Source organism: Triturus cristatus, chromosome 4_1, assembly GCF_964204655.1.
Source record: "Triturus cristatus chromosome 4_1, aTriCri1.1, whole genome shotgun sequence".
Taxonomy (NCBI): Eukaryota; Metazoa; Chordata; class Amphibia; order Caudata; family Salamandridae; genus Triturus; species Triturus cristatus.
Genome location: NC_140585.1, coordinates 1,358,751,609 through 1,358,892,366, shown reverse-complemented (window position 1 = coordinate 1,358,892,366; position 140,758 = coordinate 1,358,751,609).

Here is a 140,758-nt window from a genome sequence, read left to right as displayed (position 1 = left end):
TTGCTGCAGTTTGCAGGCCCCGAGAGCAAAAATGGACCATGACCCTTTCAAAAAGCTCGTTTTTTTTGTTTTTTTTGTTTTTTACTTTTGAACCTGGGAGCCTTGCTGGACGTGACGGTGGGCTTAGGAGTCTCATGTGGTTTTTGAGACTTCTTGCAGTTTGCAGCTTGATTTGACTTTTGAGCCTGGGAACCTTTTTAGACGTTAAGGTGAGCTGGGAGTCTCAAATGGTTTTTCGGACTCCCCGCAGTCAGTAAGCACGTTTCCAGGCTCTAGGCCTGCCAATTCAGTGTTTGCAAGCGTTTTTGAAATACTTCCACATAGTGACTCTGGCCTACATTAACAAGTATTTCACCTTTTCGCCGCACAGGAGTCTTCACTGAGAGATTTGACTGTCATGGCTCCGTGCAGTTTGCAGGCCTCGGGTGCAAAAATCAACACACTCACACAAGCTTGATGTGACTTTTGAGCCTGGGAACCTTTTGAGCCGTTAAGGTGAGCTTGGGAGTCTCATGCGGTTTTTCAGACTCCCCGTGGTCAGTAAGCAAGTTTCCAGGCTCTAGGGCTGCCAATACAGCTTTTGCCAGCGTTTATGAAATCCTGCCACCAGCTGTGACTCTGGCCTCCATGAAAAAGCTTCATTTCACCTTTTCGACGCCCAGGAGTCCTCACTGTGAGATATGGAATCTCATTTTGGGTTTTTTAGATGCTGCAGTTTGCAGGCCCCGAGAGCAAAAATGGACCATGACCCCTCAAAAAGCTCTTTTTTTTTTTTTTTTTTTTGACTTTTGAACCTGGGAGCCTTGCTGGACGTGACGGTGGGCTTAGGAGTCTCATGTGGTTTTTGAGACTTCTTGCAGTTTGCAGGTTGATTTGACTTTTGAGCCTGGGAACCTTTTTAGACGTTAAGGTGAGCTGGGAGTCTCAAATGGTTTTTCCGACTCCCCGCAGTCAGTAAGCACGTTTCCAGGCTCTAGGCCTGCCAATTCAGTGTTTGCAAGCGTTTTTGAAATACTTCCACATAGTTACTCTGGCCTACATTAACAAGTATTTCACCTTTTCGCCGCACAGGAGTCTTCACTGAGAGATTTGACTGTCATGGCTCCGTGCAGTTTGCAGGCCTCGGGTGCAAAAATCAACACACTCACACAAGCTTGATGTGACTTTTGAGCCTGGGAACCTTGAGCCGTTAAGGTGAGCTTGGGAGTCTCATGCGGTTTTTCAGACTCCCCGTGGTCAGTAAGCAAGTTTTCAGGCTCTAGGGCTGCCAATACAGCTTTTGCCAGCGTTTATGAAATCCTGCCACCAGCTGTGACTCTGGCCTCCATGAAAAAGCTTCATTTCACCTTTTCGACGCCCAGGAGTCTTCACTGTGAGATTTGGACTTTCATTGTGATTTTTTGGGCTGCTGTAGTTTGCAGGCCCCGAGAGCAAAAATGGACCATGACCGCTCAAAAAGCTAGTTTTTTTTTTTTTTTTACTTTTGAACCTGGGAGCCTTGCTGGACGTGACGGTGAGCTTTAGGAGTCTCATGTGGTTTTTGAGACTTCTTGCAGTTTGCAGCTTGATTTGACTTTTGAGCCTGGGAACCTTTTTAGACGTTAAGGTGAGCTTCGGAGTCTCATGCAGTTTTTCAGACTCCCGTTGGTCGTAAGCAAGTTTCCAGGTTCTAGGACTTCCAATACAGCTTTTGCCAGCGTTTATGAAATCCTGCCACCAACTGTGACTCTGGACTCCATGAAAAAGCTTCATTTCATCTTTTCGACGCCCAGGAGTCTTCACTGTGAGATTTGGAATCTCATTTTGGTTTTTTTTGGCTGCTGCAGTTTGCAGGTCCCGAGAGCAAAAATGGACCATGACCTCTCAACAAGCTAGTTTTTTTTTTTTTTTTTTTTTCTTTTGAGCCTGGGAGCCTTGCTAGACGTGACGGTGAGCTTAGGAGTCTCTTGTGGTTTTTGAGACTTCTTGCAGTTTGCAGCTTGATTTGACTTTTGAGCCTGGGAACCTTTTGAGACGTTAAGGTGAGCTTCGGAGTCTCATGCGGTTTTTCAGACTCTCGTTGGTCAGTAAGCAAGTTTCCAGGTTCTAGGGCTTCCAATACAGCTTTTGCCACCGTTTATGAAATCCTGCCACCAACTGTGACTCTGGCCTCCATGAAAAAGCTTCATTTCATCTTTTCGACGCCCAGGAGTCTTCACTGTGAGATTTGGAATCTCATTTTGGTTTTTTTTGTTGCTGCAGTTTGCAGGTCCCGAGAGCAAAAATGGACCATGACCGCTCAAAAAGCTAGTTTTTATTTATTTATTTATTTATTTATTTTTTGGACTTTTGAACCTGGGAGCCTTGCTGGACGTGACGGTGGGCTTAGGAGTCTCATGTGGTTTTTGAGACTTCTTGCAGTTTGCAGCTTGATTTGACTTTTGAGTCTGGGAATCTTTTTAGATGTTAAAGTGAGCTGGGAGTCTCAAATGGTTTTTCCGACTCCCCGCAGTCAGTAAGCACGTTTCCAGGCTCTAGGCCTGCCAATTCAGTGTTTGCAAGCGTTTTTGAAATGCTTCCACATAGTGACTCTGGCCTACATTAACAAGTATCGCACCTTTTCGCCGCACAGGAGTCTTCACTGAGAGATTTGACTGTCATGGCTCCGTGCAGTTTGCAGGTCTCGGGTGCAAAAATCAACACACTCACAAGCTTGATTTGACTTTTGAGCGTGGGAACCTTTTTAGCCGTTAAGGTGAGCTTGGGAGTCTCATGCGGTTTTTCAGACTCGGTCAGTAAGCAAGTTTTCAGGCTCTAGGGCTGCCAATACAGCTTTTGCCAGCGTTTATGAAATCCTGCCACCAGCTGTGACTCTGGCCTCCATGAAAAAGCTTCATTTCACCTTTTCGACGCCCAGGAGTCTTCACTGTGAGATTTGGACTCTCATTGTGATTTTTTGGGCTGCTGCAGTTTGCAGGCCCCGAGAGCAAAAATGGACCATGACCGCTCAAAAAGCTAGTTTTTTTTTTTTTTTACTTTTGAACCTGGGAGCCTTGCTGGACGTGACGGTGAGCTTTAGGAGTCTCATGTGGTTTTTGAGACTTCTTGAAGTTTGCAGCTTGATTTGACTTTTGAGCCTGGGAACCTTTTGAGACGTTAAGGTGAGCTTCGGAGTCTCATGCGGTTTTTCAGACTCCCGTTGGTCGTAAGCAAGTTTCCAGGTTCTAGGGCTTCCAATACAGCTTTTGCCAGCGTTTCTGAAATCCTGCCACCAACTGTGACTCTGGCCTCCATGAAAAAGCTTCATTTCACCTTTTCGACGCCCAGGAGTCTTCACGGTGAGATTTGGAATCTCATTTTTGGTTTTTTAGTTGCTGCAGTTTGCAGGCCCCGAGAGCAAAAATGGACCATGACCCTTTCAAAAAGCTCGTTTTTTTTGTTTTTTTTGTTTTTTACTTTTGAACCTGGGAGCCTTGCTGGACGTGACGGTGGGCTTAGGAGTCTCATGTGGTTTTTGAGACTTCTTGCAGTTTGCAGCTTGATTTGACTTTTGAGCCTGGGAACCTTTTTAGACGTTAAGGTGAGCTGGGAGTCTCAAATGGTTTTTCGGACTCCCCGCAGTCAGTAAGCACGTTTCCAGGCTCTAGGCCTGCCAATTCAGTGTTTGCAAGCGTTTTTGAAATACTTCCACATAGTGACTCTGGCCTACATTAACAAGTATTTCACCTTTTCGCCGCACAGGAGTCTTCACTGAGAGATTTGACTGTCATGGCTCCGTGCAGTTTGCAGGCCTCGGGTGCAAAAATCAACACACTCACACAAGCTTGATGTGACTTTTGAGCCTGGGAACCTTTTGAGCCGTTAAGGTGAGCTTGGGAGTCTCATGCGGTTTTTCAGACTCCCCGTGGTCAGTAAGCAAGTTTCCAGGCTCTAGGGCTGCCAATACAGCTTTTGCCTGCGTTTATGAAATCCTGCCACCAGCTGTGACTCTGGCCTCCATGAAAAAGCTTCATTCATTTCACCTTTTCGACGCCCAGGAGTCTTCACGGTGAGATTTGGAATCTCATTTTTGGTTTTTTAGTTGCTGCAGTTTGCAGGCCCCGAGAGCAAAAATGGACCATGACCCCTCAAAAAGCTAGTTTTTTTTTTTTTTTTTTTTTTTTTACTTTTGAACCTGGGAGCCTTGCTGGACGTGACGGTGGGCTTAGGAGTCTCATGTGGTTTTTGAGACTTCTTGCAGTTTGCAGCTTGATTTGACTTTTGAGCCTGGGAACCTTTTTAGACGTTAAGGTGAGCTGGGAGTCTCAAATGGTTTTTCGGACTCCCCGCAGTCAGTAAGCACGTTTCCAGGCTCTAGGCCTGCCAATTCAGTGTTTGCAAGCGTTTTTGAAATACTTCCACATAGTGACTCTGGCCTACATTAACAAGTATTTCACCTTTTCGCCGCACAGGAGTCTTCACTGAGAGATTTGACGTCATGGCTCCGTGCAGTTTGCAGGCCTCGGGTGCAAAAATCAACACACTCACACAAGCTTGATGTGACTTTTGAGCCTGGGAACCTTTTGAGCCGTTAAGGTGAGCTTGGGAGTCTCATGCGGTTTTTCAGACTCCCCGTGGTCAGTGTAAGCAAGTTTCCAGGCTCTAGGGCTGCCAATACAGCTTTTGCCTGCGTTTATGAAATCCTGCCACCAGCTGTGACTCTGGCCTCCATGAAAAAGCTTCATTTCACCTTTTCGACGCCCAGGAGTCTTCATTGTGAGATTTGGAATCTCATTTTTGGTTTTTTAGTTGCTGCAGTTTGCAGGCCCCGAGAGCAAAAATGGACCATGACCCCTCAAAAAGCTCGTTTTTTCTTTTTTTTTTTTTTTTTTTTTTACTTTTGAACCTGGGAGCCTTGCTGGACGTGACGGTGGGCTTAGGAGTCTCATGTGGTTTTTGAGACTTCTTGCAGTTTGCAGCTTGATTTGACTTTTGAGCCTGGGAACCTTTTTAGACGTTAAGGTGAGCTGGGAGTCTCAAATGGTTTTTCCGACTCCCCGCAGTCAGTAAGCACGTTTCCAGGCTCTAGGCCTGCCAATTCAGTGTTTGCAAGCGTTTTTGAAATGCTTCCACATAGTGACTCTGGCCTACATTAACAAGTATTTCACCTTTTCGCCGCACAGGAGTCTTCACTGAGAGATTTGACAGTCATGGCTCCGTGCAGTTTGCAGGCCTCGGGTGCAAAAATCAACACACTCACACAAGCTTGATGTGACTTTTGAGCCTGGGAACCTTTTGAGCCGTTAAGGTGAGCTTGGGAGTCTCATGCGGTTTTTCAGACTCGGTCAGTAAGCAAGTTTTCAGGCTCTAGGGCTGCCAATACAGCTTTTGCCAGCGTTTATGAAATCCTGCCACCAGCTGTGACTCTGGCCTCCATGAAAAAGCTTCATTTCACCTTTTCGACGCCCAGGAGTCTTCACTGTGAGATTTGGAATCTCATTTTGGGTTTTTTAGTTGCTGCAGTTTGCAGGCCCCGAGAGCAAAAATGGACCATGACCCCTCAAAAAGCTCGTTTTTTTTTTTTTTTTGACTTTTGAACCTGGGAGCCTTGCTGGACGTGACGGTGGGCTTAGGAGTCTCATGTGGTTTTTAAGACTTGCAGCTTGATTTGACTTTTGAGCCTGGGAACCTTTTTAGACGTTAAGGTGAGCTGGGAGTCTCAAATGGTTTTTCCGACTCCCCGCAGTCAGTAAGCACGTTTCAGGCTCTAGGCCTGCCAATTCAGTGTTTGCAAGCGTTTTTGAAATACTTCCACATAGTGACTCTGGCCTACATTAACAAGTATTTCACCTTTTCGCCGCACAGGAGTCTTCACTGAGAGATTTGACTGTCATGGCTCCGTGCAGTTTGCAGGCCTCGGGTGCAAAAATCAACACACTCACACAAGCTTGATGTGACTTTTGAGCCTGGGAACCTTTTGAGCCGTTAAGGTGAGCTTGGGAGTCTCATGCGGTTTTTCAGACTCCCCGTGGTCAGTAAGCAAGTTTCCAGGCTCTAGGGCTGCCAATACAGCTTTTGCCAGCTTTTATGAAATCCTGCCACCAGCTGTGACTCTGGCCTCCATGAAAAAGCTTCATTTCACCTTTTCGACGCCCAGGAGTCTTCACTGTGAGATTTGGAATCTCATTTTGGGTTTTTTAGTTGCTGCAGTTTGCAGGCCCCGAGAGCAAAAATGGACCATGACCCCTCAAAAAGCTCGTTTTTTTTTTTTTTTTTTTTTTTTTACTTTTGAACCTGGGAGCCTTGCTGGACGTGACGGTGGGCTTAGGAGTCTCATGTGGTTTTTGAGACTTCTTGCAGTTTGCAGCTTGATTTGACTTTTGAGCCTGGGAACCTTTTTAGACGTTAAGGTGAGCTGGGAGTCTCAAATGGTTTTTCCGACTCCCCGCAGTCAGTAAGCACGTTTCCAGGCTCTAGGCCTGCCAATTCAGTGTTTGCAAGCGTTTTTGAAATACTTCCACATAGTGACTCTGGCCTACATTAACAAGTATTTCACCTTTTCGCCGCACAGGAGTCTTCACTGAGAGATTTGACTGTCATGGCTCCGTGCAGTTTGCAGGCCTCGGGTGCAAAAATCAACACACTCACACAAGCTTGATGTGACTTTTGAGCCTGGGAACCTTTTGAGCCGTTAAGGTGAGCTTGGGAGTCTCATGCGGTTTTTCAGACTCCCCGTGGTCAGTAAGCAAGTTTCCAGGCTCTAGGGCTGCCAATACAGCTTTTGCCTGCGTTTATGAAATTCTGCCACCAGCTGTGACTCTGGCCTCCATGAAAAAGCTTCATTTCACCTTTTCGACGCCCAGGAGTCCTCACTGTGAGATATGGAATCTCATTTTGGGTTTTTTAGATGCTGCAGTTTGCAGGCCCCGAGAGCAAAAATGGACCATGACCCCTCAAAAAGCTCTTTTTTTTTTTTTTTTTTTGACTTTTGAACCTGGGAGCCTTGCTGGACGTGACGGTGGGCTTAGGAGTCTCATGTGGTTTTTGAGACTTCTTGCAGTTTGCAGGTTGATTTGACTTTTGAGCCTGGGAACCTTTTTAGACGTTAAGGTGAGCTGGGAGTCTCAAATGGTTTTTCCGACTCCCCGCAGTCAGTAAGCACGTTTCCAGGCTCTAGGCCTGCCAATTCAGTGTTTGCAAGCGTTTTTGAAATACTTCCACATAGTTACTCTGGCCTACATTAACAAGTATTTCACCTTTTCGCCGCACAGGAGTCTTCACTGAGAGATTTGACTGTCATGGCTCCGTGCAGTTTGCAGGCCTCGGGAGCAAAAATCAACACACTCACACAAGCTTGATGTGACTTTTGAGCCTGGGAACCTTGAGCCGTTAAGGTGAGCTTGGGAGTCTCATGCGGTTTTTCAGACTCCCCGTGGTCAGTAAGCAAGTTTTCAGGCTCTAGGGCTGCCAATACAGCTTTTGCCAGCGTTTATGAAATCCTGCCACCAGCTGTGACTCTGGCCTCCATGAAAAAGCTTCATTTCACCTTTTCGACGCCCAGGAGTCTTAACTGTGAGATTTGGACTCTCATTGTGATTTTTTGGGCTGCTGTAGTTTGCAGGCCCCGAGAGCAAAAATGGACCATGACCGCTCAAAAAGCTAGTTTTTTTTTTTTTTTACTTTTGAACCTGGGAGCCTTGCTGGACGTGACGGTGAGCTTTAGGAGTCTCATGTGGTTTTTGAGACTTCTTGCAGTTTGCAGCTTGATTTGACTTTTGAGCCTGGGAACCTTTTTAGACGTTAAGGTGAGCTTCGGAGTCTCATGCGGTTTTTCAGACTCCCGTTGGTCGTAAGCAAGTTTCCAGGTTCTAGGGCTTCCAATACAGCTTTTGCCAGCGTTTATGAAATCCTGCCACCAACTGTGACTCTGGACTCCATGAAAAAGCTTCATTTCATCTTTTCGACGCCCAGGAGTCTTCACTGTGAGATTTGGAATCTCATTTTGGTTTTTTTTGGCTGCTGCAGTTTGCAGGTCCCGAGAGCAAAAATGGACCATGACCTCTCAACAAGCTAGTTTTTTTTTTTTTTTTTTTTCTTTTGAGCCTGGGAGCCTTGCTAGACGTGACGGTGAGCTTAGGAGTCTCTTGTGGTTTTTGAGACTTCTTGCAGTTTGCAGCTTGATTTGACTTTTGAGCCTGGGAACCTTTTGAGACGTTAAGGTGAGCTTCGGAGACTCATGCGGTTTTTCAGACTCTCGTTGGTCAGTAAGCAAGTTTCCAGGTTCTAGGGCTTCCAATACAGCTTTTGCCAGCGTTTATGAAATCCTGCCACCAACTGTGACTCTGGCCTCCATGAAAAAGCTTCATTCCATCTTTTCGACGCCCAGGAGTCTTCACTGTGAGATTTGGAATCTCATTTTGGTTTTTTTTGTTGCTGCAGTTTGCAGGTCCCGAGAGCAAAAATGGACCATGACCCCTCAATAAGCTAGTTTTTTTTCTTTTTTTTTTTTTTTTCTTTAGAGCCTGGCAGCCTTGCTAGACGTGACGGTGAGCTTAGGAGTCTCATGTGGTTTTTGAGACTTCTTGCAGTTTGCAGCGTGATTTGACTTTTGAGCCTGGGAACCTTTTGAGACGTTAAGGTGAGCTTCGGAGTCTCATGCGGTTTTTCAGACTCCCCGTTGGTGAGTAAGCAAGTTTCCAGGTTCTAGGGCTTCCAATACAGCTTTTGCCAGCGTTTATGAAATCCTGCCACCAACTGTGACTCTGGCCTCCATGAAAAAGCTTCATTTCACCTTTTCGACGCCCAGGAGTCTTCACTGTGAGATTTGGAATCTCATTTTGGGTTTTTTTGTTGCTGCAGTTTGCAGGTCCCGAGAGCAAAAATGGACCATGACCGCTCAAAAAGCTAGTTTTTATTTATTTATTTATTTATTTTTTGGACTTTTGAACCTGGGAGCCTTGCTGGACGTGACGGTGGGCTTAGGAGTCTCATGTGGTTTTTGAGACTTCTTGCAGTTTGCAGGTTGATTTGACTTTTGAGCCTGGGAACCTTTTTAGACGTTAAGGTGAGCTGGGAGTCTCAAATGGTTTTTCCGACTCCCCGCAGTCAGTAAGCACGTTTCCAGGCTCTAGGCCTGCCAATTCAGTGTTTGCAAGCGTTTTTGAAATGCTTCCACATAGTGACTCTGGCCTACATTAACAAGTATTTCACCTTTTCGCCGCACAGGAGTCTTCACTGAGAGATTTGACTGTCATGGCTCCGTGCAGTTTGCAGGTCTCGGGTGCAAAAATCAACACACTCACAAGCTTGATTTGACTTTTGAGCGTGGGAACCTTTTTAGCCGTTAAGGTGAGCTTGGGAGTCTCATGCGGTTTTTCAGACTCGGTCAGTAAGCAAGTTTTCAGGCTCTAGGGCTTCCAATACAGCTTTTGCCAGCGTTTCTGAAATCCTGCCACCAACTGTGACTCTGGCCTCCATGAAAAAGCTTCATTTCACCTTTTCGACGCCCAGGAGTCTTCACGGTGAGATTTGGAATCTCATTTTTGGTTTTTTAGTTGCTGCAGTTTGCAGGCCCCGAGAGCAAAAATGGACCATGACCCCTCAAAAAGCTCGTTTTTTTTTTTTTTTTTTTTGAGTTTTGAACCTGGGAGCCTTGCTGGACGTGACGGTGGGCTTAGGAGTCTCATGTGGTTTTTGAGACTTCTTGCAGTTTGCAGCTTGATTTGACTTTTGAGCCTGGGAACCTTTTTAGACGTTAAGGTGAGCTGGGAGTCTCAAATGGTTTTTCCGACTCCCCGCAGTCAGTAAGCACGTTTCCAGGCTCTAGGCCTGCCAATTCAATGTTTGCAAGCGTTTTTGAAATACTTCCACATAGTGACTCTGGCCTACATTAACAAGTATTTCACCTTTTCGCCGCACAGGAGTCTTCACTGAGAGATTTGACTGTCATGGCTCCGTGCAGTTTGCAGTCCTCGGGTGCAAAAATCAACACACTCACACAAGCTTGATGTGACTTTTGAGCCTGGGAACCTTTTGAGCCGTTAAGGTGAGCTTGGGAGTCTCATGCGGTTTTTCAGACTCCCTGGTCAGTAAGCAAGTTTCCAGGCTCTAGGGCTGCCAATACAGCTTTTGCCAGCGTTTATGAAATCCTGCCACCAGCTGTGACTCTGGCCTCCATGAAAAAGCTTATTTCACCTTTTCGACGCCCAGGAGTCTTCACTGTGAGATTTGGAATCTCATTTTGGGTTTTTTAGTTGTTGCAGTTTGCAGGCCCCGAGAGCAAAAATGGACCATGACCCCTCAAAAAGCTCGTTTTTTTTTTGTTTTTTTTTTTTGACTTTTGAACCTGGGAGCCTTGCTGGACGTGACGGTGGGCTTAGGAGTCTCATGTGGTTTTTGAGACTTCTTGCAGTTTGCAGCTTGATTTGACTTTTGAGCCTGGGAACCTTTTTAGACGTTAAGGTGAGCTGGGAGTCTCAAATGGTTTTTCCGACTCCCCGCAGTCAGTAAGCACGTTTCCAGGCTCTAGGCCTGCCAATTCAGTGTTTGCAAGCGTTTTTGAAATACTTCCACATAGTGACTCTGGCCTACATTAACAAGTATTTCACCTTTTCGCCGCACAGGAGTCTTCACTGAGAGATTTGACAGTCATGGCTCCGTGCAGTTTGCAGGCCTCGGGTGCAAAAATCAACACACTCACACAAGCTTGATGTGACTTTTGAGCCTGGGAACCTTTTGAGCCGTTAAGGTGAGCTTGGGAGTCTCATGCGGTTTTTCAGACTCCCCGTGGTCAGTAAGCAAGTTTCCAGGCTCTAGGGCTGCCAATACAGCTTTTGCCAGCGTTTATGAAATCCTGCCACCAGCTGTGACTCTGGCCTCCATGAAAAAGCTTATTTCACCTTTTCGACGCCCAGGAGTCTTTACTGTGAGATTTGGAATCTCATTTTGGGTTTTTTAGTTGTTGCAGTTTGCAGGCCCCGAGAGCAAAAATGGACCATGACCCCTCAAAAAGCTCGTTTTTTTTTTTTTTTTTTTTTTTGACTATTGAACCTGGGAGCCTTGCTGGACGTGACGGTGGGCTTAGGAGTCTCATGTGGTTTTTGAGACTTCTTGCAGTTTGCAGCTTGATTTGACTTTTGAGCCTGGGAACCTTTTTAGACGTTAAGGTGAGCTGGGAGTCTCAAATGGTTTTTCCGACTCCCCGCAGTCAGTAAGCACGTTTCAGGCTCTAGGCCTGCCAATTCAGTGTTTGCAAGCGTTTTTGAAATACTTCCACATAGTGACTCTGGCCTACATTAACAAGTATTTCACCTTTTCGCCGCACAGGAGTCTTCACTGAGAGATTTGACTGTCATGGCTCCGTGCATTTTGCAGGCCTCGGGTGCAAAAATCAACACACTCACACAAGCTTGATGTGACTTTTGAGCCTGGGAACCTTTTGAGCCGTTAAGGTGAGCTTGGGAGTCTCATGCGGTTTTTCAGACTCCCCGTGGTCAGTAAGCAAGTTTCCAGGCTCTAGGGCTGCCAATACAGCTTTTGCCAGCTTTTATGAAATCCTGCCACCAGCTGTGACTCTGGCCTCCATGAAAAAGCTTCATTTCACCTTTTCGACGCCCAGGAGTCTTCACTGTGAGATTTGGAATCTCATTTTGGGTTTTTTAGTTGCTGCAGTTTGCAGGCCCCGAGAGCAAAAATGGACCATGACCCCTCAAAAAGCTCGTTTTTTTTTTTATTTTTTTTTTTTTACTTTTGAACCTGGGAGCCTTGCTGGACGTGACGGTGGGCTTAGGAGTCTCATGTGGTTTTTGAGACTTCTTGCAGTTTGCAGCTTGATTTGACTTTTGAGCCTGGGAACCTTTTTAGACGTTAAGGTGAGCTGGGAGTCTCAAATGGTTTTTCCGACTCCCCGCAGTCAGTAAGCACGTTTCCAGGCTCTAGGCCTGCCAATTCAGTGTTTGCAAGCGTTTTTGAAATACTTCCACATAGTGACTCTGGCCTACATTAACAAGTATTTCACCTTTTCGCCGCACAGGAGTCTTCACTGAGAGATTTGACTGTCATGGCTCCGTGCAGTTTGCAGGCCTCGGGTGCAAAAATCAACACACTCACACAAGCTTGATGTGACTTTTGAGCCTGGGAACCTTTTGAGCCGTTAAGGTGAGCTTGGGAGTCTCATGCGGTTTTTCAGACTCCCCGTGGTCAGTAAGCAAGTTTCCAGGCTCTAGGGCTGCCAATACAGCTTTTGCCTGCGTTTATGAAATTCTGCCACCAGCTGTGACTCTGGCCTCCATGAAAAAGCTTCATTTCACCTTTTCGACGCCCAGGAGTCCTCACTGTGAGATATGGAATCTCATTTTGGGTTTTTTAGATGCTGCAGTTTGCAGGCCCCGAGAGCAAAAATGGACCATGACCCCTCAAAAAGCTCTTTTTTTTTTTTTTTTTTTGACTTTTGAACCTGGGAGCCTTGCTGGACGTGACGGTGGGCTTAGGAGTCTCATGTGGTTTTTGAGACTTCTTGCAGTTTGCAGGTTGATTTGACTTTTGAGCCTGGGAACCTTTTTAGACGTTAAGGTGAGCTGGGAGTCTCAAATGGTTTTTCCGACTCCCCGCAGTCAGTAAGCACGTTTCCAGGCTCTAGGCCTGCCAATTCAGTGTTTGCAAGCGTTTTTGAAATACTTCCACATAGTTACTCTGGCCTACATTAACAAGTATTTCACCTTTTCGCCGCACAGGAGTCTTCACTGAGAGATTTGACTGTCATGGCTCCGTGCAGTTTGCAGGCCTCGGGAGCAAAAATCAACACACTCAAACAAGCTTGATGTGACTTTTGAGCCTGGGAACCTTGAGCCGTTAAGGTGAGCTTGGGAGTCTCATGCGGTTTTTCAGACTCCCCGTGGTCAGTAAGCAAGTTTTCAGGCTCTAGGGCTGCCAATACAGCTTTTGCCAGCGTTTATGAAATCCTGCCACCAGCTGTGACTCTGGCCTCCATGAAAAAGCTTCATTTCACCTTTTCGACGCCCAGGAGTCTTAACTGTGAGATTTGGACTCTCATTGTGATTTTTTGGGCTGCTGTAGTTTGCAGGCCCCGAGAGCAAAAATGGACCATGACCGCTCAAAAAGCTAGTTTTTTTTTTTTTTTACTTTTGAACCTGGGAGCCTTGCTGGACGTGACGGTGAGCTTTAGGAGTCTCATGTGGTTTTTGAGACTTCTTGCAGTTTGCAGCTTGATTTGACTTTTGAGCCTGGGAACCTTTTTAGACGTTAAGGTGAGCTTCGGAGTCTCATGCGGTTTTTCAGACTCCCGTTGGTCGTAAGCAAGTTTCCAGGTTCTAGGGCTTCCAATACAGCTTTTGCCAGCGTTTATGAAATCCTGCCACCAACTGTGACTCTGGACTCCATGAAAAAGCTTCATTTCATCTTTTCGACGCCCAGGAGTCTTCACTGTGAGATTTGGAATCTCATTTTGGTTTTTTTTGGCTGCTGCAGTTTGCAGGTCCCGAGAGCAAAAATGGACCATGACCTCTCAACAAGCTAGTTTTTTTTTTTTTTTTTTTTTCTTTTGAGCCTGGGAGCCTTGCTAGACGTGACGGTGAGCTTAGGAGTCTCTTGTGGTTTTTGAGACTTCTTGCAGTTTGCAGCTTGATTTGACTTTTGAGCCTGGGAACCTTTTGAGACGTTAAGGTGAGCTTCGGAGACTCATGCGGTTTTTCAGACTCTCGTTGGTCAGTAAGCAAGTTTCCAGGTTCTAGGGCTTCCAATACAGCTTTTGCCAGCGTTTATGAAATCCTGCCACCAACTGTGACTCTGGCCTCCATGAAAAAGCTTCATTCCATCTTTTCGACGCCCAGGAGTCTTCACTGTGAGATTTGGAATCTCATTTTGGTTTTTTTTGTTGCTGCAGTTTGCAGGTCCCGAGAGCAAAAATGGACCATGACCCCTCAATAAGCTAGTTTTTTTTCTTTTTTTTTTTTTTTTCTTTAGAGCCTGGGAGCCTTGCTAGACGTGACGGTGAGCTTAGGAGTCTCATGTGGTTTTTGAGACTTCTTGCAGTTTGCAGCGTGATTTGACTTTTGAGCCTGGGAACCTTTTGAGACGTTAAGGTGAGCTTCGGAGTCTCATGCGGTTTTTCAGACTCCCCGTTGGTGAGTAAGCAAGTTTCCAGGTTCTAGGGCTTCCAATACAGCTTTTGCCAGCGTTTATGAAATCCTGCCACCAACTGTGACTCTGGCCTCCATGAAAAAGCTTCATTTCACCTTTTCGACGCCCAGGAGTCTTCACTGTGAGATTTGGAATCTCATTTTGGGTTTTTTTGTTGCTGCAGTTTGCAGGTCCCGAGAGCAAAAATGGACCATGACCGCTCAAAAAGCTAGTTTTTATTTATTTATTTATTTATTTTTTGGACTTTTGAACCTGGGAGCCTTGCTGGACGTGACGGTGGGCTTAGGAGTCTCATGTGGTTTTTGAGACTTCTTGCAGTTTGCAGGTTGATTTGACTTTTGAGCCTGGGAACCTTTTTAGACGTTAAGGTGAGCTGGGAGTCTCAAATGGTTTTTCCGACTCCCCGCAGTCAGTAAGCACGTTTCCAGGCTCTAGGCCTGCCAATTCAGTGTTTGCAAGCGTTTTTGAAATGCTTCCACATAGTGACTCTGGCCTACATTAACAAGTATTTCACCTTTTCGCCGCACAGGAGTCTTCACTGAGAGATTTGACTGTCATGGCTCCGTGCAGTTTGCAGGTCTCGGGTGCAAAAATCAACACACTCACAAGCTTGATTTGACTTTTGAGCGTGGGAACCTTTTTAGCCGTTAAGGTGAGCTTGGGAGTCTCATGCGGTTTTTCAGACTCGGTCAGTAAGCAAGTTTTCAGGCTCTAGGGCTTCCAATACAGCTTTTGCCAGCGTTTCTGAAATCCTGCCACCAACTGTGACTCTGGCCTCCATGAAAAAGCTTCATTTCACCTTTTCGACGCCCAGGAGTCTTCACGGTGAGATTTGGAATCTCATTTTTGGTTTTTTAGTTGCTGCAGTTTGCAGGCCCCGAGAGCAAAAATGGACCATGACCCCTCAAAAAGCTCGTTTTTTTTTTTTTTTTTTGACTTTTGAACCTGGGAGCCTTGCTGGACGTGACGGTGGGCTTAGGAGTCTCATGTGGTTTTTGAGACTTCTTGCAGTTTGCAGCTTGATTTGACTTTTGAGCCTGGGAACCTTTTTAGACGTTAAGGTGAGCTGGGAGTCTCAAATGGTTTTTCCGACTCCCCGCAGTCAGTAAGCACGTTTCCAGGCTCTAGGCCTGCCAATTCAATGTTTGCAAGCGTTTTTGAAATACTTCCACATAGTGACTCTGGCCTACATTAACAAGTATTTCACCTTTTCGCCGCACAGGAGTCTTCACTGAGAGATTTGACTGTCATGGCTCCGTGCAGTTTGCAGTCCTCGGGTGCAAAAATCAACACACTCACACAAGCTTGATGTGACTTTTGAGCCTGGGAACCTTTTGAGCCGTTAAGGTGAGCTTGGGAGTCTCATGCGGTTTTTCAGACTCCCTGGTCAGTAAGCAAGTTTCCAGGCTCTAGGGCTGCCAATACAGCTTTTGCCAGCGTTTATGAAATCCTGCCACCAGCTGTGACTCTGGCCTCCATGAAAAAGCTTATTTCACCTTTTCGACGCCCAGGAGTCTTCACTGTGAGATTTGGAATCTCATTTTGGGTTTTTTAGTTGTTGCAGTTTGCAGGCCCCGAGAGCAAAAATGGACCATGACCCCTCAAAAAGCTCGTTTTTTTTTTGTTTTTTTTTTTTGACTTTTGAACCTGGGAGCCTTGCTGGACGTGACGGTGGGCTTAGGAGTCTCATGTGGTTTTTGAGACTTCTTGCAGTTTGCAGCTTGATTTGACTTTTGAGCCTGGGAACCTTTTTAGACGTTAAGGTGAGCTGGGAGTCTCAAATGGTTTTTCCGACTCCCCGCAGTCAGTAAGCACGTTTCCAGGCTCTAGGCCTGCCAATTCAGTGTTTGCAAGCGTTTTTGAAATACTTCCACATAGTGACTCTGGCCTACATTAACAAGTATTTCACCTTTTCGCCGCACAGGAGTCTTCACTGAGAGATTTGACAGTCATGGCTCCGTGCAGTTTGCAGGCCTCGGGTGCAAAAATCAACACACTCACACAAGCTTGATGTGACTTTTGAGCCTGGGAACCTTTTGAGCCGTTAAGGTGAGCTTGGGAGTCTCATGCGGTTTTTCAGACTCCCCGTGGTCAGTAAGCAAGTTTCCAGGCTCTAGGGCTGCCAATACAGCTTTTGCCAGCGTTTATGAAATCCTGCCACCAGCTGTGACTCTGGCCTCCATGAAAAAGCTTATTTCACCTTTTCGACGCCCACGAGTCTTCACTGTGAGATTTGGAATCTCATTTTGGGTTTTTTAGTTGTTGCAGTTTGCAGGCCCCGAGAGCAAAAATGGACCATGACCCCTCAAAAAGCTCGTTTTTTTTTTGTTTTTTTTTTTTTACTTTTGAACCTGGGAGCCTTGCTGGACGTGACGGTGGGCTTAGGAGTCTCATGTGGTTTTTGAGACTTCTTGCAGTTTGCAGCTTGATTTGACTTTTGAGCCTGGGAACCTTTTTAGACGTTAAGGTGAGCTGGGAGTCTCAAATGGTTTTTCCGACTCCCCGCAGTCAGTAAGCACGTTTCCAGGCTCTAGGCCTGCCAATTCAGTGTTTGCAAGCGTTTTTGAAATACTTCCACATAGTGACTCTGGCCTACATTAACAAGTATTTCACCTTTTCGCCGCACAGGAGTCTTCACTGAGAGATTTGACAGTCATGGCTCCGTGCAGTTTGCAGGCCTCGGGTGCAAAAATCAACACACTCACACAAGCTTGATGTGACTTTTGAGCCTGGGAACCTTTTGAGCCGTTAAGGTGAGCTTGGGAGTCTCATGCGGTTTTTCAGACTCCCCGTGGTCAGTAAGCAAGTTTCCAGGCTCTAGGGCTGCCAATACAGCTTTTGCCAGCGTTTATGAAATCCTGCCACCAGCTGTGACTCTGGCCTCCATGAAAAAGCTTCATTTCACCTTTTCGACGCCCAGGAGTCTTCACTGTGAGATTTGGAATCTCATTTTGGGTTTTTTAGTTGCTGCAGTTTGCAGGCCCCGAGAGCAAAAATGGACCATGACCCCTCAAAAAGCTCGTTTTTTTTTTTTTTTTTTTTTTTTTTACTTTTGAACCTGGGAGCCTTGCTGGACGTGACGGTGGGCTTAGGAGTCTCATGTGGTTTTTGAGACTTCTTGCAGTTTGCAGCTTGATTTGACTTTTGAGCCTGGGAACCTTTTGAGACGTTAAGGTGAGCTTCGGAGTCTCATGCGGTTTTTCAGACTCTCGTTGGTCAGTAAGCAAGTTTCCAGGTTCTAGGGCTTCCAATACAGCTTTTGCCAGCGTTTATGAAATCCTGCCACCAACTGTGACTCTGGCCTCCATGAAAAAGCTTCATTTCATCTTTTCGACGCCCAGGAGTCTTCACTGTGAGATTTGGAATCTCATTTTGGTTTTTTTTGTTGCTGCAGTTTGCAGGTCCCGAGAGCAAAAATGGACCATGACCGCTCAAAAAGCTAGTTTTTATTTATTTATTTATTTATTTATTTTTTGGACTTTTGAACCTGGGAGCCTTGCTGGACGTGACGGTGGGCTTAGGAGTCTCATGTGGTTTTTGAGACTTCTTGCAGTTTGCAGCTTGATTTGACTTTTGAGTCTGGGAACCTTTTTAGACGTTAAAGTGAGCTGGGAGTCTCAAATGGTTTTTCCGACTCCCCGCAGTCAGTAAGCACGTTTCCAGGCTCTAGGCCTGCCAATTCAGTGTTTGCAAGCGTTTTTGAAATGCTTCCACATAGTGACTCTGGCCTACATTAACAAGTATTTCACCTTTTCGCCGCACAGGAGTCTTCACTGAGAGATTTGACTGTCATGGCTCCGTGCAGTTTGCAGGTCTCGGGTGCAAAAATCAACACACTCACAAGCTTGATTTGACTTTTGAGCGTGGGAACCTTTTTAGCCGTTAAGGTGAGCTTGGGAGTCTCAAGCGGTTTTTCAGACTCGGTCAGTAAGCAAGTTTTCAGGCTCTAGGGCTGCCAATACAGCTTTTGCCAGCGTTTATGAAATCCTGCCACCAGCTGTGACTCTGGCCTCCATGAAAAAGCTTCATTTCACCTTTTCGACGCCCAGGAGTCTTCACTGTGAGATTTGGACTCTCATTGTGATTTTTTGGGCTGCTGCAGTTTGCAGGCCCCGAGAGCAAAAATGGACCATGACCGCTCAAAAAGCTAGTTTTTTTTTTTTGTTTACTTTTGAACCTGGGAGCCTTGCTGGACGTGACGGTGAGCTTTAGGAGTCTCATGTGGTTTTTGAGACTTCTTGAAGTTTGCAGCTTGATTTGACTTTTGAGCCTGGGAACCTTTTGAGACGTTAAGGTGAGCTTCGGAGTCTCATGCGGTTTTTCAGACTCCCGTTGGTCGTAAGCAAGTTTCCAGGTTCTAGGGCTTCCAATACAGCTTTTGCCAGCGTTTCTGAAATCCTGCCACCAACTGTGACTCTGGCCTCCATGAAAAAGCTTCATTTCACCTTTTCGACGCCCAGGAGTCTTCACGGTGAGATTTGGAATCTCATTTTTGGTTTTTTAGTTGCTGCAGTTTGCAGGCCCCGAGAGCAAAAATGGACCATGACCCCTCAAAAAGCTCGTTTTTTTTTTTTTTTTTTTTTTTTACTTTTGAACCTGGGAGCCTTGCTGGACGTGACGGTGGGCTTAGGAGTCTCATGTGGTTTTTGAGACTTCTTGCAGTTTGCAGCTTGATTTGACTTTTGAGCCTGGGAACCTTTTTAGACGTTAAGGTGAGCTGGGAGTCTCAAATGGTTTTTCGGACTCCCCGCAGTCAGTAAGCACGTTTCCAGGCTCTAGGCCTGCCAATTCAGTGTTTGCAAGCGTTTTTGAAATACTTCCACATAGTGACTCTGGCCTACATTAACAAGTATTTCACCTTTTCGCCGCACAGGAGTCTTCACTGAGAGATTTGACTGTCATGGCTCCGTGCAGTTTGCAGGCCTCGGGTGCAAAAATCAACACACTCACACAAGCTTGATGTGACTTTTGAGCCTGGGAACCTTTTGAGCCGTTAAGGTGAGCTTGGGAGTCTCATGCGGTTTTTCAGACTCCCCGTGGTCAGTAAGCAAGTTTCCAGGCTCTAGGGCTGCCAATACAGCTTTTGCCTGCGTTTATGAAATCCTGCCACCAGCTGTGACTCTGGCCTCCATGAAAAAGCTTCATTCATTTCACCTTTTCGACGCCCAGGAGTCTTCACGGTGAGATTTGGAATCTCATTTTTGGTTTTTTAGTTGCTGCAGTTTGCAGGCCCCGAGAGCAAAAATGGACCATGACCCCTCAAAAAGCTAGTTTTTTTTTTTTGTTTTTTTTTTTACTTTTTTTTTTTTACTTTTGAACCTGGGAGCCTTGCTGGACGTGACGGTGGGCTTAGGAGTCTCATGTGGTTTTTGAGACTTCTTGCAGTTTGCAGGTTGATTTGACTTTTGAGCCTGGAAACCTTTTTAGACGTTAAGGTGAGCTGGGAGTCTCAAATGGTTTTTCCGACTCCCCGCAGTCAGTAAGCACGTTTCCAGGCTCTAGGCCTGCCAATTCAGTGTTTGCAAGCGTTTTTGAAATACTTCCACATAGTGACTCTGGCCTACGTTAACAAGTATTTCACCTTTTCGCCGCACAGGAGTCTTCACTGAGAGATTTGACTGTCATGGCTCCGTGCAGTTTGCAGGCCTCGGGTGCAAAAATCAACACACTCACACAAGCTTGATGTGACTTTTGAGCCTGGAAACCTTTTGAGCCGTTAAGGTGAGCTTGGGAGTCTCATGCGGTTTTTCAGACTCCCTGTGGTCAGTAAGCAAGTTTCCAGGCTCTAGGGCTGCCAATACAGCTTTTGCCAGCGTTTATGAAATCCTGCCACCAGCTGTGACTCTGGCCTCCATGAAAAAGCTTCATTTCACCTTTTCGACGCCCAGGAGTCTTCACTGTGAGATTTGGAATCTCCTTTTGGGTTGTTTAGTTGCTGCAGTTTGCAGGCCCCGAGAGCAAAAATGGACCATGACCCCTCAAAAAGCTCGTTTTTTTTTTTTTTTTTTTTTTTTTTTACTTTTGAACCTGGGAGCCTTGCTGGACGTGACGGTGGGCTTAGGAGTCTCATGTGGTTTTTGAGACTTCTTGCAGTTTGCAGCTTGATTTGACTTTTGAGCCTGGGAACCTTTTTAGACGTTAAGGTGAGCTGGGAGTCTCAAATGGTTTTTCGGACTCCCCGCAGTCAGTAAGCACGTTTCCAGGCTCAAGGCCTGCCAATTCAGTGTTTGCAAGCGTTTTTGAAATACTTCCACATAGTGACTCTGGCCTACATTAACAAGTATTTCACCTTTTCGCCGCACAGGAGTCTTCACTGAGAGATTTGACTGTCATGGCTCCGTGCAGTTTGCAGGCCTCGGGTGCAAAAATCAACACACTCACACAAGCTTGATGTGACTTTTGAGCCTGTGAACCTTTTGAGCCGTTAAGGTGACCTGGGAGTTTCATGCGGTTTTTCAGACTCCCCGTGGTCAGTAAGCAAGTTTCCAGGCTCTAGGGCTGCATACAGCTTTTGCCTGCGTTTATGAAATCCTGCCACCAGCTGTGACTCTGGCCTCCATGAAAAAGCTTCATTTCACTTTCGACGCCCAGGAGTCTTCACGGTGAGATTTGGAATCTCATTTTTGGTTTTTTAGTTGCTGCAGTTTGCAGGCCCCGAGAGCAAAAATGGACCATGGCCCCTCAAAAAGCTAGTTTTTTTTTTTTTTTTTTTTTTTTTTTTTACTTTTGAACCTGGGAGCCTTGCTGGACGTGACGGTGGGCTTAGGAGTCTCATGTGGTTTTTGAGACTTCTTGCAGTTTGCAGCTTGATTTGACTTTTGAGCCTGGGAACCTTTTTAGACGTTAAGGTGAGCTGGGAGTCTCAAATGGTTTTTCGGACTCCCCGCAGTCAGTAAGCACGTTTCCAGGCTCTAGGCCTGCCAATTCAGTGTTTGCAAGCGTTTTTGAAATACTTCCACATAGTGACTCTGGCCTACATTAACAAGTATTTTACCTTTTCGCCGCACAGGAGTCTTCACTGAGAGATTTGACAGTCATGGCTCCGTGCAGTTTGCAGGCCTCGGGTGCAAAAATCAACACACTTACACAAGCTTGATGTGACTTTTGAGCCTGGGAACCTTTTGAGCCGTTAAGGTGAGCTTGGGAGTCTCATGTGGTTTTTCAGACTCCCCGTGGTCAGTAAGCAAGTTTCCAGGCTCTAGGGCTGCCAATACAGCTTTTGCCAGCGTTTATGAAATCCTGCCACCAGCTGTGACTCTGGCCTCCATGAAAAAGCTTCATTTCACCTTTTCGACGCCCAGGAGTCCTCACTGTGAGATATGGAATCTCATTTTGGGTTTTTTAGATGCTGCAGTTTGCAGGCCCCGAGAGCAAAAATGGACCATGACCCCTCAAAAAGCTCTTTTTTTTTTTTTTTTTTTTGACTTTTGAACCTGGGAGCCTTGCTGGACGTGACGGTGGGCTTAGGAGTCTCATGTGGTTTTTGAGACTTCTTGAAGTTTGCAGGTTGATTTGACTTTTGAGCCTGGGAACCTTTTTAGACGTTAAGGTGAGCTGGGAGTCTCAAATGGTTTTTCCGACTCCCCGCAGTCAGTAAGCACGTTTCCAGGCTCTAGGCCTGCCAATTCAGTGTTTGCAAGCGTTTTTGAAATACTTCCACATAGTTACTCTGGCCTACATTAACAAGTATTTCACCTTTTCGCCGCACAGGAGTCTTCACTGAGAGATTTGACTGTCATGGCTCCGTGCAGTTTGCAGGCCTCGGGTGCAAAAATCAACACACTCACACAAGCTTGATGTGACTTTTGAGCCTGGGAACCTTGAGCCGTTAAGGTGAGCTTGGGAGTCTCATGCGGTTTTTCAGACTCCCCGTGGTCAGTAAGCAAGTTTTCAGGCTCTAGGGCTGCCAATACAGCTTTTGCCAGCGTTTATGAAATCCTGCCACCAGCTGTGACTCTGGCCTCCATGAAAAAGCTTCATTTCACCTTTTCGACGCCCAGGAGTCTTCACTGTGAGATTTGGACTCTCATTGTGATTTTTTGGGCTGCTGTAGTTTGCAGGCCCCGAGAGCAAAAATGGACCATGACCGCTCAAAAAGCTAGTTTTTTTTTTTTTTTACTTTTGAACCTGGGAGCCTTGCTGGACGTGACGGTGAGCTTTAGGAGTCTCATGTGGTTTTTGAGACTTCTTGCAGTTTGCAGCTTGATTTGACTTTTGAGCCTGGGAACCTTTTTAGACGTTAAGGTGAGCTTCGGAGTCTCATGCGGTTTTTCAGACTCCCGTTGGTCGTAAGCAAGTTTCCAGGTTCTAGGACTTCCAATACAGCTTTTGCCAGCGTTTATGAAATCCTGCCACCAACTGTGACTCTGGACTCCATGAAAAAGCTTCATTTCATCTTTTCGACGCCCAGGAGTCTTCACTGTGAGATTTGGAATCTCATTTTGGTTTTTTTTGTTGCTGCAGTTTGCAGGTCCCGAGAGCAAAAATGGACCATGACCGCTCAAAAAGCTAGTTTTTATTTATTTATTTATTTATTTATTTTTTGGACTTTTGAACCTGGGAGCCTTGCTGGACGTGACGGTGGGCTTAGGAGTCTCATGTGGTTTTTGAGACTTCTTGCAGTTTGCAGCTTGATTTGACTTTTGAGTCTGGGAACCTTTTTAGACGTTAAAGTGAGCTGGGAGTCTCAAATGGTTTTTCCGACTCCCCGCAGTCAGTAAGCACGTTTCCAGGCTCTAGGCCTGCCAATTCAGTGTTTGCAAGCGTTTTTGAAATGCTTCCACATAGTGACTCTGGCCTACATTAACAAGTATTTCACCTTTTCGCCGCACAGGAGTCTTCACTGAGAGATTTGACTGTCATGGCTCCGTGCAGTTTGCAGGTCTCGGGTGCAAAAATCAACACACTCACAAGCTTGATTTGACTTTTGAGCGTGGGAACCTTTTTAGCCGTTAAGGTGAGCTTGGGAGTCTCAAGCGGTTTTTCAGACTCGGTCAGTAAGCAAGTTTTCAGGCTCTAGGGCTGCCAATACAGCTTTTGCCAGCGTTTATGAAATCCTGCCACCAGCTGTGACTCTGGCCTCCATGAAAAAGCTTCATTTCACCTTTTCGACGCCCAGGAGTCTTCACTGTGAGATTTGGACTCTCATTGTGATTTTTTGGGCTGCTGCAGTTTGCAGGCCCCGAGAGCAAAAATGGACCATGACCGCTCAAAAAGCTAGTTTTTTTTTTTTTTTACTTTTGAACCTGGGAGCCTTGCTGGACGTGACGGTGAGCTTTAGGAGTCTCATGTGGTTTTTGAGACTTCTTGAAGTTTGCAGCTTGATTTGACTTTTGAGCCTGGGAACCTTTTGAGACGTTAAGGTGAGCTTCGGAGTCTCATGCGGTTTTTCAGACTCCCGTTGGTCGTAAGCAAGTTTCCAGGTTCTAGGGCTTCCAATACAGCTTTTGCCAGCGTTTCTGAAATCCTGCCACCAACTGTGACTCTGGCCTCCATGAAAAAGCTTCATTTCACCTTTTCGACGCCCAGGAGTCTTCACGGTGAGATTTGGAATCTCATTTTTGGTTTTTTAGTTGCTGCAGTTTGCAGGCCCCGAGAGCAAAAATGGACCATGACCCCTCAAAAAGCTCGTTTTTTTTTTTTTTTTTGTTTTTTACTTTTGAACCTGGGAGCCTTGCTGGACGTGACGGTGGGCTTAGGAGTCTCATGTGGTTTTTGAGACTTCTTGCAGTTTGCAGCTTGATTTGACTTTTGAGCCTGGGAACCTTTTTAGACGTTAAGGTGAGCTGGGAGTCTCAAATGGTTTTTCGGACTCCCCGCAGTCAGTAAGCACGTTTCCAGGCTCTAGGCCTGCCAATTCAGTGTTTGCAAGCGTTTTTGAAATACTTCCACATAGTGACTCTGGCCTACATTAACAAGTATTTCACCTTTTCGCCGCACAGGAGTCTTCACTGAGAGATTTGACTGTCATGGCTCCGTGCAGTTTGCAGGCCTCGGGTGCAAAAATCAACACACTCACACAAGCTTGATGTGACTTTTGAGCCTGGGAACCTTTTGAGCCGTTAAGGTGAGCTTGGGAGTCTCATGCGGTTTTTCAGACTCCCCGTGGTCAGTAAGCAAGTTTCCAGGCTCTAGGGCTGCCAATACAGCTTTTGCCTGCGTTTATGAAATCCTGCCACCAGCTGTGACTCTGGCCTCCATGAAAAAGCTTCATTCATTTCACCTTTTCGACGCCCAGGAGTCTTCACGGTGAGATTTGGAATCTCATTTTTGGTTTTTTAGTTGCTGCAGTTTGCAGGCCCCGAGAGCAAAAATGGACCATGACCCCTCAAAAAGCTAGTTTTTTTTTTTTGTTTTTTTTTTTACTTTTTTTTTTTTACTTTTGAACCTGGGAGCCTTGCTGGACGTGACGGTGGGCTTAGGAGTCTCATGTGGTTTTTGAGACTTCTTGCAGTTTGCAGGTTGATTTGACTTTTGAGCCTGGAAACCTTTTTAGACGTTAAGGTGAGCTGGGAGTCTCAAATGGTTTTTCCGACTCCCCGCAGTCAGTAAGCACGTTTCCAGGCTCTAGGCCTGCCAATTCAGTGTTTGCAAGCGTTTTTGAAATACTTCCACATAGTTACTCTGGCCTACATTAACAAGTATTTCACCTTTTCGCCGCACAGGAGTCTTCACTGAGAGATTTAACTGTCATGGCTCCGTGCAGTTTGCAGGCCTCGGGTGCACAAATCAACACACTCACACAAGCTTGATGTGACTTTTGAGCCTGGGAACCTTGAGCCGTTAAGGTGAGCTTGGGAGTCTCATGCGGTTTTTCAGACTCCCCGTGGTCAGTAAGCAAGTTTTCAGGCTCTAGGGCTGCCAATACAGCTTTTGCCAGCGTTTATGAAATCCTGCCACCAGCTGTGACTCTGGCCTCCATGAAAAAGCTTCATTTCACCTTTTCGACGCCCAGGAGTCTTCACTGTGAGATTTGGACTCTCATTGTGATTTTTTGGGCTGCTGTAGTTTGCAGGCCCCGAGAGCAAAAATGGATCATGACCGCTCAAAAAGCTATTTTTTTTTTTTTTTTACTTTTGAACCTGGGAGCCTTGCTGGACGTGACGGTGAGCTTTAGGAGTCTCATGTGGTTTTTGAGACTTCTTGCAGTTTGCAGCTTGATTTGACTTTTGAGCCTGGGAACCTTTTTAGACGTTAAGGTGAGCTTCGGAGTCTCATGCGGTTTTTCAGACTCCCGTTGGTCGTAAGCAAGTTTCCAGGTTCTAGGGCTTCCAATACAGTTTTTGCCTGCGTTTATGAAATCCTGCCACCAGCTGTGACTCTGGCCTCCATGAAAAAGCTTCATTCATTTCACCTTTTCGACGCCCAGGAGTCTTCACGGTGAGATTTGGAATCTCATTTTTGGTTTTTTAGTTGCTGCAGTTTGCAGGCCCCGAGAGCAAAAATGGACCATGACCCCTCAAAAAGCTAGTTTTTTTTTTTTGTTTTTTTTTTTACTTTTTTTTTTTTACTTTTGAACCTGGGAGCCTTGCTGGACGTGACGGTGGGCTTAGGAGTCTCATGTGGTTTTTGAGACTTCTTGCAGTTTGCAGGTTGATTTGACTTTTGAGCCTGGAAACCTTTTTAGACGTTAAGGTGAGCTGGGAGTCTCAAATGGTTTTTCCGACTCCCCGCAGTCAGTAAGCACGTTTCCAGGCTCTAGGCCTGCCAATTCAGTGTTTGCAAGCGTTTTTGAAATACTTCCACATAGTTACTCTGGCCTACATTAACAAGTATTTCACCTTTTCGCCGCACAGGAGTCTTCACTGAGAGATTTAACTGTCATGGCTCCGTGCAGTTTGCAGGCCTCGGGTGCACAAATCAACACACTCACACAAGCTTGATGTGACTTTTGAGCCTGGGAACCTTGAGCCGTTAAGGTGAGCTTGGGAGTCTCATGCGGTTTTTCAGACTCCCCGTGGTCAGTAAGCAAGTTTTCAGGCTCTAGGGCTGCCAATACAGCTTTTGCCAGCGTTTATGAAATCCTGCCACCAGCTGTGACTCTGGCCTCCATGAAAAAGCTTCATTTCACCTTTTCGACGCCCAGGAGTCTTCACTGTGAGATTTGGACTCTCATTGTGATTTTTTGGGCTGCTGTAGTTTGCAGGCCCCGAGAGCAAAAATGGATCATGACCGCTCAAAAAGCTATTTTTTTTTTTTTTTTACTTTTGAACCTGGGAGCCTTGCTGGACGTGACGGTGAGCTTTAGGAGTCTCATGTGGTTTTTGAGACTTCTTGCAGTTTGCAGCTTGATTTGACTTTTGAGCCTGGGAACCTTTTTAGACGTTAAGGTGAGCTTCGGAGTCTCATGCGGTTTTTCAGACTCCCGTTGGTCGTAAGCAAGTTTCCAGGTTCTAGGGCTTCCAATACAGCTTTTGCCAGCGTTTATGAAATCCTGCCACCAACTGTGACTCTGGATTCCATGAAAAAGCTTCATTTCATCTTTTCGACGCCCAGGAGTCTTCACTGTGAGATTTGGAATCTCATTTTGGTTTTTTTTGGCTGCTGCATTTGCAGGTCCCGAGAGTAAAAATGGACCATGACCGCTCAAAAAGCTAGTTTTTATTTATTTATTTATTTATTTTTTGGACTTTTGAGCCTGGGAGCTTTGCTAGACGTGAGGGTGAGCTCAGGAGTCTCATGTGGTTTTTGAGACTTCTTGCACTTTGCAGCTTGATTTGACTTTTGAGCCTGGGAACCTTTTTAGACGTTAAGGTGAGCTTCGGAGTCTCATGCGGTTTTTCAGACTCCCGTTGGTCGTAAGCAAGTTTCCAGGTTCTATGGCTTCCAATACAGCTTTTGCCAGCGTTTATGAAATCCTGCCACCAACTGTGACTCTGGCCTCCATGAAAAAGCTTCATTTTACCTTTTCGACGCCCAGGAGTCTTCACTGTGAGATTTGGAATCTCATTTTGGGTTTTTTAGTTGCTGCAGTTTGCAGGTCCCGAGAGCAAAAATGGACCATGACCCCTCAACAAGTTAGTTTTTTTTTTTTTTTTTCTTTGAGCCTGGGAGCCTTGCTAGACGTGACGGTGAGCTTAGGAGTCTCATGTGGTTTTTGAGACTTCTTGCAGTTTGCAGCTTGATTTGACTTTTGAGCCTGGGAACCTTTTGAGACGTTAAGGTGAGCTTCGGAGTCTCATGCGGTTTTACAGACTCCCGTTGGTCAGTAAGCAAGTTTCCAGGTTCTAGGGCTTCCAATACAGCTTTTTCCAGCGTTTATGAAATCCTGCCACCAACTGTGACTCTGGCCTCCATGAAAAAGCTTCATTTCACTTTTTCGACGCCCAGGAGTCTTCACTGTGAGATTTGGACTCACATTGTGATTTGTTTGACCGCTGCATTTTGCAGGACCCGGGGGCAAAAATGGACCATGACCCCTCAAGAAGCTATTTTTTTTTTTTTTTTTTTACTTTTGAGCCTGGGAGCCTTGCTAGACGTGACGGTGAGCTTAGGAGTCTCGGTTTTTTAGACTTCATGCAGTTTGCAGCTTGATTTGACTTTTGAGCCTGGGAACCTTTTTAAGGTGAGTTTGGGAGTCTCATGCGGTTTTTCAGACTCCCCGTGGTCAGTAAGCACGTTTCCAGGTTCTAGGGATGCCAATACAGCTTTTCCCAGCGTTTTTGAAATCCTGCCAACATTGACTCTAGCCTAGGCTTCATATCACCTTTTCGACGCTCAGGATTCTTCACTGTGAGATTTGCAGTCTCATGAGTTTTTTTTTTCCTCCCTGCAGTTTGCAGGCATCACGGGCAAAAATAAACCATGACCTCTCACAAGCTTGTTTTAGTAGTCTCATGTGTGTTTTGAGGCCCCTTGCAGTTTGCAGGTCTCGGATGCAAAAACTCAACCCTGAACAAGCTTGATTTGACTTTTGAGCTTGGGAAACTTTTTAGACGTTAAGGTGAGCTTCGGAGTCTCATGCGGTTTTTCAGACTCCCGTTGGTCAGTAAGCAAGTTTCCAGGCTCTAGGCTGCCAATACAGCTTTTGCCAGCGTTTATGAAATCCTGCCACCAACTGTGAGTCTGGCCTCCATGAAAAAGCTTCATTTCACCTTTTCGACGCCCAGGAGCCTTCACTGTGAGATTTGGAATCTCATTTTGGGTTTTTTAGTTGCTGCAGTTTGCAGGCCCCGAGAGCAAAAATGGACCATGACCCCTCAAAAAGCTCGTTTTTTTTTTTTTTTTTTTTTTTTTTACTTTTGAACCTGGGAGCCTTGCTGGACGTGACGGTGGCTGAGGAGTCTCATGTGGTTTTTGAGACTTCTTGCAGTTTGCAGCTTGATTTGACTTTTGAGCCTGGGAACCTTTTTAGACGTTAAGGTGAGCTGGGAGTCTCAAATGGTTTTTCCGACTCCCCGCAGTCAGTAAGCACGTTTCCAGGCTCTAGGCCTGCCAATTCAGTGTTTGCAAGCGTTTTTGAAATACTTCCACATAGTGACTCTGGCCTACGTTAACAAGTATTTCACCTTTTCGCCGCACAGGAGTCTTCACTGAGAGATTTGACTGTCATGGCTCCGTGCAGTTTGCAGGCCTCGGGTGCAAAAATCAACACACTCACACAAGCTTGATGTGACTTTTGAGCCTGGAAACCTTTTGAGCCGTTAAGGTGAGCTTGGGAGTCTCATGCGGTTTTTCAGACTCCCTGTGGTCAGCAAGTTTCCAGGCTCTAGGGCTGCCAATACAGCTTTTGCCAGCGTTTATGAAATCCTGCCACCAGCTGTGACTCTGGCCTCCATGAAAAAGCTTCATTTCACCTTTTCGACGCCCAGGAGTCTTCACTGTGAGATTTGGAATCTCCTTTTGGGTTTTTTAGTTGCTGCAGTTTGCAGGCCCCGAGAGCAAAAATGGACCATGACCCCTCAAAAAGCTCGTTTTTTTTTTTTTTTTTACTTTTGAACCTGGGAGCCTTGCTGGACGTGACGGTGGGCTTAGGAGTCATGTGGTTTTTGAGACTTCTTGCAGTTTGCAGCTTGATTTGACTTTTGAGCCTGGGAACCTTTTTAGACGTTAAGGTGAGCTGGGAGTCTCAAATGGTTTTTCGGACTCCCCGCAGTCAGTAAGCACGTTTCCAGGCTCTAGGCCTGCCAATTCAGTGTTTGCAAGCGTTTTTGAAATACTTCCACATAGTGACTCTGGCCTACATTAACAAGTATTTCACCTTTTCGCCGCACAGGAGTCTTCACTGAGAGATTTGACTGTCATGGCTCCGTGCAGTTTGCAGGCCTCGGGTGCAAAAATCAACACACTCACACAAGCTTGATGTGACTTTTGAGCCTGTGAACCTTTTGAGCCGTTAAGGTGAGCTGGGAGTCTCATGCGGTTTTTCAGACTCCCCGTGGTCAGTAAGCAAGTTTCCAGGCTCTAGGGCTGCATACAGCTTTTGCCTGCGTTTATGAAATCCTGCCACCAGCTGTGACTCTGGCCTCCATGAAAAAGCTTCATTTCACCTTTTCGACGCCCAGGAGTCTTCACGGTGAGATTTGGAATCTCATTTTTGGTTTTTAGTTGCTGCAGTTTGCAGGCCCCGAGAGCAAAAATGGACCATGGCCCCTCAAAAAGCTAGTTTTTTTTTTTTTTTTTTTTTTTTTACTTTTGAACCTGGGAGCCTTGCTGGACGTGACGGTGGGCTTAGGAGTCTCATGTGGTTTTTGAGACTTCTTGCAGTTTGCAGCTTGATTTGACTTTTGAGCCTGGGAACCTTTTTAGACGTTAAGGTGAGCTGGGAGTCTCAAATGGTTTTTCGGACTCCCCGCAGTCAGTAAGCACGTTTCCAGGCTCTAGGCCTGCCAATTCAGTGTTTGCAAGCATTTTTGAAATACTTCCACATAGTGACTCTGGCCTACATTAACAAGTATTTTACCTTTTCGCCGCACAGGAGTCTTCACTGAGAGATTTGACAGTCATGGCTCCGTGCAGTTTGCAGGCCTCGGGTGCAAAAATCAACACACTCACACAAGCTTGATGTGACTTTTGAGCCTGGGAACCTTTTGAGCCGTTAAGGTGAGCTTGGGAGTCTCATGCGGTTTTTCAGACTCCCCGTGGTCAGTAAGCAAGTTTCCAGGCTCTAGGGCTGCCAATACAGCTTTTGCCAGCGTTTATGAAATCCTGCCACCAGCTGTGACTCTGGCCTCCATGAAAAAGCTTCATTTCACCTTTTCGACGCCCAGGAGTCCTCACTGTGAGATATGGAATCTCATTTTGGGTTTTTTAGATGCTGCAGTTTGCAGGCCCCGAGAGCAAAAATGGACCATGACCCCTCAAAAAGCTCTTTTTTTTTTTTTTTTTTTTGACTTTTGAACCTGGGAGCCTTGCTGGACGTGACGGTGGGCTTAGGAGTCTCATGTGGTTTTTGAGACTTCTTGCAGTTTGCAGGTTGATTTGACTTTTGAGCCTGGGAACCTTTTTAGACGTTAAGGTGAGCTGGGAGTCTCAAATGGTTTTTCCGACTCCCCGCAGTCAGTAAGCACGTTTCCAGGCTCTAGGCCTGCCAATTCAGTGTTTGCAAGCGTTTTTGAAATACTTCCACATAGTTACTCTGGCCTACATTAACAAGTATTTCACCTTTTCGCCGCACAGGAGTCTTCACTGAGAGATTTGACTGTCATGGCTCCGTGCAGTTTGCAGGCCTCGGGTGCAAAAATCAACACACTCACACAAGCTTGATGTGACTTTTGAGCCTGGGAACCTTGAGCCGTTAAGGTGAGCTTGGGAGTCTCATGCGGTTTTTCAGACTCCCCGTGGTCAGTAAGCAAGTTTTCAGGCTCTAGGGCTGCCAATACAGCTTTTGCCAGCGTTTATGAAATCCTGCCACCAGCTGTGACTCTGGCCTCCATGAAAAAGCTTCATTTCACCTTTTCGACGCCCAGGAGTCTTCACTGTGAGATTTGGACTCTCATTGTGATTTTTTGGGCTGCTGTAGTTTGCAGGCCCCGAGAGCAAAAATGGACCATGACCGCTCAAAAAGCTAGTTTTTTTTTTTTTTTTACTTTTGAACCTGGGAGCCTTGCTGGACGTGACGGTGAGCTTTAGGAGTCTCATGTGGTTTTTGAGACTTCTTGCAGTTTGCAGCTTGATTTGACTTTTGAGCCTGGGAACCTTTTTAGACGTTAAGGTGAGCTTCGGAGTCTCATGCAGTTTTTCAGACTCCCGTTGGTCGTAAGCAAGTTTCCAGGTTCTAGGACTTCCAATACAGCTTTTGCCAGCGTTTATGAAATCCTGCCACCAACTGTGACTCTGGACTCCATGAAAAAGCTTCATTTCATCTTTTCGACGCCCAGGAGTCTTCACTGTGAGATTTGGAATCTCATTTTGGTTTTTTTTGGCTGCTGCAGTTTGCAGGTCCCGAGAGCAAAAATGGACCATGACCTCTCAACAAGCTAGTTTTTTTTTTTTTTTTTTTTTCTTTTGAGCCTGGGAGCCTTGCTAGACGTGACGGTGAGCTTAGGAGTCTCTTGTGGTTTTTGAGACTTCTTGCAGTTTGCAGCTTGATTTGACTTTTGAGCCTGGGAACCTTTTGAGACGTTAAGGTGAGCTTCGGAGTCTCATGCGGTTTTTCAGACTCTCGTTGGTCAGTAAGCAAGTTTCCAGGTTCTAGGGCTTCCAATACAGCTTTTGCCAGCGTTTATGAAATCCTGCCACCAACTGTGACTCTGGCCTCCATGAAAAAGCTTCATTTCATCTTTTCGACGCCCAGGAGTCTTCACTGTGAGATTTGGAATCTCATTTTGGTTTTTTTTGTTGCTGCAGTTTGCAGGTCCCGAGAGCAAAAATGGACCATGACCGCTCAAAAAGCTAGTTTTTATTTATTTATTTATTTATTTATTTTTTGGACTTTTGAACCTGGGAGCCTTGCTGGACGTGACGGTGGGCTTAGGAGTCTCATGTGGTTTTTGAGACTTCTTGCAGTTTGCAGCTTGATTTGACTTTTGAGTCTGGGAATCTTTTTAGATGTTAAAGTGAGCTGGGAGTCTCAAATGGTTTTTCCGACTCCCCGCAGTCAGTAAGCACGTTTCCAGGCTCTAGGCCTGCCAATTCAGTGTTTGCAAGCGTTTTTGAAATGCTTCCACATAGTGACTCTGGCCTACATTAACAAGTATTTCACCTTTTCGCCGCACAGGAGTCTTCACTGAGAGATTTGACTGTCATGGCTCCGTGCAGTTTGCAGGTCTCGGGTGCAAAAATCAACACACTCACAAGCTTGATTTGACTTTTGAGCGTGGGAACCTTTTTAGCCGTTAAGGTGAGCTTGGGAGTCTCATGCGGTTTTTCAGACTCGGTCAGTAAGCAAGTTTTCAGGCTCTAGGGCTGCCAATACAGCTTTTGCCAGCGTTTATGAAATCCTGCCACCAGCTGTGACTCTGGCCTCCATGAAAAAGCTTCATTTCACCTTTTCGACGCCCAGGAGTCTTCACTGTGAGATTTGGACTCTCATTGTGATTTTTTGGGCTGCTGCAGTTTGCAGGCCCCGAGAGCAAAAATGACCATGACCGCTCAAAAAGCTAGTTTTTTTTTTTTTTTACTTTTGAACCTGGGAGCCTTGCTGGACGTGACGGTGAGCTTTAGGAGTCTCATGTGGTTTTTGAGACTTCTTGAAGTTTGCAGCTTGATTTGACTTTTGAGCCTGGGAACCTTTTGAGACGTTAAGGTGAGCTTCGGAGTCTCATGCGGTTTTTCAGACTCCCGTTGGTCGTAAGCAAGTTTCCAGGTTCTAGGGCTTCCAATACAGCTTTTGCCAGCGTTTCTGAAATCCTGCCACCAACTGTGACTCTGGCCTCCATGAAAAAGCTTCATTTCACCTTTTCGACGCCCAGGAGTCTTCACGGTGAGATTTGGAATCTCATTTTTGGTTTTTTAGTTGCTGCAGTTTGCAGGCCCCGAGAGCAAAAATGGACCATGACCCTTTCAAAAAGCTCGTTTTTTTTGTTTTTTTTGATTTTTACTTTTGAACCTGGGAGCCTTGCTGGACGTGACGGTGGGCTTAGGAGTCTCATGTGGTTTTTGAGACTTCTTGCAGTTTGCAGCTTGATTTGACTTTTGAGCCTGGGAACCTTTTTAGACGTTAAGGTGAGCTGGGAGTCTCAAATGGTTTTTCGGACTCCCCGCAGTCAGTAAGCACGTTTCCAGGCTCTAGGCCTGCCAATTCAGTGTTTGCAAGCGTTTTTGAAATACTTCCACATAGTGACTCTGGCCTACATTAACAAGTATTTCACCTTTTCGCCGCACAGGAGTCTTCACTGAGAGATTTGACTGTCATGGCTCCGTGCAGTTTGCAGGCCTCGGGTGCAAAAATCAACACACTCACACAAGCTTGATGTGACTTTTGAGCCTGGGAACCTTTTGAGCCGTTAAGGTGAGCTTGGGAGTCTCATGCGGTTTTTCAGACTCCCCGTGGTCAGTAAGCAAGTTTCCAGGCTCTAGGGCTGCCAATACAGCTTTTGCCTGCGTTTATGAAATCCTGCCACCAGCTGTGACTCTGGCCTCCATGAAAAAGCTTCATTCATTTCACCTTTTCGACGCCCAGGAGTCTTCACGGTGAGATTTGGAATCTCATTTTTGGTTTTTTAGTTGCTGCAGTTTGCAGGCCCCGAGAGCAAAAATGGACCATGACCCCTCAAAAAGCTAGTTTTTTTTTTTTTTTTTTTTTTTTTACTTTTGAACCTGGGAGCCTTGCTGGACGTGACGGTGGGCTTAGGAGTCTCATGTGGTTTTTGAGACTTCTTGCAGTTTGCAGCTTGATTTGACTTTTGAGCCTGGGAACCTTTTTAGACGTTAAGGTGAGCTGGGAGTCTCAAATGGTTTTTCGGACTCCCCGCAGTCAGTAAGCACGTTTCCAGGCTCTAGGCCTGCCAATTCAGTGTTTGCAAGCGTTTTTGAAATACTTCCACATAGTGACTCTGGCCTACATTAACAAGTATTTCACCTTTTCGCCGCACAGGAGTCTTCACTGAGAGATTTGACGTCATGGCTCCGTGCAGTTTGCAGGCCTCGGGTGCAAAAATCAACACACTCACACAAGCTTGATGTGACTTTTGAGCCTGGGAACCTTTTGAGCCGTTAAGGTGAGCTTGGGAGTCTCATGCGGTTTTTCAGACTCCCCGTGGTCAGTGTAAGCAAGTTTGCAGGCTCTAGGGCTGCCAATACAGCTTTTGCCTGCGTTTATGAAATCCTGCCACCAGCTGTGACTCTGGCCTCCATGAAAAAGCTTCATTTCACCTTTTCGACGCCCAGGAGTCTTCATTGTGAGATTTGGAATCTCATTTTTGGTTTTTTAGTTGCTGCAGTTTGCAGGCCCCGAGAGCAAAAATGGACCATGACCCCTCAAAAAGCTCGTTTTTTCTTTTTTTTTTTTTTTTTTTTTGACTTTTGAACCTGGGAGCCTTGCTGGACGTGACGGTGGGCTTAGGAGTCTCATGTGGTTTTTGAGACTTCTTGCAGTTTGCAGCTTGATTTGACTTTTGAGCCTGGGAACCTTTTTAGACGTTAAGGTGAGCTGGGAGTCTCAAATGGTTTTTCCGACTCCCCGCAGTCAGTAAGCACGTTTCCAGGCTCTAGGCCTGCCAATTCAGTGTTTGCAAGCGTTTTTGAAATGCTTCCACATAGTGACTCTGGCCTACATTAACAAGTATTTCACCTTTTCGCCGCACAGGAGTCTTCACTGAGAGATTTGACAGTCATGGCTCCGTGCAGTTTGCAGGCCTCGGGTGCAAAAATCAACACACTCACACAAGCTTGATGTGACTTTTGAGCCTGGGAACCTTTTGAGCCGTTAAGGTGAGCTTGGGAGTCTCATGCGGTTTTTCAGACTCGGTCAGTAAGCAAGTTTTCAGGCTCTAGGGCTGCCAATACAGCTTTTGCCAGCGTTTATGAAATCCTGCCACCAGCTGTGACTCTGGCCTCCATGAAAAAGCTTCATTTCACCTTTTCGACGCCCAGGAGTCTTCACTGTGAGATTTGGAATCTCATTTTGGGTTTTTTAGTTGCTGCAGTTTGCAGGCCCCGAGAGCAAAAATGGACCATGACCCCTCAAAAAGCTCGTTTTTTTTTTTTTTTTGACTTTTGAACCTGGGAGCCTTGCTGGACGTGACGGTGGGCTTAGGAGTCTCATGTGGTTTTTAAGACTTGCAGCTTGATTTGACTTTTGAGCCTGGGAACCTTTTTAGACGTTAAGGTGAGCTGGGAGTCTCAAATGGTTTTTCCGACTCCCCGCAGTCAGTAAGCACGTTTCAGGCTCTAGGCCTGCCAATTCAGTGTTTGCAAGCGTTTTTGAAATACTTCCACATAGTGACTCTGGCCTACATTAACAAGTATTTCACCTTTTCGCCGCACAGGAGTCTTCACTGAGAGATTTGACTGTCATGGCTCCGTGCAGTTTGCAGGCCTCGGGTGCAAAAATCAACACACTCACACAAGCTTGATGTGACTTTTGAGCCTGGGAACCTTTTGAGCCGTTAAGGTGAGCTTGGGAGTCTCATGCGGTTTTTCAGACTCCCCGTGGTCAGTAAGCAAGTTTCCAGGCTCTAGGGCTGCCAATACAGCTTTTGCCAGCTTTTATGAAATCCTGCCACCAGCTGTGACTCTGGCCTCCATGAAAAAGCTTCATTTCACCTTTTCGACGCCCAGGAGTCTTCACTGTGAGATTTGGAATCTCATTTTGGGTTTTTTAGTTGCTGCAGTTTGCAGGCCCCGAGAGCAAAAATGGACCATGACCCCTCAAAAAGCTCGTTTTTTTTTTTTTTTTTTTTTTTTTACTTTTGAACCTGGGAGCCTTGCTGGACGTGACGGTGGGCTTAGGAGTCTCATGTGGTTTTTGAGACTTCTTGCAGTTTGCAGCTTGATTTGACTTTTGAGCCTGGGAACCTTTTTAGACGTTAAGGTGAGCTGGGAGTCTCAAATGGTTTTTCCGACTCCCCGCAGTCAGTAAGCACGTTTCCAGGCTCTAGGCCTGCCAATTCAGTGTTTGCAAGCGTTTTTGAAATACTTCCACATAGTGACTCTGGCCTACATTAACAAGTATTTCACCTTTTCGCCGCACAGGAGTCTTCACTGAGAGATTTGACTGTCATGGCTCCGTGCAGTTTGCAGGCCTCGGGTGCAAAAATCAACACACTCACACAAGCTTGATGTGACTTTTGAGCCTGGGAACCTTTTGAGCCGTTAAGGTGAGCTTGGGAGTCTCATGCGGTTTTTCAGACTCCCCGTGGTCAGTAAGCAAGTTTCCAGGCTCTAGGGCTGCCAATACAGCTTTTGCCTGCGTTTATGAAATTCTGCCACCAGCTGTGACTCTGGCCTCCATGAAAAAGCTTCATTTCACCTTTTCGACGCCCAGGAGTCCTCACTGTGAGATATGGAATCTCATTTTGGGTTTTTTAGATGCTGCAGTTTGCAGGCCCCGAGAGCAAAAATGGACCATGACCCCTCAAAAAGCTCTTTTTTTTTTTTTTTTTTTGACTTTTGAACCTGGGAGCCTTGCTGGACGTGACGGTGGGCTTAGGAGTCTCATGTGGTTTTTGAGACTTCTTGCAGTTTGCAGGTTGATTTGACTTTTGAGCCTGGGAACCTTTTTAGACGTTAAGGTGAGCTGGGAGTCTCAAATGGTTTTTCCGACTCCCCGCAGTCAGTAAGCACGTTTCCAGGCTCTAGGCCTGCCAATTCAGTGTTTGCAAGCGTTTTTGAAATACTTCCACATAGTTACTCTGGCCTACATTAACAAGTATTTCACCTTTTCGCCGCACAGGAGTCTTCACTGAGAGATTTGACTGTCATGGCTCCGTGCAGTTTGCAGGCCTCGGGAGCAAAAATCAACACACTCACACAAGCTTGATGTGACTTTTGAGCCTGGGAACCTTGAGCCGTTAAGTGAGCTTGGGAGTCTCATGCGGTTTTTCAGACTCCCCGTGGTCAGTAAGCAAGTTTTCAGGCTCTAGGGCTGCCAATACAGCTTTTGCCAGCGTTTATGAAATCCTGCCACCAGCTGTGACTCTGGCCTCCATGAAAAAGCTTCATTTCACCTTTTCGACGCCCAGGAGTCTTAACTGTGAGATTTGGACTCTCATTGTGATTTTTTGGGCTGCTGTAGTTTGCAGGCCCCGAGAGCAAAAATGGACCATGACCGCTCAAAAAGCTAGTTTTTTTTTTTTTTTACTTTTGAACCTGGGAGCCTTGCTGGACGTGACGGTGAGCTTTAGGAGTCTCATGTGGTTTTTGAGACTTCTTGCAGTTTGCAGCTTGATTTGACTTTTGAGCCTGGGAACCTTTTTAGACGTTAAGGTGAGCTTCGGAGTCTCATGCGGTTTTTCAGACTCCCGTTGGTCGTAAGCAAGTTTCCAGGTTCTAGGGCTTCCAATACAGCTTTTGCCAGCGTTTATGAAATCCTGCCACCAACTGTGACTCTGGACTCCATGAAAAAGCTTCATTTCATCTTTTCGACGCCCAGGAGTCTTCACTGTGAGATTTGGAATCTCATTTTGGTTTTTTTTGGCTGCTGCAGTTTGCAGGTCCCGAGAGCAAAAATGGACCATGACCTCTCAACAAGCTAGTTTTTTTTTTTTTTTTTTTTTCTTTTGAGCCTGGGAGCCTTGCTAGACGTGACGGTGAGCTTAGGAGTCTCTTGTGGTTTTTGAGACTTCTTGCAGTTTGCAGCTTGATTTGACTTTTGAGCCTGGGAACCTTTTGAGACGTTAAGGTGAGCTTCGGAGACTCATGCGGTTTTTCAGACTCTCGTTGGTCAGTAAGCAAGTTTCCAGGTTCTAGGGCTTCCAATACAGCTTTTGCCAGCGTTTATGAAATCCTGCCACCAACTGTGACTCTGGCCTCCATGAAAAAGCTTCATTCCATCTTTTCGACGCCCAGGAGTCTTCACTGTGAGATTTGGAATCTCATTTTGGTTTTTTTTGTTGCTGCAGTTTGCAGGTCCCGAGAGCAAAAATGGACGATGACCCCTCAATAAGCTAGTTTTTTTTCTTTTTTTTTTTTTTTTCTTTAGAGCCTGGGAGCCTTGCTAGACGTGACGGTGAGCTTAGGAGTCTCATGTGGTTTTTGAGACTTCTTGCAGTTTGCAGCGTGATTTGACTTTTGAGCCTGGGAACCTTTTGAGACGTTAAGGTGAGCTTCGGAGTCTCATGCGGTTTTTCAGACTCCCCGTTGGTGAGTAAGCAAGTTTCCAGGTTCTAGGGCTTCCAATACAGCTTTTGCCAGCGTTTATGAAATCCTGCCACCAACTGTGACTCTGGCCTCCATGAAAAAGCTTCATTTCACCTTTTCGACGCCCAGGAGTCTTCACTGTGAGATTTGGAATCTCATTTTGGGTTTTTTTGTTGCTGCAGTTTGCAGGTCCCGAGAGCAAAAATGGACCATGACCGCTCAAAAAGCTAGTTTTTATTTATTTATTTATTTATTTTTTGGACTTTTGAACCTGGGAGCCTTGCTGGACGTGACGGTGGGCTTAGGAGTCTCATGTGGTTTTTGAGACTTCTTGCAGTTTGCAGGTTGATTTGACTTTTGAGCCTGGGAACCTTTTTAGACGTTAAGGTGAGCTGGGAGTCTCAAATGGTTTTTCCGACTCCCCGCAGTCAGTAAGCACGTTTCCAGGCTCTAGGCCTGCCAATTCAGTGTTTGCAAGCGTTTTTGAAATGCTTCCACATAGTGACTCTGGCCTACATTAACAAGTATTTCACCTTTTCGCCGCACAGGAGTCTTCACTGAGAGATTTGACTGTCATGGCTCCGTGCAGTTTGCAGGTCTCGGGTGCAAAAATCAACACACTCACAAGCTTGATTTGACTTTTGAGCGTGGGAACCTTTTTAGCCGTTAAGGTGAGCTTGGGAGTCTCATGCGGTTTTTCAGACTCGGTCAGTAAGCAAGTTTTCAGGCTCTAGGGCTTCCAATACAGCTTTTGCCAGCGTTTCTGAAATCCTGCCACCAACTGTGACTCTGGCCTCCATGAAAAAGCTTCATTTCACCTTTTCGACGCCCAGGAGTCTTCACGGTGAGATTTGGAATCTCATTTTTGGTTTTTTAGTTGCTGCAGTTTGCAGGCCCCGAGAGCAAAAATGGACCATGACCCCTCAAAAAGCTCGTTTTTTTTTTTTTTGTTTTTGACTTTTGAACCTGGGAGCCTTGCTGGACGTGACGGTGGGCTTAGGAGTCTCATGTGGTTTTTGAGACTTCTTGCAGTTTGCAGCTTGATTTGACTTTTGAGCCTGGGAACCTTTTTAGACGTTAAGGTGAGCTGGGAGTCTCAAATGGTTTTTCCGACTCCCCGCAGTCAGTAAGCACGTTTCCAGGCTCTAGGCCTGCCAATTCAATGTTTGCAAGCGTTTTTGAAATACTTCCACATAGTGACTCTGGCCTACATTAACAAGTATTTCACCTTTTCGCCGCACAGGAGTCTTCACTGAGAGATTTGACTGTCATGGCTCCGTGCAGTTTGCAGTCCTCGGGTGCAAAAATCAACACACTCACACAAGCTTGATGTGACTTTTGAGCCTGGGAACCTTTTGAGCCGTTAAGGTGAGCTTGGGAGTCTCATGCGGTTTTTCAGACTCCCTGGTCAGTAAGCAAGTTTCCAGGCTCTAGGGCTGCCAATACAGCTTTTGCCAGCGTTTATGAAATCCTGCCACCAGCTGTGACTCTGGCCTCCATGAAAAAGCTTATTTCACCTTTTCGACGCCCAGGAGTCTTCACTGTGAGATTTGGAATCTCATTTTGGGTTTTTTAGTTGTTGCAGTTTGCAGGCCCCGAGAGCAAAAATGGACCATGACCCCTCAAAAAGCTCGTTTTTTTTTTGTTTTTTTTTTTTGACTTTTGAACCTGGGAGCCTTGCTGGACGTGACGGTGGGCTTAGGAGTCTCATGTGGTTTTTGAGACTTCTTGCAGTTTGCAGCTTGATTTGACTTTTGAGCCTGGGAACCTTTTTAGACGTTAAGGTGAGCTGGGAGTCTCAAATGGTTTTTCCGACTCCCCGCAGTCAGTAAGCACGTTTCCAGGCTCTAGGCCTGCCAATTCAGTGTTTGCAAGCGTTTTTGAAATACTTCCACATAGTGACTCTGGCCTACATTAACAAGTATTTCACCTTTTCGCCGCACAGGAGTCTTCACTGAGAGATTTGACAGTCATGGCTCCGTGCAGTTTGCAGGCCTCGGGTGCAAAAATCAACACACTCACACAAGCTTGATGTGACTTTTGAGCCTGGGAACCTTTTGAGCCGTTAAGGTGAGCTTGGGAGTCTCATGCGGTTTTTCAGACTCCCCGTGGTCAGTAAGCAAGTTTCCAGGCTCTAGGGCTGCCAATACAGCTTTTGCCAGCGTTTATGAAATCCTGCCACCAGCTGTGACTCTGGCCTCCATGAAAAAGCTTATTTCACCTTTTCGACGCCCAGGAGTCTTTACTGTGAGATTTGGAATCTCATTTTGGGTTTTTTAGTTGTTGCAGTTTGCAGGCCCCGAGAGCAAAAATGGACCATGACCCCTCAAAAAGCTCGTTTTTTTTTTTTTTTTTTTTTTTGACTATTGAACCTGGGAGCCTTGCTGGACGTGACGGTGGGCTTAGGAGTCTCATGTGGTTTTTGAGACTTCTTGCAGTTTGCAGCTTGATTTGACTTTTGAGCCTGGGAACCTTTTTAGACGTTAAGGTGAGCTGGGAGTCTCAAATGGTTTTTCCGACTCCCCGCAGTCAGTAAGCACGTTTCAGGCTCTAGGCCTGCCAATTCAGTGTTTGCAAGCGTTTTTGAAATACTTCCACATAGTGACTCTGGCCTACATTAACAAGTATTTCACCTTTTCGCCGCACAGGAGTCTTCACTGAGAGATTTGACTGTCATGGCTCCGTGCATTTTGCAGGCCTCGGGTGCAAAAATCAACACACTCACACAAGCTTGATGTGACTTTTGAGCCTGGGAACCTTTTGAGCCGTTAAGGTGAGCTTGGGAGTCTCATGCGGTTTTTCAGACTCCCCGTGGTCAGTAAGCAAGTTTCCAGGCTCTAGGGCTGCCAATACAGCTTTTGCCTGCGTTTATGAAATTCTGCCACCAGCTGTGACTCTGGCCTCCATGAAAAAGCTTCATTTCACCTTTTCGACGCCCAGGAGTCCTCACTGTGAGATATGGAATCTCATTTTGGGTTTTTTAGATGCTGCAGTTTGCAGGCCCCGAGAGCAAAAATGGACCATGACCCCTCAAAAAGCTCTTTTTTTTTTTTTTTTTTTGACTTTTGAACCTGGGAGCCTTGCTGGACGTGACGGTGGGCTTAGGAGTCTCATGTGGTTTTTGAGACTTCTTGCAGTTTGCAGCTTGATTTGACTTTTGAGCCTGGGAACCTTTTTAGACGTTAAGGTGAGCTGGGAGTCTCAAATGGTTTTTCCGACTCCCCGCAGTCAGTAAGCACGTTTCCAGGCTCTAGGCCTGCCAATTCAGTGTTTGCAAGCGTTTTTGAAATACTTCCACATAGTTACTCTGGCCTACATTAACAAGTATTTCACCTTTTCGCCGCACAGGAGTCTTCACTGAGAGATTTGACTGTCATGGCTCCGTGCAGTTTGCAGGCCTCGGGAGCAAAAATCAACACACTCAAACAAGCTTGATGTGACTTTTGAGCCTGGGAACCTTGAGCCGTTAAGGTGAGCTTGGGAGTCTCATGCGGTTTTTCAGACTCCCCGTGGTCAGTAAGCAAGTTTTCAGGCTCTAGGGCTGCCAATACAGCTTTTGCCAGCGTTTATGAAATCCTGCCACCAGCTGTGACTCTGGCCTCCATGAAAAAGCTTCATTTCACCTTTTCGACGCCCAGGAGTCTTAACTGTGAGATTTGGACTCTCATTGTGATTTTTTGGGCTGCTGTAGTTTGCAGGCCCCGAGAGCAAAAATGGACCATGACCGCTCAAAAAGCTAGTTTTTTTTTTTTTTTACTTTTGAACCTGGGAGCCTTGCTGGACGTGACGGTGAGCTTTAGGAGTCTCATGTGGTTTTTGAGACTTCTTGCAGTTTGCAGCTTGATTTGACTTTTGAGCCTGGGAACCTTTTTAGACGTTAAGGTGAGCTTCGGAGTCTCATGCGGTTTTTCAGACTCCCGTTGGTCGTAAGCAAGTTTCCAGGTTCTAGGGCTTCCAATACAGCTTTTGCCAGCGTTTATGAAATCCTGCCACCAACTGTGACTCTGGACTCCATGAAAAAGCTTCATTTCATCTTTTCGACGCCCAGGAGTCTTCACTGTGAGATTTGGAATCTCATTTTGGTTTTTTTTGGCTGCTGCAGTTTGCAGGTCCCGAGAGCAAAAATGGACCATGACCTCTCAACAAGCTAGTTTTTTTTTTTTTTTTTTTTTTCTTTTGAGCCTGGGAGCCTTGCTAGACGTGACGGTGAGCTTAGGAGTCTCTTGTGGTTTTTGAGACTTCTTGCAGTTTGCAGCTTGATTTGACTTTTGAGCCTGGGAACCTTTTGAGACGTTAAGGTGAGCTTCGGAGACTCATGCGGTTTTTCAGACTCTCGTTGGTCAGTAAGCAAGTTTCCAGGTTCTAGGGCTTCCAATACAGCTTTTGCCAGCGTTTATGAAATCCTGCCACCAACTGTGACTCTGGCCTCCATGAAAAAGCTTCATTCCATCTTTTCGACGCCCAGGAGTCTTCACTGTGAGATTTGGAATCTCATTTTGGTTTTTTTTGTTGCTGCAGTTTGCAGGTCCCGAGAGCAAAAATGGACCATGACCCCTCAATAAGCTAGTTTTTTTTCTTTTTTTTTTTTTTTTCTTTAGAGCCTGGGAGCCTTGCTAGACGTGACGGTGAGCTTAGGAGTCTCATGTGGTTTTTGAGACTTCTTGCAGTTTGCAGCGTGATTTGACTTTTGAGCCTGGGAACCTTTTGAGACGTTAAGGTGAGCTTCGGAGTCTCATGCGGTTTTTCAGACTCCCCGTTGGTGAGTAAGCAAGTTTCCAGGTTCTAGGGCTTCCAATACAGCTTTTGCCAGCGTTTATGAAATCCTGCCACCAACTGTGACTCTGGCCTCCATGAAAAAGCTTCATTTCACCTTTTCGACGCCCAGGAGTCTTCACTGTGAGATTTGGAATCTCATTTTGGGTTTTTTTGTTGCTGCAGTTTGCAGGTCCCGAGAGCAAAAATGGACCATGACCGCTCAAAAAGCTAGTTTTTATTTATTTATTTATTTATTTTTTGGACTTTTGAACCTGGGAGCCTTGCTGGACGTGACGGTGGGCTTCGGAGTCTCATGTGGTTTTTGAGACTTCTTGCAGTTTGCAGGTTGATTTGACTTTTGAGCCTGGGAACCTTTTTAGACGTTAAGGTGAGCTGGGAGTCTCAAATGGTTTTTCCGACTCCCCGCAGTCAGTAAGCACGTTTCCAGGCTCTAGGCCTGCCAATTCAGTGTTTGCAAGCGTTTTTGAAATGCTTCCACATAGTGACTCTGGCCTACATTAACAAGTATTTCACCTTTTCGCCGCACAGGAGTCTTCACTGAGAGATTTGACTGTCATGGCTCCGTGCAGTTTGCAGGTCTCGGGTGCAAAAATCAACACACTCACAAGCTTGATTTGACTTTTGAGCGTGGGAACCTTTTTAGCCGTTAAGGTGAGCTTGGGAGTCTCATGCGGTTTTTCAGACTCGGTCAGTAAGCAAGTTTTCAGGCTCTAGGGCTTCCAATACAGCTTTTGCCAGCGTTTCTGAAATCCTGCCACCAACTGTGACTCTGGCCTCCATGAAAAAGCTTCATTTCACCTTTTCGACGCCCAGGAGTCTTCACGGTGAGATTTGGAATCTCATTTTTGGTTTTTTAGTTGCTGCAGTTTGCAGGCCCCGAGAGCAAAAATGGACCATGACCCCTCAAAAAGCTCGTTTTTTTTTTTTTTTTTTGACTTTTGAACCTGGGAGCCTTGCTGGACGTGACGGTGGGCTTAGGAGTCTCATGTGGTTTTTGAGACTTCTTGCAGTTTGCAGCTTGATTTGACTTTTGAGCCTGGGAACCTTTTTAGACGTTAAGGTGAGCTGGGAGTCTCAAATGGTTTTTCCGACTCCCCGCAGTCAGTAAGCACGTTTCCAGGCTCTAGGCCTGCCAATTCAATGTTTGCAAGCGTTTTTGAAATACTTCCACATAGTGACTCTGGCCTACATTAACAAGTATTTCACCTTTTCGCCGCACAGGAGTCTTCACTGAGAGATTTGACTGTCATGGCTCCGTGCAGTTTGCAGTCCTCGGGTGCAAAAATCAACACACTCACACAAGCTTGATGTGACTTTTGAGCCTGGGAACCTTTTGAGCCGTTAAGGTGAGCTTGGGAGTCTCATGCGGTTTTTCAGACTCCCTGGTCAGTAAGCAAGTTTCCAGGCTCTAGGGCTGCCAATACAGCTTTTGCCAGCGTTTATGAAATCCTGCCACCAGCTGTGACTCTGGCCTCCATGAAAAAGCTTATTTCACCTTTTCGACGCCCAGGAGTCTTCACTGTGAGATTTGGAATCTCATTTTGGGTTTTTTAGTTGTTGCAGTTTGCAGGCCCCGAGAGCAAAAATGGACCATGACCCCTCAAAAAGCTCGTTTTTTTTTTTTGACTTTTGAACCTGGGAGCCTTGCTGGACGTGACGGTGGGCTTAGGAGTCTCATGTGGTTTTTGAGACTTCTTGCAGTTTGCAGCTTGATTTGACTTTTGAGCCTGGGAACCTTTTTAGACGTTAAGGTGAGCTGGGAGTCTCAAATGGTTTTTCCGACTCCCCGCAGTCAGTAAGCACGTTTCCAGGCTCTAGGCCTGCCAATTCAGTGTTTGCAAGCGTTTTTGAAATACTTCCACATAGTGACTCTGGCCTACATTAACAAGTATTTCACCTTTTCGCCGCACAGGAGTCTTCACTGAGAGATTTGACAGTCATGGCTCCGTGCAGTTTGCAGGCCTCGGGTGCAAAAATCAACACACTCACACAAGCTTGATGTGACTTTTGAGCCTGGGAACCTTTTGAGCCGTTAAGGTGAGCTTGGGAGTCTCATGCGGTTTTTCAGACTCCCCGTGGTCAGTAAGCAAGTTTCCAGGCTCTAGGGCTGCCAATACAGCTTTTGCCAGCGTTTATGAAATCCTGCCACCAGCTGTGACTCTGGCCTCCATGAAAAAGCTTATTTCACCTTTTCGACGCCCAGGAGTCTTCACTGTGAGATTTGGAATCTCATTTTGGGTTTTTTAGTTGTTGCAGTTTGCAGGCCCCGAGAGCAAAAATGGACCATGACCCCTCAAAAAGCTCGTTTTTTTTTTGTTTTTTTTTTTTTACTTTTGAACCTGGGAGCCTTGCTGGACGTGACGGTGGGCTTAGGAGTCTCATGTGGTTTTTGAGACTTCTTGCAGTTTGCAGCTTGATTTGACTTTTGAGCCTGGGAACCTTTTTAGACGTTAAGGTGAGCTGGGAGTCTCAAATGGTTTTTCCGACTCCCCGCAGTCAGTAAGCACGTTTCCAGGCTCTAGGCCTGCCAATTCAGTGTTTGCAAGCGTTTTTGAAATACTTCCACATAGTGACTCTGGCCTACATTAACAAGTATTTCACCTTTTCGCCGCACAGGAGTCTTCACTGAGAGATTTGACAGTCATGGCTCCGTGCAGTTTGCAGGCCTCGGGTGCAAAAATCAACACACTCACACAAGCTTGATGTGACTTTTGAGCCTGGGAACCTTTTGAGCCGTTAAGGTGAGCTTGGGAGTCTCATGCGGTTTTTCAGACTCCCCGTGGTCAGTAAGCAAGTTTCCAGGCTCTAGGGCTGCCAATACAGCTTTTGCCAGCGTTTATGAAATCCTGCCACCAGCTGTGACTCTGGCCTCCATGAAAAAGCTTCATTTCACCTTTTCGACGCCCAGGAGTCTTCACTGTGAGATTTGGAATCTCATTTTGGGTTTTTTAGTTGCTGCAGTTTGCAGGCCCCGAGAGCAAAAATGGACCATGACCCCTCAAAAAGCTCGTTTTTTTTTTTTTTTTTTTTTTTTTTGACTTTTGAACCTGGGAGCCTTGCTGGACGTGACGGTGGGCTTAGGAGTCTCATGTGGTTTTTGAGACTTCTTGCAGTTTGCAGCTTGATTTGACTTTTGAGCCTGGGAACCTTTTTAGACGTTAAGGTGAGCTGGGAGTCTCAAATGGTTTTTCCGACTCCCCGCAGTCAGTAAGCACGTTTCAGGCTCTAGGCCTGCCAATTCAGTGTTTGCAAGCGTTTTTGAAATACTTCCACATAGTGACTCTGGCCTACATTAACAAGTATTTCACCTTTTCGCCGCACAGGAGTCTTCACTGAGAGATTTGACTGTCATGGCTCCGTGCAGTTTGCAGGCCTCGGGTGCAAAAATCAACACACTCACACAAGCTTGATGTGACTTTTGAGCCTGGGAACCTTTTGAGCCGTTAAGGTGAGCTTGGGAGTCTCATGCGGTTTTTCAGACTCCCCGTGGTCAGTAAGCAAGTTTCCAGGCTCTAGGGCTGCCAATACAGCTTTTGCCAGCTTTTATGAAATCCTGCCACCAGCTGTGACTCTGGCCTCCATGAAAAAGCTTCATTTCACCTTTTCGACGCCCAGGAGTCTTCACTGTGAGATTTGGAATCTCATTTTGGGTTTTTTAGTTGCTGCAGTTTGCAGGCCCCGAGAGCAAAAATGGACCATGACCCCTCAAAAAGCTCGTTTTTTTTTATTTTTTATTTTTTTTACTTTTGAACCTGGGAGCCTTGCTGGACGTGACGGTGGGCTTCGGAGTCTCATGTGGTTTTTGAGACTTCTTGCAGTTTGCAGGTTGATTTGACTTTTGAGCCTGGGAACCTTTTTAGACGTTAAGGTGAGCTGGGAGTCTCAAATGGTTTTTCCGACTCCCCGCAGTCAGTAAGCACGTTTCCAGGCTCTAGGCCTGCCAATTCAGTGTTTGCAAGCGTTTTTGAAATGCTTCCACATAGTGACTCTGGCCTACATTAACAAGTATTTCACCTTTTCGCCGCACAGGAGTCTTCACTGAGAGATTTGACTGTCATGGCTCCGTGCAGTTTGCAGGTCTCGGGTGCAAAAATCAACACACTCACAAGCTTGATTTGACTTTTGAGCGTGGGAACCTTTTTAGCCGTTAAGGTGAGCTTGGGAGTCTCATGCGGTTTTTCAGACTCGGTCAGTAAGCAAGTTTTCAGGCTCTAGGGCTTCCAATACAGCTTTTGCCAGCGTTTCTGAAATCCTGCCACCAACTGTGACTCTGGCCTCCATGAAAAAGCTTCATTTCACCTTTTCGACGCCCAGGAGTCTTCACGGTGAGATTTGGAATCTCATTTTTGGTTTTTTAGTTGCTGCAGTTTGCAGGCCCCGAGAGCAAAAATGGACCATGACCCCTCAAAAAGCTCGTTTTTTTTTTTTTTTTTTGACTTTTGAACCTGGGAGCCTTGCTGGACGTGACGGTGGGCTTAGGAGTCTCATGTGGTTTTTGAGACTTCTTGCAGTTTGCAGCTTGATTTGACTTTTGAGCCTGGGAACCTTTTTAGACGTTAAGGTGAGCTGGGAGTCTCAAATGGTTTTTCCGACTCCCCGCAGTCAGTAAGCACGTTTCCAGGCTCTAGGCCTGCCAATTCAGTGTTTGCAAGCGTTTTTGAAATACTTCCACATAGTGACTCTGGCCTACATTAACAAGTATTTCACCTTTTCGCCGCACAGGAGTCTTCACTGAGAGATTTGACTGTCATGGCTCCGTGCAGTTTGCAGGCCTCGGGTGCAAAAATCAACACACTCACACAAGCTTGATGTGACTTTTGAGCCTGGGAACCTTTTGAGCCGTTAAGGTGAGCTTGGGAGTCTCATGCGGTTTTTCAGACTCCCCGTGGTCAGTAAGCAAGTTTCCAGGCTCTAGGGCTGCCAATACAGCTTTTGCCTACGTTTATGAAATTCTGCCACCAGCTGTGACTCTGGCCTCCATGAAAAAGCTTCATTTCACCTTTTCGACGCCCAGGAGTCCTCACTGTGAGATATGGAATCTCATTTTGGGTTTTTTTGTTGCTGCAGTTTGCAGGTCCCGAGAGCAAAAATGGACCATGACCGCTCAAAAAGCTAGTTTTTATTTATTTATTTATTTATTTTTTGGACTTTTGAACCTGGGAGCCTTGCTGGACGTGACGGTGGGCTTAGGAGTCTCATGTGGTTTTTGAGACTTCTTGCAGTTTGCAGGTTGATTTGACTTTTGAGCCTGGGAACCTTTTTAGACGTTAAGGTGAGCTGGGAGTCTCAAATGGTTTTTCCGACTCCCCGCAGTCAGTAAGCACGTTTCCAGGCTCTAGGCCTGCCAATTCAGTGTTTGCAAGCGTTTTTGAAATACTTCCACATAGTTACTCTGGCCTACATTAACAAGTATTTCACCTTTTCGCCGCACAGGAGTCTTCACTGAGAGATTTGACTGTCATGGCTCCGTGCAGTTTGCAGGCCTCGGGTGCAAAAATCAACACACTCACACAAGCTTGATGTGACTTTTGAGCCTGGGAACCTTGAGCCGTTAAGGTGAGCTTGGGAGTCTCATGCGGTTTTTCAGACTCCCCGTGGTCAGTAAGCAAGTTTTCAGGCTCTAGGGCTGCCAATACAGCTTTTGCCAGCGTTTATGAAATCCTGCCACCAGCTGTGACTCTGGCCTCCATGAAAAAGCTTCATTTCACCTTTTCGACGCCCAGGAGTCTTCACTGTGAGATTTGGACTCTCATTGTGATTTTTTGGGCTGCTGTAGTTTGCAGGCCCCGAGAGCAAAAATGGACCATGACCGCTCAAAAAGCTAGTTTTTTTTTTTTTTTACTTTTGAACCTGGGAGCCTTGCTGGACGTGACAGTGAGCTTTAGGAGTCTCATGTGGTTTTTGAGACTTCTTGCAGTTTGCAGCTTGATTTGACTTTTGAGCCTGGGAACCTTTTTAGACGTTAAGGTGAGCTTCGGAGTCTCATGCGGTTTTTCAGACTCCCGTTGGTCGTAAGCAAGTTTCCAGGGTCTAGGACTTCCAATACAGCTTTTGCCAGCGTTTATGAAATCCTGCCACCAACTGTGACTCTGGACTCCATGAAAAAGCTTCATTTCATCTTTTCGACGCCCAGGAGTCTTCACTGTGAGATTTGGAATCTCATTTTGGTTTTTTTTGGCTGCTGCAGTTTGCAGGTCCCGAGAGCAAAAATGGACCATGACCTCTCAACAAGCTAGTTTTTTTTTTTTTTTTTTTTTCTTTTGAGCCTGGGAGCCTTGCTAGACGTGACGGTGAGCTTAGGAGTCTCTTGTGGTTTTTGAGACTTCTTGCAGTTTGCAGCTTGATTTGACTTTTGAGCCTGGGAACCTTTTGAGACGTTAAGGTGAGCTTCGGAGTCCCATGCGGTTTTTCAGACTCTCGTTGGTCAGTAAGCAAGTTTCCAGGTTCTAGGGCTTCCAATACAGCTTTTGCCAGCGTTTATGAAATCCTGCCACCAACTGTGACTCTGGCCTCCATGAAAAAGCTTCATTTCATCTTTTCGACGCCCAGGAGTCTTCACTGTGAGATTTGGAATCTCATTTTGGTTTATTTTGTTGCTGAAGTTTGCAGGTCCCGAGAGCAAAAATGGACCATGACCCCTCAATAAGCTAGTTTTTTTTCTTTTTTTTTTTTTTTTCTTTAGAGCCTGGGAGCCTTGCTAGACGTGACGGTGAGCTTAGGAGTCTCATGTGGTTTTTGAGACTTCTTGCAGTTTGCAGCGTGATTTGACTTTTGAGCCTGGGAACCTTTTGAGACGTTAAGGTGAGCTTCGGAGTCTCATGCGGTTTTTCAGACTCCCCGTTGGTGATTAAGCAAGTTTCCAGGTTCTAGGGCTTCCAATACAGCTTTTGCCAGCGTTTATGAAATCCTGCCACCAACTGTGACTCTGGCCTCCATGAAAAAGCTTCATTTCACCTTTTCGACGCCCAGGAGTCTTCACTGTGAGATTTGGAATCTCATTTTGGGTTTTTTTGTTGCTGCAGTTTGCAGGTCCCGAGAGCAAAAATGGACCATGACCGCTCAAAAAGCTAGTTTTTATTTATTTATTTATTTATTTATTTTTTGGACTTTTGAACCTGGGAGCCTTGCTGGACATGACGGTGGGCTTAGGAGTCTCATGTGGTTTTTGAGACTTCTTGCAGTTTGCAGCTTGATTTGACTTTTGAGTCTGGGAACCTTTTTAGACGTTAAAGTGAGCTGGGAGTCTCAAATGGTTTTTCCGACTCCCCGCAGTCAGTAAGCACGTTTCCAGGCTCTAGGCCTGCCAATTCAGTGTTTGCAAGCGTTTTTGAAATGCTTCCACATAGTGACTCTGGCCTACATTAACAAGTATTTCACCTTTTCGCCGCACAGGAGTCTTCACTGAGAGATTTGACTGTCATGGCTCCGTGCAGTTTGCAGGTCTCGGGTGCAAAAATCAACACACTCACAAGCTTGATTTGACTTTTGAGCGTGGGAACCTTTTTAGCCGTTAAGGTGAGCTTGGGAGTCTCATGCGGTTTTTCAGACTCGGTCAGTAAGCAAGTTTTCAGGCTCTAGGGCTGCCAATACAGCTTTTGCCAGCGTTTATGAAATCCTGCCACCAGCTGTGACTCTGGCCTCCATGAAAAAGCTTCATTTCACCTTTTCGACGCCCAGGAGTCTTCACTGTGAGATTTGGACTCTCATTGTGATTTTTTGGGCTGCTGCAGTTTGCAGGCCCCGAGAGCAAAAATGGACCATGACCGCTCAAAAAGCTAGTTTTTTTTTTTTTTTACTTTTGAACCTGGGAGCCTTGCTGGACGTGACGGTGAGCTTTAGGAGTCTCATGTGGTTTTTGAGACTTCTTGCAGTTTGCAGCTTGATTTGACTTTTGAGCCTGGGAACCTTTTGAGACGTTAAGGTGAGCTTCGGAGTCTCATGCGGTTTTTCAGACTCCCGTTGGTCGTAAGCAAGTTTCCAGGTTCTAGGGCTTCCAATACAGCTTTTGCCAGCGTTTCTGAAATCCTGCCACCAACTGTGACTCTGGCCTCCATGAAAAAGCTTCATTTCACCTTTTCGACGCCCAGGAGTCTTCACGGTGAGATTTGGAATCTCATTTTTGGTTTTTTAGTTGCTGCAGTTTGCAGGCCCCGAGAGCAAAAATGGACCATGACCCCTCAAAAAGCTCGTTTTTTTTTTTTTTTTTGTTTTTTACTTTTGAACCTGGGAGCCTTGCTGGACGTGACGGTGGGCTTAGGAGTCTCATGTGGTTTTTGAGACTTCTTGCAGTTTGCAGCTTGATTTGACTTTTGAGCCTGGGAACCTTTTTAGACGTTAAGGTGAGCTGGGAGTCTCAAATGGTTTTTCGGACTCCCCGCAGTCAGTAAGCACGTTTCCAGGCTCTAGGCCTGCCAATTCAGTGTTTGCAAGCGTTTTTGAAATACTTCCACATAGTGACTCTGGCCTACATTAACAAGTATTTCACCTTTTCGCCGCACAGGAGTCTTCACTGAGAGATTTGACTGTCATGGCTCCGTGCAGTTTGCAGGCCTCGGGTGCAAAAATCAACACACTCACACAAGCTTGATGTGACTTTTGAGCCTGGGAACCTTTTGAGCCGTTAAGGTGAGCTTGGGAGTCTCATGCGGTTTTTCAGACTCCCCGTGGTCAGTAAGCAAGTTTCCAGGCTCTAGGGCTGCCAATACAGCTTTTGCCTGCGTTTATGAAATCCTGCCACCAGCTGTGACTCTGGCCTCCATGAAAAAGCTTCATTCATTTCACCTTTTCGACGCCCAGGAGTCTTCACGGTGAGATTTGGAATCTCATTTTTGGTTTTTTAGTTGCTGCAGTTTGCAGGCCCCGAGAGCAAAAATGGACCATGACCCCTCAAAAAGCTAGTTTTTTTTTTTTTTTTTTTTTTTTACTTTTGAACCTGGGAGCCTTGCTGGACGTGACGGTGGGCTTAGGAGTCTCATGTGGTTTTTGAGACTTCTTGCAGTTTGCAGCTTGATTTGACTTTTGAGCCCGGGAACCTTTTTAGACGTTAAGGTGAGCTCGGAGTCTCAAATGGTTTTTCGGACTCCCCGCAGTCAGTAAGCACGTTTCCAGGCTCTAGGCCTGCCAATTCAGTGTTTGCAAGCGTTTTTGAAATACTTCCACATAGTGACTCTGGCCTACATTAACAAGTATTTCACCTTTTCGCCGCACAGGAGTCTTCACTGAGAGATTTGACTGTCATGGCTCCGTGCAGTTTGCAGGCCCCGGGTGCAAAAATCAACACACTCACACAAGCTTGATGTGACTTTTGAGCCTGGGAACCTTTTGAGCCGTTAAGGTGAGCTTGGGAGTCTCATGCGGTTTTTCAGACTCCCCGTGGTCAGTGTAAGCAAGTTTCCAGGCTCTAGGGCTGCCAATACAGCTTTTGCCTGCGTTTATGAAATCCTGCCACCAGCTGTGACTCTGGCCTCCATGAAAAAGCTTCATTTCACCTTTTCGACGCCCAGGAGTCTTCATTGTGAGATTTGGAATCTCATTTTTGGTTTTTTAGTTGCTGCAGTTTGCAGGCCCCGAGAGCAAAAATGGACCATGACCCCTCAAAAAGCTCGTTTTTTTTTTTTTTTTTTTTTTTTTTTGACTTTTGAACCTGGGAGCCTTGCTGGACGTGACGGTGGGCTTAGGAGTCTCATGTGGTTTTTGAGACTTCTTGCAGTTTGCAGCTTGATTTGACTTTTGAGCCTGGGAACCTTTTTAGACGTTAAGGTGAGCTGGGAGTCTCAAATGGTTTTTCCGACTCCCCGCAGTCAGTAAGCACGTTTCCAGGCTCTAGGCCTGCCAATTCAATGTTTGCAAGCGTTTTTGAAATACTTCCACATAGTGACTCTGGCCTACATTAACAAGTATTTCACCTTTTCGCCGCACAGGAGTCTTCACTGAGAGATTTGACTGTCATGGCTCCGTGCAGTTTGCAGTCCTCGGGTGCAAAAATCAACACACTCACACAAGCTTGATGTGACTTTTGAGCCTGGGAACCTTTTGAGCCGTTAAGGTGAGCTTGGGAGTCTCATGCGGTTTTTCAGACTCCCTGGTCAGTAAGCAAGTTTCCAGGCTCTAGGGCTGCCAATACAGCTTTTGCCTGCGTTTATGAAATCCTGCCACCAGCTGTGACTCTGGCCTCCATGAAAAAGCTTCATTTCACCTTTTCGACGCCCAGGAGTCCTCACTGTGAGATATGGAATCTCATTTTGGGTTTTTTAGATGCTGCAGTTTGCAGGCCCCGAGAGCAAAAATGGACCATGACCCCTCAAAAAGCTCTTTTTTTTTTTTTTTTTTTGACTTTTGAACCTGGGAGCCTTGCTGGACGTGACGGTGGGCTTAGGAGTCTCATGTGGTTTTTGAGACTTCTTGCAGTTTGCAGGTTGATTTGACTTTTGAGCCTGGGAACCTTTTTAGACGTTAAGGTGAGCTGGGAGTCTCAAATGGTTTTTCCGACTCCCCGCAGTCAGTAAGCACGTTTCCAGGCTCTAGGCCTGCCAATTCAGTGTTTGCAAGCGTTTTTGAAATACTTCCACATAGTTACTCTGGCCTACATTAACAAGTATTTCACCTTTTCGCCGCACAGGAGTCTTCACTGAGAGATTTGACTGTCATGGCTCCGTGCAGTTTGCAGGCCTCGGGAGCAAAAATCAACACACTCACACAAGCTTGATGTGACTTTTGAGCCTGGGAACCTTGAGCCGTTAAGGTGAGCTTGGGAGTCTCATGCGGTTTTTCAGACTCCCCGTGGTCAGTAAGCAAGTTTTCAGGCTCTAGGGCTGCCAATACAGCTTTTGCCAGCGTTTATGAAATCCTGCCACCAGCTGTGACTCTGGCCTCCATGAAAAAGCTTCATTTCACCTTTTCGACGCCCAGGAGTCTTAACTGTGAGATTTGGACTCTCATTGTGATTTTTTGGGCTGCTGTAGTTTGCAGGCCCCGAGAGCAAAAATGGACCATGACCGCTCAAAAAGCTAGTTTTTTTTTTTTTTTACTTTTGAACCTGGGAGCCTTGCTGGACGTGACGGTGAGCTTTAGGAGTCTCATGTGGTTTTTGAGACTTCTTGCAGTTTGCAGCTTGATTTGACTTTTGAGCCTGGGAACCTTTTTAGACGTTAAGGTGAGCTTCGGAGTCTCATGCGGTTTTTCAGACTCCCGTTGGTCGTAAGCAAGTTTCCAGGTTCTAGGGCTTCCAATACAGCTTTTGCCAGCGTTTATGAAATCCTGCCACCAACTGTGACTCTGGACTCCATGAAAAAGCTTCATTTCATCTTTTCGACGCCCAGGAGTCTTCACTGTGAGATTTGGAATCTCATTTTGGTTTTTTTTGGCTGCTGCAGTTTGCAGGTCCCGAGAGCAAAAATGGACCATGACCTCTCAACAAGCTAGTTTTTTTTTTTTTTTTTTTCTTTTGAGCCTGGGAGCCTTGCTAGACGTGACGGTGAGCTTAGGAGTCTCTTGTGGTTTTTGAGACTTCTTGCAGTTTGCAGCTTGATTTGACTTTTGAGCCTGGGAACCTTTTGAGACGTTAAGGTGAGCTTCGGAGACTCATGCGGTTTTTCAGACTCTCGTTGGTCAGTAAGCAAGTTTCCAGGTTCTAGGGCTTCCAATACAGCTTTTGCCAGCGTTTATGAAATCCTGCCACCAACTGTGACTCTGGCCTCCATGAAAAAGCTTCATTCCATCTTTTCGACGCCCAGGAGTCTTCACTGTGAGATTTGGAATCTCATTTTGGTTTTTTTTGTTGCTGCAGTTTGCAGGTCCCGAGAGCAAAAATGGACCATGACCCCTCAATAAGCTAGTTTTTTTTCTTTTTTTTTTTTTTTTCTTTAGAGCCTGGGAGCCTTGCTAGACGTGACGGTGAGCTTAGGAGTCTCATGTGGTTTTTGAGACTTCTTGCAGTTTGCAGCGTGATTTGACTTTTGAGCCTGGGAACCTTTTGAGACGTTAAGGTGAGCTTCGGAGTCTCATGCGGTTTTTCAGACTCCCCGTTGGTGAGTAAGCAAGTTTCCAGGTTCTAGGGCTTCCAATACAGCTTTTGCCAGCGTTTATGAAATCCTGCCACCAACTGTGACTCTGGCCTCCATGAAAAAGCTTCATTTCACCTTTTCGACGCCCAGGAGTCTTCACTGTGAGATTTGGAATCTCATTTTGGGTTTTTTTGTTGCTGCAGTTTGCAGGTCCCGAGAGCAAAAATGGACCATGACCGCTCAAAAAGCTAGTTTTTATTTATTTATTTATTTATTTTTTGGACTTTTGAACCTGGGAGCCTTGCTGGACGTGACGGTGGGCTTAGGAGTCTCATGTGGTTTTTGAGACTTCTTGCAGTTTGCAGGTTGATTTGACTTTTGAGCCTGGGAACCTTTTTAGACGTTAAGGTGAGCTGGGAGTCTCAAATGGTTTTTCCGACTCCCCGCAGTCAGTAAGCACGTTTCCAGGCTCTAGGCCTGCCAATTCAGTGTTTGCAAGCGTTTTTGAAATGCTTCCACATAGTGACTCTGGCCTACATTAACAAGTATTTCACCTTTTCGCCGCACAGGAGTCTTCACTGAGAGATTTGACTGTCATGGCTCCGTGCAGTTTGCAGGTCTCGGGTGCAAAAATCAACACACTCACAAGCTTGATTTGACTTTTGAGCGTGGGAACCTTTTTAGCCGTTAAGGTGAGCTTGGGAGTCTCATGCGGTTTTTCAGACTCGGTCAGTAAGCAAGTTTTCAGGCTCTAGGGCTTCCAATACAGCTTTTGCCAGCGTTTCTGAAATCCTGCCACCAACTGTGACTCTGGCCTCCATGAAAAAGCTTCATTTCACCTTTTCGACGCCCAGGAGTCTTCACGGTGAGATTTGGAATCTCATTTTTGGTTTTTTAGTTGCTGCAGTTTGCAGGCCCCGAGAGCAAAAATGGACCATGACCCCTCAAAAAGCTCGTTTTTTTTTTTTTTTTTTTTGACTTTTGAACCTGGGAGCCTTGCTGGACGTGACGGTGGGCTTAGGAGTCTCATGTGGTTTTTGAGACTTCTTGCAGTTTGCAGCTTGATTTGACTTTTGAGCCTGGGAACCTTTTTAGACGTTAAGGTGAGCTGGGAGTCTCAAATGGTTTTTCCGACTCCCCGCAGTCAGTAAGCACGTTTCCAGGCTCTAGGCCTGCCAATTCAATGTTTGCAAGCGTTTTTGAAATACTTCCACATAGTGACTCTGGCCTACATTAACAAGTATTTCACCTTTTCGCCGCACAGGAGTCTTCACTGAGAGATTTGACTGTCATGGCTCCGTGCAGTTTGCAGTCCTCGGGTGCAAAAATCAACACACTCACACAAGCTTGATGTGACTTTTGAGCCTGGGAACCTTTTGAGCCGTTAAGGTGAGCTTGGGAGTCTCATGCGGTTTTTCAGACTCCCTGGTCAGTAAGCAAGTTTCCAGGCTCTAGGGCTGCCAATACAGCTTTTGCCAGCGTTTATGAAATCCTGCCACCAGCTGTGACTCTGGCCTCCATGAAAAAGCTTATTTCACCTTTTCGACGCCCAGGAGTCTTCACTGTGAGATTTGGAATCTCATTTTGGGTTTTTTAGTTGTTGCAGTTTGCAGGCCCCGAGAGCAAAAATGGACCATGACCCCTCAAAAAGCTCGTTTTTTTTTTGTTTTTTTTTTTTGACTTTTGAACCTGGGAGCCTTGCTGGACGTGACGGTGGGCTTAGGAGTCTCATGTGGTTTTTGAGACTTCTTGCAGTTTGCAGCTTGATTTGACTTTTGAGCCTGGGAACCTTTTTAGACGTTAAGGTGAGCTGGGAGTCTCAAATGGTTTTTCCGACTCCCCGCAGTCAGTAAGCACGTTTCCAGGCTCTAGGCCTGCCAATTCAGTGTTTGCAAGCGTTTTTGAAATACTTCCACATAGTGACTCTGGCCTACATTAACAAGTATTTCACCTTTTCGCCGCACAGGAGTCTTCACTGAGAGATTTGACAGTCATGGCTCCGTGCAGTTTGCAGGCCTCGGGTGCAAAAATCAACACACTCACACAAGCTTGATGTGACTTTTGAGCCTGGGAACCTTTTGAGCCGTTAAGGTGAGCTTGGGAGTCTCATGCGGTTTTTCAGACTCCCCGTGGTCAGTAAGCAAGTTTCCAGGCTCTAGGGCTGCCAATACAGCTTTTGCCAGCGTTTATGAAATCCTGCCACCAGCTGTGACTCTGGCCTCCATGAAAAAGCTTATTTCACCTTTTCGACGCCCAGGAGTCTTCACTGTGAGATTTGGAATCTCATTTTGGGTTTTTTAGTTGTTGCAGTTTGCAGGCCCCGAGAGCAAAAATGGACCATGACCCCTCAAAAAGCTCGTTTTTTTTTTTTTTTTTTTTTTGACTATTGAACCTGGGAGCCTTGCTGGACGTGACGGTGGGCTTAGGAGTCTCATGTGGTTTTTGAGACTTCTTGCAGTTTGCAGCTTGATTTGACTTTTGAGCCTGGGAACCTTTTTAGACGTTAAGGTGAGCTGGGAGTCTCAAATGGTTTTTCCGACTCCCCGCAGTCAGTAAGCACGTTTCAGGCTCTAGGCCTGCCAATTCAGTGTTTGCAAGCGTTTTTGAAATACTTCCACATAGTGACTCTGGCCTACATTAACAAGTATTTCACCTTTTCGCCGCACAGGAGTCTTCACTGAGAGATTTGACTGTCATGGCTCCGTGCAGTTTGCAGGCCTCGGGTGCAAAAATCAACACACTCACACAAGCTTGATGTGACTTTTGAGCCTGGGAACCTTTTGAGCCGTTAAGGTGAGCTTGGGAGTCTCATGCGGTTTTTCAGACTCCCCGTGGTCAGTAAGCAAGTTTCCAGGCTCTAGGGCTGCCAATACAGCTTTTGCCAGCTTTTATGAAATCCTGCCACCAGCTGTGACTCTGGCCTCCATGAAAAAGCTTCATTTCACCTTTTCGACGCCCAGGAGTCTTCACTGTGAGATTTGGAATCTCATTTTGGGTTTTTTAGTTGCTGCAGTTTGCAGGCCCCGAGAGCAAAAATGGACCATGACCCCTCAAAAAGCTCGTTTTTTTTTTGTTTTTTTTTTTTTACTTTTGAACCTGGGAGCCTTGCTGGACGTGACGGTGGGCTTAGGAGTCTCATGTGGTTTTTGAGACTTCTTGCAGTTTGCAGCTTGATTTGACTTTTGAGCCTGGGAACCTTTTTAGACGTTAAGGTGAGCTGGGAGTCTCAAATGGTTTTTCCGACTCCCCGCAGTCAGTAAGCACGTTTCCAGGCTCTAGGCCTGCCAATTCAGTGTTTGCAAGCGTTTTTGAAATACTTCCACATAGTGACTCTGGCCTACATTAACAAGTATTTCACCTTTTCGCCGCACAGGAGTCTTCACTGAGAGATTTGACTGTCATGGCTCCGTGCAGTTTGCAGGCCTCGGGTGCAAAAATCAACACACTCACACAAGCTTGATGTGACTTTTGAGCCTGGGAACCTTTTGAGCCGTTAAGGTGAGCTTGGGAGTCTCATGCGGTTTTTCAGACTCCCCGTGGTCAGTAAGCAAGTTTCCAGGCTCTAGGGCTGCCAATACAGCTTTTGCCTGCGTTTATGAAATTCTGCCACCAGCTGTGACTCTGGCCTCCATGAAAAAGCTTCATTTCACCTTTTCGACGCCCAGGAGTCCTCACTGTGAGATATGGAATCTCATTTTGGGTTTTTTAGATGCTGCAGTTTGCAGGCCCCGAGAGCAAAAATGGACCATGACCCCTCAAAAAGCTCTTTTTTTTTTTTTTTTTTTGACTTTTGAACCTGGGAGCCTTGCTGGACGTGACGGTGGGCTTAGGAGTCTCATGTGGTTTTTGAGACTTCTTGCAGTTTGCAGGTTGATTTGACTTTTGAGCCTGGGAACCTTTTTAGACGTTAAGGTGAGCTGGGAGTCTCAAATGGTTTTTCCGACTCCCCGCAGTCAGTAAGCACGTTTCCAGGCTCTAGGCCTGCCAATTCAGTGTTTGCAAGCGTTTTTGAAATACTTCCACATAGTTACTCTGGCCTACATTAACAAGTATTTCACCTTTTCGCCGCACAGGAGTCTTCACTGAGAGATTTGACTGTCATGGCTCCGTGCAGTTTGCAGGCCTCGGGAGCAAAAATCAACACACTCAAACAAGCTTGATGTGACTTTTGAGCCTGGGAACCTTGAGCCGTTAAGGTGAGCTTGGGAGTCTCATGCGGTTTTTCAGACTCCCCGTGGTCAGTAAGCAAGTTTTCAGGCTCTAGGGCTGCCAATACAGCTTTTGCCAGCGTTTATGAAATCCTGCCACCAGCTGTGACTCTGGCCTCCATGAAAAAGCTTCATTTCACCTTTTCGACGCCCAGGAGTCTTAACTGTGAGATTTGGACTCTCATTGTGATTTTTTGGGCTGCTGTAGTTTGCAGGCCCCGAGAGCAAAAATGGACCATGACCGCTCAAAAAGCTAGTTTTTTTTTTTTTTACTTTTGAACCTGGGAGCCTTGCTGGACGTGACGGTGAGCTTTAGGAGTCTCATGTGGTTTTTGAGACTTCTTGCAGTTTGCAGCTTGATTTGACTTTTGAGCCTGGGAACCTTTTTAGACGTTAAGGTGAGCTTCGGAGTCTCATGCGGTTTTTCAGACTCCCGTTGGTCGTAAGCAAGTTTCCAGGTTCTAGGGCTTCCAATACAGCTTTTGCCAGCGTTTATGAAATCCTGCCACCAACTGTGACTCTGGACTCCATGAAAAAGCTTCATTTCATCTTTTCGACGCCCAGGAGTCTTCACTGTGAGATTTGGAATCTCATTTTGGTTTTTTTTGGCTGCTGCAGTTTGCAGGTCCCGAGAGCAAAAATGGACCATGACCTCTCAACAAGCTAGTTTTTTTTTTTTTTTTTTTTTTCTTTTGAGCCTGGGAGCCTTGCTAGACGTGACGGTGAGCTTAGGAGTCTCTTGTGGTTTTTGAGACTTCTTGCAGTTTGCAGCTTGATTTGACTTTTGAGCCTGGGAACCTTTTGAGACGTTAAGGTGAGCTTCGGAGACTCATGCGGTTTTTCAGACTCTCGTTGGTCAGTAAGCAAGTTTCCAGGTTCTAGGGCTTCCAATACAGCTTTTGCCAGCGTTTATGAAATCCTGCCACCAACTGTGACTCTGGCCTCCATGAAAAAGCTTCATTCCATCTTTTCGACGCCCAGGAGTCTTCACTGTGAGATTTGGAATCTCATTTTGGTTTTTTTTGTTGCTGCAGTTTGCAGGTCCCGAGAGCAAAAATGGACCATGACCCCTCAATAAGCTAGTTTTTTTTCTTTTTTTTTTTTTTTTCTTTAGAGCCTGGGAGCCTTGCGAGACGTGACGGTGAGCTTAGGAGTCTCATGTGGTTTTTGAGACTTCTTGCAGTTTGCAGCGTGATTTGACTTTTGAGCCTGGGAACCTTTTGAGACGTTAAGGTGAGCTTCGGAGTCTCATGCGGTTTTTCAGACTCCCCGTTGGTGAGTAAGCAAGTTTCCAGGTTCTAGGGCTTCCAATACAGCTTTTGCCAGCGTTTATGAAATCCTGCCACCAACTGTGACTCTGGCCTCCATGAAAAAGCTTCATTTCACCTTTTCGACGCCCAGGAGTCTTCACTGTGAGATTTGGAATCTCATTTTGGGTTTTTTTGTTGCTGCAGTTTGCAGGTCCCGAGAGCAAAAATGGACCATGACCGCTCAAAAAGCTAGTTTTTATTTATTTATTTATTTATTTTTTGGACTTTTGAACCTGGGAGCCTTGCTGGACGTGACGGTGGGCTTAGGAGTCTCATGTGGTTTTTGAGACTTCTTGCAGTTTGCAGGTTGATTTGACTTTTGAGCCTGGGAACCTTTTTAGACGTTAAGGTGAGCTGGGAGTCTCAAATGGTTTTTCCGACTCCCCGCAGTCAGTAAGCACGTTTCCAGGCTCTAGGCCTGCCAATTCAGTGTTTGCAAGCGTTTTTGAAATGCTTCCACATAGTGACTCTGGCCTACATTAACAAGTATTTCACCTTTTCGCCGCACAGGAGTCTTCACTGAGAGATTTGACTGTCATGGCTCCGTGCAGTTTGCAGGTCTCGGGTGCAAAAATCAACACACTCACAAGCTTGATTTGACTTTTGAGCGTGGGAACCTTTTTAGCCGTTAAGGTGAGCTTGGGAGTCTCATGCGGTTTTTCAGACTCGGTCAGTAAGCAAGTTTTCAGGCTCTAGGGCTTCCAATACAGCTTTTGCCAGCGTTTCTGAAATCCTGCCACCAACTGTGACTCTGGCCTCCATGAAAAAGCTTCATTTCACCTTTTCGACGCCCAGGAGTCTTCACGGTGAGATTTGGAATCTCATTTTTGGTTTTTTAGTTGCTGCAGTTTGCAGGCCCCGAGAGCAAAAATGGACCATGACCCCTCAAAAAGCTCGTTTTTTTTTTTTTTTTTTGACTTTTGAACCTGGGAGCCTTGCTGGACGTGACGGTGGGCTTAGGAGTCTCATGTGGTTTTTGAGACTTCTTGCAGTTTGCAGCTTGATTTGACTTTTGAGCCTGGGAACCTTTTTAGACGTTAAGGTGAGCTGGGAGTCTCAAATGGTTTTTCCGACTCCCCGCAGTCAGTAAGCACGTTTCCAGGCTCTAGGCCTGCCAATTCAATGTTTGCAAGCGTTTTTGAAATACTTCCACATAGTGACTCTGGCCTACATTAACAAGTATTTCACCTTTTCGCCGCAGGAGTCTTCACTGAGAGATTTGACTGTCATGGCTCCGTGCAGTTTGCAGTCCTCGGGTGCAAAAATCAACACACTCACACAAGCTTGATGTGACTTTTGAGCCTGGGAACCTTTTGAGCCGTTAAGGTGAGCTTGGGAGTCTCATGCGGTTTTTCAGACTCCCTGGTCAGTAAGCAAGTTTCCAGGCTCTAGGGCTGCCAATACAGCTTTTGCCAGCGTTTATGAAATCCTGCCACCAGCTGTGACTCTGGCCTCCATGAAAAAGCTTATTTCACCTTTTCGACGCCCAGGAGTCTTCACTGTGAGATTTGGAATCTCATTTTGGGTTTTTTAGTTGTTGCAGTTTGCAGGCCCCGAGAGCAAAAATGGACCATGACCCCTCAAAAAGCTCGTTTTTTTTTTGTTTTTTTTTTTTGACTTTTGAACCTGGGAGCCTTGCTGGACGTGACGGTGGGCTTAGGAGTCTCATGTGGTTTTTGAGACTTCTTGCAGTTTGCAGCTTGATTTGACTTTTGAGCCTGGGAACCTTTTTAGACGTTAAGGTGAGCTGGGAGTCTCAAATGGTTTTTCCGACTCCCCGCAGTCAGTAAGCACGTTTCCAGGCTCTAGGCCTGCCAATTCAGTGTTTGCAAGCGTTTTTGAAATACTTCCACATAGTGACTCTGGCCTACATTAACAAGTATTTCACCTTTTCGCCGCACAGGAGTCTTCACTGAGAGATTTGACAGTCATGGCTCCGTGCAGTTTGCAGGCCTCGGGTGCAAAAATCAACACACTCACACAAGCTTGATGTGACTTTTGAGCCTGGGAACCTTTTGAGCCGTTAAGGTGAGCTTGGGAGTCTCATGCGGTTTTTCAGACTCCCCGTGGTCAGTAAGCAAGTTTCCAGGCTCTAGGGCTGCCAATACAGCTTTTGCCAGCGTTTATGAAATCCTGCCACCAGCTGTGACTCTGGCCTCCATGAAAAAGCTTATTTCACCTTTTCGACGCCCAGGAGTCTTCACTGTGAGATTTGGAATCTCATTTTGGGTTTTTTAGTTGTTGCAGTTTGCAGGCCCCGAGAGCAAAAATGGACCATGACCCCTCAAAAAGCTCGTTTTTTTTTTGTTTTTTTTTTTTTACTTTTGAACCTGGGAGCCTTGCTGGACGTGACGGTGGGCTTAGGAGTCTCATGTGGTTTTTGAGACTTCTTGCAGTTTGCAGCTTGATTTGACTTTTGAGCCTGGGAACCTTTTTAGACGTTAAGGTGAGCTGGGAGTCTCAAATGGTTTTTCCGATTCCCCGCAGTCAGTAAGCACGTTTCCAGGCTCTAGGCCTGCCAATTCAGTGTTTGCAAGCGTTTTTGAAATACTTCCACATAGTGACTCTGGCCTACATTAACAAGTATTTCACCTTTTCGCCGCACAGGAGTCTTCACTGAGAGATTTGACAGTCATGGCTCCGTGCAGTTTGCAGGCCTCGGGTGCAAAAATCAACACACTCACACAAGCTTGATGTGACTTTTGAGCCTGGGAACCTTTTGAGCCGTTAAGGTGAGCTTGGGAGTCTCATGCGGTTTTTCAGACTCCCCGTGGTCAGTAAGCAAGTTTCCAGGCTCTAGGGCTGCCAATACAGCTTTTGCCAGCGTTTATGAAATCCTGCCACCAGCTGTGACTCTGGCCTCCATGAAAAAGCTTCATTTCACCTTTTCGACGCCCAGGAGTCTTCACTGTGAGATTTGGAATCTCATTTTGGGTTTTTTAGTTGCTGCAGTTTGCAGGCCCCGAGAGCAAAAATGGACCATGACCCCTCAAAAAGCTCGTTTTTTTTTTTTTTTTTTTTTTTTTTGACTTTTGAACCTGGGAGCCTTGCTGGACGTGACGGTGGGCTTAGGAGTCTCATGTGGTTTTTGAGACTTCTTGCAGTTTGCAGCTTGATTTGACTTTTGAGCCTGGGAACCTTTTTAGACGTTAAGGTGAGCTGGGAGTCTCAAATGGTTTTTCCGACTCCCCGCAGTCAGTAAGCACGTTTCAGGCTCTAGGCCTGCCAATTCAGTGTTTGCAAGCGTTTTTGAAATACTTCCACATAGTGACTCTGGCCTACATTAACAAGTATTTCACCTTTTCGCCGCACAGGAGTCTTCACTGAGAGATTTGACTGTCATGGCTCCGTGCAGTTTGCAGGCCTCGGGTGCAAAAATCAACACACTCACACAAGCTTGATGTGACTTTTGAGCCTGGGAACCTTTTGAGCCGTTAAGGTGAGCTTGGGAGTCTCATGCGGTTTTTCAGACTCCCCGTGTTCAGTAAGCAAGTTTCCAGGCTCTAGGGCTGCCAATACAGCTTTTGCCAGCTTTTATGAAATCCTGCCACCAGCTGTGACTCTGGCCTCCATGAAAAAGCTTCATTTCACCTTTTCGACGCCCAGGAGTCTTCACTGTGAGATTTGGAATCTCATTTTGGGTTTTTTAGTTGCTGCAGTTTGCAGGCCCCGAGAGCAAAAATGGACCATGACCCCTCAAAAAGCTCGTTTTTTTTTATTTTTTATTTTTTTTACTTTTGAACCTGGGAGCCTTGCTGGACGTGACGGTGGGCTTAGGAGTCTCATGTGGTTTTTGAGACTTCTTGCAGTTTGCAGCTTGATTTGACTTTTGAGCCTGGGAACCTTTTTAGACGTTAAGGTGAGCTGGGAGTCTCAAATGGTTTTTCCGACTCCCCGCAGTCAGTAAGCACGTTTCCAGGCTCTAGGCCTGCCAATTCAGTGTTTGCAAGCGTTTTTGAAATACTTCCACATAGTGACTCTGGCCTACATTAACAAGTATTTCACCTTTTCGCCGCACAGGAGTCTTCACTGAGAGATTTGACTGTCATGGCTCCGTGCAGTTTGCAGGCCTCGGGTGCAAAAATCAACACACTCACACAAGCTTGATGTGACTTTTGAGCCTGGGAACCTTTTGAGCCGTTAAGGTGAGCTTGGGAGTCTCATGCGGTTTTTCAGACTCCCCGTGGTCAGTAAGCAAGTTTCCAGGCTCTAGGGCTGCCAATACAGCTTTTGCCTACGTTTATGAAATTCTGCCACCAGCTGTGACTCTGGCCTCCATGAAAAAGCTTCATTTCACCTTTTCGACGCCCAGGAGTCCTCACTGTGAGATATGGAATCTCATTTTGGGTTTTTTTGTTGCTGCAGTTTGCAGGTCCCGAGAGCAAAAATGGACCATGACCGCTCAAAAAGCTAGTTTTTATTTATTTATTTATTTATTTTTTGGACTTTTGAACCTGGGAGCCTTGCTGGACGTGACGGTGGGCTTAGGAGTCTCATGTGGTTTTTGAGACTTCTTGCAGTTTGCAGGTTGATTTGACTTTTGAGCCTGGGAACCTTTTTAGACGTTAAGGTGAGCTGGGAGTCTCAAATGGTTTTTCCGACTCCCCGCAGTCAGTAAGCACGTTTCCAGGCTCTAGGCCTGCCAATTCAGTGTTTGCAAGCGTTTTTGAAATACTTCCACATAGTTACTCTGGCCTACATTAACAAGTATTTCACCTTTTCGCCGCACAGGAGTCTTCACTGAGAGATTTGACTGTCATGGCTCCGTGCAGTTTGCAGGCCTCGGGTGCAAAAATCAACACACTCACACAAGCTTGATGTGACTTTTGAGCCTGGGAACCTTGAGCCGTTAAGGTGAGCTTGGGAGTCTCATGCGGTTTTTCAGACTCCCCGTGGTCAGTAAGCAAGTTTTCAGGCTCTAGGGCTGCCAATACAGCTTTTGCCAGCGTTTATGAAATCCTGCCACCAGCTGTGACTCTGGCCTCCATGAAAAAGCTTCATTTCAACTTTTCGACGCCCAGGAGTCTTCACTGTGAGATTTGGACTCTCATTGTGATTTTTTGGGCTGCTGTAGTTTGCAGGCCCCGAGAGCAAAAATGGACCATGACCGCTCAAAAAGCTAGTTTTTTTTTTTTTTTACTTTTGAACCTGGGAGCCTTGCTGGACGTGACAGTGAGCTTTAGGAGTCTCATGTGGTTTTTGAGACTTCTTGCAGTTTGCAGCTTGATTTGACTTTTGAGCCTGGGAACCTTTTTAGACGTTAAGGTGAGCTTCGGAGTCTCATGCGGTTTTTCAGACTCCCGTTGGTCGTAAGCAAGTTTCCAGGTTCTAGGACTTCCAATACAGCTTTTGCCAGCGTTTATGAAATCCTGCCACCAACTGTGACTCTGGACTCCATGAAAAAGCTTCATTTCATCTTTTCGACGCCCAGGAGTCTTCACTGTGAGATTTGGAATCTCATTTTGGTTTTTTTTGGCTGCTGCAGTTTGCAGGTCCCGAGAGCAAAAATGGACCATGACCTCTCAACAAGCTAGTTTTTTTTTTTTTTTTTTTTTCTTTTGAGCCTGGGAGCCTTGCTAGACGTGACGGTGAGCTTAGGAGTCTCTTGTGGTTTTTGAGACTTCTTGCAGTTTGCAGCTTGATTTGACTTTTGAGCCTGGGAACCTTTTGAGACGTTAAGGTGAGCTTCGGAGTCTCATGCGGTTTTTCAGACTCTCGTTGGTCAGTAAGCAAGTTTCCAGGTTCTAGGGCTTCCAATACAGCTTTTGCCAGCGTTTATGAAATCCTGCCACCAACTGTGACTCTGGCCTCCATGAAAAAGCTTCATTTCATCTTTTCGACGCCCAGGAGTCTTCACTGTGAGATTTGGAATCTCATTTTGGTTTATTTTGTTGCTGAAGTTTGCAGGTCCCGAGAGCAAAAATGGACCATGACCCCTCAATAAGCTAGTTTTTTTTCTTTTTTTTTTTTTTTTCTTTAGAGCCTGGGAGCCTTGCTAGACGTGACGGTGAGCTTAGGAGTCTCATGTGGTTTTTGAGACTTCTTGCAGTTTGCAGCGTGATTTGACTTTTGAGCCTGGGAACCTTTTGAGACGTTAAGGTGAGCTTCGGAGTCTCATGCGGTTTTTCAGACTCCCCGTTGGTGATTAAGCAAGTTTCCAGGTTCTAGGGCTTCCAATACAGCTTTTGCCAGCGTTTATGAAATCCTGCCACCAACTGTGACTCTGGCCTCCATGAAAAAGCTTCATTTCACCTTTTCGACGCCCAGGAGTCTTCACTGTGAGATTTGGAATCTCATTTTGGTTTTTTTTGTTGCTGCAGTTTGCAGGTCCCGAGAGCAAAAATGGACCATGACCGCTCAAAAAGCTAGTTTTTATTTATTTATTTATTTATTTATTTTTTGGACTTTTGAACCTGGGAGCCTTGCTGGACATGACGGTGGGCTTAGGAGTCTCATGTGGTTTTTGAGACTTCTTGCAGTTTGCAGCTTGATTTGACTTTTGAGTCTGGGAACCTTTTTAGACGTTAAAGTGAGCTGGGAGTCTCAAATGGTTTTTCCGACTCCCCGCAGTCAGTAAGCACGTTTCCAGGCTCTAGGCCTGCCAATTCAGTGTTTGCAAGCGTTTTTGAAATGCTTCCACATAGTGACTCTGGCCTACATTAACAAGTATTTCACCTTTTCGCCGCACAGGAGTCTTCACTGAGAGATTTGACTGTCATGGCTCCGTGCAGTTTGCAGGTCTCGGGTGCAAAAATCAACACACTCACAAGCTTGATTTGACTTTTGAGCGTGGGAACCTTTTTAGCCGTTAAGGTGAGCTTGGGAGTCTCATGCGGTTTTTCAGACTCGGTCAGTAAGCAAGTTTTCAGGCTCTAGGGCTGCCAATACAGCTTTTGCCAGCGTTTATGAAATCCTGCCACCAGCTGTGACTCTGGCCTCCATGAAAAAGCTTCATTTCACCTTTTCGACGCCCAGGAGTCTTCACTGTGAGATTTGGACTCTCATTGTGATTTTTTGGGCTGCTGCAGTTTGCAGGCCCCGAGAGCAAAAATGGACCATGACCGCTCAAAAAGCTAGTTTTTTTTTTTTTTTACTTTTGAACCTGGGAGCCTTGCTGGACGTGACGGTGAGCTTTAGGAGTCTCATGTGGTTTTTGAGACTTCTTGCAGTTTGCAGCTTGATTTGACTTTTGAGCCTGGGAACCTTTTGAGACGTTAAGGTGAGCTTCGGAGTCTCATGCGGTTTTTCAGACTCCCGTTGGTCGTAAGCAAGTTTCCAGGTTCTAGGGCTTCCAATACAGCTTTTGCCAGCGTTTCTGAAATCCTGCCACCAACTGTGACTCTGGCCTCCATGAAAAAGCTTCATTTCACCTTTTCGACGCCCAGGAGTCTTCACGGTGAGATTTGGAATCTCATTTTTGTTTTTTTAGTTGCTGCAGTTTGCAGGCCCCGAGAGCAAAAATGGACCATGACCCCTCAAAAAGCTCGTTTTTTTTTTTTTTTTTGTTTTTTACTTTTGAACCTGGGAGCCTTGCTGGACGTGACGGTGGGCTTAGGAGTCTCATGTGGTTTTTGAGACTTCTTGCAATTTGCAGCTTGATTTGACTTTTGAGCCTGGGAACCTTTTTAGACGTTAAGGTGAGCTGGGAGTCTCAAATGGTTTTTCGGACTCCCCGCAGTCAGTAAGCACGTTTCCAGGCTCTAGGCCTGCCAATTCAGTGTTTGCAAGCGTTTTTGAAATACTTCCACATAGTGACTCTGGCCTACATTAACAAGTATTTCACCTTTTCGCCGCACAGGAGTCTTCACTGAGAGATTTGACTGTCATGGCTCCGTGCAGTTTGCAGGCCTCGGGTGCAAAAATCAACACACTCACACAAGCTTGATGTGACTTTTGAGCCTGGGAACCTTTTGAGCCGTTAAGGTGAGCTTGGGAGTCTCATGCGGTTTTTCAGACTCCCCGTGGTCAGTAAGCAAGTTTCCAGGCTCTAGGGCTGCCAATACAGCTTTTGCCTGCGTTTATGAAATCCTGCCACCAGCTGTGACTCTGGCCTCCATGAAAAAGCTTCATTCATTTCACCTTTTCGACGCCCAGGAGTCTTCACGGTGAGATTTGGAATCTCATTTTTGGTTTTTTAGTTGCTGCAGTTTGCAGGCCCCGAGAGCAAAAATGGACCATGACCCCTCAAAAAGCTAGTTTTTTTTTTTTTTTTTTTTTTTTACTTTTGAACCTGGGAGCCTTGCTGGACGTGACGGTGGGCTTAGGAGTCTCATGTGGTTTTTGAGACTTCTTGCAGTTTGCAGCTTGATTTGACTTTTGAGCCCGGGAACCTTTTTAGACGTTAAGGTGAGCTGGGAGTCTCAAATGGTTTTTCGGACTCCCCGCAGTCAGTAAGCACGTTTCCAGGCTCTAGGCCTGCCAATTCAGTGTTTGCAAGCGTTTTTGAAATACTTCCACATAGTGACTCTGGCCTACATTAACAAGTATTTCACCTTTTCGCCGCACAGGAGTCTTCACTGAGAGATTTGACTGTCATGGCTCCGTGCAGTTTGCAGGCCCCAGGTGCAAAAATCAACACACTCACACAAGCTTGATGTGACTTTTGAGCCTGGGAACCTTTTGAGCCGTTAAGGTGAGCTTGGGAGTCTCATGCGGTTTTTCAGACTCCCCGTGGTCAGTGTAAGCAAGTTTCCAGGCTCTAGGGCTGCCAATACAGCTTTTGCCTGCGTTTATGAAATCCTGCCACCAGCTGTGACTCTGGCCTCCATGAAAAAGCTTCATTTCACCTTTTCGACGCCCAGGAGTCTTCATTGTGAGATTTGGAATCTCATTTTTGGTTTTTTAGTTGCTGCAGTTTGCAGGCCCCGAGAGCAAAAATGGACCATGACCCCTCAAAAAGCTCGTTTTTTTTTTTTTTTTTTTTTTTTTTTGACTTTTGAACCTGGGAGCCTTGCTGGACGTGACGGTGGGCTTAGGAGTCTCATGTGGTTTTTGAGACTTCTTGCAGTTTGCAGCTTGATTTGACTTTTGAGCCTGGGAACCTTTTTAGACGTTAAGGTGAGCTGGGAGTCTCAAATGGTTTTTCCGACTCCCCGCAGTCAGTAAGCACGTTTCCAGGCTCTAGGCCTGCCAATTCAATGTTTGCAAGCGTTTTTGAAATACTTCCACATAGTGACTCTGGCCTACATTAACAAGTATTTCACCTTTTCGCCGCACAGGAGTCTTCACTGAGAGATTTGACTGTCATGGCTCCGTGCAGTTTGCAGTCCTCGGGTGCAAAAATCAACACACTCACACAAGCTTGATGTGACTTTTGAGCCTGGGAACCTTTTGAGCCGTTAAGGTGAGCTTGGGAGTCTCATGCGGTTTTTCAGACTCCCTGGTCAGTAAGCAAGTTTCCAGGCTCTAGGGCTGCCAATACAGCTTTTGCCAGCGTTTATGAAATCCTGCCACCAGCTGTGACTCTGGCCTCCATGAAAAAGCTTATTTCACCTTTTCGACGCCCAGGAGTCTTCACTGTGAGATTTGGAATCTCATTTTGGGTTTTTTAGTTGTTGCAGTTTGCAGGCCCCGAGAGCAAAAATGGACCATGACCCCTCAAAAAGCTCGTTTTTTTTTTGTTTTTGTTTTTTGACTTTTGAACCTGGGAGCCTTGCTGGACGTGACGGTGGGCTTAGGAGTCTCATGTGGTTTTTGAGACTTCTTGCAGTTTGCAGCTTGATTTGACTTTTGAGCCTGGGAACCTTTTTAGACGTTAAGGTGAGCTGGGAGTCTCAAATGGTTTTTCCGACTCACCGCAGTCAGTAAGCACGTTTCCAGGCTCTAGGCCTGCCAATTCAGTGTTTGCAAGCGTTTTTGAAATACTTCCACATAGTGACTCTGGCCTACATTAACAAGTATTTCACCTTTTCGCCGCACAGGAGTCTTCACTGAGAGATTTGACAGTCATGGCTCCGTGCAGTTTGCAGGCCTCGGGTGCAAAAATCAACACACTCACACAAGCTTGATGTGACTTTTGAGCCTGGGAACCTTTTGAGCCGTTAAGGTGAGCTTGGGAGTCTCATGCGGTTTTTCAGACTCCCCGTGGTCAGTAAGCAAGTTTCCAGGCTCTAGGGCTGCCAATACAGCTTTTGCCAGCGTTTATGAAATCCTGCCACCAGCTGTGACTCTGGCCTCCATGAAAAAGCTTATTTCACCTTTTCGACGCCCAGGAGTCTTCACTGTGAGATTTGGAATCTCATTTTGGGTTTTTTAGTTGTTGCAGTTTGCAGGCCCCGAGAGCAAAAATGGACCATGACCCCTCAAAAAGCTCGTTTTTTTTTTGTTTGTTTTTTTTGACTTTTGAACCTGGGAGCCTTGCTGGACGTGACGGTGGGCTTAGGAGTCTCATGTGGTTTTTGAGACTTCTTGCAGTTTGCAGCTTGATTTGACTTTTGAGCCTGGGAACCTTTTTAGACGTTAAGGTGAGCTGGGAGTCTCAAATGGTTTTTCCGACTCCCCGCAGTCAGTAAGCACGTTTCAGGCTCTAGGCCTGCCAATTCAGGGTTTGCAAGCGTTTTTGAAATACTTCCACATAGTGACTCTGGCCTACATTAACAAGTATTTCACCTTTTCGCCGCACAGGAGTCTTCACTGAGAGATTTGACTGTCATGGCTCCGTGCAGTTTGCAGGCCTCGGGTGCAAAAATCAACACACTCACACAAGCTTGATGTGACTTTTGAGCCTGGGAACCTTTTGAGCCGTTAAGGTGAGCTTGGGAGTCTCATGCGGTTTTTCAGACTCCCCGTGGTCAGTAAGCAAGTTTCCAGGCTCTAGGGCTGCCAATACAGCTTTTGCCAGCTTTTATGAAATCCTGCCACCAGCTGTGACTCTGGCCTCCATGAAAAAGCTTCATTTCACCTTTTCGACGCCCAGGAGTCTTCACTGTGAGATTTGGAATCTCATTTTGGGTTTTTTAGTTGCTGCAGTTTGCAGGCCCCGAGAGCAAAAATGGACCATGACCCCTCAAAAAGCTCGTTTTTTTTTTTTTTTTTTTTTTTTTACTTTTGAACCTGGGAGCCTTGCTGGACGTGACGGTGGGCTTAGGAGTCTCATGTGGTTTTTGAGACTTCTTGCAGTTTGCAGCTTGATTTGACTTTTGAGCCTGGGAACCTTTTTAGACGTTAAGGTGAGCTGGGAGTCTCAAATGGTTTTTCCGACTCCCCGCAGTCAGTAAGCACGTTTCCAGGCTCTAGGCCTGCCAATTCAGTGTTTGCAAGCGTTTTTGAAATACTTCCACATAGTGACTCTGGCCTACATTAACAAGTATTTCACCTTTTCGCCGCACAGGAGTCTTCACTGAGAGATTTGACTGTCATGGCTCCGTGCAGTTTGCAGGCCTCGGGTGCAAAAATCAACACACTCACACAAGCTTGATGTGACTTTTGAGCCTGGGAACCTTTTGAGCCGTTAAGGTGAGCTTGGGAGTCTCATGCGGTTTTTCAGACTCCCCGTGGTCAGTAAGCAAGTTTCCAGGCTCTAGGGCTGCCAATACAGCTTTTGCCTGCGTTTATGAAATTCTGCCACCAGCTGTGACTCTGGCCTCCATGAAAAACCTTCATTTCACCTTTTCGACGCCCAGGAGTCCTCACTGTGAGATATGGAATCTCATTTTGGGTTTTTTTGTTGCTGCAGTTTGCAGGTCCCGAGAGCAAAAATGGACCATGACCGCTCAAAAAGCTAGTTTTTATTTATTTATTTATTTATTTTTTGGACTTTTGAACCTGGGAGCCTTGCTGGACGTGACGGTGGGCTTAGGAGTCTCATGTGGTTTTTGAGACTTCTTGCAGTTTGCAGGTTGATTTGACTTTTGAGCCTGGGAACCTTTTTAGACGTTAAGGTGAGCTGGGAGTCTCAAATGGTTTTTCCGACTCCCCGCAGTCAGTAAGCACGTTTCCAGGCTCTAGGCCTGCCAATTCAGTGTTTGCAAGCGTTTTTGAAATACTTCCACATAGTTACTCTGGCCTACATTAACAAGTATTTCACCTTTTCGCCGCACAGGAGTCTTCACTGAGAGATTTGACTGTCATGGCTCCGTGCAGTTTGCAGGCCTCGGGTGCAAAAATCAACACACTCACACAAGCTTGATGTGACTTTTGAGCCTGGGAACCTTGAGCCGTTAAGGTGAGCTTGGGAGTCTCATGCGGTTTTTCAGACTCCCCGTGGTCAGTAAGCAAGTTTTCAGGCTCTAGGGCTGCCAATACAGCTTTTGCCAGCGTTTATGAAATCCTGCCACCAGCTGTGACTCTGGCCTCCATGAAAAAGCTTCATTTCACCTTTTCGACGCCCAGGAGTCTTCACTGTGAGATTTGGACTCTCATTGTGATTTTTTGGGCTGCTGTAGTTTGCAGGCCCCGAGAGCAAAAATGGACCATGACCGCTCAAAAAGCTAGTTTTTTTTTTTTTTTACTTTTGAACCTGGGAGCCTTGCTGGACGTGACGGTGAGCTTTAGGAGTCTCATGTGGTTTTTGAGACTTCTTGCAGTTTGCAGCTTGATTTGACTTTTGAGCCTGGGAACCTTTTTAGACGTTAAAGTGAGATTCGGAGTCTCATGCGGTTTTTCAGACTCCCGTTGGTCGTAAGCAAGTTTCCAGGTTCTAGGACTTCCAATACAGCTTTTGCCAGCGTTTATGAAATCCTGCCACCAACTGTGACTCTGGACTCCATGAAAAAGCTTCATTTCATCTTTTCGACGCCCAGGAGTCTTCACTGTGAGATTTGGAATCTCATTTTGGTTTTTTTTGGCTGCTGCAGTTTGCAGGTCCCGAGAGCAAAAATGGACCATGACCTCTCAACAAGATATTTTTTTTTTTTTTTTTTTTTCTTTTGAGCCTGGGAGCCTTGCTAGACGTGACGGTGAGCTTAGGAGTCTCTTGTGGTTTTTGACACTTCTTGCAGTTTGCAGCTTGATTTGACTTTTGAGCCTGGGAACCTTTTGAGACGTTAAGGTGAGCTTCGGAGTCTCATGCGGTTTTTCAGACTCTCGTTGGTCAGTAAGCAAGTTTCCAGGTTCTAGGGCTTCCAATACAGCTTTTGCCAGCGTTTATGAAATCCTGCCACCAACTGTGACTCTGGCCTCCATGAAAAAGCTTCATTTCATCTTTTCGACGCCCAGGAGTCTTCACTGTGAGATTTGGAATCTCATTTTGGTTTTTTTTGTTGCTGCAGTTTGCAGGTCCCGAGAGCAAAAATGGACCATGACCCCTCAATAAGCTAGTTTTTTTTCTTTTTTTTTTTTTTTCTTTAGAGCCTGGGAGCCTTGCGACGTGACGGTGAGCTTAGGAGTCTCATGTGGTTTTTGAGACTTCTTGCAGTTTGCAGCGTGATTTGACTTTTGAGCCTGGGAACCTTTTGAGACGTTAAGGTGAGCTTCGGAGTCTCATGCGGTTTTTCAGACTCCCCGTTGGTGATTAAGCAAGTTTCCAGGTTCTAGGGCTTCCAATACAGCTTTTGCCAGCGTTTATGAAATCCTGCCACCAACTGTGACTCTGGCCTCCATGAAAAAGCTTCATTTCACCTTTTCGACGCCCAGGAGTCTTCACTGTGAGATTTGGAATCTCATTTTGGTTTTTTTTGTTGCTGCAGTTTGCAGGTCCCGAGAGCAAAAATGGACCATGACCGCTCAAAAAGCTAGTTTTTATTTATTTATTTATTTATTTATTTTTTGGACTTTTGAACCTGGGAGCCTTGCTGGACATGACGGTGGGCTTAGGAGTCTCATGTGGTTTTTGAGACTTCTTGCAGTTTGCAGCTTGATTTGACTTTTGAGTCTGGGAACCTTTTTAGACGTTAAAGTGAGCTGGGAGTCTCAAATGGTTTTTCCGACTCCCCGCAGTCAGTAAGCACGTTTCCAGGCTCTAGGCCTGCCAATTCAGTGTTTGCAAGCGTTTTTGAAATGCTTCCACATAGTGACTCTGGCCTACATTAACAAGTATTTCACCTTTTCGCCGCACAGGAGTCTTCACTGAGAGATTTGACTGTCATGGCTCCGTGCAGTTTGCAGGTCTCGGGTGCAAAAATCAACACACTCACAAGCTTGATTTGACTTTTGAGCGTGGGAACCTTTTTAGCCGTTAAGGTGAGCTTGGGAGTCTCATGCGGTTTTTCAGACTCGGTCAGTAAGCAAGTTTTCAGGCTCTAGGGCTGCCAATACAGCTTTTGCCAGCGTTTATGAAATCCTGCCACCAGCTGTGACTCTGGCCTCCATGAAAAAGCTTCATTTCACCTTTTCGACGCCCAGGAGTCTTCACTGTGAGATTTGGACTCTCATTGTGATTTTTTGGGCTGCTGCAGTTTGCAGGCCCCGAGAGCAAAAATGGACCATGACCGCTCAAAAAGCTAGTTTTTTTTTTTTTTTACTTTTGAACCTGGGAGCCTTGCTGGACGTGACGGTGAGCTTTAGGAGTCTCATGTGGTTTTTGAGACTTCTTGCAGTTTGCAGCTTGATTTGACTTTTGAGCCTGGGAACCTTTTGAGACGTTAAGGTGAGCTTCGGAGTCTCATGCGGTTTTTCAGACTCCCGTTGGTCGTAAGCAAGTTTCCAGGTTCTAGGGCTTCCAATACAGCTTTTGCCAGCGTTTCTGAAATCCTGCCACCAACTGTGACTCTGGCCTCCATGAAAAAGCTTCATTTCACCTTTTCGACGCCCAGGAGTCTTCACGGTGAGATTTGGAATCTCATTTTTGGTTTTTTAGTTGCTGCAGTTTGCAGGCCCCGAGAGCAAAAATGGACCATGACCCCTCAAAAAGCTCGTTTTTTTTTTTTTTTTGTTTTTTACTTTTGAACCTGGGAGCCTTGCTGGACGTGACGGTGGGCTTAGGAGTCTCATGTGGTTTTTGAGACTTCTTGCAGTTTGCAGCTTGATTTGACTTTTGAGCCTGGGAACCTTTTTAGACGTTAAGGTGAGCTGGGAGTCTCAAATGGTTTTTCGGACTCCCCGCAGTCAGTAAGCACGTTTCCAGGCTCTAGGCCTGCCAATTCAGTGTTTGCAAGCGTTTTTGAAATACTTCCACATAGTGACTCTGGCCTACATTAACAAGTATTTCACCTTTTCGCCGCACAGGAGTCTTCACTGAGAGATTTGACTGTCATGGCTCCGTGCAGTTTGCAGGCCTCGGGTGCAAAAATCAACACACTCACACAAGCTTGATGTGACTTTTGAGCCTGGGAACCTTTTGAGCCGTTAAGGTGAGCTTGGGAGTCTCATGCGGTTTTTCAGACTCCCCGTGGTCAGTAAGCAAGTTTCCAGGCTCTAGGGCTGCCAATACAGCTTTTGCCTGCGTTTATGAAATCCTGCCACCAGCTGTGACTCTGGCCTCCATGAAAAAGCTTCATTCATTTCACCTTTTCGACGCCCAGGAGTCTTCACGGTGAGATTTGGAATCTCATTTTTGGTTTTTTAGTTGCTGCAGTTTGCAGGCCCCGAGAGCAAAAATGGACCATGACCCCTCAAAAAGCTAGTTTTTTTTTTTTTTTTTTTTTTTACTTTTGAACCTGGGAGCCTTGCTGGACGTGACGGTGGGCTTAGGAGTCTCATGTGGTTTTTGAGACTTCTTGCAGTTTGCAGCTTGATTTGACTTTTGAGCCTGGGAACCTTTTTAGACGTTAAGGTGAGCTGGGAGTCTCAAATGGTTTTTCGGACTCCCCGCAGTCAGTAAGCACGTTTCCAGGCTCTAGGCCTGCCAATTCAGTGTTTGCAAGCGTTTTTGAAATACTTCCACATAGTGACTCTGGCCTACATTAACAAGTATTTCACCTTTTCGCCGCACAGGAGTCTTCACTGAGAGATTTGACGTCATGGCTCCGTGCAGTTTGCAGGCCTCGGGTGCAAAAATCAACACACTCACACAAGCTTGATGTGACTTTTGAGCCTGGGAACCTTTTGAGCCGTTAAGGTGAGCTTGGGAGTCTCATGCGGTTTTTCAGACTCCCCGTGGTCAGTGTAAGCAAGTTTCCAGGCTCTAGGGCTGCCAATACAGCTTTTGCCTGCGTTTATGAAATCCTGCCACCAGCTGTGACTCTGGCCTCCATGAAAAAGCTTCATTTCACCTTTTCGACGCCCAGGAGTCTTCATTGTGAGATTTGGAATCTCATTTTTGGTTTTTTAGTTGCTGCAGTTTGCAGGCCCCGAGAGCAAAAATGGACCATGACCCCTCAAAAAGCTCGTTTTTTTTAGTTTTTTTTTTTTTTTTGACTTTTGAACCTGGGAGCCTTGCTGGACGTGACGGTGGGCTTAGGAGTCTCATGTGGTTTTTGAGACTTCTTGCAGTTTGCAGCTTGATTTGACTTTTGAGCCTGGGAACCTTTTCAGACGTTAAGGTGAGCTGGGAGTCTCAAATGGTTTTTCCGACTCCCCGCAGTCAGTAAGCACGTTTCCAGGCTCTAGGCCTGCCAATTCAATGTTTGCAAGCGTTTTTGAAATACTTCCACATAGTGACTCTGGCCTACGTTAACAAGTATTTCACCTTTTCGCCGCACAGGAGTCTTCACTGAGAGATTTGACTGTCATAGCTCCGTGCAGTTTGCAGTCCTCGGGTGCAAAAATCAACACACTCACACAAGCTTGATGTGACTTTTGAGCCTGGGAACCTTTTGAGCCGTTAAGGTGAGCTTGGGAGTCTCATGCGGTTTTTCAGACTCCCTGGTCAGTAAGCAAGTTTCCAGGCTCTAGGGCTGCCAATACAGCTTTTGCCAGCGTTTATGAAATCCTGCCACCAGCTGTGACTCTGGCCTCCATGAAAAAGCTTCATTTCACCTTTTCGACGCCCAGGAGTCTTCACTGTGAGATTTGGAATCTCATTTTGGGTTTTTTAGTTGCTGCAGTTTGCAGGCCCCGAGAGCAAAAATGGACCATGACCCCTCAAAAAGCTCGTTTTTTTTTTTTTTTTTTTTTTTGACTTTTGAACCTGGGAGCCTTGCTGGACGTGACGGTGGGCTTAGGAGTCTCATGTGGTTTTTGAGACTTCTTGCAGTTTGCAGCTTGATTTGACTTTTGAGCCTGGGAACCTTTTTAGACGTTAAGGTGAGCTGGGAGTCTCAAATGGTTTTTCCGACTCCCCGCAGTCAGTAAGCACGTTTCCAGGCTCTAGGCCTGCCAATTCAGTGTTTGCAAGCGTTTTTGAAATACTTCCACATAGTGACTCTGGCCTACATTAACAAGTATTTCACCTTTTCGCCGCACAGGAGTCTTCACTGAGAGATTTGACTGTCATGGCTCCGTGCAGTTTGCAGGCCTCGGGTGCAAAAATCAACACACTCACACAAGCTTGATGTGACTTTTGAGCCTGGGAACCTTTTGAGCCGTTAAGGTGAGCTTGGGAGTCTCATGCGGTTTTTCAGACTCCCCGTGGTCAGTAAGCAAGTTTCCAGGCTCTAGGGCTGCCAATACAGCTTTTGCCTGCGTTTATGAAATCCTGCCACCAGCTGTGACTCTGGCCTCCATGAAAAAGCTTCATTTCACCTTTTCGACGCCCAGGAGTCTTCATTGTGAGATTTGGAATCTCATTTTTGGTTTTTTAGTTGCTGCAGTTTGCAGGCCCCGAGAGCAAAAATGGACCATGACCCCTCAAAAAGCTCGTTTTTTTTTTTTTTTTTTTTTTTTGACTTTTGAACCTGGGAGCCTTGCTGGACGTGACGGTGGGCTTAGGAGTCTCATGTGGTTTTTGAGACTTCTTGCAGTTTGCAGCTTGATTTGACTTTTGAGCCTGGGAACCTTTTTAGACGTTAAGGTGAGCTGGGAGTCTCAAATGGTTTTTCCGACTCCCCGCAGTCAGTAAGCACGTTTCCAGGCTCTAGGCCTGCCAATTCAATGTTTGCAAGCGTTTTTGAAATACTTCCACATAGTGACTCTGGCCTACATTAACAAGTATTTCACCTTTTCGCCGCACAGGAGTCTTCACTGAGAGATTTGACTGTCATGGCTCCGTGCAGTTTGCAGTCCTCGGGTGCAAAAATCAACACACTCACACAAGCTTGATGTCACTTTTGAGCCTGGGAACCTTTTGAGCCGTTAAGGTGAGCTTGGGAGTCTCATGCGGTTTTTCAGACTCCCTGGTCAGTAAGCAAGTTTCCAGGCTCTAGGGCTGCCAATACAGCTTTTGCCAGCGTTTATGAAATCCTGCCACCAGCTGTGACTCTGGCCTCCATGAAAAAGCTTATTTCACCTTTTCGACGCCCAGGAGTCTTCACTGTGAGATTTGGAATCTCATTTTGGGTTTTTTAGTTGTTGCAGTTTGCAGGCCCCGAGAGCAAAAATGGACCATGACCCCTCAAAAAGCTCGTTTTTTTTTTGTTTTTTTTTTTTGACTTTTGAACCTGGGACCCTTGCTGGACGTGACGGTGGGCTTAGGAGTCTCATGTGGTTTTTGAGACTTCTTGCAGTTTGCAGCTTGATTTGACTTTTGAGCCTGGGAACCTTTTTAGACGTTAAGGTGAGCTGGGAGTCTCAAATGGTTTTTCCGACTCCCCGCAGTCAGTAAGCACGTTTCCAGGCTCTAGGCCTGCCAATTCAGTGTTTGCAAGCGTTTTTGAAATACTTCCACATAGTGATTCTGGCCTACATTAACAAGTATTTCACCTTTTCGCCGCACAGGAGTCTTCACTGAGAGATTTGACAGTCATGGCTCCGTGCAGTTTGCAGGCCTCGGGTGCAAAAATCAACACACTCACACAAGCTTGATGTGACTTTTGAGCCTGGGAACCTTTTGAGCCGTTAAGGTGAGCTTGGGAGTCTCATGCGGTTTTTCAGACTCCCCGTGGTCAGTAAGCAAGTTTCCAGGCTCTAGGGCTGCCAATACAGCTTTTGCCAGCTTTTATGAAATCCTGCCACCAGCTGTGACTCTGGCCTCCATGAAAAAGCTTCATTTCACCTTTTCGACGCCCAGGAGTCTTCACTGTGAGATTTGGAATCTCATTTTGGGTTTTTTAGTTGCTGCAGTTTGCAGGCCCCGAGAGCAAAAATGGACCATGACCCCTCAAAAAGCTCGTTTTTTTTTTTTTTTTTTTTTTTTTTACTTTTGAACCTGGGAGCCTTGCTGGACGTGACGGTGGGCTTAGGAGTCTCATGTGGTTTTTGAGACTTCTTGCAGTTTGCAGCTTGATTTGACTTTTGAGCCTGGGAACCTTTTTAGACGTTAAGGTGAGCTGGGAGTCTCAAATGGTTTTTCCGACTCCCCGCAGTCAGTAAGCACGTTTCCAGGCTCTAGGCCTGCCAATTCAGTGTTTGCAAGCGTTTTTGAAATACTTCCACATAGTGACTCTGGCCTACATTAACAAGTATTTCACCTTTTCGCCGCACAGGAGTCTTCACTGAGAGATTTGACTGTCATGGCTCCGTGCAGTTTGCAGGCCTCGGGTGCAAAAATCAACACACTCACACAAGCTTGATGTGACTTTTGAGCCTGGGAACCTTTTGAGCCGTTAAGGTGAGCTTGGGAGTCTCATGCGGTTTTTCAGACTCCCCGTGGTCAGTAAGCAAGTTTCCAGGCTCTAGGGCTGCCAATACAGCTTTTGCCTGCGTTTATGAAATTCTGCCACCAGCTGTGACTCTGGCCTCCATGAAAAAGCTTCATTTCACCTTTTCGACGCCCAGGAGTCCTCACTGTGAGATATGGAATCTCATTTTGGGTTTTTTAGATGCTGCAGTTTGCAGGCCCCGAGAGCAAAAATGGACCATGACCCCTCAAAAAGCTCTTTTTTTTTTTTTTTTTTTTGACTTTTGAACCTGGGAGCCTTGCTGGACGTGACGGTGGGCTTAGGAGTCTCATGTGGTTTTTGAGACTTCTTGCAGTTTGCAGGTTGATTTGACTTTTGAGCCTGGGAACCTTTTTAGACGTTAAGGTGAGCTGGGAGTCTCAAATGGTTTTTCCGACTCCCCGCAGTCAGTAAGCACGTTTCCAGGCTCTAGGCCTGCCAATTCAGTGTTTGCAAGCGTTTTTGAAATACTTCCACATAGTTACTCTGGCCTACATTAACAAGTATTTCACCTTTTCGCCGCACAGGAGTCTTCACTGAGAGATTTGACTGTCATGGCTCCGTGCAGTTTGCAGGCCTCGGGTGCAAAAATCAACACACTCACACAAGCTTGATGTGACTTTTGAGCCTGGGAACCTTGAGCCGTTAAGGTGAGCTTGGGAGTCTCATGCGGTTTTTCAGACTCCCCGTGGTCAGTAAGCAAGTTTTCAGGCTCTAGGGCTGCCAATACAGCTTTTGCCGGCGTTTATGAAATCCTGCCACCAGCTGTGACTCTGGCCTCCATGAAAAAGCTTCATTTCACCTTTTCGACGCCCAGGAGTCTTCACTGTGAGATTTGGACTCTCATTGTGATTTTTTGGGCTGCTGTAGTTTGCAGGCCCCGAGAGCAAAAATGGACCATGACCGCTCAAAAAGCTAGTTTTTTTTTTTTTTTACTTTTGAACCTGGGAGCCTTGCTGGACGTGACGGTGAGCTTTAGGAGTCTCATGTGGTTTTTGAGACTTCTTGCAGTTTGCAGCTTGATTTGACTTTTGAGCCTGGGAACCTTTTTAGACGTTAAGATGAGCTTCGGAGTCTCATGCGGTTTTTCAGACTCCCGTTGGTCGTAAGCAAGTTTCCAGGTTCTAGGGCTTCCAATACAGCTTTTGCCAGCGTTTATGAAATCCTGCCACCAACTGTGACTCTGGACTCCATGAAAAAGCTTCATTTCATCTTTTCGACGCCCAGGAGTCTTCACTGTGAGATTTGGAATCTCATTTTGGTTTTTTTTGGCTGCTGCAGTTTGCAGGTCCCGAGAGCAAAAATGGACCATGACCTCTCAACAAGCTAGTTTTTTTTTTTTTTTTTTTTCTTTTGAGCCTGGGAGCCTTGCTAGACGTGACGGTGAGCTTAGGAGTCTCTTGTGGTTTTTGAGACTTCTTGCAGTTTGCAGCTTGATTTGACTTTTGAGCCTGGGAACCTTTTGAGACGTTAAGGTGAGCTTCGGAGACTCATGCGGTTTTTCAGACTCTCGTTGGTCAGTAAGCAAGATTCCAGGTTCTAGGGCTTCCAATACAGCTTTTGCCAGCGTTTATGAAATCCTGCCACCAACTGTGACTCTGGCCTCCATGAAAAAGCTTCATTTCATCTTTTCGACGCCCAGGAGTCTTCACTGTGAGATTTGGAATCTCATTTTGGTTTTTTTTGTTGCTGCAGTTTGCAGGTCCCGAGAGCAAAAATGGACCATGACCCCTCAATAAGCTAGTTTTTTTTTTTTTTTTTTTTTTTCTTTAGAGCCTGGGAGCCTTGCTAGACGTGACGGTGAGCTTAGGAGTCTCATGTGGTTTTTGAGACTTCTTGCAGTTTGCAGCGTGATTTGACTTTTGAGCCTGGGAACCTTTTGAGACGTTAAGGTGAGCTTCGGAGTCTCATGCGGTTTTTCAGACTCCCCGTTGGTGAGTAAGCAAGTTTCCAGGTTCTAGGGCTTCCAATACAGCTTTTGCCAGCGTTTATGAAATCCTGCCACCAACTGTGACTCTGGCCTCCATGAAAAAGCTTCATTTCACCTTTTCGACGCCCAGGAGTCTTCACTGTGAGATTTGGAATCTCATTTTGGGTTTTTTTGTTGCTGCAGTTTGCAGGTCCCGAGAGCAAAAATGGACCATGACCGCTCAAAAAGCTAGTTTTTATTTATTTATTTATTTATTTTTTGGACTTTTGAACCTGGGAGCCTTGCTGGACGTGACGGTGGGCTTAGGAGTCTCATGTGGTTTTTGAGACTTCTTGCAGTTTGCAGCTTGATTTGACTTTTGAGTCTGGGAACCTTTTTAGACGTTAAAGTGAGCTGGGAGTCTCAAATGGTTTTTCCGAATCCCCGCAGTCAGTAAGCACGTTTCCAGGCTCTAGGCCTGCCAATTCAGTGTTTGCAAGCATTTTTGAAATGCTTCCACATAGTGACTCTGGCCTACATTAACAAGTATTTCACCTTTTCGCCGCACAGGAGTCTTCACTGAGAGATTTGACAGTCATGGCTCCGTGCAGTTTGCAGACCTCGGGTGCAAAAATCAACACACTCACAAGCTTGATTTGACTTTTGAGCGTGGGAACCTTTTTAGCCGTTAAGGTGAGCTTGGGAGTCTCATGCGGTTTTTCAGACTCGGTCAGTAAGCAAGTTTTCAGGCTCTAGGGCTGTCAATACAGCTTTTGCCAGCGTTTATGAAATCCTGCCACCAGCTGTGACTCTGGCCTCCATGAAAAAGCTTCATTTCACCTTTTCGACGCCCAGGAGTCTTCACTGTGAGATTTGGACTCTCATTGTGATTTTTTGGGCTGCTGCAGTTTGCAGGCCCCGAGAGCAAAAATGGACCATGACCGCTCAAAAAGCTAGTTTTTTTTTTTTTTTACTTTTGAACCTGGGAGCCTTGCTGGACGTGACGGTGAGCTTTAGGAGTTTCATGTGGTTTTTGAGACTTCTTGCAGTTTGCAGCTTGATTTGACTTTTGAGCCTGGGAACCTTTTGAGACGTTAAGGTGAGCTTCGGAGACTCATGCGGTTTTTCAGACTCTCGTTGGTCAGTAAGCAAGTTTCCAGGTTCTAGGGCTTCCAATACAGCTTTTGCCAGCGTTTCTGAAATCCTGCCACCAACTGTGACTCTGGCCTCCATGAAAAAGCTTCATTTCATCTTTTCGACGCCCAGGAGTCTTCACTGTGAGATTTGGAATCTCATTTTGGTTTTTTTTGTTGCTGCAGTTTGCAGGTCCCGAGAGCAAAAATGGACCATGACCCCTCAATAAGCTAGTTTTTTTTCTTTTCTTTTTTTTTTTCTTTAGAGCCTGGGAGCCTTGCTAGACGTGACGGTGAGCTTAGGAGTCTCATGTGGTTTTTGAGACTTCTTGCAGTTTGCAGCGTGATTTGACTTTTGAGCCTGGGAACCTTTTGAGACGTTAAGGTGAGCTTCGGAGTCTCATGCGGTTTTTCAGACTCCCCGTTGGTGAGTAAGCAAGTTTCCAGGTTCTAGGGCTTCCAATACAGCTTTTGCCAGCGTTTATGAAATCCTGCCACCAACTGTGACTCTGGCCTCCATGAAAAAGCTTCATTTCACCTTTTCGACGCCCAGGAGTCTTCACTGTGAGATTTGGAATCTCATTTTGGGTTTTTTTGTTGCTGCAGTTTGCAGGTCCCGAGAGCAAAAATGGACCATGACCGCTCAAAAAGCTAGTTTTTATTTATTTATTTATTTATTTTTTGGACTTTTGAACCTGGGAGCCTTGCTGGACGTGACGGTGGGCTTAGGAGTCTCATGTGGTTTTTGAGACTTCTTGCAGTTTGCAGCTTGATTTGACTTTTGAGTCTGGGAACCTTTTTAGACGTTAAAGTGAGCTGGGAGTCTCAAATGGTTTTTCCGACTCCCCGCAGTCAGTAAGCACGTTTCCAGGCTCTAGGCCTGCCAATTCAGTGTTTGCAAGCGTTTTTGAAATGCTTCCACATAGTGACTCTGGCCTACATTAACAAGTATTTCACCTTTTCGCCGCACAGGAGTCTTCACTGAGAGATTTGACTGTCATGGCTCCGTGCAGTTTGCAGGCCTCGGGTGCAAAAATCAACACTCTCACAAGCTTGATTTGACTTTTGAGCGTGGGAACCTTTTTAGCCGTTAAGGTGAGCTTGGGAGTCTCATGCGGTTTTTCAGACTCGGTCAGTAAGCAAGTTTTCAGGCTCTAGGGCTGCCAATACAGCTTTTGCCAGCGTTTATGAAATCCTGCCACCAGCTGTGACTCTGGCCTCCATGAAAAAGCTTCATTTCACCTTTTCGACGCCCAGGAGTCTTCACTGTGAGATTTGGACTCTCATTGTGATTTTTTGGGCTGCTGCAGTTTGCAGGCCCCGAGAGCAAAAATGGACCATGACCGCTCAAAAAGCTAGTTTTTTTTTTTTTACTTTTGAACCTGGGAGCCTTGCTGGACGTGACGGTGAGCTTTAGGAGTCTCATGTGGTTTTTGAGACTTCTTGCAGTTTGCAGCTTGATTTGACTTTTGAGCCTGGGAACCTTTTGAGACGTTAAGGTGAGCTTCGGAGTCTCATGCGGTTTTTCAGACTCCCGTTGGTCGTAAGCAAGTTTCCAGGTTCTAGGGCTTCCAATACAGCTTTTGCCAGCGTTTCTGAAATCCTGCCACCAACTGTGACTCTGGCCTCCATGAAAAAGCTTCATTTCACCTTTTCGACGCCCAGGAGTCTTCACTGTGAGATTTGGAATCTCCTTTTGGGTTTTTTAGTTGCTGCAGTTTGCAGGCCCCGAGAGCAAAAATGGACCATGACCCCTCAAAAAGCTCGTTTTTTTTTTTTTTTTTTTTTTTTTACTTTTGAACCTGGGAGCCTTGCTGGACGTGACGGTGGGCTTAGGAGTCTCATGTGGTTTTTGAGACTTCTTGCAGTTTGCAGCTTGATTTGACTTTTGAGCCTGGGAACCTTTTTAGACGTTAAGGTGAGCTGGGAGTCTCAAATGGTTTTTCGGACTCCCCGCAGTCAGTAAGCACGTTTCCAGGCTCTAGGCCTGCCAATTCAGTGTTTGCAAGCGTTTTTGAAATACTTCCACATAGTGACTCTGGCCTACATTAACAAGTATTTCACCATTTCGCCGCACAGGAGTCTTCACTGAGAGATTTGACTGTCATGGCTCCGTGCAGTTTGCAGGCCTCGGGTGCAAAAATCAACACACTCACACAAGCTTGATGTGACTTTTGAGCCTGGGAACCTTTTGAGCCGTTAAGGTGAGCTTGGGAGTCTCATGCGGTTTTTCAGACTCCCCGTGGTCAGTAAGCAAGTTTCCAGGCTCTAGGGCTGCCAATACAGCTTTTGCCAGCGTTTATGAAATCCTGCCACCAGCTGTGACTCTGGCCTCCATGAAAAAGCTTCATTTCACCTTTTCGACGCCCAGGAGTCTTCACAGTGAGATTTGGAATCTCATTTTTGGTTTTTTAGTTGCTGCAGTTTGCAGGCCCCGAGAGCAAAAATGGACCATGACCCCTCAAAAAGCTCGTTTTTTTTTTTTTTTTTTTTTACTTTTGAACCTGGGAGCCTTGCTGGACGTGACGGTGGGCTTAGGAGTCTCATGTGGTTTTTGAGACTTCTTGCAGTTTGCAGCTTGATTTGACTTTTGAGCCTGGGAACCTTTTTAGACGTTAAGGTGAGCTGGGAGTCTCAAATGGTTTTTCGGACTCCCCGCAGTCAGTAAGCACGTTTCCAGGCTCTAGGCCTGCCAATTCAGTGTTTGCAAGCGTTTTTGAAATACTTCCACATAGTGACTCTGGCCTACATTAACAAGTATTTCACCTTTTCGCCGCACAGGAGTCTTCACTGAGAGATTTGACTGTCATGGCTCCGTGCAGTTTGCAGGCCTCGGGTGCAAAAATCAACACACTCACACAAGCTTGATGTGACTTTTGAGCCTGGGAACCTTTTGAGCCGTTAAGGTGAGCTTGGGAGTCTCATGCGGTTTTTCAGACTCCCCGTGGTCAGTAAGCAAGTTTCCAGGCTCTAGGGCTGCCAATACAGCTTTTGCCTGCGTTTATGAAATCCTGCCACCAGCTGTGACTCTGGCCTCCATGAAAAAGCTTCATTTCACCTTTTCGACGCCCAGGAGTCTTCATTGTGAGATTTGGAATCTCATTTTTGGTTTTTTAGTTGCTGCAGTTTGCAGGCCCCGAGAGCAAAAATGGACCATGACCCCTCAAAAAGCTCGTTTTTTTTTTTTTTTTTTTTTTTTTGACTTTTGAACCTGGGAGCCTTGCTGGACGTGACGGTGGGCTTAGGAGTCTCATGTGGTTTTTGAGACTTCTTGCAGTTTGCAGCTTGATTTGACTTTTGAGCCTGGGAACCTTTTTAGACGTTAAGGTGAGCTGGGAGTCTCAAATGGTTTTTCCGACTCCCCGCAGTCAGTAAGCACGTTTCCAGGCTCTAGGCCTGCCAATTCAATGTTTGCAAGCGTTTTTGAAATACTTCCACATAGTGACTCTGGCCTACGTTAACAAGTATTTCACCTTTTCGCCGCACAGGAGTCTTCACTGAGAGATTTGACTGTCATGGCTCCGTGCAGTTTTCAGTCCTCGGGTGCAAAAATCAACACACTCACACAAGCTTGATGTGACTTTTGAGCCTGGGAACCTTTTGAGCCGTTAAGGTGAGCTTGGGAGTCTCATGCGGTTTTTCAGACTCCCTGGTCAGTAAGCAAGTTTCCAGGCTCTAAGGCTGCCAATACAGCTTTTGCCAGCGTTTATGAAATCCTGCCACCAGCTGTGACTCTGGCCTCCATGAAAAAGCTTATTTCACCTTTTCGACGCCCAGGAGTCTTCACTGTGAGATTTGGAATCTCATTTTGGGTTTTTTAGTTGTTGCAGTTTGCAGGCCCCGAGAGCAAAAATGGACCATGACCCCTCAAAAAGCTCGTTTTTTTTTTTTGTTTTTTTTTGACTTTTGAACCTGGGAGCCTTGCTGGACGTGACGGTGGGCTTAGGAGTCTCATGTGGTTTTTGAGACTTCTTGCAGTTTGCAGCTTGATTTGACTTTTGAGCCTGGGAACCTTTTTAGACGTTAAGGTGAGCTGGGAGTCTCAAATGGTTTTTCGGACTCCCCGCAGTCAGTAAGCACGTTTCCAGGCTCTAGGCCTGCCAATTCAGTGTTTGCAAGCGTTTTTGAAATACTTCCACATAGTGACTCTGGCCTACATTAACAAGTATTTCACCTTTTCGCCGCACAGGAGTCTTCACTGAGAGATTTGACTGTCATGGCTCCGTGCAGTTTGCAGGCCTCGGGTGCAAAAATCAACACACTCACACAAGCTTGATGTGACTTTTGAGCCTGGGAACCTTTTGAGCCGTTAAGGTGAGCTTGGGAGTCTCATGCGGTTTTTCAGACTCCCCGTGGTCAGTAAGCAAGTTTCCAGGCTCTAGGGCTGCCAATACAGCTTTTGCCTGCGTTTATGAAATCCTGCCACCAGCTGTGACTCTGGCCTCCATGAAAAAGCTTCATTTCACCTTTTCGACGCCCAGGAGTCTTCATTGTGAGATTTGGAATCTCATTTTTGGTTTTTTAGTTGCTGCAGTTTGCAGGCCCCGAGAGCAAAAATGGACCATGACCCCTCAAAAAGCTCGTTTTTTTTTTTTTTTTTTTGTTTTTGACTTTTGAACCTGGGAGCCTTGCTGGACGTGACGGTGGGCTTAGGAGTCTCATGTGGTTTTTGAGACTTCTTGCAGTTTGCAGCTTGATTTGACTTTTGAGCCTGGGAACCTTTTTAGACGTTAAGGTGAGCTGGGAGTCTCAAATGGTTTTTGCGACTCCCCGCAGTCAGTAAGCACGTTTCCAGGCTCTAGGCCTGCCAATTCAATGTTTGCAAGCGTTTTTGAAATACTTCCACATAGTGACTCTGGCCTACGTTAACAAGTATTTCACCTTTTCGCCGCACAGGAGTCTTCACTGAGAGATTTGACTGTCATGGCTCCGTGCAGTTTGCAGTCCTCGGGTGCAAAAATCAACACACTCACACAAGCTTGATGTGACTTTTGAGCCTGGGAACCTTTTGAGCCGTTAAGGTGAGCTTGGGAGTCTCATGCGGTTTTTCAGACTCCCTGGTCAGTAAGCAAGTTTCCAGGCTCTAGGGCTGCCAATACAGCTTTTGCCAGCGTTTATGAAATCCTGCCACCAGCTGTGACTCTGGCCTCCATGAAAAAGCTTATTTCACCTTTTCGACGCCCAGGAGTCTTCACTGTGAGATTTGGAATCTCATTTTGGGTTTTTTAGTTGTTGCAGTTTGCAGGCCCCGAGAGCAAAAATGGACCATGACCCCTCAAAAAGCTCGTTTTTTTTTTTTTTTTTTTTTTGACTTTTGAACCTGGGAGCCTTGCTGGACGTGACGGTGGGCTTAGGAGTCTCATGTGGTTTTTGAGACTTCTTGCAGTTTGCAGCTTGATTTGACTTTTGAGCCTGGGAACCTTTTTAGACGTTAAGGTGAGCTGGGAGTCTCAAATGGTTTTTCCGACTCCCCGCAGTCAGTAAGCACGTTTCCAGGCTCTAGGCCTGCCAATTCAGTGTTTGCAAGCGTTTTTGAAATACTTCCACATAGTGACTCTGGCCTACATTAACAAGTATTTCACCTTTTCGCCGCACAGGAGTCTTCACTGAGAGATTTGACGTCATGGCTCCGTGCAGTTTGCAGGCCTCGGGTGCAAAAATCAACACACTCACACAAGCTTGATGTGACTTTTGAGCCTGGGAACCTTTTGAGCCGTTAAGGTGAGCTTGGGAGTCTCATGCGGTTTTTCAGACTCCCCGTGGTCAGTAAGCAAGTTTCCAGGCTCTAGGGCTGCCAATACAGCTTTTGCCAGCGTTTATGAAATCCTGCCACCAGCTGTGACTCTGGCCTCCATGAAAAAGCTTCATTTCACCTTTTCGACGCCCAGGAGTCTTCACTGTGAGATTTGGAATCTCATTTTGGGTTTTTTAGTTGCTGCAGTTTGCAGGCCCCGAGAGCAAAAATGGACCATGACCCCTCAAAAAGCTCGTTTTTTTTTTTTTTTTTTTTTTTTTTTTGACTTTTGAACCTGGGAGCCTTGCTGGACGTGACGGTGGGCTTAGGAGTCTCATGTGGTTTTTGAGACTTCTTGCAGTTTGCAGCTTGATTTGACTTTTGAGCCTGGGAACCTTTTTAGACGTTAAGGTGAGCTGGGAGTCTCAAATGGTTTTTCCGATTCCCCGCAGTCAGTAAGCACGTTTCCAGGCTCTAGGCCTGCCAATTCAGTGTTTGCAAGCGTTTTTGAAATACTTCCACATAGTGACTCTGGCCTACATTAACAAGTATTTCACCTTTTCGCCGCACAGGAGTCTTCACTGAGAGATTTGACTGTCATGGCTCCGCAGTTTGCAGGCCTCGGGTGCAAAAATCAACACACTCACACAAGCTTGATGTGACTTTTGAGCCTGGGAACCTTTTGAGCCGTTAAGGTGAGCTTGGGAGTCTCATGCGGTTTTTCAGACTCCCCGTGGTCAGTAAGCAAGTTTCCAGGCTCTAGGGCTGCCAATACAGCTTTTGCCAGCGTTTCTGAAATCCTGCCACCAGCTGTGACTCTGGCCTCCATGAAAAAGCTTCATTTCACCTTTTCGACGCCCAGGAGTCTTCACTGTGAGATTTGGAATCTCATTTTGGGTTTTTTAGTTGCTGCAGTTTGCAGGCCCCGAGAGCAAAAATGGACCATGACCCCTCAAAAAGCTCGTTTTTTTTTTTTTTTTTTTTTTTTTTTTACTTTTGAACCTGGGAGCCTTGCTGGACGTGACGGTGGGCTTAGGAGTCTCATCTGGTTTTTGAGACTTTTTGCAGTTTGCAGCTTGATTTGACTTTTGAGCCTGGGAACCTTTTTAGACGTTAAGGTGAGCTGGGAGTCTCAAATGGTTTTTCCGACTTCCCGCAGTCAGTAAGCACGTTTCCAGGCTCTAGGCCTGCCAATTCAGTGTTTGCAAGCGTTTTTGAAATACTTCCACATAGTGACTCTGGCCTACATTAACAAGTATTTCACCTTTTCGCCGCACAGGAGTCTTCACTGAGAGATTTGACTGTCATGGCTCCGTGCAGTTTGCAGGCCTCGGGTGCAAAAATCAACACACTCACACAAGCTTGATGTGACTTTTGAGCCTGGGAACCTTTTGAGCCGTTAAGGTGAGCTTGGGAGTCTCATGCGGTTTTTCAGACTCCCCGTGGTCAGTAAGCAAGTTTCCAGGCTCTAGGGCTGCCAATACAGCTTTTGCCTGCGTTTATGAAATCCTGCCACCAGCTGTGACTCTGGCCTCCATGAAAAAGCTTCATTTCACCTTTTCGACGCCCAGGAGTCCTCACTGTGAGATATGGAATCTCATTTTGGGTCTTTTAGATGCTGCAGTTTGCAGGCCCCGAGAGCAAAAATGGACCATGACCCCTCAAAAAGCTCGTTTTTTTTTTTTTTTTTTTTTTTTTTACTTTTGAACCTGGGAGCCCTGCTGGACGTGACGGTGGGCTTAGGAGTCTCATGTGGTTTTTGAGAGTTCTTGCAGTTTGCAGCTTGATTTGACTTTTGAGCCTGGGAACCTTTTTAGACGTTAAGGTGAGCTGGGAGTCTCAAATGGTTTTTCGGACTCCCCGCAGTCAGTAAGCAAGTTTCCAGGCTCTAGGTCTGCCAATTCAGTGTTTGCAAGCGTTTTTGAAATACTTCCACATAGTGACTCTGGCCTACATTAACAAGTATTTCACCTTTTCGCCGCACAGGAGTCTTCACTGAGAGATTTGACTGTCATGGCTCCGTGCAGTTTGCAGGCCTCGGGTGCAAAAATCAACACACTCACACAAGCTTGATGTGACTTTTGAGCCTGGGAACCTTGAGCCGTTAAGGTGAGCTTGGGAGTCTCATGCGGTTTGTCAGACTCCCCGTGGTCAGTAATCAAGTTTCCAGGCTCTAGGGCTGCCAATACAGCTTTTGCCTGCGTTTATGAAATCCTGCCACCAGCTGTGACTCTGGCCTCCATGAAAAAGCTTCATTTCACCTTTTCGACGCCCAGGAGTCTTCACGGTGAGATTTGGAATCTCATTTTTGGTTTTTTAGTTGCTGCAGTTTGCAGGCCCCGAGAGCAAAAATGGACCATGACCCCTCAAAAAGCTAGTTTTTTTTTTTTTTTTTTTTTTTTTACTTTTGAACCTGGGAGCCTTGCTGGACGTGACGGTGGGCTTAGGAGTCTCATGTGGTTTTTGAGACTTCTTGCAGTTTGCAGCTTGATTTGACTTTTGAGCCTGGGAACCTTTTTAGACGTTAAGGTGAGCTGGGAGTCTCAAATGGTTTTTCGTACTCCCCGCAGTCAGTAAGCACGTTTCCAGGCTCTAGGCCTGCCAATTCAGTGTTTGCAAGCGTTTTTGAAATACTTCCACATAGTGACTCTGGCCTACATTAACAAGTATTTCACCTTTTCGCCGCACAGGAGTCTTCACTGAGAGATTTGACTGTCATGGCTCCGTGCAGTTTGCAGGCCTCGGGTGCAAAAATCAACACACTCACACAAGCTTGATGTGACTTTTGAGCCTGGGAACCTTGAGCCGTTAAGGTGAGCTTGGGAGTCTCATGCGGTTTGTCAGACTCCCCGTGGTCAGTAATCAAGTTTCCAGGCTCTAGGGCTGCCAATACAGCTTTTGCCTGCGTTTATGAAATCCTGCCACCAGCTGTGACTCTGGCCTCCATGAAAAAGCTTCATTTCACCTTTTCGACGCCCAGGAGTCTTCACGGTGAGATTTGGAATCTCATTTTTGGTTTTTTAGTTGCTGCAGTTTGCAGGCCCCGAGAGCAAAAATGGACCATGACCCCTCAAAAAGCTAGTTTTTTTTTTTTTTTTTTTTTTTTTTACTTTTGAACCTGGGAGCCTTGCTGGACGTGACGGTGGGCTTAGGAGTCTCATGTGGTTTTTGAGACTTCTTGCAGTTTGCAGCTTGATTTGACTTTTGAGCCTGGGAACCTTTTTAGACGTTAAGGTGAGCTGGGAGTCTCAAATGGTTTTTCGTACTCCCCGCAGTCAGTAAGCACGTTTCCAGGCTCTAGGCCTGCCAATTCAGTGTTTGCAAGCGTTTTTGAAATACTTCCACATAGTGACTCTGGCCTACATTAACAAGTATTTCACCTTTTCGCCGCACAGGAGTCTTCACTGAGAGATTTGACGTCATGGCTCCGTGCAGTTTGCAGGCCTCGGGTGCAAAAATCAACACACTCACACAAGCTTGATGTGACTTTTGAGCCTGGGAACCTTTTGAGCCGTTAAGGTGAGCTTGGGAGTCTCATGCGGTTTTTCAGACTCCCGTTGGTCGTAAGCAACTTTCCAGGTTCTAGGGCTTCCAATACAGCTTTTGCCAGCGTTTCTGAAATCCTGCCACCAACTGTGACTCTGGCCTCCATGAAAAAGCTTCATTTCACCTTTTCGACGCCCAGGAGTCTTCACTGTGAGATGTGGAATCTCCTTTTGGGTTTTTTAGTTGCTGCAGTTTGCAGGCCCCGAGAGCAAAAATGGACCATGACCCCTCAAAAAGCTCGTTTTTTTTTTTTTTTTACTTTTGAACCTGGGAGCCTTGCTGGACGTGACGGTGGGCTTAGGAGTCTCATGTGGTTTTTGAGACTTCTTGCAGTTTGCAGCTTGATTTGACTTTTGAGCCTGGGAACCTTTTTAGACGTTTAGGTGAGCTGGGAGTCTCAAATGGTTTTTCGGACTCCCCGCAGTCAGTAAGCACGTTTCCAGGCTCTAGGCCTGCCAATTCAGTTTGCAAGCGTTTTTGAAATACTTCCACATAGTGACTCTGGCCTACGTTAACAAGTATTTCACCTTTTCGCCGCACAGGAGTCTTCACTGAGAGATTTGACTGTCATGGCTCCGTGCAGTTTGCAGGCCTCGGGTGCAAAAATCAACACACTCACACAAGCTTGATGTGACTTTTGAGCCTGGGAACCTTTTGAGCCGTTAAGGTGAGCTTGGGAGTCTCATGCGGTTTTTCAGACTCCCCGTGGTCAGTAAGCAAGTTTCCAGGCTCTAGGGCTGCCAATACAGCTTTTGCCAGCGTTTATGAAATCCTGCCACCAGCTGTGACTCTGGCCTCCATGAAAAAGCTTCATTTCACCTTTTCGACGCCCAGGAGTCTTCACGGTGAGATTTGGAATCTCATTTTTGGTTTTTTAGTTGCTGCAGTTTGCAGGCCCCGAGAGCAAAAATGGACCATGACCCCTCAAAAAGCTAGTTTTTTTTTTTTTTTTTTTTTTTTACTTTTGAACCTGGGAGCCTTGCTGGACGTGACGGTGGGCTTAGGAGTCTCATGTGGTTTTTGAGACTTCTTGCAGTTTGCAGCTTGATTTGACTTTTGAGCCTGGGAACCTTTTTAGACGTTAAGGTGAGCTGGGAGTCTCAAATGGTTTTTCGGACTCCCCGCAGTCAGTAAGCACGTTTCCAGGCTCTAGGCCTGCCAATTCAGTGTTTGCAAGCGTTTTTGAAATACTTCCACATAGTGACTCTGGCCTACATTAACAAGTATTTCACCTTTTCGCCGCACAGGAGTCTTCACTGAGAGATTTGACGTCATGGCTCCGTGCAGTTTGCAGGCCTCGGGTGCAAAAATCAACACACTCACACAAGCTTGATGTGACTTTTGAGCCTGGGAACCTTTTGAGCCGTTAAGGTGAGCTTGGGAGTCTCATGCGGTTTTTCAGACTCCCCGTGGTCAGTAAGCAAGTTTCCAGGCTCTAGGGCTGCCAATACAGCTTTTGCCTGCGTTTATGAAATCCTGCCACCAGCTGTGACTCTGGCCTCCATGAAAAAGCTTCATTTCACCTTTTCGACGCCCAGGAGTCTTCATTGTGAGATTTGGAATCTCATTTTTGGTTTTTTAGTTGCTGCAGTTTGCAGGCCCCGAGAGCAAAAATGGACCATGACCCCTCAAAAAGCTCGTTTTTTTTTTGTTTTTTTTGTTTTTGACTTTTGAACCTGGGAGCCTTGCTGGACGTGACGGTGGGCTTAGGAGTCTCATGTGGTTTTTGAGACTTCTTGCAGTTTGCAGCTTGATTTGACTTTTGAGCCTGGGAACCTTTTTAGACGTTAAGGTGAGCTGGGAGTCTCAAATGGTTTTTCCGACTCCCCGCAGTCAGTAAGCACGTTTCCAGGCTCTAGGCCTGCCAATTCAATGTTTGCAAGCGTTTTTGAAATACTTCCACATAGTGACTCTGGCCTACGTTAACAAGTATTTCACCTTTTCGCCGCACAGGAGTCTTCACTGAGAGATTTGACTGTCATGGCTCCGTGCAGTTTGCAGGCCTCGGGTGCAAAAATCAACACACTCACACAAGCTTGATGTGACTTTTGAGCCGGGAACCTTTTGAGCCGTTAAGGTGAGCTTGGGAGTCTCATGCGGTTTTTCAGACTCCCCGTGGTCAGTAAGCAAGTTTCCAGGCTCTAGGGCTGCCAATACAGCTTTTGCCAGCGTTTATGAAATCCTGCCACCAGCTGTGACTCTGGCCTCCATGAAAAAGCTTATTTCACCTTTTCGACGCCCAGGAGTCTTCACTGTGAGATATGGAATCTCATTTTGGGTTTTTTAGTTGCTGCAGTTTGCAGGCCCCGAGAGCAAAAATGGACCATGACCCCTCAAAAAGCTCGTTTTTTTTTTTTTTGACTTTTGAACCTGGGAGCCTTGCTGGACGTGACGGTGGGCTTAGGAGTCTCATGTGGTTTTTGAGACTTCTTGCAGTTTGCAGCTTGATTTGACTTTTGAGTCTGGGAACCTTTTTAGACGTTAAAGTGAGCTGGGAGTCTCAAATGGTTTTTCCGACTCCCCGCAGTCAGTAAGCACGTTTCCAGGCTCTAGGCCTGCCAATTCAGTGTTTGCAAGCGTTTTTGAAATGCTTCCACATAGTGACTCTGGCCTACATTAACAAGTATTTCACCTTTTCGCCGCACAGGAGTCTTCACTGAGAGATTTGACGTCATGGCTCCGTGCAGTTTGCAGGCCTCGGGTGCAAAAATCAACACACTCACACAAGCTTGATGTGACTTTTGAGCCTGGGAACCTTTTGAGCCGTTAAGGTGAGCTTGGGAGTCTCATGCGGTTTTTCAGACTCCCCGTGGTCAGTAAGCAAGTTTCCAGGCTCTAGGGCTGCCAATACAGCTTTTGCCTGCGTTTATGAAATCCTGCCACCAGCTGTGACTCTGGCCTCCATGAAAAAGCTTCATTTCACCTTTTCGACGCCCAGGAGTCCTCACTGTGAGATATGGAATCTCATTTTGGGTCTTTTAGATGCTGCAGTTTGCAGGCCCCGAGAGCAAAAATGGACCATGACCCCTCAAAAAGCTCGTTTTTTTTTTTTTTTTTTTTTTTTTGACTTTTGAACCTGGGAGCCTTGCTGGACGTGACGGTGGGCTTAGGAGTCTCATGTGGTTTTTGAGACTTCTTGCAGTTTGCAGCTTGATTTGACTTTTGAGCCTGGGAACCTTTTTAGACGTTAAGGTGAGCTGGGAGTCTCAAATGGTTTTTCCGACTCCCCGCAGTCAGTAAGCACGTTTCCAGGCTCTAGGCCTGCCAATTCAATGTTTGCAAGCGTTTTTGAAATACTTCCACATAGTGACTCTGGCCTACGTTAACAAGTATTTCACCTTTTCGCCGCACAGGAGTCTTCACTGAGAGATTTGACTGTCATGGCTCCGTGCAGTTTGCAGTCCTCGGGTGCAAAAATCAACACACTCACACAAGCTTGATGTGACTTTTGAGCCTGGGAACCTTTTGAGCCGTTAAGGTGAGCTTGGGAGTCTCATGCGGTTTTTCAGACTCCCTGGTCAGTAAGCAAGTTTCCAGGCTCTAGGGCTGCCAATACAGCTTTTGCCAGCGTTTATGAAATCCTGTCACCAGCTGTGACTCTGGCCTCCATGAAAAAGCTTATTTCACCTTTTCGACGCCCAGGAGTCTTCACTGTGAGATTTGGAATCTCATTTTGGGTTTTTTAGTTGTTGCAGTTTGCAGGCCCCGAGAGCAAAAATGGACCATGACCCCTCAAAAAGCTCGTTTTTTTTTTTTTTTTTTTTTTTTGACTTTTGAACCTGGGAGCCTTGCTGGACGTGACGGTGGGCTTAGGAGTCTCATGTGGTTTTTGAGACTTCTTGCAGTTTGCAGCTTGATTTGACTTTTGAGCCTGGGAACCTTTTTAGACGTTAAGGTGAGCTGGGAGTCTCAAATGGTTTTTCCGACTCCCCGCAGTCAGTAAGCACGTTTCCAGGCTCTAGGCCTGCCAATTCAGTGTTTGCAAGCGTTTTTGAAATACTTCCACATAGTGACTCTGGCCTACATTAACAAGTATTTCACCTTTTCGCCGCACAGGAGTCTTCACTGAGAGATTTGACAGTCATGGCTCCGTGCAGTTTGCAGGCCTCGGGTGCAAAAATCAACACACTCACACAAGCTTGATGTGACTTTTGAGCCTGGGAACCTTTTGAGCCGTTAAGGTGAGCTTGGGAGTCTCATGCGGTTTTTCAGACTCCCCGTGGTCAGTAAGCAAGTTTCCAGGCTCTAGGGCTGCCAATACAGCTTTTGCCAGCGTTTATGAAATCCTGCCACCAGCTGTGACTCTGGCCTCCATGAAAAAGCTTCATTTCACCTTTTCGACGCCCAGGAGTCTTCACTGTGAGATATGCAATCTCATTTTGGGTTTTTTAGTTGCTGCAGTTTGCAGGCCCCGAGAGCAAAAATGGACCATGACCCCTCAAAAAGCTCGTTTTTTTTTTTTTTTTTTTTTTTTTTGACTTTTGAACCTGGGAGCCTTGCTGGACGTGACGGTGGGCTTAGGAGTCTCATCTGGTTTTTGAGACTTCTTGCAGTTTGCAGCTTGATTTGACTTTTGAGCCTGGGAACCTTTTTAGACGTTAAGGTGAGCTGGGAGTCTCAAATGGTTTTTCCGACTGTCCGCAGTCAGTAAGCACGTTTCCAGGCTCTAGGCCTGCCAATTCAGTGTTTGCAAGCGTTTTTGAAATACTTCCACATAGTGACTCTGGCCTACATTAACAAGTATTTCACCTTTTCGCCGCACAGGAGTCTTCACTGAGAGATTTGACTGTCATGCTCCGTGCAGTTTGCAGGCCTCGGGTGCAAAAATCAACACACTCACACAAGCTTGATGTGACTTTTGAGCCTGGGAACCTTGAGCCGTTAAGGTGAGCTTGGGAGTCTCATGCGGTTTTTCAGACTCCCCGTGGTCAGTAAGCAAGTTTCCAGGCCTAGGGCTGCCAATACAGCTTTTGCCAGCGTTTATGAAATCCTGCCACCAGCTGTGACTCTGGCCTCCATGAAAAAGCTTCATTTCACCTTTTCGACGCCCAGGAGTCCTCACTGTGAGATATGGAATCTCATTTTGGGTTTTTTAGATGCTGCAGTTTGCAGGCCCCGAGAGCAAAAATGGACCATGACCCCTCAAAAAGCTCTTTTTTTTTTTTTTTTTTTGACTTTTGAACCTGGGAGCCTTGCTGGACGTGACGGTGGGCTTAGGAGTCTCATGTGGTTTTTGAGACTTCTTGCAGTTTGCAGGTTGATTTGACTTTTGAGCCTGGGAACCTTTTTAGACGTTAAGGTGAGCTGGGAGTCTCAAATGGTTTTTCCGACTCCCCGCAGTCAAGTAAGCACGTTTCCAGGCTCTAGGCCTGCCAATTCAGTGTTTGCAAGCGTTTTTGAAATACTTCCACATAGTTACTCTGGCCTACATTAACAAGTATTTCACCTTTTCGCCGCACAGGAGTCTTCACTGAGAGATTTGACTGTCATGGCTCCGTGCAGTTTGCAGGCCTCGGGTGCAAAAATCAACACACTCACACAAGCTTGATGTGACTTTTGAGCCTGGGAACCTTGAGCCGTTAAGGTGAGCTTGGGAGTCTCATGCGGTTTTTCAGACTCCCCGTGGTCAGTAAGCAAGTTTTCAGGCTCTAGGGCTGCCAATACAGCTTTTGCCAGCGTTTATGAAATCCTGCCACCAGCTGTGACTCTGGCCTCCATGAAAAAGCTTCATTTCACCTTTGAGATTTGGACTCTCATTGTGATTTTTTGGGCTGCTGTAGTTTGCAGGCCCCGAGAGCAAAAATGGACCATGACCGCTCAAAAAGCTAGTTTTTTTTTTTTTTTACTTTTGAACCTGGGAGCCTTGTGGACGTGACGGTGAGCTTTAGGAGTCTCATGTGGTTTTTGAGACTTCTTGCAGTTTGCAGCTTGATTTGACTTTTGAGCCTGGAAACCTTTTTAGACGTTAAGGTGAGCTTCGGAGTCTCATGCGGTTTTTCAGACTCCCGTTGGTCGTAAGCAAGTTTCCAGGTTCTAGGGCTTCCAATACAGCTTTTGCCAGCGTTTATGAAATCCTGCCACCAACTGTGACTCTGGACTCCATGAAAAAGCTTCATTTCATCTTTTCGACGCCCAGGAGTCTTCACTGTGAGATTTGGAATCTCATTTTGGTTTTTTTTGGCTGCTGCAGTTTGCAGGTCCCAAGAGCAAAAATGGACCATGACCTCTCAACAAGCTAGTTTTTTTTTTTTTTTTTTTTTCTTTTGAGCCTGGGAGCCTTGCTAGACGTGACGGTGAGCTTAGGAGTCTCTTGTGGTTTTTGAGACTTCTTGCAGTTTGCAGCTTGATTTGACTTTTGAGCCTGGGAACCTTTTGAGACGTTAAGGTGAGCTTCGGAGTCTCATGCGGTTTTTCAGACTCTCGTTGGTCAGTAAGCAAGTTTCCAGGTTCTAGGGCTTCCAATACAGCTTTTGCCAGCGTTTATGAAATCCTGCCACCAACTGTGACTCTGGCCTCCATGAAAAAGCTTCATTTCATCTTTTCGACGCCCAGGAGTCTTCACTGTGAGATTTGGAATCTCATTTTGGTTTTTTTTGTTGCTGCAGTTTGCAGGTCCCGAGAGCAAAAATGGACCATGACCCCTCAATAAGCTAGTTTTTTTTCTTTTTTTTTTTTTTTTCTTTAGAGCCTGGGAGCCTTGCTAGACGTGACGGTGAGCTTAGGAGTCTCATGTGGTTTTTGAGACTTCTTGCAGTTTGCAGCGTGATTTGACTTTTGAGCCTGGGAACCTTTTGAGACGTTAAGGTGAGCTTCGGAGTCTCATGCGGTTTTTCAGACTCCCCGTTGGTGAGTAAGCAAGTTTCCAGGTTCTAGGGCTTCCAATACAGCTTTTGCCAGCGTTTATGAAATCCTGCCACCAACTGTGACTCTGGCCTCCATGAAAAAGCTTCATTTCACCTTTTCGACGCCCAGGAGTCTTCACTGTGAGATTTGGAATCTCATTTTGGGTTTTTTTGTTGCTGCAGTTTGCAGGTCCCGAGAGCAAAAATGGACCATGACCGCTCAAAAAGCTAGTTTTTATTTATTTATTTATTTATTTTTTGGACTTTTGAACCTGGGAGCCTTGCTGGACGTGACGGTGGGCTTAGGAGTCTCATGTGGTTTTTGAGACTTCTTGCAGTTTGCAGCTTGATTTGACTTTTGAGTCTGGGAACCTTTTTAGACGTTAAAGTGAGCTGGGAGTCTCAAATGGTTTTTCCGACTCCCCGCAGTCAGTAAGCACGTTTCCAGGCTCTAGGCCTGCCAATTCAGTGTTTGCAAGCGTTTTTGAAATGCTTCCACATAGTGACTCTGGCCTACATTAACAAGTATTTCACCTTTTCGCCGCACAGGAGTCTTCACTGAGAGATTTTACTGTCATGGCTCCGTGCAGTTTGCAGGCCTCGGGTGCAAAAATCAACACACTCACAAGCTTGATTCGACTTTTGAGCGTGGGAACCTTGAGCCGTTAAGGTGAGCTTGGGAGTCTCATGCGGTTTTTCAGACTCCCCGTGGTCAGTAAGCAAGTTTCCAGGCTCTAGGGCTGCCAATACAGCTTTGCCAGCGTTTATGAAATCCTGCCACCAACTGTGACTCTGGCCTCCATGAAAAAGCTTCATTTCACCTTTTCGACGCCCAGGAGTCTTCACTGTGAGATTTGGACTCTCATTGTGATTTTTTTGGCTGCTGCAGTTTGCAGGCCCCGAGAGCAAAAATGGACCATGACCCCTCATATTATTATTATTTTTTTTTTTTTTTACTTTTGAACCTGGGAGCCTTGCTAGACGTGAGGGTGATCTTAGGAGTCTCATGTGGTTTTTTAGACTCCTTGCAGTTTGCAGGTCTCGGATGCAAACATCTACCCTGAACAAGCTAGAGTTAACTTTTGAGCCTGGGAGCTTTGCTAGACGTGAGGGTGAGCTTAGGAGTCTCATGTGGTTTTTGAGACTTCTTGCACTTTGCAGCTTGATTTGACTTTTGAGCCTGGGAACTTTTTTAGACGTTAAGGTGAGCTTCGGAGTCTCATGCGGTTTTTCAGACTCCCGTTGGTCGTAAGCAAGTTTCCAGGTTCTATGGCTTCCAATACAGCTTTTGCCAGCGTTTATGAAATCCTGCCACCAACTGTGACTCTGGCCTCCATGAAAAAGCTTCATTTTACCTTTTCGACGCCCAGGAGTCTTCACTGTGAGATTTGGAATCTCATTTTGGGTTTTTTAGTTGCTGCAGTTTGCAGGTCCCGAGAGCAAAAATGGACCATGACCCCTCAACAAGCTAGTTTTTTTTTTTTTTTTTCTTTGAGCCTGGGAGCCTTGCTAGACGTGACGGTGAGCTTAGGAGTCTCATGTGGTTTTTGAGACTTCTTGCAGTTTGCAGCTTGATTTGACTTTTGAGCCTGGGAACCTTTTGAGACGTTAAGGTGAGCTTCGTAGTCTCATGCGGTTTTACAGACTCCCGTTGGTCAGTAAGCAAGTTTCCAGGTTCTAGGGCTTCCAATACAGCTTTTGCCAGCGTTTATGAAATCCTGCCACCAACTGTGACTCTGGACTCCATGAAAAAGCTTCATTTCACCTTTTCGACGCCCAGGATTCTTCACTGTGAGATTTGCAGTCTCATGAGTTTTTTTTTTCCTCCCTGCACTTTGCAGGCATCACGGGCAAAAATAAACCATGACCTCTCACAAGCTTGTTTTAGTAGTCTCATGTGTGTTTTGAGGCCCCTTGCAGTTTGCAGGTCTCGGATGCAAAAACAAAACCCTGAACAAGCTTGATTTGACTTTTGAGCTTGGGAAACTTTTTAGACGTTAAGGTGAGCTTCGGAGTCTCATGCGGTTTTTCAGACTCCCGTTGGTCAGTAAGCAAGTTTCCAGGCTCTAGGGCTGCCAATACAGCTTTGCCAGCGTTTATGAAATCCTGCCACCAACTGTGACTCTGGCCTCCATGAAAAAGCTTCATTTCACCTTTTCGACGCCCAGGAGTCTTCACTGTGAGATTTGGACTCTCATTGTGATTTTTTTGGCTGCTGCAGTTTGCAGGCCCCGAGAGCAAAAATGGACCATGACCCCTCAAGAAGCTATTTTTTTTTTTTTTTTTTTTTTTTTACTTTTGAACCTGGGAGCCTTGCTAGACGTGAGGGTGATCTTAGGAGTCTCATGTGGTTTTTTAGACTCCTTGCAGTTTGCAGGTCTCGGATGCAAACATCTACCCTGAACAAGCTAGAGTTAACTTTTGAGCCTGGGAGCTTTGCTAGACGTGAGGGTGAGCTTAGGAGTCTCATGTGGTTTTTGAGACTTCTTGCACTTTGCAGCTTGATTTGACTTTTGAGCCTGAGAACTTTTTTAGACGTTAAGGTGAGCTTCGGAGTCTCATGCGGTTTTTCAGACTCCCGTTGGTCGTAAGCAAGTTTCCAGGTTCTATGGCTTCCAATACAGCTTTTGCCAGCGTTTATGAAATCCTGCCACCAACTGTGACTCTGGCCTCCATGAAAAAGCTTCATTTTACCTTTTCGACGCCCAGGAGTCTTCACTGTGAGATTTGGAATCTCATTTTGGGTTTTTTAGTTGCTGCAGTTTGCAGGTCCCGAGAGCAAAAATGGACCATGACCCCTCAACAAGCTAGTTTTTTTTTTTTTTTTCTTTGAGCCTGGGAGCCTTGCTAGACGTGACGGTGAGCTTAGGAGTCTCATGTGGTTTTTGAGACTTCTTGCAGTTTGCAGCTTGATTTGACTTTTGAGCCTGGGAACCTTTTGAGACGTTAAGGTGAGCTTCGTAGTCTCATGCGGTTTTACAGACTCCCGTTGGTCAGTAAGCAAGTTTCCAGGTTCTAGGGCTTCCAATACAGCTTTTGCCAGCGTTTATGAAATCCTGCCACCAACTGTGACTCTGGACTCCATGAAAAAGCTTCATTTCACCTTTTCGACGCCCAGGATTCTTCACTGTGAGATTTGCAGTCTCATGAGTTTTTTTTTTCCTCCCTGCAGTTTGCAGGCATCACGGGCAAAAATAAACCATGACCTCTCACAAGCTTGTTTTAGTAGTCTCATGTGTGTTTTGAGGCCCCTTGCAGTTTGCAGGTCTCGGATGCAAAAACTCAACCCTGAACAAGCTTTATTTGACTTTTGAGCTTGGGAAACTTTTTAGACGTTAAGGTGAGCTTCGGAGTCTCATGCGGTTTTTCAGACTCCCGTTGGTCAGTAAGCAAGTTTCCAGGCTCTAGGCTGCCAATACAGCTTTTGCCAGCGTTTATGAAATCCTGCCACCAACTGTGAGTCTGGCCTCCATGAAAAAGCTTCATTTCACCTTTTCGACGCCCAGGAGTCTTCACTGTGAGATTTGGAATCTCATTTTGGGTTTTTTAGTTGCTGCAGTTTGCAGGCCCCGAGAGCAAAAATGGACCATGACCCCTCAAAAAGCTCGTTTTTTTTTTTTTTTTTTTTTTTTTTACTTTTGAACCTGGGAGCCTTGCTGGACGTGACGGTGGCTGAGGAGTCTCATGTGGTTTTTGAGACTTCTTGCAGTTTGCAGCTTGATTTGACTTTTGAGCCTGGGAACCTTTTTAGACGTTAAGGTGAGCTGGGAGTCTCAAATGGTTTTTCGGACTCCCCGCAGTCAGTAAGCACGTTTCCAGGCTCTAGGCCTGCCAATTCAGTGTTTGCAAGCGTTTGTGAAATACTTCCACATAGTGACTCTGGCCTACATTAACAAGTATTTCACCTTTTCGCCGCACAGGAGTCTTCACTGAGAGATTTGACTGTCATGGCTCCGTGCAGTTTGCAGGCCTCGGGTGCAAAAATCAACACACTCACACAAGCTTGATGTGACTTTTGAGCCTGGGAACCTTTTGAGCCGTTAAGGTGAGCTTGGGAGTCTCATGCGGTTTTTCAGACTCCCCGTGGTCAGTAAGCAAGTTTCCAGGCTCTAGGGCTGCCAATACAGCTTTGCCAGCGTTTATGAAATCCTGCCACCAACTGTGACTCTGGCCTCCATGAAAAAGCTTCATTTCACCTTTTCGACGCCCAGGAGTCTTCACTGTGAGATTTGGACTCTCATTGTGATTTTTTTGGCTGCTGCAGTTTGCAGGCCCCGAGAGCAAAAATGGACCATGACCCCTCAAGAAGCTATTTTTTTTTTTTTTTTTTTTTTTTACTTTTGAACCTGTTAGCCTTCCTAGACGTGAGGGTGATCTTAGGAGTCTCATGTGGTTTTTTAGACTCCTTGCAGTTTGCAGGTCTCGGATGCAAACATCTACCCTGAACAAGCTAGAGTTAACTTTTGAGCCTGGGAGCTTTGCTAGACGTGAGGGTGAGCTTAGGAGTCTCATGTGGTTTTTGAGACTTCTTGCACTTTGCAGCTTGATTTGACTTTTGAGCCTGGGAACTTTTTTAGACGTTAAGGTGAGCTTCGGAGTCTCATGCGGTTTTTCAGACTCCCGTTGGTCGTAAGCAAGTTTCCAGGTTCTATGGCTTCCAATACAGCTTTTGCCAGCGTTTATGAAATCCTGCCACCAACTGTGACTCTGGCCTCCATGAAAAAGCTTCATTTTACCTTTTCGACGCCCAGGAGTCTTCACTGTGAGATTTGGAATCTCATTTTGGGTTTTTTAGTTGCTGCAGTTTGCAGGTCCCGAGAGCAAAAATGGACCATGACCCCTCAACAAGCTAGTTTTTTTTTTTTTTTTTCTTTGAGCCTGGGAGCCTTGCTAGACGTGACGGTGAGCTTAGGAGTCTCATGTGGTTTTTGAGACTTCTTGCAGTTTGCAGCTTGATTTGACTTTTGAGCCTGGGAACCTTTTGAGACGTTAAGGTGAGCTTCGTAGTCTCATGCGGTTTTACAGACTCCCGTTGGTCAGTAAGCAAGTTTCCAGGTTCTAGGGCTTCCAATACAGCTTTTGCCAGCGTTTATGAAATCCTGCCACCAACTGTGACTCTGGACTCCATGAAAAAGCTTCATTTCACCTTTTCGACGCCCAGGATTCTTCACTGTGAGATTTGCAGTCTCATGAGTTTTTTTTTTCCTCCCTGCAGTTTGCAGGCATCACGGGCAAAAATAAACCATGACCTCTCACAAGCTTGTTTTAGTAGTCTCATGTGTGTTTTGAGGCCCCTTGCAGTTTGCAGGTCTCGGATGCAAAAACTCAACCCTGAACAAGCTTGATTTGACTTTTGAGCTTGGGAAACTTTTTAGACGTTAAGGTGAGCTTCGGAGTCTCATGCGGTTTTTCAGACTCCCGTTGGTCAGTAAGCAAGTTTCCAGGCTCTAGGCTGCCAATACAGCTTTTGCCAGCGTTTATGAAATCCTGCCACCAACTGTGAGTCTGGCCTCCATGAAAAAGCTTCATTTCACCTTTTCGACGCCCAGGAGTCTTCACTGTGAGATTTGAAATCTCATTTTGGGTTTTTTAGTTGCTGCAGTTTGCAGGCCCCGAGAGCAAAAATGGACCATGACCCCTCAAAAAGCTCGTTTTTTTTTTTTTGACTTTTGAACCTGGGAGCCTTGCTGGACGTGACGGTGGGCTTAGGAGTCTCATGTGGTTTTTGAGACTTCTTGCAGTTTGCAGCTTGATTTGACTTTTGAGCCTGGGAACCTTTTTAGACGTTAAGGTGAGCTGGGAGTCTCAAATGGTTTTTCCGACTCCCCGCAGTCAGTAAGCACGTTTCCAGGCTCTAGGCCTGCCAATTCAGTGTTTGCAAGCGTTTTTGAAATACTTCCACATAGTTACTCTGGCCTACATTAACAAGTATTTCACCTTTTCGCCGCACAGGAGTCTTCACTGAGAGATTTGACTGTCATGGCTCCGTGCAGTTTGCAGGCCTCGGGTGCAAAAATCAACACACTTACACAAGCTTGATGTGACTTTTGAGCCTGGGAACCTTGAGCCGTTAAGGTGAGCTTGGGAGTCTCATGCGGTTTTTCAGACTCCCCGTGGTCAGTAAGCAAGTTTTCAGGCTCTAGGGCTGCCAATACAGCTTTTGCCAGCGTTTATGAAATCCTGCCACCAGCTGTGACTCTGGCCTCCATGAAAAAGCTTCATTTCACCTTTTCGACGCCCAGGAGTCTTCACTGTGAGATTTGGACTCTCATTGTGATTTTTTGGGCTGCTGTAGTTTGCAGGCCCCGAGAGCAAAAATGGACCATGACCGCTCAAAAAGCTAGTTTTTTATTTTTTTTACTTTTGAACCTGGGAGCCTTGCTGGACGTGACGGTGAGCTTTAGGAGTCTCATGTGGTTTTTGAGACTTCTTGCAGTTTGCAGCGTGATTTGACTTTTGAGCCTGGGAACCTTTTTAGACGTTAAGGTGAGCTTCGGAGTCTCATGCGGTTTTTCAGACTCCCGTTGGTCGTAAGCAAGTTTCCAGGTTCTAGGGCTTCCAATACAGCTTTTGCCAGCGTTTATGAAATCCTGCCACCAACTGTGACTCTGGACTCCATGAAAAAGCTTCATTTCATCTTTTCGACGCCCAGGAGTCTTCACTGTGAGATTTGGAATCTCATTTTGGTTTTTTTTGGCTGCTGCAGTTTGCAGGTCCCGAGAGCAAAAATGGACCATGACCCCTCAACAAGCTAGTTTTTTTTTTTTTTTTTTTTCTTTTGAGCCTGGGAGCCTTGCTAGACGTGACGGTGAGCTTAGGAGTCTCATGTGGTTTTTGAGACTTCTTGCAGTTTGCAGCGTGATTTGACTTTTGAGCCTGGGAACCTTTTGAGACGTTAAGGTGAGCTTCGGAGTCTCATGCGGTTTTTCAGACTCCCCGTTGGTGAGTAAGCAAGTTTCCAGGTTCTAGGGCTTCCAATACAGCTTTTGCCAGCGTTTATGAAATCCTGCCACCAACTGTGACTCTGGCCTCCATGAAAAAGCTTCATTTCACCTTTTCGACGCCCAGGAGTCTTCACTGTGAGATTTGGAATCTCATTTTGGTTTTTTTTGTTGCTGCAGTTTGCAGGTCCCGAGAGCAAAAATGGACCATGACCGCTCAAAAAGCTAGTTTTTATTTATTTATTTATTTATTTTTTGGACTTTTGAACCTGGGAGCCTTGCTGGACGTGACGGTGGGCTTAGGAGTCTCATGTGGTTTTTGAGACTTCTTGCAGTTTGCAGCTTGATTTGACTTTTGAGTCTGGGAACCTTTTTAGACGTTAAAGTGAGCTGGGAGTCTCAAATGGTTTTTCCGACTCCCCGCAGTCAGTAAGCACGTTTCCAGGCTCTAGGCCTGCCAATTCAGTGTTTGCAAGCGTTTTTGAAATGCTTCCACATAGTGACTCTGGCCTACATTAACAAGTATTTCACCTTTTCGCCGCACAGGAGTCTTCACTGAGAGATTTTACTGTCATGGCTCCGTGCAGTTTGCAGGCCTCGGGTGCAAAAATCAACACACTCACAAGCTTGATTCGACTTTTGAGCGTGGGAACCTTGAGCCGTTAAGGTGAGCTTGGGAGTCTCATGCGGTTTTTCAGACTCCCCGTGGTCAGTAAGCAAGTTTCCAGGCTCTAGGGCTGCCAATACAGCTTTGCCAGCGTTTATGAAATCCTGCCACCAACTGTGACTCTGGCCTCCATGAAAAAGCTTCATTTCACCTTTTCGACGCCCAGGAGTCTTCACTGTGAGATTTGGACTCTCATTGTGATTTTTTTGGCTGCTGCAGTTTGCAGGCCCCGAGAGCAAAAATGGACCATGACCCCTCATATTTTTTTTTTTTTTTTTTTTTTTTACTTTTGAACCTGGGAGCCTTGCTAGACGTGAGGGTGATCTTAGGAGTCTCATGTGGTTTTTTAGACTCCTTGCAGTTTGCAGGTCTCGGATGCAAACATCTACCCTGAACAAGCTAGAGTTAACTTTTGAGCCTGGGAGCTTTGCTAGACGTGAGGGTGAGCTTAGGAGTCTCATGTGGTTTTTGAGACTTCTTGCACTTTGCAGCTTGATTTGACTTTTGAGCCTGGGAACTTTTTTAGACGTTAAGGTGAGCTTCGGAGTCTCATGCGGTTTTTCAGACTCCCGTTGGTCGTAAGCAAGTTTCCAGGTTCTATGGCTTCCAATACAGCTTTTGCCAGCGTTTATGAAATCCTGCCACCAACTGTGACTCTGGCCTCCATGAAAAAGCTTCATTTTACCTTTTCGACGCCCAGGAGTCTTCACTGTGAGATTTGGAATCTCATTTTGGGTTTTTTAGTTGCTGCAGTTTGCAGGTCCCGAGAGCAAAAATGGACCATGACCCCTCAACAAGCTAGTTTTTTTTTTTTTTTTTCTTTGAGCCTGGGAGCCTTGCTAGACGTGACGGTGAGCTTAGGAGTCTCATGTGGTTTTTGAGACTTCTTGCAGTTTGCAGCTTGATTTGACTTTTGAGCCTGGGAACCTTTTGAGACGTTAAGGTGAGCTTCGTAGTCTCATGCGGTTTTACAGACTCCCGTTGGTCAGTAAGCAAGTTTCCAGGTTCTAGGGCTTCCAATACAGCTTTTGCCAGCGTTTATGAAATCCTGCCACCAACTGTGACTCTGGACTCCATGAAAAAGCTTCATTTCACCTTTTCGACGCCCAGGATTCTTCACTGTGAGATTTGCAGTCTCATGAGTTTTTTTTTTCCTCCCTGCACTTTGCAGGCATCACGGGCAAAAATAAACCATGACCTCTCACAAGCTTGTTTTAGTAGTCTCATGTGTGTTTTGAGGCCCCTTGCAGTTTGCAGGTCTCGGATGCAAAAACTCAACCCTGAACAAGCTTGATTTGACTTTTGAGCTTGGGAAACTTTTTAGACGTTAAGGTGAGCTTCGGAGTCTCATGCGGTTTTTCAGACTCCCGTTGGTCAGTAAGCAAGTTTCCAGGCTCTAGGGCTGCCAATACAGCTTTGCCAGCGTTTATGAAATCCTGCCACCAACTGTGACTCGGCCTCCATGAAAAAGCTTCATTTCACCTTTTCGACGCCCAGGAGTCTTCACTGTGAGATTTGGACTCTCATTGTGATTTTTTTGGCTGCTGCAGTTTGCAGGCCCCGAGAGCAAAAATGGACCATGACCCCTCAAGAAGCTATTTTTTTTTTTTTTTTTTTTTTTTACTTTTGAACCTGGGAGCCTTGCTAGACGTGAGGGTGATCTTAGGAGTCTCATGTGGTTTTTTAGACTCCTTGCAGTTTGCAGGTCTCGGATGCAAACATCTACCCTGAACAAGCTAGAGTTAACTTTTGAGCCTGGGAGCTTTGCTAGACGTGAGGGTGAGCTTAGGAGTCTCATGTGGTTTTTGAGACTTCTTGCACTTTGCAGCTTGATTTGACTTTTGAGCCTGGGAACTTTTTTAGACGTTAAGGTGAGCTTCGGAGTCTCATGCGGTTTTTCAGACTCCCGTTGGTCGTAAGCAAGTTTCCAGGTTCTATGGCTTCCAATACAGCTTTTGCCAGCGTTTATGAAATCCTGCCACCAACTGTGACTCTGGCCTCCATGAAAAAGCTTCATTTTACCTTTTCGACGCCCAGGAGTCTTCACTGTGAGATTTGGAATCTCATTTTGGGTTTTTTAGTTGCTGCAGTTTGCAGGTCCCGAGAGCAAAAATGGACCATGACCCCTCAACAAGCTAGTTTTTTTTTTTTTTTTTCTTTGAGCCTGGGAGCCTTGCTAGACGTGACGGTGAGCTTAGGAGTCTCATGTGGTTTTTGAGACTTCTTGCAGTTTGCAGCTTGATTTGACTTTTGAGCCTGGGAACCTTTTGAGACGTTAAGGTGAGCTTCGTAGTCTCATGCGGTTTTACAGACTCCCGTTGGTCAGTAAGCAAGTTTCCAGGTTCTAGGGCTTCCAATACAGCTTTTGCCAGCGTTTATGAAATCCTGCCACCAACTGTGACTCTGGACTCCATGAAAAAGCTTCATTTCACCTTTTCGACGCCCAGGATTCTTCACTGTGAGATTTGCAGTCTCATGAGTTTTTTTTTTCCTCCCTGCAGTTTGCAGGCATCACGGGCAAAAATAAACCATGACCTCTCACAAGCTTGTTTTAGTAGTCTCATGTGTGTTTTGAGGCCCCTTGCAGTTTGCAGGTCTCGGATGCAAAAACTCAACCCTGAACAAGCTTGATTTGACTTTTGAGCTTGGGAAACTTTTTAGACGTTAAGGTGAGCTTCGGAGTCTCATGCGGTTTTTCAGACTCCCGTTGGTCAGTAAGCAAGTTTCCAGGCTCTAGGCTGCCAATACAGCTTTTGCCAGCGTTTATGAAATCCTGCCACCAACTGTGAGTCTGGCCTCCATGAAAAAGCTTCATTTCACCTTTTCGACGCCCAGGAGTCTTCACTGTGAGATTTGAAATCTCATTTTGGGTTTTTTAGTTGCTGCAGTTTGCAGGCCCCGAGAGCAAAAATGGACCATGACCCCTCAAAAAGCTCGTTTTTTTTTTTTTTGACTTTTGAACCTGGGAGCCTTGCTGGACGTGACGGTGGGCTTAGGAGTCTCATGTGGTTTTTGAGACTTCTTGCAGTTTGCAGCTTGATTTGACTTTTGAGCCTGGGAACCTTTTTAGACGTTAAGGTGAGCTGGGAGTCTCAAATGGTTTTTCCGACTCCCCGCAGTCAGTAAGCACGTTTCCAGGCTCTAGGCCTGCCAATTCAGTGTTTGCAAGCGTTTTTGAAATACTTCCACATAGTTACTCTGGCCTACATTAACAAGTATTTCACCTTTTCGCCGCACAGGAGTCTTCACTGAGAGATTTGACTGTCATGGCTCCGTGCAGTTTGCAGGCCTCGGGTGCAAAAATCAACACACTTACACAAGCTTGATGTGACTTTTGAGCCTGGGAACCTTGAGCCGTTAAGGTGAGCTTGGGAGTCTCATGCGGTTTTTCAGACTCCCCGTGGTCAGTAAGCAAGTTTTCAGGCTCTAGGGCTGCCAATACAGCTTTTGCCAGCGTTTATGAAATCCTGCCACCAGCTGTGACTCTGGCCTCCATGAAAAAGCTTCATTTCACCTTTTCGACGCCCAGGAGTCTTCACTGTGAGATTTGGACTCTCATTGTGATTTTTTGGGCTGCTGTAGTTTGCAGGCCCCGAGAGCAAAAATGGACCATGACCGCTCAAAAAGCTAGTTTTTTATTTTTTTTACTTTTGAACCTGGGAGCCTTGCTGGACGTGACGGTGAGCTTTAGGAGTCTCATGTGGTTTTTGAGACTTCTTGCAGTTTGCAGCGTGATTTGACTTTTGAGCCTGGGAACCTTTTTAGACGTTAAGGTGAGCTTCGGAGTCTCATGCGGTTTTTCAGACTCCCGTTGGTCGTAAGCAAGTTTCCAGGTTCTAGGGCTTCCAATACAGCTTTTGCCAGCGTTTATGAAATCCTGCCACCAACTGTGACTCTGGACTCCATGAAAAAGCTTCATTTCATCTTTTCGACGCCCAGGAGTCTTCACTGTGAGATTTGGAATCTCATTTTGGTTTTTTTTGGCTGCTGCAGTTTGCAGGTCCCGAGAGCAAAAATGGACCATGACCCCTCAACAAGCTAGTTTTTTTTTTTTTTTTTTTCTTTTGAGCCTGGGAGCCTTGCTAGACGTGACGGTGAGCTTAGGAGTCTCATGTGGTTTTTGAGACTTCTTGCAGTTTGCAGCGTGATTTGACTTTTGAGCCTGGGAACCTTTTGAGACGTTAAGGTGAGCTTCGGAGTCTCATGCGGTTTTTCAGACTCCCCGTTGGTGAGTAAGCAAGTTTCCAGGTTCTAGGGCTTCCAATACAGCTTTTGCCAGCGTTTATGAAATCCTGCCACCAACTGTGACTCTGGCCTCCATGAAAAAGCTTCATTTCACCTTTTCGACGCCCAGGAGTCTTCACTGTGAGATTTGGAATCTCATTTTGGTTTTTTTTGTTGCTGCAGTTTGCAGGTCCCGAGAGCAAAAATGGACCATGACCGCTCAAAAAGCTAGTTTTTATTTATTTATTTATTTATTTTTTGGACTTTTGAACCTGGGAGCCTTGCTGGACGTGACGGTGGGCTTAGGAGTCTCATGTGGTTTTTGAGACTTCTTGCAGTTTGCAGCTTGATTTGACTTTTGAGTCTGGGAACCTTTTTAGACGTTAAAGTGAGCTGGGAGTCTCAAATGGTTTTTCCGACTCCCCGCAGTCAGTAAGCACGTTTCCAGGCTCTAGGCCTGCCAATTCAGTGTTTGCAAGCGTTTTTGAAATGCTTCCACATAGTGACTCTGGCCTACATTAACAAGTATTTCACCTTTTCGCCGCACAGGAGTCTTCACTGAGAGATTTTACTGTCATGGCTCCGTGCAGTTTGCAGGCCTCGGGTGCAAAAATCAACACACTCACAAGCTTGATTCGACTTTTGAGCGTGGGAACCTTGAGCCGTTAAGGTGAGCTTGGGAGTCTCATGCGGTTTTTCAGACTCCCCGTGGTCAGTAAGCAAGTTTCCAGGCTCTAGGGCTGCCAATACAGCTTTGCCAGCGTTTATGAAATCCTGCCACCAACTGTGACTCTGGCCTCCATGAAAAAGCTTCATTTCACCTTTTCGACGCCCAGGAGTCTTCACTGTGAGATTTGGACTCTCATTGTGATTTTTTTGGCTGCTGCAGTTTGCAGGCCCCGAGAGCAAAAATGGACCATGACCCCTCATATTTTTTTTTTTTTTTTTTTACTTTTGAACCTGGGAGCCTTGCTAGACGTGAGGGTGATCTTAGGAGTCTCATGTGGTTTTTTAGACTCCTTGCAGTTTGCAGGTCTCGGATGCAAACATCTACCCTGAACAAGCTAGAGTTAACTTTTGAGCCTGGGAGCTTTGCTAGACGTGAGGGTGAGCTTAGGAGTCTCATGTGGTTTTTGAGACTTCTTGCACTTTGCAGCTTGATTTGACTTTTGAGCCTGGGAACTTTTTTAGACGTTAAGGTGAGCTTCGGAGTCTCATGCGGTTTTTCAGACTCCCGTTGGTCGTAAGCAAGTTTCCAGGTTCTATGGCTTCCAATACAGCTTTTGCCAGCGTTTATGAAATCCTGCCACCAACTGTGACTCTGGCCTCCATGAAAAAGCTTCATTTTACCTTTTCGACGCCCAGGAGTCTTCACTGTGAGATTTGGAATCTCATTTTGGGTTTTTTAGTTGCTGCAGTTTGCAGGTCCCGAGAGCAAAAATGGACCATGACCCCTCAACAAGCTAGTTTTTTTTTTTTTTTTTCTTTGAGCCTGGGAGCCTTGCTAGACGTGACGGTGAGCTTAGGAGTCTCATGTGGTTTTTGAGACTTCTTGCAGTTTGCAGCTTGATTTGACTTTTGAGCCTGGGAACCTTTTGAGACGTTAAGGTGAGCTTCGTAGTCTCATGCGGTTTTACAGACTCCCGTTGGTCAGTAAGCAAGTTTCCAGGTTCTAGGGCTTCCAATACAGCTTTTGCCAGCGTTTATGAAATCCTGCCACCAACTGTGACTCTGGACTCCATGAAAAAGCTTCATTTCACCTTTTCGACGCCCAGGATTCTTCACTGTGAGATTTGCAGTCTCATGAGTTTTTTTTTTCCTCCCTGCACTTTGCAGGCATCACGGGCAAAAATAAACCATGACCTCTCACAAGCTTGTTTTAGTAGTCTCATGTGTGTTTTGAGGCCCCTTGCAGTTTGCAGGTCTCGGATGCAAAAACTCAACCCAGAACAAGCTTGATTTGACTTTTGAGCTTGGGAAACTTTTTAGACGTTAAGGTGAGCTTCGGAGTCTCATGCGGTTTTTCAGACTCCCGTTGGTCAGTAAGCAAGTTTCCAGGCTCTAGGGCTGCCAATACAGCTTTGCCAGCGTTTATGAAATCCTGCCACCAACTGTGACTCGGCCTCCATGAAAAAGCTTCATTTCACCTTTTCGACGCCCAGGAGTCTTCACTGTGAGATTTGGACTCTCATTGTGATTTTTTTGGCTGCTGCAGTTTGCAGGCCCCGAGAGCAAAAATGGACCATGACCCCTCAAGAAGCTATTTTTTTTTTTTTTTTTTTTTTTTACTTTTGAACCTGGGAGCCTTGCTAGACGTGAGGGTGATCTTAGGAGTCTCATGTGGTTTTTTAGACTCCTTGCAGTTTGCAGGTCTCGGATGCAAACATCTACCCTGAACAAGCTAGAGTTAACTTTTGAGCCTGGGAGCTTTGCTAGACGTGAGGGTGAGCTTAGGAGTCTCATGTGGTTTTTGAGACTTCTTGCACTTTGCAGCTTGATTTGACTTTTGAGCCTGGGAACTTTTTTAGACGTTAAGGTGAGCTTCGGAGTCTCATGCGGTTTTTCAGACTCCCGTTGGTCGTAAGCAAGTTTCCAGGTTCTATGGCTTCCAATACAGCTTTTGCCAGCGTTTATGAAATCCTGCCACCAACTGTGACTCTGGCCTCCATGAAAAAGCTTCATTTTACCTTTTCGACGCCCAGGAGTCTTCACTGTGAGATTTGGAATCTCATTTTGGGTTTTTTAGTTGCTGCAGTTTGCAGGTCCCGAGAGCAAAAATGGACCATGACCCCTCAACAAGCTAGTTTTTTTTTTTTTTTTTCTTTGAGCCTGGGAGCCTTGCTAGACGTGACGGTGAGCTTAGGAGTCTCATGTGGTTTTTGAGACTTCTTGCAGTTTGCAGCTTGATTTGACTTTTGAGCCTGGGAACCTTTTGAGACGTTAAGGTGAGCTTCGTAGTCTCATGCGGTTTTACAGACTCCCGTTGGTCAGTAAGCAAGTTTCCAGGTTCTAGGGCTTCCAATACAGCTTTTGCCAGCGTTTATGAAATCCTGCCACCAACTGTGACTCTGGACTCCATGAAAAAGCTTCATTTCACCTTTTCGACGCCCAGGATTCTTCACTGTGAGATTTGCAGTCTCATGAGTTTTTTTTTTCCTCCCTGCAGTTTGCAGGCATCACGGGCAAAAATAAACCATGACCTCTCACAAGCTTGTTTTAGTAGTCTCATGTGTGTTTTGAGGCCCCTTGCAGTTTGCAGGTCTCGGATGCAAAAACTCAACCCTGAACAAGCTTGATTTGACTTTTGAGCTTGGGAAACTTTTTAGACGTTAAGGTGAGCTTCGGAGTCTCATGCGGTTTTTCAGACTCCCGTTGGTCAGTAAGCAAGTTTCCAGGCTCTAGGCTGCCAATACAGCTTTTGCCAGCGTTTATGAAATCCTGCCACCAACTGTGAGTCTGGCCTCCATGAAAAAGCTTCATTTCACCTTTTCGACGCCCAGGAGTCTTCACTGTGAGATTTGGAATCTCATTTTGGGTTTTTTAGTTGCTGCAGTTTGCAGGCCCCGAGAGCAAAAATGGACCATGACCCCTCAAAAAGCTCGTTTTTTTTTTTTTTTTTTTTTTTTTTTTACTTTTGAACCTGGGAGCCTTGCTGGACGTGACGGTGGCTGAGGAGTCTCATGTGGTTTTTGAGACTTCTTGCAGTTTGCAGCTTGATTTGACTTTTGAGCCTGGGAACCTTTTTAGACGTTAAGGTGAGCTGGGAGTCTCAAATGGTTTTTCGGACTCCCCGCAGTCAGTAAGCACGTTTCCAGGCTCTAGGCCTGCCAATTCAGTGTTTGCAAGCGTTTGTGAAATACTTCCACATAGTGACTCTGGCCTACATTAACAAGTATTTCACCTTTTCGCCGCACAGGAGTCTTCACTGAGAGATTTGACTGTCATGGCTCCGTGCAGTTTGCAGGCCTCGGGTGCAAAAATCAACACACTCACACAAACAAGCTTGATGTGACTTTTGAGCCTGGGAACCTTTTGAGCCGTTAAGGTGAGCTTGGGAGTCTCATGCGGTTTTTTAGACTCCCCGTGGTCAGTAAGCAAGTTTCCAGGCTCTAGGGCTGCCAATACAGCTTTGCCAGCGTTTATGAAATCCTGCCACCAACTGTGACTCTGGCCTCCATGAAAAAGCTTCATTTCACCTTTTCGACGCCCAGGAGTCTTCACTGTGAGATTTGGACTCTCATTGTGATTTTTTTGGCTGCTGCAGTTTGCAGGCCCCGAGAGCAAAAATGGACCATGACCCCTCAAGAAGCTATTTTTTTTTTTTTTTTTTTTTTTTACTTTTGAACCTGGGAGCCTTGCTAGACGTGAGGGTGATCTTAGGAGTCTCATGTGGTTTTTTAGACTCCTTGCAGTTTGCAGGTCTCGGATGCAAACATCTACCCTGAACAGGCTAGAGTTAACTTTTGAGCCTGGGAGCTTTGCTAGACGTGAGGGTGAGCTTAGGAGTCTCATGTGGTTTTTGAGACTTCTTGCACTTTGCAGCTTGATTTGACTTTTGAGCCTGGGAACTTTTTTAGACGTTAAGGTGAGCTTCGGAGTCTCATGCGGTTTTTCAGACTCCCGTTGGTCGTAAGCAAGTTTCCAGGTTCTATGGCTTCCAATACAGCTTTTGCCAGCGTTTATGAAATCCTGCCACCAACTGTGACTCTGGCCTCCATGAAAAAGCTTCATTTTACCTTTTCGACGCCCAGGAGTCTTCACTGTGAGATTTGGAATCTCATTTTGGGTTTTTTAGTTGCTGCAGTTTGCAGGTCCCGAGAGCAAAAATGGACCATGACCCCTCAACAAGCTAGTTTTTTTTTTTTTTTTCTTTGAGCCTGGGAGCCTTGCTAGACGTGACGGTGAGCTTAGGAGTCTCATGTGGTTTTTGAGACTTCTTGCAGTTTGCAGCTTGATTTGACTTTTGAGCCTGGGAACCTTTTGAGACGTTAAGGTGAGCTTCGTAGTCTCATGCGGTTTTACAGACTCCCGTTGGTCAGTAAGCAAGTTTCCAGGTTCTAGGGCTTCCAATACAGCTTTTGCCAGCGTTTATGAAATCCTGCCACCAACTGTGACTCTGGACTCCATGAAAAAGCTTCATTTCACCTTTTCGACGCCCAGGATTCTTCACTGTGAGATTTGCAGTCTCATGAGTTTTTTTTTTCCTCCCTGCAGTTTGCAGGCATCACGGGCAAAAATAAACCATGACCTCTCACAAGCTTGTTTTAGTAGTCTCATGTGTGTTTTGAGGCCCCTTGCAGTTTGCAGGTCTCGGATGCAAAAACTCAACCCTGAACAAGCTTGATTTGACTTTTGAGCTTGGGAAACTTTTTAGACGTTAAGGTGAGCTTCGGAGTCTCATGCGGTTTTTCAGACTCCCGTTGGTCAGTAAGCAAGTTTCCAGGCTCTAGGCTGCCAATACAGCTTTTGCCAGCGTTTATGAAATCCTGCCACCAACTGTGAGTCTGGCCTCCATGAAAAAGCTTCATTTCACCTTTTCGACGCCCAGGAGTCTTCACTGTGAGATTTGGAATCTCATTTTGGGTTTTTTAGTTGCTGCAGTTTGCAGGCCCCGAGAGCAAAAATGGACCATGACCCCTCAAAAAGCTCGTTTTTTTTTTTTTTTTTTTTTTTTACTTTTGAACCTGGGAGCCTTGCTGGACGTGACGGTGGCTGAGGAGTCTCATGTGGTTTTTGAGACTTCTTGCAGTTTGCAGCTTGATTTGACTTTTGAGCCTGGGAACCTTTTTAGACGTTAAGGTGAGCTGGGAGTCTCAAATGTTTTTTCGGACTCCCCGCAGTCAGTAAGCACGTTTCCAGGCTCTAGGCCTGCCAATTCAGTGTTTGCAAGCGTTTGTGAAATACTTCCACATAGTGACTCTGGCCTACATTAACAAGTATTTCACCTTTTCGCCGCACAGGAGTCTTCACTGAGAGATTTGACTGTCATGGCTCCGTGCAGTTTGCAGGCCTCGGGTGCAAAAATCAACACACTCACACAAGCTTGATGTGACTTTTGAGCCTGGGAACCTTTTGAGCCGTTAAGGTGGCTTGGGAGTCTCATGCGGTTTTTCAGACTCCCCGTGGTCAGTAAGCAAGTTTCCAGGCTCTAGGGCTGCCAATACAGCTTTTGCCTGCGTTTATGAAATCCTGCCACCAGCTGTGACTCTGGCCTCCATGAAAAAGCTTCATTTCACCTTTTCGACGCCCAGGAGTCTTCACTGTGAGATTTGGAATCTCATTTTGGGTTTTTTAGTTGCTGCAGTTTGCAGGCCCCGAGAGCAAAAATGGACCATGACCCCTCAAAAAGCTAGTTTTTTTTTTTTTTTTTTTTTGACTTTTGAACCTGGGAGCCTTGCTGGACGTGACGGTGGGCTTAGGAGTCTCATGTGGTGTTTGAGACTTCTTGCAGTTTGCAGCTTGATTTGACTTTTGAGCCTGGGAACCTTTTTAGACGTTAAGGTGAGCTGGGAGTCTCAAATGGTTTTTCCGACTCCCCGCAGTCAGTAAGCACGTTTCCAGGCTCTAGGCCTGCCAATTCAGTGTTTGCAAGCGTTTTTGAAATACTTCCACATAGTGACTCTGGCCTACATTAACAAGTATTTCACCTTTTCGCCGCGCAGGAGTCTTCACTGAGAGATTTGACTGTCATGGCTCCGTGCAGTTTGCCGGCCTCGGGTGCAAAAATCAACACACTCACACAAGCTTGATGTGACTTTTGAGCCTGGGAGCCTTTTGAGCCGTTAAGGTGAGCTTGGGAGTCTCATGCGGTTTTTCAGACTCCCCGTGGTCAGTAAGCAAGTTTCCAGGCTCTAGGGCTGCCAATACAGCTTTTGCCAGCGTTTCTGAAATCCTGCCACCAGCTGTGACTCTGGCCTCCATGAAAAAGCTTCATTTCACCTTTTCGACGCCCAGGAGTCTTCACTGTGAGATTTGGAATCTCATTTTGGGTTTTTTAGTTGCTGCAGTTTGCAGGCCCCGAGAGCAAAAATGGACCATGACCCCTCAAAAAGCTCGTTTTTTTTTTTTTTTTTTTTTTTTGACTTTTGAACCTGGGAGCCTTGCTGGACGTGACGGTGGGCTTAGGAGTCTCATCTGGTTTTTGAGACTTCTTGCAGTTTGCAGCTTGATTTGACTTTTGAGCCTGGGAACCTTTTTAGACGTTAAGGTGAGCTGGGAGTCTCAAATGGTTTTTCCGACTCCCCGCAGTCAGTAAGCACGTTTCCAGGCTCTAGGCCTGCCAATTCAGTGTTTGCAAGCGTTTTTGAAATACTTCCACATAGTGACTCTGGCCTACATTAACAAGTATTTCACCTTTTCGCCGCACAGGAGTCTTCACTGAGAGATTTGACTGTCATGGCTCCGTGCAGTTTGCAGGCCTCGGGTGCAAAAATCAACACACTCACACAAGCTTGATGTGACTTTTGAGCCTGGGAACCTTTTGAGCCGTTAAGGTGAGCTTGGGAGTCTCATGCGGTTTTTCAGACTCCCCGTGGTCAGTAAGCAAGTTTCCAGGCTCTAGGGCTGCCAATACAGCTTTTGCCTGCGTTTATGAAATCCTGCCACCAGCTGTGACTCTGGCCTCCATGAAAAAGCTTCATTTCACCTTTTCGACGCCCAGGAGTCCTCACTGTGAGATATGGAATCTCATTTTGGGTCTTTTAGATGCTGCAGTTTGCAGGCCCCGAGAGCAAAAATGGACCATGACCCCTCAAAAAGCTCGTTTTTTTTTTTTTTTTTTTTTTTTTTACTTTTGAACCTGGGAGCCTTGCTGGACGTGACGGTGGGCTTAGGAGTCTCATGTGGTTTTTGAGAGTTCTTGCAGTTTGCAGCTTGATTTGACTTTTGAGCCTGGGAACCTTTTTAGACGTTAAGGTGAGCTGGGAGTCTCAAATGGTTTTTCGGACTCCCCGCAGTCAGTAAGCACGTTTCCAGGCTCTAGGCCTGCCAATTCAGTGTTTGCAAGCGTTTTTGAAATACTTCCACATAGTGACTCTGGCCTACATTAACAAGTATTTCACCTTTTCGCCGCACAGGAGTCTTCACTGAGAGATTTGACTGTCATGGCTCCGTGCAGTTTGCAGGCCTCGGGTGCAAAAATCAACACACTCACACAAGCTTGATGTGACTTTTGAGCCTGGGAACCTTTTGAGCCGTTAAGGTGAGCTTGGGAGTCTCATGCGGTTTTTCAGACTCCACGTGGTCAGTAAGCAAGTTTCCAGGCTCTAGGGCTGCCAATACAGCTTTTGCCTGCGTTTATGAAATCCTGCCACCAGCTGTGACTCTGGCCTCCATGAAAAAGCTTCATTTCACCTTTTCGACGCCCAGGAGTCTTCACGGTGAGATTTGGAATCTCATTTTTGGTTTTTTAGTTGCTGCAGTTTGCAGGCCCCGAGAGCAAAAATGGACCATGACCCCTCAAAAAGCTCGTTTTTTTTTTTTTTTTTTTTTTTTACTTTTGAACCTGGGAGCCTTGCTGGACGTGACGGTGGGCTTAGGAGTCTCATGTGGTTTTTGAGACTTCTTGCAGTTTGCAGCTTGATTTGACTTTTGAGCCTGGGAACCTTTTTAGACGTTAAGGTGAGCTGGGAGTCTCAAATGGTTTTTCGGACTCCCGCAGTCAGTAAGCACGTTTCCAGGCTCTAGGCCTGCCAATTCAGTGTTTGCAATCGTTTTTGAAATACTTCCACATAGTGACTCTGGCCTACATTAACAAGTATTTCACCTTTTCGCCGCACAGGAGTCTTCACTGAGAGATTTGACGTCATGGCTCCGTGCAGTTTGCAGGCCTCGGGTGCAAAAATCAACACACTCACACAAGCTTGATGTGACTTTTGAGCCTGGGAACCTTTTGAGCCGTTAAGGTGAGCTTGGGAGTCTCATGCGGTTTTTCAGACTCCCCGTGGTCAGTAAGCAAGTTTCCAGGCTCTAGGGCTGCCAATACAGCTTTTGCCTGCGTTTATGAAATCCTGCCACCAGCTGTGACTCTGGCCTCCATGAAAAAGCTTCATTTCACCTTTTCGACGCCCAGGAGTCTTCATTGTGAGATTTGGAATCTCATTTTTGGTTTTTTAGTTGCTGCAGTTTGCAGGCCCCGAGAGCAAAAATGGACCATGACCCCTCAAAAAGCTCGTTTTTTTTTTTTTTTTTTTGTTTTTGACTTTTGAACCTGGGAGCCTTGCTGGACGTGACGGTGGGCTTAGGAGTCTCATGTGGTTTTTGAGACTTCTTGCAGTTTGCAGCTTGATTTGACTTTTGAGCCTGGGAACCTTTTTAGACGTTAAGGTGAGCTGGGAGTCTCAAATGGTTTTTCCGACTCCCCGCAGTCAGTAAGCACGTTTCCAGGCTCTAGGCCTGCCAATTCAATGTTTGCAAGCGTTTTTGAAATACTTCCACATAGTGACTCTGGCCTACGTTAACAAGTATTTCACCTTTTCGGCGCACAGGAGTCTTCACTGAGAGATTTGACTGTCATGGCTCCGTGCAGTTTGCAGGCCTCGGGTGCAAAAATCAACACACTCACACAAGCTTGAAGTGACTTTTGAGCCGGGAACCTTTTGAGCCGTTAAGGTGAGCTTGGGAGTCTCATGCGGTTTTTCAGACTCCCCGTGGTCAGTAAGCAAGTTTCCAGGCTCTAGGGCTGCCAATACAGCTTTTGCCAGCGTTTATGAAATCCTGCCACCAGCTGTAACTCTGGCCTCCATGAAAAAGCTTCATTTCACCTTTTCGACGCCCAGGAGTCTTCACTGTGAGATATGGAATCTCATTTTGGGTTTTTTAGTTGCTGCAGTTTGCAGGCCCCGAGAGCAAAAATGGACCATGACCCCTCAAAAAGCTCGTTTTTTTTTTTTTTTTTTTTTTTTTTACTTTTGAACCTGGGAGCCTTGCTGGACGTGACGGTGGGCTTAGGAGTCTCATGTGGTTTTTGAGACTTCTTGCAGTTTGCAGCTTGATTTGACTTTTGAGTCTGGGAACCTTTTTAGACGTTAAAGTGAGCTGGGAGTCTCAAATGGTTTTTCCGACTCCCCGCAGTCAGTAAGCACGTTTCCAGGCTCTAGGCCTGCCAATTCAGTGTTTGCAAGCGTTTTTGAAATGCTTCCACATAGTGACTCTGGCCTACATTAACAAGTATTTCACCTTTTCGCCGCACAGGAGTCTTCACTGAGAGATTTGACGTCATGGCTCCGTGCAGTTTGCAGGCCTCGGGTGCAAAAATCAACACACTCACACAAGCTTGATGTGACTTTTGAGCCTGGGAACCTTTTGAGCCGTTAAGGTGAGCTTGGGAGTCTCATGCGGTTTTTCAGACTTCCCGTGGTCAGTAAGCAAGTTTCCAGGCTCTAGGGCTGCCAATACAGCTTTTTGCCTGCGTTTATGAAATCCTGCCACCAGCTGTGACTCTGGCCTCCATGAAAAAGCTTCATTTCACCTTTTCGACGCCCAGGAGTCCTCACTGTGAGATATGGAATCTCATTTTGGGTCTTTTAGATGCTGCAGTTTGCAGGCCCCGAGAGCAAAAATGGACCATGACCCCTCAAAAAGCTCGTTTTTTTTTTTTTTTGTTTTTTTTTTACTTTTGAACCTGGGAGCCTTGCTGGACGTGACGGTGGGCTTAGGAGTCTCATGTGGTTTTTGAGACTTCTTGCAGTTTGCAGCTTGATTTGACTTTTGAGCCTGGGAACCTTTTTAGACGTTAAGGTGAGCTGGGAGTCTCAAATGGTTTTTCCGACTCCCCGCAGTCAGTAAGCACGTTTCCAGGCTCTAGTCCTGCCAATTCAATGTTTGCAAGCGTTTTTGAAATACTTCCACATAGTGACTCTGGCCTACGTTAACAAGTATTTCACCTTTTCGCCGCACAGGAGTCTTCACTGAGAGATTTGACTGTCATGGCTCCGTGCAGTTTGCAGTCCTCGGGTGCAAAAATCAACACACTCACACAAGCTTGATGTGACTTTTGAGCCTGGGAACCTTTTGAGCCGTTAAGGTGAGCTTGGGAGTCTCATGCGGTTTTTCAGACTCCCTGGTCAGTAAGCAAGTTTCCAGGCTCTAGGGCTGCCAATACAGCTTTTGCCAGCGTTTATGAAATCCTGCCACCAGCTGTGACTCTGGCCTCCATGAAAAAGCTTATTTCACCTTTTCGACGCCCAGGAGTCTTCACTGTGAGATTTGGAATCTCATTTTGGGTTTTTTAGTTGTTGCAGTTTGCAGGCCCCGAGAGCAAAAATGGACCATGACCCCTCAAAAAGCTCGTTTTTTTTTTTTTTTTTTTTTTTTGACTTTTGAACCTGGGAGCCTTGCTGGACGTGACGGTGGGCTTAGGAGTCTCATGTGGTTTTTGAGACTTCTTGCAGTTTGCAGCTTGATTTGACTTTTGAGCCTGGGAACCTTTTTAGACGTTAAGGTGAGCTGGGAGTCTCAAATGGTTTTTCCGACTCCCCGCAGTCAGTAAGCACGTTTCCAGGCTCTAGGCCTGCCAATTCAGTGTTTGCAAGCGTTTTTGAAATACTTCCACATAGTGACTCTGGCCTACATTAACAAGTATTTCACCTTTTCGCCGCACAGGAGTCTTCACTGAGAGATTTGACAGTCATGGCTCCGTGCAGTTTGCAGGCCTCGGGTGCAAAAATCAACACACTCACACAAGCTTGATGTGACTTTTGAGCCTGGGAACCTTTTGAGCCGTTAAGGTGAGCTTGGGAGTCTCATGCGGTTTTTCAGACTCCCCGTGGTCAGTAAGCAAGTTTCCAGGCTCTAGGGCTGCCAATACAGCTTTTGCCAGCGTTTATGAAATCCTGCCACCAGCTGTGACTCTGGCCTCCATGAAAAAGCTTCATTTCACCTTTTCGACGCCCAGGAGTCTTCACTGTGAGATATGCAATCAAATTTTGGGTTTTTTAGTTGCTGCAGTTTGCAGGCCCCGAGAGCAAAAATGGACCATGACCCCTCAAAAAGCTCGTTTTTTTTTTTTTTTTTTTTTTTTTGACTTTTGAACCTGGGAGCCTTGCTGGACGTGACGGTGGGCTTAGGAGTCTCATGTGGTTTTTGAGAATTCTTGCAGTTTGCAGCTTGATTTGACTTTTGAGCCTGGGAACCTTTTTAGACGTTAAGGTGAGCTGGGAGTCTCAAATGGTTTTTCCGACTCCCCGCAGTCAGTAAGCACGTTTCCAGGCTCTAGGCCTGCCAATTCAGTGTTTGCAAGCGTTTTTGAAATACTTCCACATAGTGACTCTGGCCTACATTAACAAGTATTTCACCTTTTCGCCGCACAGGAGTCTTCACTGAGAGATTTGACTGTCATGGCTCCGTGCAGTTGGCAGGCCTCGGGTGCAAAAATCAACACACTCACACAAGCTTGATGTGACTTTTGAGCCTGGGAACCTTTTGAGCCGTTAAGGTGAGCTTGGGAGTCTCATGCGGTTTTTCAGACTCCCCGTGGTCAGTAAGCAAGTTTCCAGGCTCTAGGGCTGCCAATACAGCTTTTGCCAGCGTTTATGAAATCCTGCCACCAGCTGTGACTCTGGCCTCCATGAAAATGCTTCATTTCACCGTTTCGACGCCCAGGAGTCTTCACTGTGAGATTTGGAATCACATTTTGGGTTTTTTAGTTGCTGCAGTTTGCAGGCCCCGAGAGCAAAAATGGACCATGACCCCTCAAAAAGCTAGTTTTTTTTTTTTTTTTTTTTTGACTTTTGAACCTGGGAGCCTTGCTGGACGTGACGGTGGGTTAGGAGTCTCATGTGGTTTTTGAGACTTCTTGCAGTTTGCAGCTTGATTTGACTTTGGAGCCTGGGAACCTTTTTAGACGTTAAGGTGAGCTGGGAGTCTCAAATGGTTTTTCTGACTCCCCGCAGTCAGTAAGCACGTTTCCAGGCTCTAGGCCTGCCAATTCAGTGTTTGCAAGCGTTTTTGAAATACTTCCACATAGTGACTCTGGCCTACATTAACAAGTATTTCACCTTTTCGCCGCACAGGAGTCTTCACTGAGAGATTTGACTGTCATGGCTCCGTGCAGTTTGCAGGCCTCGGGTGCAAAAATCAACACACTCACACAAGCTTGATGTGACTTTTGAGCCTGGGAACCTTTTGAGCCGTTAAGGTGAGCTTGGGAGTCTCATGCGGTTTTTCAGACTCCCCGTGGTCAGTAAGCAAGTTTCCAGGCTCTAGGGCTGCCAATACAGCTTTTGCCTGCGTTTATGAAATCCTGCCACCAGCTGTGACTCTGGCCTCCATGAAAAAGCTTCATTTCACCTTTTCGATGCCCAGGAGTCTTCACTGTGAGATTTGGAATCTCATTTTGGGTTTTTTAGTTGCTGCAGTTTGCAGGCCCCGAGAGCAAAAATGGACCATGACCCCTCAAAAAGCTCGTTTTTTTTTTTGTTTTTTTTTTTTGACTTTTGAACCTGGGAGCCTTGCTGGACGTGACGGTGGGCTTAGGAGTCTCATCTGGTTTTTGAGACTTCTTGCAGTTTGCAGCTTGATTTGACTTTTGAGACTGGGAACCTTAGACGTTAAGGTGAGCTGGGAGTCTCAAATGGTTTTTCCGACTCCCCGCAGTCAGTAAGCACGTTTCCAGGCTCTAGGCCTGCCAATTCAGTGTTTGCAAGCGTTTTTGAAATACTTCCACATAGTGACTCTGGCCTACATTAACAAGTATTTCACCTTTTCGCCGCACAGGAGTCTTCACTGAGAGATTTGACTGTCATGCTCCGTGCAGTTTGCAGGCCTCGGGTGCAAAAATCAACACACTCACACAAGCTTGATGTGACTTTTGAGCCTGGGAACCTTGAGCCGTTAAGGTGAGCTTGGGAGTCTCATGCGGTTTTTCAGACTCCCCGTGGTCAGTAAGCAAGTTTCCAGGCCTAGGGCTGCCAATACAGCTTTTGCCAGCGTTTATGAAATCCTGCCACCAGCTGTGACTCTGGCCTCCATGAAAAAGCTTCATTTCACCTTTTCGACGCCCAGGAGTCCTCACTGTGAGATATGGAATCTCATTTTGGGTTTTTTAGATGCTGCAGTTTGCAGGCCCCGAGAGCAAAAATGGACCATGACCCCTCAAAAAGCTCTTTTTTTTTTTTTTTTTTTGACTTTTGAACCTGGGAGCCTTGCTGGACGTGACGGTGGGCTTAGGAGTCTCATGTGGTTTTTGAGACTTCTTGCAGTTTGCAGGTTGATTTGACTTTTGAGCCTGGGAACCTTTTTAGACGTTAAGGTGAGCTGGGAGTCTCAAATGGTTTTTCCGACTCCCCGCAGTCAAGTAAGCACGTTTCCAGGCTCTAGGCCTGCCAATTCAGTGTTTGCAAGCGTTTTTGAAATACTTCCACATAGTTACTCTGGCCTACATTAACAAGTATTTCACCTTTTCGCCGCACAGGAGTCTTCACTGAGAGATTTGACTGTCATGGCTCCGTGCAGTTTGCAGGCCTCGGGTGCAAAAATCAACACACTCACACAAGCTTGATGTGACTTTTGAGCCTGGGAACCTTGAGCCGTTAAGGTGAGCTTGGGAGTCTCATGCGGTTTTTCAGACTCCCCGTGGTCAGTAAGCAAGTTTTCAGGCTCTAGGGCTGCCAATACAGCTTTTGCCAGCGTTTATGAAATCCTGCCACCAGCTGTGACTCTGGCCTCCATGAAAAAGCTTCATTTCACCTTTGAGATTTGGACTCTCATTGTGATTTTTTGGGCTGCTGTAGTTTGCAGGCCCCGAGAGCAAAAATGGACCATGACCGCTCAAAAAGCTAGTTTTTTTTTTTTTTACTTTTGAACCTGGGAGCCTTGTGGACGTGACGGTGAGCTTTAGGAGTCTCATGTGGTTTTTGAGACTTCTTGCAGTTTGCAGCTTGATTTGACTTTTGAGCCTGGAAACCTTTTTAGACGTTAAGGTGAGCTTCGGAGTCTCATGCGGTTTTTCAGACTCCCGTTGGACGTAAGCAAGTTTCCAGGTTCTAGGGCTTCCAATACAGCTTTTGCCAGCGTTTATGAAATCCTGCCACCAACTGTGACTCTGGACTCCATGAAAAAGCTTCATTTCATCTTTTCGACGCCCAGGAGTCTTCACTGTGAGATTTGGAATCTCATTTTGGTTTTTTTTGGCTGCTGCAGTTTGCAGGTCCCGAGAGCAAAAATGGACCATGACCTCTCAACAAGCTAGTTTTTTTTTTTTTTTTTTTTTCTTTTGAGCCTGGGAGCCTTGCTAGACGTGACGGTGAGCTTAGGAGTCTCTTGTGGTTTTTGAGACTTCTTGCAGTTTGCAGCTTGATTTGACTTTTGAGCCTGGGAACCTTTTGAGACGTTAAGGTGAGCTTCGGAGTCTCATGCGGTTTTTCAGACTCTCGTTGGTCAGTAAGCAAGTTTCCAGGTTCTAGGGCTTCCAATACAGCTTTTGCCAGCGTTTATGAAATCCTGCCACCAACTGTGACTCTGGCCTCCATGAAAAAGCTTCATTTCATCTTTTCGACGCCCAGGAGTCTTCACTGTGAGATTTGGAATCTCATTTTGGTTTTTTTTGTTGCTGCAGTTTGCAGGTCCCGAGAGCAAAAATGGACCATGACCCCTCAATAAGCTAGTTTTTTTTCTTTCTTTTTTTTTTTTCTTTAGAGCCTGGGAGCCTTGCTAGACGTGACGGTGAGCTTAGGAGTCTCATGTGGTTTTTGAGACTTCTTGCAGTTTGCAGCGTGATTTGACTTTTGAGCCTGGGAACCTTTTGAGACGTTAAGGTGAGCTTCGGAGTCTCATGCGGTTTTTCAGACTCCCCGTTGGTGAGTAAGCAAGTTTCCAGGTTCTAGGGCTTCCAATACAGCTTTTGCCAGCGTTTATGAAATCCTGCCACCAACTGTGACTCTGGCCTCCATGAAAAAGCTTAATTTCACCTTTTCGACGCCCAGGAGTCTTCACTGTGAGATTTGGAATCTCATTTTGGTTTTTTTTGTTGCTGCAGTTTGCAGGTCCCGAGAGCAAAAATGGACCATGACCGCTCAAAAAGCTAGTTTTTATTTATTTATTTATTTATTTTTTGGACTTTTGAACCTGGGAGCCTTGCTGGACGTGACGGTGGGCTTAGGAGTCTCATGTGGTTTTTGAGACTTCTTGCAGTTTGCAGCTTGATTTGACTTTTGAGTCTGGGAACCTTTTTAGACGTTAAAGTGAGCTGGGAGTCTCAAATGGTTTTTCCGACTCCCCGCAGTCAGTAAGCACGTTTCCAGGCTCTAGGCCTGCCAATTCAGTGTTTGCAAGCGTTTTTGAAATGCTTCCACATAGTGACTCTGGCCTACATTAACAAGTATTTCACCTTTTCGCCGCACAGGAGTCTTCACTGAGAGATTTGACTGTCATGGCTCCGTGCAGTTTGCAGGCCTCGGGTGCAAAAATCAACACACTCACAAGCTTGATTTGACTTTTGAGCGTGGGAACCTTTTTAGCCGTTAAGGTGAGCTTGGGAGTCTCATGCGGTTTTCCAGACTCGGTCAGTAAGCAAGTTTTCAGGCTCTAGGGCTGCCAATACAGCTTTTGCCAGCGTTTATGAAATCCTGCCACCAGCTGTGACTCTGGCCTCCATGAAAAAGCTTCATTTCACCTTTTCGACGCCCAGGAGTCTTCACTGTGAGATTTGGACTCTCATTGTGATTTTTTGGGCTGCTGCAGTTTGCAGGCCCCGAGAGCAAAAATGGACCATGACCGCTCAAAAAGCTAGTTTTTTTTTTTTTTTACTTTTGAACCTGGGAGCCTTGCTGGACGTGACGGTGAGCTTTAGGAGTCTCATGTGGTTTTTGAGACTTCTTGCAGTTTGCAGCTTGATTTGACTTTTGAGCCTGGGAACTTTTGAGACGTTAAGGTGAGCTTCGTAGTCTCATGCGGTTTTTCAGACTCCCGTTGGTCGTAAGCAAGTTTCCAGGTTCTAGGGCTTCCAATACAGCTTTTGCCAGCGTTTCTGAAATCCTGCCACCAACTGTGACTCTGGCCTCCATGAAAAAGCTTCATTTCACCTTTTCGACGCCCAGGAGTCTTCACTGTGAGATTTGAAATCTCATTTTGGGTTTTTTAGTTGCTGCAGTTTGCAGGTCCCGAGAGCAAAAATGGACCATGACCCCTCAACAAGCTAGTTTTTTTTTTTTTTTTTTTCTTTTGAGCCTGGGAGCCTTGCTAGACGTGACGGTGAGCTGAGGAGTCTCATGTGGTTTTTGAGACTTCTTGCAGTTTTCAGCTTGATTTGACTTTTGAGCCTGGGAACCTTTTGAGACGTTAAGGTGAGCTTTGGAGTCTCATGCGGTTTTACAGACTCCCGTTGGTCAGTAAGCAAGTTTCCAGGCTCTAGGGCTTCCAATACAGCTTTTGCCAGCGTTTCTGAAATCCTGCCACCAACTGTGACTCTGGCCTCCATGAAAAAGCTTCATTTCACCTTTTCGACGCCCAGGAGTCTTCACTGTGAGATTTGAAATCTCATTTTGGGTTTTTTAGTTGCTGCAGTTTGCAGGCCCCGAGAGCAAAAATGGACCATGACCCCTCAAAAAGCTCGTTTTTTTTTTTTTGACTTTTGAACCTGGGAGCCTTGCTGGACGTGACGGTGGGCTTAGGAGTCTCATGTGGTTTTTGAGACTTCTTGCAGTTTGCAGCTTGATTTGACTTTTGAGCCTGGGAACCTTTTTAGACGTTAAGGTGAGCTGGGAGTCTCAAATGGTTTTTCCGACTCCCCGCAGTCAGTAAGCACGTTTCCAGGCTCTAGGCCTGCCAATTCAGTGTTTGCAAGCGTTTTTGAAATACTTCCACATAGTGACTCTGGCCTACATTAACAAGTATTTCACCTTTTCGCCGCACAGGAGTCTTCACTGAGAGATTTGACTGTCATGGCTCCGTGCAGTTTGCAGGCCTCGGGTGCAAAAATCAACACACTCACACAAGCTTGATGTGACTTTTGAGCCTGGGAACCTTGAGCCGTTAAGGTGAGCTTGGGAGTCTCATGCGGTTTTTCAGACTCCCCGTGGTCAGTAAGCAAGTTTCCAGGCTCTAGGGCTGCCAATACAGCTTTTGCCAGCGTTTATGAAATCCTGCCACCAGCTGTGACTCTGGCCTCCATGAAAAAGCTTCATTTCACCTTTTCGACGCCCAGGAGTCCTCACTGTGAGATATGGAATCTCATTTTGGGTTTTTTAGATGCTGCAGTTTGCAGGCCCCGAGAGCAAAAATGGACCATGACCCCTCAAAAAGCTCTTTTTTTTTTTTTTTTTTTGACTTTTGAACCTGGGAGCCTTGCTGGACGTGACGGTGGGCTTAGGAGTCTCATGTGGTTTTTGAGACTTCTTGCAGTTTGCAGGTTGATTTGACTTTTGAGCCTGGGAACCTTTTTAGACGTTAAGGTGAGCTGGGAGTCTCAAATGGTTTTTCCGACTCCCCGCAGTCAGTAAGCACGTTTCCAGGCTCTAGGCCTGCCAATTCAGTGTTTGCAAGCATTTTTGAAATACTTCCACATAGTTACTCTGGCCTACATTAACAAGTATTTCACCTTTTCGCCGCACAGGAGTCTTCACTGAGAGATTTGTCTGTCATGGCTCCGTGCAGTTTGCAGGCCTCGGGTGCAAAAATCAACACACTCACACAAGCTTGATGTGACTTTTGAGCCTGGGAACCTTGAGCCGTTAAGGTGAGCTTGGGAGTCTCATGCGGTTTTTCAGACTCCCCGTGGTCAGTAAGCAAGTTTTCAGGCTCTAGGGCTGCCAATACAGCTTTTGCCAGCGTTTATGAAATCCTGCCACCAGCTGTGACTCTGGCCTCCATGAAAAAGCTTCATTTCACCTTTTCGACGCCCAGGAGTCTTCACTGTGAGATTTGGACTCTCATTGTGATTTTTTGGGCTGCTGTAGTTTGCAGGCCCCGAGAGCAAAAATGGACCATGACCGCTCAAAAAGCTAGTTTTTTATTTTTTTTACTTTTGAACCTGGGAGCCTTGCTGGACGTGACGGTGAGCTTTAGGAGTCTCATGTGGTTTTTGAGACTTCTTGCAGTTTGCAGCGTGATTTGACTTTTGAGCCTGGGAACCTTTTTAGACGTTAAGGTGAGCTTCGGAGTCTCATGCGGTTTTTCAGACTCCCGTTGGTCGTAAGCAAGTTTCCAGGTTCTAGGGCTTCCAATACAGCTTTTGCCAGCGTTTATGAAATCCTGCCACCAACTGTGACTCTGGACTCCATGAAAAAGCTTCATTTCATCTTTTCGACGCCCAGGAGTCTTCACTGTGAGATTTGGAATCTCATTTTGGTTTTTTTTGGCTGCTGCAGTTTGCAGGTCCCGAGAGCAAAAATGGACCATGACCCCTCAACAAGCTAGTTTTTTTTTTTTTTTTTTTTCTTTTGAGCCTGGGAGCCTTGCTAGACGTGACGGTGAGCTTAGGAGTCTCATGTGGTTTTTGAGACTTCTTGCAGTTTGCAGCGTGATTTGACTTTTGAGTCTGGGAACCTTTTTAGACGTTAAAGTGAGCTGGGAGTCTCAAATGGTTTTTCCGACTCCCCGCAGTCAGTAAGCACGTTTCCAGGCTCTAGGCCTGCCAATTCAGTGTTTGCAAGCGTTTTTGAAATGCTTCCACATAGTGACTCTGGCCTACATTAACAAGTATTTCACCTTTTCGCCGCACAGGAGTCTTCACTGAGAGATTTTACTGTCATGGCTCCGTGCAGTTTGCAGGCCTCGGGTGCAAAAATCAACACACTCACAAGCTTGATTTGACTTTTGAGCGTGGGAACCTTGAGCCGTTAAGGTGAGCTTGGGAGTCTCATGCGGTTTTTCAGACTCCCCGTGGTCAGTAAGCAAGTTTCCAGGCTCTAGGGCTGCCAATACAGCTTTGCCAGCGTTTATGAAATCCTGCCACCAACTGTGACTCTGGCCTCCATGAAAAAGCTTCATTTCACCTTTTCGACGCCCAGGAGTCTTCACTGTGAGATTTGGACTCTCATTGTGATTTTTTTGGCTGCTGCAGTTTGCAGGCCCCGAGAGCAAAAATGGACCATGACCCCTCATATTTTTTTTTTTTTTTTTTTTTTACTTTTGAACCTGGGAGCCTTGCTAGACGTGAGGGTGATCTTAGGAGTCTCATGTGGTTTTTTAGACTCCTTGCAGTTTGCAGGTCTCGGATGCAAACATCTACCCTGAACAAGCTAGAGTTAACTTTTGAGCCTGGGAGCTTTGCTAGACGTGAGGGTGAGCTTAGGAGTCTCATGTGGTTTTTGAGACTTCTTGCACTTTGCAGCTTGATTTGACTTTTGAGCCTGGGAACTTTTTTAGACGTTAAGGTGAGCTTCGGAGTCTCATGCGGTTTTTCAGACTCCCGTTGGTCGTAAGCAAGTTTCCAGGTTCTATGGCTTCCAATACAGCTTTTGCCAGCGTTTATGAAATCCTGCCACCAACTGTGACTCTGGCCTCCATGAAAAAGCTTCATTTTACCTTTTCGACGCCCAGGAGTCTTCACTGTGAGATTTGGAATCTCATTTTGGGTTTTTTAGTTGCTGCAGTTTGCAGGTCCCGAGAGCAAAAATGGACCATGACCCCTCAACAAGCTAGTTTTTTTTTTTTTTTTTCTTTGAGCCTGGGAGCCTTGCTAGACGTGACGGTGAGCTTAGGAGTCTCATGTGGTTTTTGAGACTTCTTGCAGTTTGCAGCTTGATTTGACTTTTGAGCCTGGGAACCTTTTGAGACGTTAAGGTGAGCTTCGTAGTCTCATGCGGTTTTACAGACTCCCGTTGGTCAGTAAGCAAGTTTCCAGGTTCTAGGGCTTCCAATACAGCTTTTGCCAGCGTTTATGAAATCCTGCCACCAACTGTGACTCTGGACTCCATGAAAAAGCTTCATTTCACCTTTTCGACGCCCAGGATTCTTCACTGTGAGATTTGCAGTCTCATGAGTTTTTTTTTTCCTCCCTGCAGTTTGCAGGCATCACGGGCAAAAATAAACTATGACCTCTCACAAGCTTGTTTTAGTAGTCTCATGTGTGTTTTGAGGCCCCTTGCAGTTTGCAGGTCTCGGATGCAAAAACTCAACCCTGAACAAGCTTGATTTGACTTTTGAGCTTGGGAAACTTTTTAGACGTTAAGGTGAGCTTCGGAGTCTCATGCGGTTTTTCAGACTCCCGTTGGTCAGTAAGCAAGTTTCCAGGCTCTAGGCTGCCAATACAGCTTTTGCCAGCGTTTATGAAATCCTGCCACCAACTGTGAGTCTGGCCTTCATGAAAAAGCTTCATTTCACCTTTTCGACGCCCAGGAGTCTTCACTGTGAGATTTGGAATCTCATTTTGGGTTTTTTAGTTGCTGCAGTTTGCAGGCCCCGAGAGCAAAAATGGACCATGACCCCTCAAAAAGCACGTTTTTTTTTTTTTTTTTTTTTTTTTTACTTTTGAACCTGGGAGCCTTGCTGGACGTGACGGTGGCTGAGGAGTCTCATGTGGTTTTTGAGACTTCTTGCAGTTTGCAGCTTGATTTGACTTTTGAGCCTGGGAACCTTTTTAGACGTTAAGGTGAGCTGGGAGTCTCAAATGGTTTTTCGGACTCCCCGCAGTCAGTAAGCACGTTTCCAGGCTCTAGGCCTGCCAGTTCAGTGTTTGCAAGCGTTTGTGAAATACTTCCACATAGTGACTCTGGCCTACATTAACAAGTATTTCACCTTTTCGCCGCACAGGAGTCTTCACTGAGAGATTTGACTGTCATGGCTCCGTGCAGTTTGCAGGCCTCGGGTGCAAAAATCAACACACTCACACAAGCTTGATGTGACTTTTGAGCCTGGGAACCTTTTGAGCCGTTAAGGTGAGCTTGGGAGTCTCATGCGGTTTTTCAGACTCCCCGTGGTCAGTAAGCAAGTTTCCAGGCTCTAGGGCTGCCAATACAGCTTTGCCAGCGTTTATGAAATCCTGCCACCAACTGTGACTCTGGCCTCCATGAAAAAGCTTCATTTCACCTTTTCGACGCCCAGGAGTCTTCACTGTGAGATTTGGACTCTCATTGTGATTTTTTTGGCTGCTGCAGTTTGCAGGCCCCGAGAGCAAAAATGGACCATGACCCCTCAAGAAGCTATTTTTTATTTTTTTTTATTTTTTTTACTTTTGAACCTGGGAGCCTTGCTAGACGTGAGGGTGATCTTAGGAGTCTCATGTGGTTTTTTAGACTCCTTGCAGTTTGCAGGTCTCGGATGCAAACATCTACCCTGAACAAGCTAGAGTTAACTTTTGAGCCTGGGAGCTTTGCTAGACGTGAGGGTGAGCTTAGGAGTGTCATGTGGTTTTTGAGACTTCTTGCACTTTGCAGCTTGATTTGACTTTTGAGCCTGGGAACTTTTTTAGACGTTAAGGTGAGCTTCGGAGTCTCATGCGGTTTTTCAGACTCCCGTTGGTCGTAAGCAAGTTTCCAGGTTCTATGGCTTCCAATACAGCTTTTGCCAGCGTTTATGAAATCCTGCCACCAACTGTGACTCTGGCCTCCATGAAAAAGCTTCATTTTACCTTTTCGACGCCCAGGAGTCTTCACTGTGAGATTTGGAATCTCATTTTGGGTTTTTTAGTTGCTGCAGTTTGCAGGTCCCGAGAGCAAAAATGGACCATGACCCCTCAACAAGCTAGTTTTTTTTTTTTTTTCTTTGAGCCTGGGAGCCTTGCTAGACGTGACGGTGAGCTTAGGAGTCTCATGTGGTTTTTGAGACTTCTTGCAGTTTGCAGCTTGATTTGACTTTTGAGCCTGGGAACCTTTTGAGACGTTAAGGTGAGCTTCGTAGTCTCATGCGGTTTTACAGACTCCCGTTGGTCAGTAAGCAAGTTTCCAGGTTCTAGGGCTTCCAATACAGCTTTTGCCAGCGTTTATGAAATCCTGCCACCAACTGTGACTCTGGACTCCATGAAAAAGCTTCATTTCACCTTTTCGACGCCCAGGATTCTTCACTGTGAGATTTGCAGTCTCATGAGTTTTTTTTTTCCTCCCTGCAGTTTGCAGGCATCACGGGCAAAAATAAACCATGACCTCTCACAAGCTTGTTTTAGTAGTCTCATGTGTGTTTTGAGGCCCCTTGCAGTTTGCAGGTCTCGGATGCAAAAACTCAACCCTGAACAAGCTTGATTTGACTTTTGAGCTTGGGAAACTTTTTAGACGTTAAGGTGAGCTTCGGAGTCTCATGCGGTTTTTCAGACTCCCGTTGGTCAGTAAGCAAGTTTCCAGGCTCTAGGCTGCCAATACAGCTTTTGCCAGCGTTTATGAAATCCTGCCACCAACTGTGAGTCTGGCCTCCATGAAAAAGCTTCATTTCACCTTTTCGACGCCCAGGAGTCTTCACTGTGAGATTTGGAATCTCATTTTGGGTTTTTTAGTTGCTGCAGTTTGCAGGCCCCGAGAGCAAAAATGGACCATGACCCCTCAAAAAGCTCGTTTTTTTTTTTTTTTTTTTTTTTTACTTTTGAACCTGGGAGCCTTGCTGGACGTGACGGTGGCTGAGGAGTCTCATGTGGTTTTTGAGACTTCTTGCAGTTTGCAGCTTGATTTGACTTTTGAGCCTGGGAACCTTTTTAGACGTTAAGGTGAGCTGGGAGTCTCAAATGGTTTTTCGGACTCCCCGCAGTCAGTAAGCACGTTTCCAGGCTCTAGGCCTGCCAATTCAGTGTTTGCAAGCGTTTGTGAAATACTTCCACATAGTGACTCTGGCCTACATTAACAAGTATTTCACCTTTTCGCCGCACAGGAGTCTTCACTGAGAGATTTGACTGTCATGGCTCCGTGCAGTTTGCAGGCCTCGGGTGCAAAAATCAACACACTCACACAAGCTTGATGTGACTTTTGAGCCTGGGAACCTTTTGAGCCGTTAAGGTGGCTTGGGAGTCTCATGCGGTTTTTCAGACTCCCCGTGGTCAGTAAGCAAGTTTCCAGGCTCTAGGGCTGCCAATACAGCTTTTGCCTGCGTTTATGAAATCCTGCCACCAGCTGTGACTCTGGCCTCCATGAAAAAGCTTCATTTCACCTTTTCGACGCCCAGGAGTCTTCACTGTGAGATTTGGAATCTCATTTTGGGTTTTTTAGTTGCTGCAGTTTGCAGGCCCCGAGAGCAAAAATGGACCATGACCCCTCAAAAAGCTAGTTTTTTTTTTTTTTTTTTTTTGACTTTTGAACCTGGGAGCCTTGCTGGACGTGACGGTGGGCTTAGGAGTCTCATGTGGTTTTTGAGACTTCTTGCAGTTTGCAGCTTGATTTGACTTTTGAGCCTGGGAACCTTTTTAGACGTTAAGGTGAGCTGGGAGTCTCAAATGGTTTTTCCGACTCCCCGCAGTCAGTAAGCACGTTTCCAGGCTCTAGGCCTGCCAATTCAGTGTTTGCAAGCGTTTTTGAAATACTTCCACATAGTGACTCTGGCCTACATTAACAAGTATTTCACCTTTTCGCCGCGCAGGAGTCTTCACTGAGAGATTTGACTGTCATGGCTCCGTGCAGTTTGCCGGCCTCGGGTGCAAAAATCAACACACTCACACAAGCTTGATGTGACTTTTGAGCCTGGGAGCCTTTTGAGCCGTTAAGGTGAGCTTGGGAGTCTCATGCGGTTTTTCAGACTCCCCGTGGTCAGTAAGCAAGTTTCCAGGCTCTAGGGCTGCCAATACAGCTTTTGCCTGCGTTTATGAAATCCTGCCACCAGCTGTGACTCTGGCCTCCATGAAAAAGCTTCATTTCACCTTTTCGACGCCCAGGAGTCTTCACTGTGAGATTTGGAATCTCATTTTGGGTTTTTTAGTTGCTGCAGTTTGCAGGCCCCGAGAGCAAAAATGGACCATGACCCCTCAAAAAGCTAGTTTTTTTTTTTTTTTTTTTTTTTTACTTTTGAACCTGGGAGCCTTGCTGGACGTGACGGTGGGCTTAGGAGTCTCATGTGGTTTTTGAGACTTCTTGCAGTTTGCAGGTTGATTTGACTTTTGAGCCTGGGAACCTTTTTAGACGTTAAGGTGAGCTGGGAGTCTCAAATGGTTTTTCCGACTCCCCGCAGTCAGTAAGCACGTTTCCAGGCTCTAGGCCTGCCAATTCAGTGTTTGCAAGCGTTTTTGAAATACTTCCACATAGTTACTCTGGCCTACATTAACAAGTATTTCACCTTTTCGCCGCACAGGAGTCTTCACTGAGAGATTTGACTGTCATGGCTCCGTGCAGTTTGCAGGCCTCGGGTGCAAAAATCAACACACTCACACAAGCTTGATGTGACTTTTGAGCCTGGGAACCTTGAGCCGTTAAGGTGAGCTTGGGAGTCTCATGCGGTTTTTCAGACTCCCCGTGGTCAGTAAGCAAGTTTTCAGGCTCTAGGGCTGCCAATACAGCTTTTGCCAGCGTTTATGAAATCCTGCCACCAGCTGTGACTCTGGCCTCCATGAAAAAGCTTCATTTCACCTTTTCGACGCCCAGGAGTCTTCACTGTGAGATTTGGACTCTCATTGTGATTTTTTGGGCTGCTGTAGTTTGCAGGCCCCGAGAGCAAAAATGGACCATGACCGCTCAAAAAGCTAGTTTTTTATTTTTTTTACTTTTGAACCTGGGAGCCTTGCTGGACGTGACGGTGAGCTTTAGGAGTCTCATGTGGTTTTTGAGACTTCTTGCAGTTTGCAGCTTGATTTGACTTTTGAGCCTGGGAACCTTTTTAGACGTTAAGGTGAGCTTCGGAGTCTCATGCGGTTTTTCAGACTCCCGTTGGTCGTAAGCAAGTTTCCAGGTTCTAGGGCTTCCAATACAGCTTTTGCCAGCGTTTATGAAATCCTGCCACCAACTGTGACTCTGGACTCCATGAAAAAGCTTCATTTCATCTTTTCGACGCCCAGGAGTCTTCACTGTGAGATTTGGAATCTCATTTTGGTTTTTTTTGGCTGCTGCAGTTTGCAGGTCCCGAGAGCAAAAATGGACCATGACCCCTCAACAAGCTAGTTTTTTTTTTTTTTTTTTTTCTTTTGAGCCTGGGAGCCTTGCTAGACGTGACGGTGAGCTTAGGAGTCTCATGTGGTTTTTGAGACTTCTTGCAGTTTGCAGCGTGATTTGACTTTTGAGCCTGGGAACCTTTTGAGACGTTAAGGTGAGCTTCGGAGTCTCATGCGGTTTTTCAGACTCCCCGTTGGTGAGTAAGCAAGTTTCCAGGTTCTAGGGCTTCCAATACAGCTTTTGCCAGCGTTTATGAAATCCTGCCACCAACTGTGACTCTGGCCTCCATGAAAAAGCTTCATTTCACCTTTTCGACGCCCAGGAGTCTTCACTGTGAGATTTGGAATCTCATTTTGGGTTTTTTTGTTGCTGCAGTTTGCAGGTCCCGAGAGCAAAAATGGACCATGACCGCTCAAAAAGCTAGTTTTTATTTATTTATTTATTTATTTTTTGGACTTTTGAACCTGGGAGCCTTGCTGGACGTGACGGTGGGCTTAGGAGTCTCATGTGGTTTTTGAGACTTCTTGCAGTTTGCAGCTTGATTTGACTTTTGAGTCTGGGAACCTTTTTAGACGTTAAAGTGAGCTGGGAGTCTCAAATGGTTTTTCCGACTCCCCGCAGTCAGTAAGCACGTTTCCAGGCTCTAGGCCTGCCAATTCAGTGTTTGCAAGCGTTTTTGAAATGCTTCCACATAGTGACTCTGGCCTACATTAACAAGTATTTCACCTTTTCGCCGCACAGGAGTCTTCACTGAGAGATTTGACTGTCATGGCTCCGTGCAGTTTGCAGGCCTCGGGTGCAAAAATCAACACACTCACAAGCTTGATTTGACTTTTGAGCGTGGGAACCTTGAGCCGTTAAGGTGAGCTTGGGAGTCTCATGCGGTTTTTCAGACTCCCCGTGGTCAGTAAGCAAGTTTCCAGGCTCTAGGGCTGCCAATACAGCTTTGCCAGCGTTTATGAAATCCTGCCACCAACTGTGACTCTGGCCTCCATGAAAAAGCTTCATTTCACCTTTTCGACGCCCAGGAGTCTTCACTGTGAGATTTGGACTCTCATTGTGATTTTTTTGGCTGCTGCAGTTTGCAGGCCCCGAGAGCAAAAATGGACCATGACCCCTCAAGAAGCTATTTTTTTTTTTTTTTTTTTTTTTTTACTTTTGAACCTGGGAGCCTTGCTAGACGTGAGGGTGATCCTAGGAGTCTCATGTGGTTTTTTAGACTCCTTGCAGTTTGCAGGTCTCGGATGCAAACATCTACCCTGAACAAGCTAGAGTTAACTTTTGAGCCTGGGAGCTTTGCTAGACGTGAGGGTGAGCTTAGGAGTCTCATGTGGTTTTTGAGACTTCTTGCACTTTGCAGCTTGATTTGACTTTTGAGCCTGGGAACTTTTTTAGACGTTAAGGTGAGCTTCGGAGTCTCATGCGGTTTTTCAGACTCCCGTTGGTCGTAAGCAAGTTTCCAGGTTCTATGGCTTCCAATACAGCTTTTGCCAGCGTTTATGAAATCCTGCCACCAACTGTGACTCTGGCCTCCATGAAAAAGCTTCATTTTACCTTTTCGACGCCCAGGAGTCTTCACTGTGAGATTTGGAATCTCATTTTGGGTTTTTTAGTTGCTGCAGTTTGCAGGTCCCGAGAGCAAAAATGGACCATGACCCCTCAACAAGCTAGTTTTTTTTTTTTTTTTTCTTTGAGCCTGGGAGCCTTGCTAGACGTGACGGTGAGCTTAGGAGTCTCATGTGGTTTTTGAGACTTCTTGCAGTTTGCAGCTTGATTTGACTTTTGAGCCTGGGAACCTTTTGAGACGTTAAGGTGAGCTTCGTAGTCTCATGCGGTTTTACAGACTCCCGTTGGTCAGTAAGCAAGTTTCCAGGTTCTAGGGCTTCCAATACAGCTTTTGCCAGCGTTTATGAAATCCTGCCACCAACTGTGACTCTGGACTCCATGAAAAAGCTTCATTTCACCTTTTCGACGCCCAGGATTCTTCACTGTGAGATTTGCAGTCTCATGAGTTTTTTTTTTCCTCCCTGCAGTTTGCAGGCATCACGGGCAAAAATAAACCATGACCTCTCACAAGCTTGTTTTAGTAGTCTCATGTGTGTTTTGAGGCCCCTTGCAGTTTGCAGGTCTCGGATGCAAAAACTCAACCCTGAACAAGCTTGATTTGACTTTTGAGCTTGGGAAACTTTTTAGACGTTAAGGTGAGCTTCGGAGTCTCATGCGGTTTTTCAGACTCCCGTTGGTCAGTAAGCAAGTTTCCAGGCTCTAGGCTGCCAATACAGCTTTTGCCAGCGTTTATGAAATCCTGCCACCAACTGTGAGTCTGGCCTCCATGAAAAAGCTTCATTTCACCTTTTCGACGCCCAGGAGTCTTCACTGTGAGATTTGGAATCTCATTTTGGGTTTTTTAGTTGCTGCAGTTTGCAGGCCCCGAGAGCAAAAATGGACCATGACCCCTCAAAAAGCTCGTTTTTTTTTTTTATTTTTTTTTTTTTACTTTTGAACCTGGGAGCCTTGCTGGACGTGACGGTGGCTGAGGAGTCTCATGTGGTTTTTGAGACTTCTTGCAGTTTGCAGCTTGATTTGACTTTTGAGCCTGGGAACCTTTTTAGACGTTAAGGTGAGCTGGGAGTCTCAAATGGTTTTTCGGACTCCCCGCAGTCAGTAAGCACGTTTCCAGGCTCTAGGCCTGCCAATTCAGTGTTTGCAAGCGTTTGTGAAATACTTCCACATAGTGACTCTGGCCTACATTAACAAGTATTTCACCTTTTCGCCGCACAGGAGTCTTCACTGAGAGATTTGACTGTCATGGCTCCGTGCAGTTTGCAGGCCTCGGGTGCAAAAATCAACACACTCACACAAGCTTGATGTGACTTTTGAGCCTGGGAACCTTTTGAGCCGTTAAGGTGAGCTTGGGAGTCTCATGCGGTTTTTCAGACTCCCCGTGGTCAGTAAGCAAGTTTCCAGGCTCTAGGGCTGCCAATACAGCTTTGCCAGCGTTTATGAAATCCTGCCACCAACTGTGACTCTGGCCTCCATGAAAAAGCTTCATTTCACCTTTTCGACGCCCAGGAGTCTTCACTGTGAGATTTGGACTCTCATTGTGATTTTTTTGGCTGCTGCAGTTTGCAGGCCCCGAGAGCAAAAATGGACCATGACCCCTCAAGAAGCTATTTTTTTTTTTTTTTTTTTTTTTTACTTTTGAACCTGGGAGCCTTGCTAGACGTGAGGGTGATCTTAGGAGTCTCATGTGGTTTTTTAGACTCCTTGCACTTTGCAGGTCTCGGATGCAAACATCTACCCTGAACAAGCTAGAGTTAACTTTTGAGCCTGGGAGCTTTGCTAGACGTGAGGGTGAGCTTAGGAGTCTCATGTGGTTTTTGAGACTTCTTGCACTTTGCAGCTTGATTTGACTTTTGAGCCTGGGAACTTTTTTAGACGTTAAGGTGAGCTTCGGAGTCTCATGCGGTTTTTCAGACTCCCGTTGGTCGTAAGCAAGTTTCCAGGTTCTATGGCTTCCAATACAGCTTTTGCCAGCGTTTATGAAATCCTGCCACCAACTGTGACTCTGGCCTCCATGAAAAAGCTTCATTTTACCTTTTCGACGCCCAGGAGTCTTCACTGTGAGATTTGGAATCTCATTTTGGGTTTTTTAGTTGCTGCAGTTTGCAGGTCCCGAGAGCAAAAATGGACCATGACCCCTCAACAAGCTAGTTTTTTTTTTTTTTTTTC